Source organism: Zingiber officinale, chromosome 4A, assembly GCF_018446385.1.
Source record: "Zingiber officinale cultivar Zhangliang chromosome 4A, Zo_v1.1, whole genome shotgun sequence".
NCBI classification, from domain to species: Eukaryota; Viridiplantae; Streptophyta; class Magnoliopsida; order Zingiberales; family Zingiberaceae; genus Zingiber; species Zingiber officinale.
Window position 1 is genome coordinate 127,831,774 of NC_055992.1, and position 111,743 is coordinate 127,943,516.

A 111,743-nucleotide genomic window follows, 5' to 3' on the forward strand; every position below is an offset into this window, starting at 1 on the left:
GGAGACTCATCACCGGAGCTCGACGGTGCCGAGGAGCTGGATCTGATCGGGAGGTTCTATCCGGCGGATTTGGAGGACGATCGTCGAAGGCGCTGTGGCTAGGGCACGGTGAGGGACAGATCATGCATCGTCTCCCATCGGTAGACCATTCCTCTTCTCTCCTCACGCTGGACACAGTGTGATTACCCTTTTTGCTGGCCGGATTGGACCGAGCGGCATCACCTAGTAGTGATCTTGGAGGAAGGGCATCGCCGAATTGCGTCTCCTTCCACCATCGGCCACCGAAGCTTAGAGAGGTGCCCTAGTCCGGAATTGTGCCACTCGATCGTCTGCGAGGGTAAGCTAGACTCAACCGAAACCCATCTTGTCAATTTCCCTCTTGATTCATCATCGGATTCTTGTTGATTCACGGATCAATGCTCTGTTCTGGTTTAGGAAAGGAATTGGATCACGTTCTTGCTGTTCCCTTGATCAAATCTGATCCTCTTCTCTTTGTGGCTGATTTAGGTCACGGATTGGGTGACACCTCCTGGAGACAATCGGTTGAGGTAAGATTAGGGTGTTGTTTGATCTATGATTTCCATGGTGTAATCTACTATGTGCTATGTGATCTTCAATCTTAATCTGATCAATGAATTCTAGCTTAATTCATTGCTTCATCCGGTTTATTCCAGTGAGGACCTGTTCTGTGGATTGCTCTATGATCCAACAATATATTGTTTCAACAGCAACTCGATTAGAGCAGTGAGGTCCTGTTGTTGTGGTGTTGGGAAGGTGATCGTGAAGTGATTTTAGCAGCAACCTTGATCCAGCAAGCAATAGGGGCTGTGAATCAAGGTATGTGTAGAGATTTTTATACATGTTAATTGTAGATTTTGTGTTGGTTGGAATATTGTGATTAGATTTAATTGCTTAGAGTTAATCTAATGGAAGGAATAGGGTTAAGATAGTTAACCCTAGTCAACCGTTGGATTCCTAATCTAATAGGTGATTAAGGATTAGGTAACTAATCCTAATTAACCATTAGATTAATTAGGTAGATTGAGGTTGTGTTGTTTAGGATTTTACCCTAATTTAGTATTAGGGATTTTATTTAGCTATTCATTTGGATTTAGCTAAATAAAATATTTATATGTGTTTGACGCAGGACGCTGATTCGAGACGGGCGTCTCGACTTCAGATTTGGATTGTACCTTCTATTTGAGGCGGGTACCCTTTGACTCATCTCTTGATAGTGTCTTATGATATGTGCAGTTTATATATAGTTACTAGTGATAGATGGCAGATTTATTTCTTCCCTGGTCTTAGCTTAGTCGATACCTATCACATGCTTCTACTGTTAGATGCTTTACATTAGTCTGGTTTACTTTTATCTCTTGCCATGTGTATATGTGTTCGTGGTTATGGTTACTTATAGTGCTTATCTACCCATGATTAGATGCTGGAGATACTTGTTATATATTGTTGGATTCATGTTGTTTATATCTCTGTTATATATCTGCGTTTACCTTTTTGGCACCTACGCATATGGAGGAGGATACGTTCAGGTATGACATTCTATAGCCGCATGCACCATACCGCATGATTGCATGCTGGGCGATGGACGACTCCATTATTGTTGAGCTCGTCGGCAGGCTACATGAGGGCCTGCACACAACGTGTCTACTGCATGGGTAGTGGCACAGCACTCAGGGTGTGTATGGCAAGTTGCTCGGTGGTGCACCGCCGGGGTGCTCATGGGTAGCAGCGTGGTTGCAGGTAGGGATCCCTCCCCGTCATCGCGTACCGGGAGTTGAGAGCATTGCGCTCCCTCACTATGTTTGAGGTAGGAGGATAGGTGTACTCCGACAGCATCCCGTCCACTCGGTCACTCTTCAGGGGTAGTGACGGCAGAGTGCATGGTGTCACAGCCCTACCCACGCGGTCTCACCATTGTGTGTGAGATACTGACTGGCGTCAGGGGTGATCATGCCATATTGCATCATATGCACAGATTGCATTTATTGTGATTGTTGCATATTAGATGATGCACTTGGGTGACTACATATGATTGACATGCATACAGGATACATGCGTATTTGTTCTGACTATCTTTATCTGTGTATGTCCACAGTCATTCGCCCAAGCCTCGCAGGTGAGTACAGTTTATTTCAGTTATGCATTTCTTATTATTCTTGCTGTAAACTGTATTACATGCTTCTGGTTACTCATTACAGTTTATTCAGCTATGCATACCTGTTATATTGTTAGGAGACTGTACTGTAGGTCCTATGGTTTAGGAGACTGTACCTTAGGATATTACTGGTAGTTATATGTTGCTGTACATATCTATTGGATTACCTGCTGAGTTCTTTGAACTCACCCCGTTGTTACTATTTTTCAGGTTGAGGCCGTCAGGAGAGATTCCAGTCGCTAGCCCCTTTGTCGCGAGGATTTCTAGATATCATTTTCTGTATTCGCTGTTATACGTATACTTGTGATGTGGGTTTGCATTGTGGACTTTATATCGACCACTTGGGTTTACTACTTTTGGTTTTTCCGCTGCGGATATATTTTCATTACTTCGTGGATTTTGTTTTTCTTCGTTGTAGTGGAGTAGGATGTGTACGTATATCTTCGTTGGTTTCTATATCATCTTTTCTTTATATAACTGCATGGATTGTTCATATTATATCTGTGTAGAAATGTTGAATATAACTGCGTGAATTGTTTACTATTTGTGTGTATTGTTCCGGCTGAGTGTGGCCGAGGTATAGATATATGTATACTGAGATTCATATTGTCCGCCGTACAGGGGAGATGCTGTCGAAATTTCTTCGGACAGGGACTACCTGGGGCGTGACAATTTATTTGGTATCAGAGCAAGGTACACGATACTTGCTCTTCGTTTTGGATTTTTGAGGTTTATCTGATACCAATTTATTTGGTATCAGAGCAAAGTTTTGCGATACCTACTTGTCGGGTTTCGGATTTACGAGGCTTACTTTCGTGAGCATTTCTCGGTATTTTCGGATTTGTCCGGATTTTCGTCGATTTTCTCGTTTCAGAATTCCGAGGTATTTTGACGAGGTTCTATTTGGGGCTAAGCAGCGACAGGATATCTCCAGACGGCAAATAGGTAATTTAGGTAATTTTTCAGTTCTTATACCTGTAGTGATATCTGGGTAACATTTTCTTTACAGATATGCCACCTACACGTGTACCGGCACCGGGACGTGGGCGGCCACGTAAGAGGCCGTTAGATTCTCCTGAGACAGAGTCTTCAGAGAGGTCTGTTAAGGTTGAGTCTGTCCGTCAGGGGTAGACTCCTCAGGTCATTGTGGGTACGGGTGCTTATCAGACCCCGATAGCACCGACTTCCGAGGTACCTACCTCGACTGTACCACCAGTGGTACCACCGTCGACATATTCAGCACCTCCCCCAGCAGTAGTACCCGCAGTATACTCGGCAGCCCCTCTAGCCGCGCCTGCTACTACGTACTTGGCACCCCAGATACCTGCGCCGGTTACTACATACTCGGTACCTACACCAGCAGTACCGGTTACATCTTACCAGGTACCGCCCATCGTACCTCCAGTCGCCCCTACTTATGCCTACTCAGCATTTCCACCAGCAGTACCCACCCCAGTTTATACGGCGGCACCAGTGGTACCTCTTCCGGCCTATCCCTCAGTACCACCCATAGGATCAGCTCCAGTGGCTCTACTTAGTTCCGCAGCGATCCCTACTGGTATAGTTTCGGCACGAGCACGGATCTCAGCCTTAGCCGAGTCGATGAAGAGTCGATTCACATTATTCCGCGAGGAGACTGATCCGAGCATAGCTCAGTCCTAGATTGAGACTATGGAGCGGACATTCTTTTACATGACCTGCTCCGAGTGGGAGAAGGCCGAGCTAGCTGCTTACCACCTGCGAGATGGGGCAAAGATTTGGTAGGACACACAGCGCTCCATCATAGGCGATCAGCATATTACCTGGACGAGATTTAGGGAGGCATTCGAGAGTCAGTATTTTCCCCGAGCATATCAGATGACTCTTCGACAGGATTTTCTTAGTCTGCGGCAGAATAACCGCTCAGTGATGGGGTATAATGCTGAATTTAATCGGTTGGCCAGATTCTGTCCTGAGTTAGTTGCCGATGACAGATCTCGTATGCTTCAGTTTGTCCAGGGACTGGACGGGCATCTTCAGCTGAAGATTTCTGGCTTTAGTACTTCATCATACACCGAGACACTGGATAGAGCTCTCATGATTGAGTCTACTCATCGGAGAGTGAACACAGACAGGAAGAGGAAGCAGACTAATTGGACTTCCGGACAGAGCCAGCAGCCACAGACTACTGGACAGCAGCAGAGCAGTCGCACTCAGATGGGTCAGAGTACTTCTGGGTCATCTGGTCGACCCCGGAAGTCAGGACGATCTTCATCTGGGCGTTCCCGGTCTTCTAAGCAGAATCGGAAACAGTCCACCGGTGACACTACACCCGATGTGGATTCCGAGATCACATCACCTCTGCATGCACCCTGGGACAGTTAGTTTGCTATTATTGCAAACTGTCTGGGCACTTGAGCCAAGACTGTTCGCTGAAGGCTCAGCATGTAGCTTCCGGGATTTCTATTCCGGGAGGACAGTTGGGTCAGTCCGGGACTCAGCGAGGCGGGTCGAAAGCCCAATCTTCGCATCGTCAACAAAGGACAACCCCTCCTGCAGCAGCTGCATATGGCATGCACGGGCAGGAGCATTTCGATCTCCTTATGGAGAACCCCACGGTATTCCGCCTTAGTTTTCTCCTGTACTATTCGTCAAGAAGAAGGATGGTACTCTGAGGTTGTGCATCGATTATAGGCAACTGAATGCAGTGACTATCAGAAATAAGTACCCCTTGCCACGGATTGAGGATTTATTTGATCAGCTTAGAGATACATCAGTGTATTCTAAGATTGATCTGCGGTCTGGATATCATCAGCTGAGAGTTAGAGATTCTGATATTCAGAAGACAGCATTTCGCACCAGATACGGACATTACTAGTTTTTGGTAATGCCATTTGGGCTTACCAATGCTCCTGCAGTATTTATGGATCTGATGAACCGTATCTTTCTGGAGTACCTAGATCAGTTTGTTATTGTGTTTATCGATGACATATTGATATATTCACGTTCCGAGGAGGAACATGCGCAGCACCTTCGCATAGTCTTGGAGACTCTTCGACGACATCATCTGTATGCGAAGTTCAGCAAGTGTGCATTTTGGCTTCCCTCAGTTGGTTTTCTAGGACATGTGATTTCTAGCCGAGGTATTTCAGTAGATCCTCAGAAGATCGAGGCTATCACCAGTTGGGAGCAGCCGAAGTCAGTCCAGGAGATTCGTAGTTTCTTGGACTTGGCTGGATATTACCGACGATTCGTTGAGGGTTTCTCTAGCATTGCTATGCCTTTGACACGTCTGACCTGGAAAGGCGTGAAGTTCACGTGGTCAGAGGCTTGCGAGACCAGCTTCCAGGAGCTGAAGCGGAGATTAGTATCAGCACCAGTCTTGGTTTTACCTTCTGGTGATGACGGATTCGTACTTTATACAGACGCATCTCTTCAGGGCTTGGGCGCTGTATTGATGCAGCACGGTAGGGTAGTCTCTTATGCTTCTCGTCAGTTGAAGGAGCATGAGAAGAACTACCCAGTACATGATTTAGAGCTAGCCGCTATTGTCTTTGCTTTGAAGATTTGGCGACATCATCTTTATGGTATTACTTTTGAGATTCTTACTGATCATAAGAGTCTCAAATATATTTTCACACAGAAGGAACTCAATCTCCGACAGAGGAGATGGATGGAGTTCTTGAAGGATTATGATTGTACTATTAGCTACCATCCGGGTAAAGCTAATGTGGTTGCTGATGCACTTAGCAGGAAGTCCAGAGGGACTTTACCTTGTCACCGAGTTTTAGTCACGGACTTGATTCAGGGATTCTCTGAGTTAGGCCTTGAGGAGCAGGGACGGACAGAGCAGGGTATTCTGGTTACCATGGTTGCTCAGTCGTCGATCAGGATGAGGATTCGAGAGGCCCAGGCCGGAGATCAGCATTTACAGTTCATTAGCAGCCAGATAGCTTCCGGACAGCAGACCGAGTTTACACGAGATGACGAGAGTATTGTTTATTTCCGAGGCAGATTGTGTGTGCCTCAGTCTCACCCGGTCATAGAGGAGTTACTTCAGGAGGCTCATCGTTCTAGATTTGCTATCCACCCAGGTGGGACCCGTATGTATCGTGATTTGAGACGTTCCTATTGGTGGAACGGCATGAAGAAAGACATCGCAGATTTTGTAGCTAGATGTCTTGTCTGTCAGCAGGTGAAGGCTGAGCACCAGAGACCTGCTGGTTTACTTCAGAGGATCTCTATTCCAGAGTGGAAGTGAGAGCATATTACTATGGATTTTGTGGTAGGGCTGCCTAGGACTCGACGAGGCCATGATGCGATTTGGGTAATCGTTGACCGATTAACCAAATCCGCACATTTTATAGCGATCCGGAAGACTGATTCTCTGGATCGATTAGCCGAGTTATACTGTCGAGAGATTATCAGATTGCACGGAGTTCCGTTGAGTATTATATCATATAGAGACCCACGATTCACGTCCCGATTCTGGCAGAGTCTGCAGCAGGCCTTGGGCACACAGCTCCGTTTCAGTACGGCATTCCATCCGCAGACAGATGGACAGTCAGAGCGGACCATTCAGACTTTGGAGGACTTGCTGAGGTCTTGCGTTATGGATTTCGGAGGCAGTTGGGAGGACCACCTGCCATTAGTAGAGTTCGCCTACAACAACAGCTATCATTCGGCTATCCAGATGGCACCGTTTGAGGCGTTGTATGGTAGGCCTTATCGGACACCCACCCTCTGGGAAGAGGTTGGGGAGGCCCAGTTGATAGGACCTCAGAGAGCTCAGCAGGATGCAGAGTTAGTTCGTACTATCAGACGGAGGATGTCAAAGGCTCAGGACCGTCAGAAGAGTTATGCTGATCAGAGACGGAGACCCCTGGAGTTCTCCATTGGTGATCATGTATTTCTTAGAGTTTCACCCACGAAAGGGGTGAAGAGATTTGGTCTCCGAGGTAAGCTAGCTCCCCGATATATTGGGTCATTCCAGATCTTGGAGAGGATTGGAGCAGTAGCTTATCGTTTGGCGCTACCACCATCTCTAGCTGGCATTCACGATGTATTCCACGTATCTATGCTGAGGAGATACGTATCTGATCCGGCACATGTTCTGTCAGATGTATCTGTTCCTATTCAGCCTGATGTTACTTACGAGGAGGTTCCGGTGCGGATTCTGGACCATAGAGAGCGTCAGCTGCGGAATAAGACCGTCCGACTGGTTAAAGTCGGATGGCAGCATCATTCTGACGAGGAGGCTACATGGGAGCTCGAGGATACGATCCGAGCTCGATACCCTCATCTTTTTGCTTGAGGTATGTGGGTTAGAGTTCCTTTCAGCATTAATATTGCATGGTTATATTTCAGTGTTTGCTATTGGTTATAGCGAAATTTGGGGACCAAATTTTTATTAGTAGGGGAGGATGTGAGATCTCGGAAAATTTTAAATAAATAAGGTTATTTGGGAAATAGCCTTATAGAATTTTTTCGAGATTTTTAGAAATTTTCTGGAAATTTTTCGGAGCTCGTGCGGAGGGTTTTGAGGGGATCAACTTTGGGTTCGGATAAAACCTGTTTAGGATACCCGTTTAAGTGAGGAAATGTGTTAATATATAAATTCATTTCCTTTATTTCTTTTCTCCCCCAAACCCCATCGCCGATCCTTCTCTTTCCCCGATCTCCTCCCCTCTCTGCCCCGACGCGAGCCGACCTCCCCTCTTCTTCTCTGTTCCCTCTCTCGCGGATCACTCGACGCCAAGGCCGAAGGAGACTCATCACCGGAGCTCGACGGTGCCGAGGAGCTGGATCTGATCGGGGGGTTCTGTCCGGCGGATTTGGAGGCCGATCGTCGAAGGCGCTGTGGCTAGGGCACGGTGAGGGACAGATCATGCATCGTCTCCCATCGGTAGACCATTCCTCTTCTCTCCTCACGCTGGACACAGTGTGATTACCCTTTTTGCTGGCCGGATTGGACCGAGCGGCATCACCTAGTAGTGATCTTGGAGGCAGGGCATCGCCGGATTGCGTCTCCTTCCACCATCGGCCACCGAAGCTTAGAGAGGTGCCTTAGTCCGGAATTGTGCCACTCGATCGTCTGCGAGGGTAAGCTAGACTCAACCGAAACCCATCTTGTCAATTTCCCTCTTGATTCATCATCGGATTCTTGTTGATTCACGGATCAATGCTCTGTTCTGGTTTGGGAAAGGAATTGGATCACGTTCTTGCTGTTCCCTTGATCAAATCTGATCCTCTTCTCTTTGTGGCTGATTTAGGTCACGGATTGGGTGACACCTCCTGGAGACAATCGGTTGAGGTAAGATTAGGGTGTTGTTTGATCTATGATTTCCATGGTGTAATCTACTATGTGCTATGTGATCTTCAATCTTAATCTGATCAATGAATTCTAGCTTAATTCATTGCTTCATCCGGTTTATTCCAGTGAGGACCTGTTCTGTGGATTGCTCTATGATCCAACAATATATTGTTTCAACAGCAACTCGATTAGAGCAGTGAGGTCCTGTTGTTGTGGTGTTGGGAAGGTGATCGTGAAGTGATTTTAGCAGCAACCTTGATCCAGCAAGCAATAGGGGCTGTGAATTGAGGTATGTGTAGAGATTTGTATACATGTTAATTGTAGATTTTGTGTTGGTTGGAATATTGTGATTAGATTTAATTGCTTAGAGTTAATCTAATGGAAGGAATAGGGTTAAGATAGTTAACCCTAGTCAACCGTTGGATTCCTAATCTAATAGGTGATTAAGGATTAGGTAACTAATCCTAATTAACCATTAGATTAATTAGGTAGATTGAGGTTGTGTTGTTTAGGATTTTACCCTAATTTAGTATTAGGGATTTTATTTAGCTATTCATTTGGATTTAGCTAAATAAAATATTTATATGTGTTTGACGCAGGACGCTGATTCGAGACGGGCATCTCGACTTCAGATTTGGATTGTACCTTCTATTTGAGGCGGGTACCCTTTGACTCATCTCTTGATAGTGTCTTATGATATGTGCAGTTTATATATAGTTACTAGTGATAGATGGTAGATTTATTTCTTCCCTGGTCTTAGCTTAGTCGATACCTATCACATGCTTCTACTGTTAGATGCTTTACATTAGTCTGGTTTACTTTTATCTCTTGCCATGTGTATATGTGTTCGTGGTTATGGTTACTTATAGTGCTTATCTACCCATGATTAGATGCTGGAGATACTTGTTATATATTGTTGGATTCATGTTGTTTATATCTCTGTTATATATCTGCGTTTACCTTTTTGGCACCTACGCATATGGAGGAGGATACGTTCAGGTATGACATTCTATAGCCGCATGCACCATACCGCATGATTGCATGCTGGGCGATGGACGACTCCATTATTGTTGAGCTCGTCGGCAGGCTACATGAGGGCCTGCACACAACGTGTCTACTGCATGGGTAGTGGCACAGCACTCAGGGTGTGTATGGCTGGTTGCTCGGTGGTGCACCGCCGGGGTGCTCATGGGTAGCACGATACAGCGGGGTTGCAGCCAGGATCCCTCCCCATCATCGCGTACCGGGAGTTGAGAGCATTGCGCTCCCTCACTATGTTTGAGGTAGGAGGATAGGTGTACTCCGACAGCATTCCGTCCACTCGGTCACTCTTCAGGGGTAGTGACGGCAGAGTGCATGGTGTCACAGCCCTACCCACGCGGTCTCACAATTGTGTGTGAGATACTGATTGGCGTCAGGGGTGACCATGTCATATTGCATCATATGCACAGATTGCATTTATTATGATTGTTGCATATTAGATGATGCACTTGGGTGACTACATATGATTGACATGCATACAGGATACATGCGTATTTGTTCTGACTATCTTTATCTGTGTATGTCCACAATCATTCGCCCAAGCCTCGCAGGTGAGTACAGTTTATTTCAGTTATGCATTTCTTATTATTCTTGCTGTAAACTGTATTACATGCTTCTGGTTACTCATTACAGTTTATTCAGCTATGCATACCTGTTATATTGTTAGGAGACTGTATTGTAGGTCCTATGGTTTAGGAGACTGTACCTTAGGATATTACTGGTAGTTATATGTTGCTGTACATATCTATTGGATTACCTGCTGAGTTCTTTGAACTCACCCCGTTGTTACTATTTTTCAGGTTGAGGCCGTCAGGAGAGATTCCAATCGCTAGCCCCTTTGTCACGAGGATTTCTAGATATCGTTTTCTGTATTCGCTGTTATACGTATACTTGTGATGTGGGTTTGCATTGTGGACTTTATATCGACCACTTGGGTTTACTACTTTTGGTTTTTCCGCTGCGGATATATTTTCATTACTTCGTGGATTTTGTTTTTCTTCATTGTAGTGGAGTAGGATGTGTACGTATATCTTCGTTGGTTTCTATATCATCTTTTCTTTATATAACTGCGTGGATTGTTCATATTATATCTGTGTAGAAATGTTGAATATAACTGTGTGGATTGTTTACTATTTGTGTGTATTGTTCCGGCCGAGTGTGGCCGAGGTATAGATATATGTATACTGAGATTCATATTGTCCACTGTACAGGGGAGATGCTGCCGAAATTTCTTCGGACAGGGACTACCTGGGGCGTGACATGGGCTCTATTTTCGGAAGATATGTTGCCTGGTTGATCCTGCCAGTAGTCATATGCTTGTCTCAAAGATTAAGTCATGCATGTGTAAGTATGAATTGATTCAAATTGTGAAACTGTGAATGGCTCATTAAATCAGTTATAGTTTGTTTGATGGTATGCCCCTACTCGGATAACCGTAGTAATTCTAGAGCTAATACGTGCAACAAACCCCGACCTTTAGGAGGGATGCATTTATTAGATAAAAGGTTGATGCGGGCTTTGCCCGTTGTTCCGATGATTCATGGTAACTCAACGGATCGCACCGGCCCTCGTGCTGGCGATGCATCATTCAAATTTCTGCCCTATCAACTTTCGATGGTAGGATAGTTGCCTACCATGGTGGTGACGGGTAACGGAGAATTAGGATGTAGATCTCAGCGCGATCAACACATCCGCGCCTCTACCGTATCCACACGAACACGTTCTCCGTTCATCTCATGAACTCACGAAATGGAGAAAGAAACAACCAAAGATTGTGCTAGCAACCTCTTGTGGAAGTTTCGGCCAAGAGTGGAAGAAGGAAGAAGAGCAAAAACTAAGAAGATCACAATCACTCAAAAGGTCACTTCATCTATATAAGGTGACTTCACAAAAGGGTTACTTTACCAAATAGGTTGCTTTACCAAAAAGGTTACTTCACCTAAAGGTTACTTTTACAAAATGACATTTTGTACTCATCCAATGAATACAAAAACGTATTTGTCTCTTGATCTTCCTTTTTTATTAATGATGTATTAATCTCTATTAATATTTATTAATCTTAATGGGTTAGATTTAGTATATTGGATTAACCATTAAACCAATAAACCAATAAATCATTAACCCAATAAACCAATGAGTCTAACTCAATACTCAATGAGTCTAATCCGAATTCATTCGATTCTAACTCAATGTGTATATTCGGATTAAACTTAACTCTATAATTCATCTCTAAATCAACGTGTTCTTTGTGTGTGACCTAATAGGCTCTCGCAACGTTGGCAATACATCTAAAATCATTTTAGATACATAAGCAATGAGTGACATCTAGCAATGCATCATTGCTACCCAAGTGATGAGAATGTCGAGATCCGATCTAACCTTTCCGTGTCTATTATCTTGTATGGCTCAATCCTTCTTTCCTTAATATCTAGATTGATTAATGAAGCATATAACGTGTCATTCTCTTATCAATCTTTGTGTTTCTTGATCTCTAAGTAGACACACTCAATCAAATAAGCTCAATATCCCATATTGACTCATTTGAGCATGACCATGCATTCTTGTGTCCTACTAATCAAGGAGCCCACAAATATCACTTCCGTTATATAGAAGGGATAGATCTCATCTACATCACTCACATTCCTCCGCATAACTTATTATATACCAAGTGATCGACTTTATATTCTACCTTGTTACAAGTGACGTTTGCCGATACCAAAGTATACAACTCCTTATGTAAGAAACCGTAGTGAATTCAGTTCTAAGGACTATTTATACTAATAGTCACATGAGAATGTTTATAACACTCATATAACGATCCATGAAATATTCTCATGGTGGGTCATTTAGTATATATTCTCTAATATATACACATGTGTCAACCTGATATCTCATATCCATGACTTGTGAGATTAAGTCATCCATTGACCTACATATTATTCTCAACGCATTAATATTGTCCTTGCATATTAATGTTTGACTAGGAATAGTTAAAAGTAATGTTCTATGTATATGTATAATATCTCGCTATCAATTCAACCAATTGATATATATTGTAGAATATAATCTACTATCTAAAGATATTATTATATTTATTCATTCGACACTAAACTAAAATAAATATAATAACTAATTTTATTTTTTATTAATAATAAAATATAATACAAAATAAAGTTTTACAATCATCTTATAATTAATAAGAAGGTTAATATTAACAACCTCAACCTGTCATCTGATAGGTCACAAGGAGGCAACTTCGCTGGGAACGAAACATGTCTCACTGTTATCCAGAATCTGCATTTCAGAAGACCTGCTAGGCTGGTCAACTTATTTTAGAAATAACGATAAAGATGGATATACTGAAAAACATTAAACTATAACAAAAATCTTTCTGAACTAATTTTGTGTGAGAAGAAAACTAGGAGTTTCAAACTAGGTAGAAACAAGCGTCAATTTAGATGTGCCGATAATAAAATAAACCTGAGCTTGACAAGCATCATTGAATTGTCTAACGTATCTAAAATCTATAAAAAAATGTTAAATAAATAGCATGCAATTGTGATTTGGTGAATACTGGTTTGTCAATAATTACAAGTTAAAATGTTAGAGATGATCAGATGAACACGGACTATATTGTTGGAGTAAGTTATTTGCTTTATTTTTCTAAAAAAGAAATTTAATGGCTCATGTTAGTCTATTCTAATTCACAATCTACCTTAGATTAAATTAGATTAGAAATTTCCTAATCCGTCCCGCTCCGCCACATGGTAGTTCGTCACAAGTCAACCCATCTTCTCACGTTATAGATTGATCCGTCTGACAATTCTATAAAATAATATTAAAAAGGAGGTTACTCATGCTAGGCACAGATTTGCACACAATGCATTTCTTTTCCATGCATTTTTTTCTTCATATATTATTTTTCTTTTCCTTTTTTTTTTCGTCAGGACCTGACTTGAACAGCAAATGAATTTTGTCAAGATTCATCTAAGCCTCCATTTTAACTCTTTTCGATGTTCTCAATTTTCTTCAAGTTTTTGTGGTCGTCGAAGGCTTTTACCATGGCTTTTACCAGAGCACAGAGTTTTTACCATAGTTGACTTAAGGCATAAAGCTTATGCCTATGTCTAGAGTCCCTATTTTATTAGAGCTCCCAAAACACTAATATTTTTTACTAATTGTATATTAAAATTTTTCTTAATTATTTTTTAATTACATATTTTATTTTTTAAAAAAAATTAATAAACACTTCCTCATTCACACGGTTATTTTATTTTTTAAAAACCCAACCAACTATTACTTTTTTCATAGATTTCTAAAAAAAAAAAAAAATACATCTATCACCTCTCTTACAATCATCACTATAATCCTACTCTTTTTCTCTTTTGTCAGTGATCTACTCTTTTTCTCTTTTGTCAGTGATCTCCCTCTCTTCCTCTCCATTGCCAGTGATTTAATCTCTCCAAGGACGTCTTGCTTCTCCCTTGCATTTTCCTTCCACACTTTTTCTTTCTCTTCCTTTATAGAAATAGAAAGTAAGAATTACTCATCTATTACACAAAATAACACTCCTCTTCCTTGGTAACAATAGAAAGCAAGGGTCCCTCATCTATCGAACGCAAAATATCAATCATTCATTTTCTTTCTCGTTAAGGAAAATAAAAATCAAAACTAAATCAATTCTCATATTTCTCAAGATCACCTTCTCGATAATAAATTATAAGCTATTTGACTTATATTATTGTTTAATATTTGAGAATAATTTTTTTTTATTCGGATTATTTTTTTCTTTATTTTTATTGATGCTCATTTTAATTAGTTTAAATAAAAGTTAATATTTATTTATTATGTTATTATATTTATACAAACAATAATGTTAAATTTTAAAGGATGATCAAATTGAAATAAAATAATAAAATCTTATTTACATTTTTAAAAAATTAATAATTTTATTAATTAAAAAAAATATTATCAAAACTTGAATATAAAATTTTAATTAATATTTTGCATTTCAAAAGTTAGAAAATGTCAAAGTAAAAAATATATGCGGTAGACGATTCCAACTCACATTTCACATACCAAGTAAAAATTGAACCCACACTATTTGAGAGAAATGTGGAACTTCTTAGCACCACACCATGCCTGTGGATTGTCGGTGACTAATGGCACTGATAAATTCGTGTGGTTCTTGCCATCTGCAATGGCCACACAGAAGGTCGTCTCGATCTTCTCCTAAAGCATTTATTAATGGCGTATCTCAATTATGGAGATATCAAAGGTCAACTGGACTCTCTTGATCATGTTGCTATACTCTTTGCCTTCTTCTTCAGTCTCCTCTTAAACCTGCAAAGATCGCAATGAACGAACATCAGCATCAATTCCTCGAAACAAAAACAGAGACAGAGAGAACCACTCGACAGGAGAAAGCTTCGCAGGTGAGGAATCCATGTTGGGGAAGAGGATCACGTGCAGGAACACCGTCGAGACAGGCATTGCACACGTGACCTGCTTCTCCAACAAGGCTCTCCTCGCCTAATTATAACTTCTCAACCAGTTCCAGCTCCATCGCTGTGTGTTTGTGTATATATATACACACAGCCATAGCAGAAGTCGACAAGGGGAGAAGTAGAGTCTTGGAGAGGGTTTGGCCATTGGCATGCAACAAGTGCTGATGCGTAAGGAAGTGGGAGAATTGAATGAGGAGGGCCCTGAAATAATATGAAGACAGAACAGAGCAGAGCAGAGAATATAATTTAATTCTTCTCTTACATACCAATCTCGTTTGTCTTTCTTGCTGCACAAAAATACCTCTGAGACCATTGCGTCTGAACCAGCATCAATAATGATGCGTGAATTGAATGCAGGAGTTAACCACACACCAGTTACTTGTATACAAACAATTAGACTGGGATCGAGTTGAAGCTTCACAAGAAAGAAAGCATTAGACTTCAATTATGGGGTTTATGCGACAGGATGGCTACTTTAAATTTTCAGTGTTGGGGTTTTGAAGCCAACGCACGCAAGATGGTAGCTTCCAAGCTGCAAAGAGCAGAGGGTGGGGCATGAATGAAGACAAGGAAAAGTTGACAGAAATATTCCGTGTGGATTGTTCAAACCTAAAATGCATGGTCTAACAAATATGAAGTATGAGCTATCAAAAGTCTTTAACAATTGTACCAAGAAATTAATGTCTGATCGAGTTTTGCATCCACATCTAACTGTGCGTGGTTTGCTCACTGTTAAGAAATCAATGTAACAAGTCACTCATTGGGTTACTCAAGATGCTAGTCCCTTTGGTCAAGCTTGACCTTGGGCTAAAGTATGTCTGATATCAAGACGATTAATTTGTGTCAAAAAAGAAGTTGGATATGTCACATGAAAGGTGATATATATCTTGCAAGCTGAGGACCCAAACAGAAAAGAAACATCACATGAACAACAGAGTATACCATAGTTAATAGGGTTTTAACATTCATCCATAGAGCTAAGCATTCGAGATGCTGAAAACCCTGATATAAAGTGAAGGATGCAATCGACATTCCTGAAACCATATATTCATACAACCTCCAGAAGTGTTACACCAAAAATATCAAATATGCTTCATGTCGTGAGAGCTGAGGCCCCAAATAGCAAAGAAACATCCCCTGACTGAATCGAAATAGGGTTTTTATCATTCACCGATACACCCAAAGATGCTGAAGGCAAAGTGTATATATATATATAACTAGGATATATAAGGAAAGAATCAGAAGGTAGAGCAACAAAAGCTAGGGATGGCTGCTAAGTACCAGATTCTTCAAGGGTATGCTTTGTTGTATCCTGTGTAAGAATTGTCCTTCCTGTTGTTCCTGAAGGCACAGCATCCAATCGAGTACACGATGATGAGAAAGATCAGGAAAATGATATTAACTATAGCAACCTTCTTCCAATCATTCTTGATGTTTGCAAGGACTCCGGCTCTGCAAGATTGGCAGTCATAGCACAGGGCAGACTGGTCGTTACTCCACGTATTGCAGTCTTGAATATCACTTGAAGTGAAGCCGGCAGGTTTATTCCAGTATGTCTCATTCACGTATGTGAAGTTGCAATCTGTAGGAGGCTTGCAGCATCCAGACTGATGTAGGAGCGAAAACACAAGTAAATATGAATACAAGAATGAGACGGTGAAAGATTGGATAAAATGCAAGAACAAAAATGAATGGAACAAACCAGATACTAAGATATACACAAGCTTACTAAGTATCTATCAGCACGAGGAGTCACATTTCTGAAACAACCTTTCAAAAACATGCCAACAAACATTAGGAATCCTATTGGATGATAATCTAGTGGCTTTAGTCAACAATCAGGATTCTTATCAATGCTTTGATGACAAACAACGAGTACTACTATTTCAAGAAAAGCTGCTTATAGCAACTTTTAGTGGGAGGAAAACTAGCAAGTATCCTGGTATAATGTTGAAATTTACAGGATGGAAATGACAATCGACTACGAGAATGATCAAATGAAACATGTAAACTTTAAAGATCTGACACATGCAAGGAATGTTCAAAGGCAGATATAGAGGAGGGCAAGATTCTAAACATGGAAATGCTAATGAAGCATACATATCCAGGAATTATCGATAGCTGGATAATAGACTTGGTGCATTTGTTAGGTTACTTGGGAATCAAACACTGATTGTGAACTAGTTGAATTTTAAAATGACATGAATAAGTTTGATAAATAGAGGAATCAGTATACTTGAAATAATAAGACTACTGCATGAAGAGAACAATCGAAGCGAACTAATAACCACCTAGCAGCTAAACAAATTGAAATTCAGTTAGACAATGAATATATATGATAGTGTCTACATTCATCACAAAAAATAAAATAAAAAACTTCCAAATTTCTTTGAAGTTCAGACCATTTTGGAAAGAGGCAACAGTGAAGTCTGATTCCAAGCTACAATCTAAAAAAATCTCCATAGCTATGATTTTGATACTTTGCAATTTCAAGCGTAACAATATATTATGTTAGAATTTTTTGGGAAGTTTTCTAATAAAAATTTGATTAAAAACCAGACGACATTTAATAAAAAGAGGCAGCTACTCTCCAATGAACTGACAAAGCATATAAGAACACTAATTTCAATGAATAAGAAAACACGTCATATGACATAATATATAAGCTAGTTGCTGGTTCAAAAAATAAAAAAAAATCATGTTGCAGGTTCAAAAGATTTGTGTGCGTTGACCTAAATAATTTTCTAATAGGTGATACAAAGTAAAAGATGTAGCAAGGAAAATCATCAAAAAAGAAAAGGAGTTCAACCTTTACAAGAAAGAAGACTGAGTCTATTAAATTTAGTATTCGACTAATAAAATAAAGCGCCTGGTATTCAATATCAAACTTTCACACAACTACCGAAATTAAATAATCAGAGGACAATAAACAAGGCGTCCTGGAGATAAGAAAAAAGAGAATCCCGTAGAGTAAAGAAGGATCGCACAAATTGAGAAATACCATCCAATACAAAAGTAAAACAGAGAAAGGAAGATTCAACTTAATGTTCAGAAAATGATACACTGAAGATATAGCCTAACCAAATCCTGCAAGAATCCGTCTTTTCTATGATTGTTCGACTGCGGAGTGTGTTCCAGACCTCGATCATCATCAAATTCAAATATTTGTTTCCAAAGACAACAGAGAGACGTTATCTAGACAGCTAACGTAGAGGAACATTTCTATCCAGTCTGCTGAGATCAAACTTAATGTTCAGTAAAATTAAATCATTTGCTCAAATGGAACCTACAAAACCCATTATCCTTGAGATTTGAACCTAACCACGGGAATCAAGATTACTTTTTCGAAAAAAAACATAGCTTGCACTGAAACAAACAAGTAAAGATAAAAATATAAAGTAACGGACAAGCCTCAAAGAGGTTCATAGTAAAGGGACGACCAATGGAACCCTAGATCCAAAATAACTCGTTTTTCAAAGTCCATAGCAATCGGCTTCAAATAGGTATTTGAAACCCAACATTTCCGCATATAAGAAACAAAGAATCCCATGGCTAATCGAGGACTCGGTCGATGATAAAAAGAAGTCAATTTTCAGATTCAAGAGTATAGCAACATGAGAGCACCAACCTGGATAGGAGAGAGGTTATTATTCACGAACTGGTTGAACGACTCGTTCTTTTGAAGGCTTTGGCAGACATCACTATCCTGGATGCAACTCCTAATCCGCCGCCAGTTCTTGGAGTTCTCCATCCTCTTCTGCAGCCAGTTGGAGTAGTCACCAAGGCGGTACTCCTTGAACCCGCGTCCAGATACCGCATCCCCGGCGCCCTTATTGGTGACGACAAAGGCGAAGATGGTGAAGCAAAAAAGGAGGATGATGAGGATGAACATTACGAGGAGGTAGATCCAAAGGAGGCAGGAGTTGCGGCAGCAAGCGCCGACGATTCCTACGATGGACACGAGGAGTAGGAAGACGCCGATGGCGATGATGGGGCCCTGCAGGAACTTCTCGCAATCGGTGGAGGCGCGCCGCCCCAGCCAGATCCCTCCACTCAGGATGGGGATCGACAGCAACAAGGTGATGATGTTCAGGAACCCGATAAGGTTATTGCTGAAGCGAACCATCGTTCCCCTCTCTCAGTCTCTATCTACGGAAGCGAAGAAGGAAGAAGCAGAGGGGTTCTCTTGCCTCTTTGGCTATTGGCGGAGCGGTGAAGAGAGAGAGAGAGTATATATATAGAAAAAGTGCGGGCAGAAAGGTCTCTTTTTTACCCGTCATAAGGAGGGTTTTCCATTGGTTGTCGAGCGTGGGCCCCATAAGAGACCCATGCGGAGGGCTCTCTTTTCTTTGGTTATTGGCTGCGGGTCTCATAGAGAGCTTGGGGGGTTTGACTTGGCATTTGGACTCGTGCGTTTGATAATTTTGTAACTTACGGAGTGTTTGGGAGGAGGTGAGGTATGGAGAGGGTAATTTCGTTTGACAAAGAGTGAGTTAAACAGGTGGAGGATAGAAAGGGGTAAGCGTTAATTTCAGTGAGGGAAAAAGATAATTATCGAATTCCTTGTATCAAAGGGTAAATAAATAATAAAAATTATTTAAATTTCATCCCTATTTCGACGGGGTTGACGGTGGCCTTGGCCCTTGTCTTAAGTGGATGAAGGCACACAAGATGGTGCCGATGTAGACGGCGAGGACGGTGGAGCGAGGGAGACGATGCCGACTACAGTGGAGCAGGCAACACCGACAACTTGTGGAGAGGATGCACGAACCAACAGAGGTAGAGCAACGGCGGCGTTGAGTGTGCTAGTGAGGAAGAGAAGCTTTGTCGAAATGGATAGCACAGTAAATTTAAATTTTTAATAATTAAAGTCATTAAAACTATTCCTAATTTAAACAGATTTTTTAAAATCCCAATCAATTATCTTATTGAGAATAATTTTATAATTTTATATATTTACCTTGTTCCTTCCTTTCCTTTTCTCTCAAATAAGGTAGCATATATTACCTTAATAAATCTTTTTTCATTCTCAAACAAAATGAACCTAAATCCTTTACTTCCTCTCCTTCCTTTTCTATTAATGAACATTTTCTCATCCCACCTCAACAGAGATTAAGGGAGAGGGAGTGTTGATTACTTAATTACGAGTAAACATGATCCATCTTTAAACTATTTATTTTTATTGAAATTCAAACTCTAATTCTTTATCGCTATATTATATTTAATAAGACGTAGAGTGAAGAAAGAAGGAAAGAAATAATAATAATAATTAAATTTCTTTATCAATCACCGTCCCAAAGACAGCGATGCAAATGCAAATGCTGGTTAATTTAGAAAAAATCATTGGTTGAGTAAGCATAGCTTCAAGTGGAAATAACCCGAATCATAAGGAGATAGGGTAAGCGTTGACAATTTATGCATTGTCCGCATGTGATAATGATACGACCAAATCTAAGGCCCTCCGCTCTCTTAATTCAATTCGGGTGGCCTCCTGTAATATGAATGCTATCTTACGTAACCTAACACAATTAGGCATGAAACAAACTTTACAACGTCATACGGCAACCTGAATAATTTTTTTTTATTGTTTTGTGCTTTTTGCTTTATCATCTCTGAATGTAAAAGTCAAATGCCATGAGACAGTGACTTTGATCCATTCAAACACACATGATAGGAAGTCTTAGACAAAGGAGATAATAACTTGTTATTCTCCTGAGTGTCCTTTTCAGCTATAGGCTAATAATTAGGAGATTATGAAATTTCAAAAATTGCATCAGGAATTTAAAAGAATCCAAAGTTGTGTACAATTTTCTTTCTAAAGAATCTACCTTGCGTAATAGCAGCATCAAAAACAAATTCTAAGACATTATTACAACTTACAGGAGTGATTTCAGGTTTTGCAACAGAGAATTCATAGTTGTCCAGAAATACATAACCTTAATTTCAGGGATGAAGAAGTTCATCCAGTTGTAATGGATCAGTGATGCTGATACAAGATAAGGTCAAAAATAATTAAGATTTAGCAAAAAGGATAATGAAATTTTTCTAAATACAGAATAAAGAGCACAAAATTTTCAATGAGCTTTTGGAAGCCTTCTACCATGAGGGAGAATGAGAAGATCAAACCATGACAAGCTGGTGTTTCATTAGCTGAATTTTGTTCTCAACTAGAAATAGAAATGGAAATGGTTGAGTTCTAGCAAAGATAGTGGAAGCTAAAATAATGTATTGTCAATTGGCATCAAAATGAAAACTGATTTCACTTTTATTCCTAGCTTAGTAGCAGCTTTTCGAGCATTAATTGCTTAGAGAAAGATTAGCGGCTTGAGAGTTGATTGCCAATTTGTAAACAAGAGGCAGCAGAACCAAGTCGCTCACACACGAGATCCTGGCTTACTTTCCTCGTTTCCTTCTTGACACAATTTCTGATGCCCATGCTTTGCCTACATCGGTCTTGAATTTTCCTGCAAAGCTAATGGCATGTCGGCAATAAAGAAAAGCCACCAATAGTTAATGCTACGGGCGTCTCATTTTTGTAAAGTCATCTCAAGACTGTTTTTCTTCATACGTTTTAATTTATTTTCTGAAATTCATCAAAGCTTTTCTTCCATAAGCCAACATGCAATGAAGTAGGTCATAATCATAATCAAAGACTGTTATTTATGATAAGATTGAGGAATATCTACATGAGTGTCTTTTTTTTCTTTTACAAAACATGTATAGCTCGTACCTGCAGTAGACTCAAAAAATTCTTCCAGATCAATTCCTTGCTCTGTGAGAATTAATATCCAAGTATCAAGAAACTTAAATAGCAAAGTTTAAGGGACGTATTCATGTGATACAAAAGTATACTTCAATAAGCTATGTCACTAGAAGGAAAACATAACTTGCGGTATAAGCAAAACCTGAAGCAAGGGTAGCATAAGGTCCATGATACCAGTAAGCAAGCTATGTCCTTAAACAGTTAATGAATCATAAAAACTTATGCATACCTAAGGTTTGAAAGGAAATGGAAGATAACATACTATCCTGCGAACTCCAATAGATTTGAGAACCAACAATTCAAAATTTGTACTGCAAGAATATGTTGCCTGGTACAGTTAGCATCAATACTTTTTATATTTTTGTTTATCAAAGTCAGCCCATGCCAACAAAAGTGTAACTCTTCGTGTTCATAGATAAAACCAAAACCCGGAACCACTACCACCATGCTTTTATGATAGCAAAGTCCATTCTAAAATGATGATGCATAGAAAAATCTTACCATCTTCATACTCTAGAGCTTGGAGGATCATCTCGACCTGTAAAACAGTAAAAGTATCATCAAGTTCAAAAGCAGCTAACTGATAAACAACATATAATAAACTCATAACAAATTGGACCTAGGAAAAGGTTTTCAAAACTATTGTTGGTACAGTTAGCATCAATAGTCAAACTCAGGTTTTGATGTTCACCCCCCCCCCCCTTTTTCTCACGTGCCTATGATCCTACGCTATTGTTTTCACTATTTTCTCAGATAGGACCTCTCTCTCTCTCTCTCTCTCCCGCCATATATAACACAAGAACTAGAAAACTGAAAAAGGACAGTAACTTAAAATCTATAGATATTCCAGTCAAGGGAGGTGAATAAAAAATATCAAATAATAAATCTTTTTCCAAGACTCAACATCTAACTAAAATAATCTACCCAGAAGTTGTTATAATAGGATGCAAGAACATGTGATAATTGATCATCGAAGCACAAAAATTTCTTTTCCATCTAATTTGATTGTTCCTTCCCTTGTCATTTTCTAATTGTAGAAACTAGCAAATCACATTTTATCGATTAAATCTTAATTGTGTTTAACTCAAAACCTTTAGTTTTTGTCTCCTGGTACAGATTTCAAGAATCTAACTATATTTTCTTCAATTAGTATCATCTAAGGATACTTATCTAAAATATGACTAATAAATTCATTCAAGTTGTTTCACTGCTTGAAATAGGAGGCTATGAACATCAATCGGCTGCCTGCAAAGCCTGTGAAATGCAAATCCTCTATAAAATTACAAATAAAAAAGAACTAGATGATAATCTGGCAAGACTGCGTGCCAAAATATGTAACTTCAAAAAATACCAGAAAAGAAGGTAATCTGCATTATTATCCCTTCAAATGTAATCCAAATTAAAGTATAAAAACATGGGAATCAAGATTCTCACTTGCAAGTTACGAGGAATCCATTAGGAACATCTCATAATTAACACTTCATATTGGGCCAAAGTAATGTTGACACCAAAGTTGCATTGCCAAACTGATTTATTAGACAATTAATTTCTAGTTCAATTGTAAATCAGAAAAAGTAAAGCCCTTCAATGCCAATATTTAAAAGTAAAAGATAGATCTGGAGTTTGATATGGTTGATGTCATATTTGACCAAAAAAAGATAGATCTAGCCAGAATAATGAAAAATGCACAAGATGGGTATAACAGATTGAATATATGATATGCTTATCAGCATGATAACAGTCACCTGAAGATCATGTGATGCAAAAGTATCAAATATGATAAAAAAAAACAAGCAGCGTTGCTAGAAGCCTGGGCATAATGAATGTCAATATATGCTTAGCAAAAGATAGGAGGCGAACCAATAGTCGAGAAATGTCTACGGTCTCCAAATTAGAGTATAAGAGTTTACCTTGTCAAAGTCCTTGACTAACTTTGCTTCAGGTGAAGAGTTATCTTCATATTCCATCCACAATTCACCTATCTCTTTAGCTGCCAAAGTATCCATAGGAATGGAAAAACATAAGTACCCACACCAATCTTAGTGTTATACATGAGATTATTGCCCAATGAAAAATTCTTAGTAAGCTCAGAAAGGTCTCAGCTTCAACCAGCAATCTAGGAAATGGAAAGTTTGTGAAAGCTAACTTCACCTATTTTTTTACTGATGATAATTGGTGCAAAACTAGAACAGTGACTAGAAAGAACTCGCTAGAGTTTATGTTAAGCATCTGCCGGATAAAAAGGCATACCTCTAGACCCCCCACCAAGTACCTTGCACATATAGTCCAAGGCTTCACGTTCCCTTCGACTCTTTTCCAACTTTGGGACACCATCAGATGGAGTTATGTCACCAACAATGGCTAATGGAACAATTAATAAACACAAAACTTAAATAAGTAAAAAAAAAAATGGATATCAATATAGACTTATTTTAGGTCAAAAACAAAATATGGCAGATAAATAGTTATAATATCAAATTAAATTTGTTACTTTTTCCACTAAAAGTTAGTGAGGACAGAAGACAATATTATGTTCCTTTAATGCTTGATTATGTATCTCAGCTGTCAGAATCATGGAATAGAAGAGAAGAGTCTTTGTGATGAGGTTATCTGAACATATTTTCATTAAACAATAAGATAGTGGTGATGTAAAAAAAAGATACATGCAAACTGCCAGAGCTAAGAAAAAAAAAGTGACGATGAATCCATCACGTCAATCAAATCTGAACGAACTGGTGAAATGATGGGAAATGGGGGCCATGTCTGTCAAATTTTATCAGTCACATTGGCATAATGGTTGAAAGGACCAACATAAAAAGGACGGATTTTCCTTATGATCAAGATCAATCACCAACATACACAGCACTGATAGGTCTTCCTTTCCTCAGTCATACGTATAACTCACAGTGTAAGGATGAACATTGCTACCCTACTGAGTTACCAAGTAAGCAACTCGAAGCTGGATGGGTATTGCTCCACTATAGGTAAAGCTTTCAGTCATTTAATGGATGTCCTATTGGATTGCTACTCTATAGGTAGTCACTGGAGTCTTGAGCACAAGAGAAAGCTTTATGAAACTGATCCTATCAAGTTTTCTCAATAAAGAAAGAAGTCGTTAAAAATTACCACCTACACTGGCTTAGCCTGACATAAGAAGCATGATTCCTTAGTTACGTGTAGCAAAAAGGAATCCATAAGAAGAATGATTCCTTAGAGCATCTCCAACGGCAGCTTTTTACATGCTTCTTATTTTCTCTCGGCTGATGTGGCAAGAAAAAAATTAAGAGCTGGGTTCGACTCTAATCTCTTTCTTTCTTTTTTGAGGGGGCCACAAAATACCTTCCTTTACCATAAAACCGTTGGAGATGCCCTTAGTTATGTGTAGCCAAAAGAATCCATAAGATAGCAATTAGAAATAGCTTTAGCTTCCCATCGGTTCCTTTTGCGTGTCACATCAACTATAAAGAAGATACAGGACCCACAAACTACTTTTTACCAGCCCAACAATCTTTGTTTAGGATTTAATCTACTTATTCTTACATCAACTGCTTCAAGTGGCAAAATTGATTCGCTTGCTACAGCAACTGCTTCAAGTGGCAAAAGCCAACACTAGTGGCTGCTAGCCATTAATGCAGGTGGCCAAGACATGGGGGAAGGCATGTTCGGACGCGCCGAGTTTTGACCCCAATACCTCATGTGGCAACACCCCATGCCTCAACCGCTACACCGCCACGAGGGGGACTACATCAACTGCTTCAATGTGGCAAAAGGCGATTCACTTGCCCCCAACACCCCTATCAACCCATCCCTAGACCAACACGGAGGAGGTAAATCACGGGTGACTACTAGTCATTAGTACAATGGCGAAGGCATAGGGGAAAGCATGCACAGACAGGCCTAGTTCCAACCCATTGACTTAATATGGCAACACCCCATGTCTTAACCACTGCACTGCCCCACCCCAAGGGACTACATCTACCTATGTACATATCCATCTAATATAATTGGGACAAGTCTCATCAACTTAGAAAAAGAAGCTTCCCTGCAGGTTTCAACTGTGTTCTTGAACTTAACCCCCCATCCCAATCAACTCCACATTTTGGTCCGTTGGTCAAACCAGAAGTTTCTCAAGGAAGTTTTAGACCATGACATGAACTAAGTGAAGTTCACATAGATAACTGATTTTGAGCATGCATCCATGAAAATAAGATTTTGGAAAATATACAGTACTATTAAGTCGTCAAATTCCCAAAATCCATGAGAAATATGTAACCTTGTAGACACTGAACACATTATATCCTGGAATACAATGGTGTGCTGATCGTTGTCAATGTCAAATTGGGTTAAGAAAGATTGTGTTTGTTCTACTCTACACTTTCACTGTGAACTAAAAAGTTTGTATTTTTTTGGGTTTGTTTGAAAGTTGAAACTGAAAAAGTTTATGATCATGTTCTCAATACTAATATCCGTGGTAAATATGCAGAGTTTTTAAGTCTTTGGTGATAAATTTAACTATTAATCCATCAAAAAAAGGAACTAAAAAACAAATTAAATGAACACAAACTAAGTAATTAAGCAAACCAAAGGTGCCCATTCCCACCTTCAGCAATATCGTGCACAAGCGCCATTTTTACACACCTACCCAACACCAAGAACCAAGGAACTCTGTCAGAGAACCCAACACAAGGGCATTCCCCTAAGGCACGAGGATGAGAGAAACCCCAACCTGTCTCGATTGATTCCGGGAATATCCTCGAAAACGAGGGACATGATGCCCATCCTGTACATGTGGTCTGCCACAGACTCCGGCTTTCGGACACCACGCTGCACCCACCCAGTCCTCTCCGTTGTCTAAGGAGAACCAGAAAACCAAGAACCCGTAGCATTAGGCGGCGGATCCGCGCCGTGCTAGAGAAACCAAAAGAACCAAGAGAGAGAAATAACCTTGAGGCGGTGGCATAGGGAGAGGAAATCGATGGCGGAGGAAGCGGAGGAGGAGGGGGCGGAGGAGGGAGGGGGAGGGGCGGAGGGATCTGGCGGCGAGGCCATGCGGACCGTAAGATGGGAAATCCGACGGATGGGCGCGAGACGAGGTGAGAAAAGAAGCGGGAGGAGGGATTTGGGGTTGCAGATTGCGCCTCCTCGCCCACCCATGACTTTGAGCCGCTGCTTCTACTAGATAACGGCGCTAGCAAGGTGGAGAGTGGAGACGAGATGACTAAGTCAAATTGTAATATCGAAGCAGAAGTGTGGCCCGGACCTGGACCAAGCTAACTAGATGATATGGCTGGGCATAAAGATTGACTCATTGTTTCTTGGATCTAATATATTGGGTATGTGCGTAAGGTATGTTAAGTAGCAGGTAGATTTGTGATAGCACACGGGGGTTGTCCAAGCATGAGTTGAACGGGAGGTTTACTTGACAGTGATGATCATATGCGAAGGTTGAACGTGCGAAATCTGAGCATTTGGCCAAGCATGACTTGCAGAAAACGTGAGTCATGGCATACAGCAGGTGCATGTAATGCAGCATGAAGGATGATGCAACAAAGTGCTATTCAGCTCAAGCCCATGAAGCAAAACTATGGGTCAAGCACAAGGGTGCATGCTGGCCTTTGACATGGTGTCAAGGCAGCAAATGATATGGATGACAGTTTATGACATGTGGCATAATAGTTGAGGAAACTACCATGTAACTGCTTGTAACCGTCATACCAACTTCTGCCTATGAATTATTAATAGACATGGTTGGCAATGGCAAAGGAACATGAGGGAATGTATGAATAATCTGTCAAGATAATCCACTTGTAATCCTTTAGTATTAATACAAAAGGTTGGGAGTTTTTTCCTGTACATTGGCTTCTTCTTGCTGGTGCTTGTCTAGTGTCTTATCTTGTGCATTCTATAGCACTTCGATGGTGCAATTGTAGGTTGAATCAAGTGTGGTGTTTGGTCACTGCGCAAGAAATTTCTAAGGTAAAAATTACCCTATGACAACTGGTATCAGAGCGCAGAAACATGGTTGATGGCAATCACGAAATTAGAGAAACACTTTCTTCTCTGGAAGTCTTGCTTGGTGCGGTACCGGAATGAGAGGATGTTTATAATCTAATTGTAAAGATTCTCGACTTGGAGGTTAATCTGGAGCAGATCGAAGAATCTTTACTGGAGGAGATGGCACAATTACGGAAGAATAATGAGGATCTACGCTTTGAAGTTATTGTTCTGCGAAGAACAATGACTTCTAGTGTAGAAATAGGGCCTCATCGTCCGTTGGTAAGAGTTCCTGAACCAAAATCCTTTGGAGGTACACAGAGTGCCAAGGAACTAGAGAATTCCCTATGGGATATGGAGCAGTACTTTGTGGCTGTAAAAGTACTTGAAACCGAGAAAGTAACAATTGCAAGCACATACCTTGTTGGTGATGCAAAGCTCTGGTGACGAACCCGCATGGTGGATGATACAAATGCGGATCAACATAAAATTGATACGTGGGATTGGTTGAAGAAGGAGATGAAGGATCAATTCCTTCTAGGCAACACCTCATGGATTGCATGAGATGGCTTGAAACGTCTCAAACAGAGTGGTTCTGTGCGAGACTATGTCAAAGAATTTAGTTCTTTGATGCTAGATATTCAAAATATGTTCGAGGAGGATAACTTGTATAACTTCTTGTATGGTTTGCAGTCCTGGACATAGGTTGAACTTCGAAAGCAAAATGTGAAGGATTTGCCTAGTGCAATTGTTGTTGTCGATGCCTTGGTGGACCTTCGCATGAGTAAAGATAATTTGAACACTTCTTCATCTTCCAAGTCTAATTTTATCCACAAGGATAAGAAATGAGAATGGAAGAAAGACGACAAGAAGGACAAAAAGAAGGATCTGGGAAACAACCAAGGCAAAGAAAAGACAGAGCATTCGGCTACCCGAGGAAAGGATAATTTGGAGAATCAGGGTTGTTTCTTGTGAAACAACCCTCATTTTGCTAAAGATTGTCCAAAATGCGAGAAGTTAAATGTCCTCTTGGTGGGGGATAAAGGAGAAGATTATGAACAGAAAATTGTTACGCTTGTTAACCTTTTACAATTGCTTGACCTAATTATTGATTATGAGTTTATTGAATTACTAACCAATATGTCAGAAGACATGGTGCGAGTTCACTCTCAATTGTTATACATTTTTGTTGAAATGAATGGGACAAGTGTGAATGCTATGGTGGATACGGGGGCTACTCATACCTTTGTATCTGCCAAGATGGTGGAAGATTATGGGCTGTCAATAAGCAAATATCTAAGCTACATCAATGGGTGAATGTCAAGGGTCAAGGCGCAGTCAGTTGTAGGTATGACTACAATGCACCTTTAATTGTTGGATCTTGGGTTGGAAAGGCAAATATGATGGTGATTCCACTTGAGGATTTCCAAATAATCGTGGGTATTGATTTCTTGTGGAAGACAAAGACGGTGGTCATGCCTCATTTGGATGGAGTAATGGTAATGCAAGAGTCAAATTCGTGTTATGTTCCTACTGTGTATCCTTATGGTAAGGGCTAGAAAAAGGGGAAGACAAACATTATATCTGTAATGTCACTGAAGAAAGGCTTAAAGCGCGCGAGGCGAAACAACTTATTTGATTGTCTTAATCGACATCAAATCGAACAAGAATATTGAGTTGTCAGTTGGTGTCAAAGACATTCTGTCCAAATTTGAAGATGTGATACCCTTGGAGTTACCGAAACACTTGCCACTAAGGGTGTGTTTGGTTCAAGTTATCATATATAACCTTGGTTATGTGATTATCAAGTAATCACATAACCAAGGTTATATGGGGAATAAAATATAACCAAATATTATTTGGTTCAACCTAGTTAATGAACAAAAAAAATTATTTATTTGAAGGTTTTAATAAATAACCTAGTTTAATATTTTACTATATTACCCTTAGTTACAAAACTAACCATATATTATTATTATTATTATTTAAACTCTACGTTTTATTTATTTTTCACATTTTTCTTTATTTCATGTGTTTTTTTTTATTTCTTTCTATTTTTTTTATTTTTCCCATTTTTAATTTAAAATAAATATTTTTTTTTTTATTTTTTATGTTTTTTTTATTTTTTAAAATTTTTATGTTTTTTCTGTTTTATATTTTTTCCTATTTTTATATATATTTTTTTAATTTCTTATGTTTTTTAATTATTTTTTACGTTTTTTATTTTTTTAAGTTTTTCCTATTTTTATGTTCTTTTCCCAATTTTTTTATTATTTTTATGTTTTTTCTATTTTAAATTTTTTTAAATGTTTTTTTAAGTTTTTTATTTTTTATTTTTTATTTTTTAAATTTGTTTAATTTTTTTCTTTACATTTTTCTTTTTATCACATTTTTATCTTTTTTGAGAGTATTTTGGGTAAAAAAAATTGTGTTAACCCCAGAATCAAGAAAAACCTCAGTTTTCTGAGATTTTCCGATTCCAGGTTGCATGCCCCTTTTGCTGACGTGTCGAGCATGGAACATACTCGGAAATTATCGATTACATAAACCAAACAAGGTTTTTGTTGATAACCTTGGATGAATAACCAAGGTTATCAAGGATAACCCCGAACCAAACGCACACTAAGGAGAAATGTCGACCATAAAATCGAATTGATCTCTAGTGTTGTCCTTCCTGCAAGTTTGTCGTACCATATGTCTCATTTAGAACTTGTTGAATTGCGTAAACAATTGAATAAACTGTTGAAGGTAAGGTATATTCGACCATCTAAGCCTCCTTTTGGTGCACCAGTGCTGCTCCAAAAGAAAAAAAAATGATGGCTTGAGGATGTGCGTGGATTATAGGGCCTTGAACAAAGTAACGGTGAAGAACAAGTATCATGTTCTGTTGGTGTAAGATTTGCTGGATAGATTGAGTAAGACGTCATGGTTTTCAAAACTTGACTTACGATCAAGTTATTAGCAAATTTAGAATTGTAGAAGAAGATGAGGCCAAAACAACATGCATGACTCGTTATGACTCTTACGAGTTTTTGATCGCGCCCTTTGCCTTGACAAATGCCCCTGCTACCTTTTGCAACTTGATGAACAAGGTGTTGTATGACTCCCTTGACAACTTTATTGTAGTTTATTTGAATGATATTGTAATCTACAGCAAGTCATTGGAAGAGTACTTGGAGCACTTAAGGGATGATATTTGATCAGCTAAAGAAGCATTAACTCTTTGTAAAGAAAGAGAAGTGCGAGTTTGTTAACCAAGAAGTAATGTTCTTGGGACACATGGTCAGCAAGTGCCATGTTCAGATGGATTCAAAGAAGGTGCTCGCCATTGTTGAGTGGCAACTGATAGGACCTTTGCATACGGATAGAGGGGGGTGAATAGTCTTTCTTCAATTCGTTACCTACAATTTGTTAACGGAAGCACAAAAAGGAATGAAATTGAAAAACAATAAGAAAGTAAGGTTAACTCCTTAATTTACTTGGTCTCCACCTCCTTGAGGTGACTAATCCAAGGCACACACACTCAATAAAACTTCATTATGATATTCCCCTTTTCGATTCAAGAATAAAGGTGGAGAAATCTTTAACAAGATTATCTTTTCCACTCACAAGATTAAAGATGAGCTTAGGAGGAAGAGAATGAGAGTGTGAAGGCTTGGAGATCACTTGGAGAGCTTAACAGTATTTTGCATCAGTTGCATTTGTCTCTCCAAGCTTCTAACCTTATATACAGGTTGTTGAAAATCCCGATACCAGTCGACTGCTAAAACATGTAGTCGACTGGTAGCACGCATCGACTACTATTCCCGTTCAAATCTGCGGGGATTCTATACGTCATCATCCTAACAACATTATATCAATCAACTGCATGTTTTAGCAGTCGACTGATATCTACGAGCTAAGCGAAAAGAAACATTCTGTTCACTCCTAGTCGACTAGAGCAGTTGACTGTACCAATTGGCTGTCATAACTAGCAGTCGACTGGTGTCAATTTACGCATTCCCACTTATCCTCTCTGGAGTTGCCCTTGAAGTCATCCTCCTCAGCCTTGTCCCTCGGATGCACTCAAGCCTGCAGCTCTTCTTCGTGCGATCCTTCACTTTGTCTTGAGGTTCACTTCTCTTCACTCCGTTGCTCCTTGTCCGTGGTTCCTTGGATGCATCATCCTTCATCAATCTTCAAGGACCTGAGCCATAATATGAGACTTTCCAAGCTTGTGTAATTTATCAAGTCCTGCACAACTTAAGTACATATTAGAACCTATATAAAACCTAACTTAAACTCTTTGACACACACATCAAAAATAGTGATCGTTCAATTAATCATAGGTCGATTGTATCAACAATTTTCCCTTTTTTTATGTGTGACAATATGTTTAAGTTAGACATAAGAATAACTTTGAAAATTATAAACATGAAGCATAAATCATGAAGTATAAATCATGAAATCCAAACTCCCCCTTAACATATGCTCTATCACATAATTTTCAAAAACAACTTTCTAACTTAAACTTGTCTCATCCTCCCCCTTTGACAAACATCAAAAAGGATAGAGAAAGCAACAATCCCATCGTGCTCATTAATCCAAAAATACCAGCAAAGTGAAATCAGGCCCTAAAGACACAGGATACTCCCCAAATAATTAATCAGACAAACCTCGAACAGAATAGACATAAAACTAGGGAAACACATGCGCACATGAATATATACTAATAGTGAAACAGAAGCATATAAGAAATAGTACTAAAAGGCTTATAAATAAACATAACAGTCATGCATAGATAGATATGCAAAGTCCTCAAGAGACATAGTTAGAAGAAACAACAACATCAAAGGTGTTCGAGGTGATAGATAATAAACAAGTCAAAGCCAAAGATGCACCGGACACCAAGTAACAGAACATAGATATTACGCCGAAGCATCATCATGGGAAGGAGGAGAAGGAGGGCCCTGGTAGGCAAGATCCCAACGTCGCATCATGTCAAACATCTCTGTCTACTGCTAGCGGGAACTCCGAAACTCCTCACGAACAAACTCCTCCAAGTGAAAGACTCGCTCCCATAGGGACGTACGCTCCGCTCCTGAAACAGGGGCAGGGACCTCCTCTGCATTATCCTCTAAGTCGGAATCATCCTGGCCAGGTCAGCGGCGCCAAACCATAACACCCTCACGCTACTCAATCTGTGCTAATGAGATCTGTTGAGGCCCTAACTGATCAAAGTCCTTGGACAACTGATGCAATGACCCCCTAGTGACATCTATCCCTTTAGTGATGAAAAACGATGTCAAGACGTGACAGAATGACATGTATAACTTTTCTTGAACTGGTCTAGAAAAGTGAATGATGGACTCATAGACCTGAAGGGCGACATCAATATCAAGACACTGCTCCAAGCATACATCATGACTAAATGAGGAAGTCTAATCTTGGCTTGCCCTTTAGTTAATATGCGCAGGAGACAAGCAATGACAACCTTATAGAAAATGTAACTAGGGACTGACATACGTGTGACATCAAAAATGCATTTTAGGGAGCCCTGGGAGCATGAAAGTAATGCTGATGAATCATATCTATGGAGACATGGGAAAGTGACTCAGTGAGGGGATCATTAACCTGGGGAAAACACATGAATGTGCTAGCAGATCACCTACATCCTAAGAATGACCTCAATACATCAGGTGTGAACTCAATGGATATCCCGTCGACCGTAGTGATATATGCTTGACCACCGGTATGAGGCGGACTCAGATTATTATAGAATTCCTTACATAGATATAAATTAATCGTGGTCATACAATGGAATAACTAATCCAAACCATAATGCACACCTATCTCTACGATGTCAAGGGCAATTCTGGTAAAATATGAGCGATTGAGATACCGACAACTCATCATCTGAAAGATAGTATTCTCAAAACGGAGTCAGCTGGCCTCGGAGGGAAACCGATTTCCTGAAGGCGTGGGAGGGGACTGCTGAGAGATACCCTCATCAACTTGACGTTTTTGCCTAACTTTAAACCATGTAAGTGCAATACACAGTGGCCATTTTGAACCAAATAGGAAGGGAAACGAAACATAGACAATTTTAGACATGAATCAAACTAAAATTTGAAGAGTCAAGTTGAAAGAAAGCATTACCGACACTCCATGTGCCTCTGATTGATCGGTTGAAGATGGAACGACAGAATCCTCAACCCTAGACTCAGATTGGCCGCTTGACCTTGTTTCAAAGAGAAGATGTGGTTGCTAGAGAAGAGGAAATGTAGATCCAAGGGTTTATAAAGGTTTGGAGGGCAAGGAAGAGTCGGAGGAGGCAGGCGCGAGGAGTGACAGACGAAAAACTAGCGAACGACGGTGGAACCTAGGGTTTCTACCGCCGCCCGATCGGGCGCGCGTATATATAAAACCAAGGGTACCAGTCGACTAAACCCCCCAAAAAAAACATACAAAACCATTTTGTGTTGTGGGACAGTATTATCAGTCGACTGAGTAGTCGACTGTGCCAGTCGACTGCTGTCTGTATCAGTTGACTGGCACGCAGTGTACTAGAATTATTCCGGATCCAAGTTTCAGAAATGCGCCAATTAATCTCTAGACCTTCAAAAATATTGAATGTTTATGGAGAGGTTTGTTATGTCGATATCTGTTTGGGAAAATAAGTATAAAATTGAATTCAACTCAAATTTCAAGATAGATACCAACCTCATAACCATCAAGATTACAAAGATGCAACCTTGATCTAAAACACTAGTTTGGGTTTCTCCTTAATATATTTGACCTAGCCAAACCTGAATGTATTCCTAGTATTCATTTATATGATAATTTTGCATCTAGTTCATAGTTAGATACCTTTAGACCCATAATGCAAAATGCATGCAAGATTATATTATTTGAAATTTCCAATCATATTCTTGGAGCAATGAGCACATTGATTGTGCACAAGCTTTCCCAATGATTGGTCCAATGAAGGATTAATATCTATAGATGTCATTTTGGTTCGAAGTAATGCATCATAACTAATATGATGAACCAAATGCATCTTTCTAATATCTCACATGATGTCTAAGTATAAGCAAAGTATCCTAGATCCTTTGTGAGATACATTCAAATGTTAACTTATGGGATCATGAAAAGCTAAATCCACTATTCTACGAGGCACATACCGAGTTCTCTCCTAATGGAGGTAAACTCCGCTTCGGGTAAAGACTTGGTAAAAATATCGGCAAGATTAAATTTAGATTTAACGTAAATTAGTTCAATGTCTCCTCTTGCCACATGATCTCTAATGAAGTGATTTTTTACCTCAATGTGCTTTGTCCTAGAGTGATGCACCGAATTTTTGGTCAAATTGATGGTGTTCACATTATCACACAATACCTTGACCTTGGAACAGTGTAGCTCATAATCCTCTAAGATATGCATTATCCAAAGCAATTGAGTTACACAATCACCCATGGCCACGTACTCGGCTTCGGTAGTGGACAAGGCCACACAAGGTTATTTTTTACTACTCCAATTTACAAGAGAAGGTCCAAGAAATTTACATCCACCGCTAGTACTCTTTCTATCTAATTTGCAACCTGCATAATCGAAATCGATATATCCAATTAAGTCAAAATTTCGAGTCCTAGGATACCAAAGACCCGCATTAAGAGTGCTCTTGATGTATCTCAAGATTCTCTTTACCGCTATTAAGTGCGACTCTTTGACATATGATTGGTATCTTGCATACATTCCTACCGCAAATAATATGTCCGGTCTACTAACGGATAGGTATAGCAAACTGTCAATCATGCTCCTATATTGCTTTGGGTCTACTATGTTTTCTTCTTGATCACTATCTATCTTGGTATTAGTCCCCATAGGAGTAGATACTCCTTTAGTATTTTCCAACCCAAATTTTTTGATAAGTTCTTTAGCAAATTTTGTTTGGCAGACATGAGTTCCTCCACTAGTTTGTTTAACTTGTAATCTCAAAAAGAAACTCAATTCTCCAACTAGATTTATTTCAAAGTCACTTTCCATGTGTTTGATAAAGTCATGAAGAAGTTCATTATTTGTTGAGCCAAAAATGATATCATTAACATAGACTTGAGCAATAAAAATGTCTTCATCCTTAGACTTTAGAAATAATGTTGGGTCAATTGTTCCTCTTCTAAAACCCTTAGAGATTAAAAAAAATGAAAGTCTCTCATACCAAGTCGAGGGAGCTTGTTTTAACCCATATAATATTTTCTTAAGTTTATAAAAATGGTTCGGATAATCCATATTTTCAAATTCGAGTGGTTGTTCTACATAAACTTCTTCCTTAATAAACCCATTTAGGAAAGCCGATTTTACATCCATTTGATGAAGTTTAAAACTCATGTAAACGACATATCCTATTAAGATTCGGATGGACTCTAACCGAGCTACCGGAGCATAAGTTTCATCATAATCAAGTCCCTCTACTTGATTGAACCCCCTAACTACCAACCTAGCCTTATTTCTAGTGACTCTCCCTTGATCATCCAATTTGTTTCTAAAAATCTATTTTGTTGTAACAATTGTGTTGGATCATAGATTCGATAGAGGGGGGGGGGGGAATATCGATTAAAAAAATTCTCGAGTAAGCAGTGGAATAATAAATGCGAAAAAATGACACAAGTAGTTTTACTTGGTTCGGAGCCTGTGTCGACTCCTACTCCAAGGCCCGCATGTAAGGGTACTTTCGATGGATAATTCACTAACAATTCGAAATAATTGTTTACAACTTAAAGTACACGAAAGCTAATGAAAAAATAATACTGACAAGAAAAAGAAGAATGAAATGAGCAGAGCGTTGTCAGGCTGTCTTCGCAGCGTCGTAGGAGCACCAGAGAGCGAATCGTGAGTTGTTATTGGAGCTTCAGCCTTTACCCTCCTTATATAGGAGGTTCGGGGCGCCTGGAACCTCCAGAGTGCCCTGAATATGATGTAGCGGAGCCAACCAGGGCGCTCCACGTGACGAGATGACGTTGCGGATAAAAGTTCACCTCCGGGTGCCCGGATCCCTCCCGGGCGCCTGGACTCTGGTTTTCCAACAACTTCCTTCTTGCAAGAAAACGTTGGTTCGGAGGCAAACATATGATATATATATCTTGCAAAACAAGGTGTTAGTACAGTTTAAAGTTAATAATTAGAGTATTAGCTAGATTCCGTCTCCTCAAGACCGGAATCTAGTCACGATCTCGACTTAGAGATCCGAAATGGGTCTAAGTCGGATCAGCGCCTAATGTTCCCTTCTAGGGAACGCGTCCTCACAGTCACTCTCCTCCAGTGACTTACCTTCACTTACCTGCCAAATGTCCGGTCAGCCCTTCGACCCATCCGGGCTTCGTGCCAGCTATCCGGTCAATCCGTCGACCTAGCTGGACTTCGTGCCAAACGTCCGGTCAGCCCGTCGACCCGTTTGGACTTCATGTCAGACATCAGGTCAACCCGTCGACCCGTCTGCGTTTCTCCTGCACACTCGGTTAGAGTGTTAGATAACAACAAAACTAACTTAACCTATTTTGTCATTCATCAAAATTTGAGTTAGACCGTTAGTGCTAACCGCACCAATAAATTGTACTATCCTTAGGTCTTGAAACTAACTCTCATACGTCACTTCTTTCAAATTGGTTCAACTCTTCTTGCATTACTAGAATCCAATCCGTATCAAATAAGGCTTCATCAATTGTTTTTTGTTCAAGTTGCGATATTAGAGCAATGTGACTAGTATGATCTCTAAAGTAGGATCTAGTTCTTACCCCTTGTACAACATCTCCAACTACTTGATCAATAGGATGATCTTGATGATGCCTTAAGGTCCTAGGAATTATGGGATTATCACCTTCATGATATTCATTTGTGTCATTGCTTCTTTCATCATCCGAACTCCTTTTTCCTCCCCCTTGATCAATGCCTCCTAAATGTAAATCTTGTATTTCTTGAGTAATATTTTGATTTTGTTCAATTATATCCTTATCAATGGATGATTTCTTAGGATAAGTGTTAGTAGACTCATCAAATTTAACATTGGATGATTCCTCAATCGTTTGAGTTTTTTTGTTATAAACTCTATATCCTCTACTAGTAGATGAGTATCCAACTAGGATTCCCTCATCTGACTTGACCTCAAACTTTCCTAAGTCATTTTTTGTATTAAGAATATAGACCTTACACCCAAATACTTTGAAATAGTGAATTGATGGAATTGTTCCATTCCATAGTTCAAAGGGTATTTTTCCTAGAAAATTGTGAATCAAGACACAATTTTGGATATAACATGCGGTATTAACCGCTTCGGCCCACAAGTAGCTAGGTAAGGAATATGCATTGAGCATGGTCCTAGTCGCCACTTGTAAGGCCCTATTTTTCCTCTCCACTACACCATTTTGTTGAGGTGTTCTTGGACAAGAAAATTCATGCGTATAGCCATTTTCTAAACAAAACTTAAAAAAGTTCAAATTTTCAAACTCTCCACCATGATCACTTCGAATTCTATCAAATTTTAGGTTTTTTTTTTCATTTTCTACCCTTTTGGTAAATCCTATGATTATTTCTAAAGTTCTTCCCTTATGTTTCAAGAAATAAACCCAAGTATATCTAGAGTAATCATCAATTATTACCAAACAATATTTGTTATTTATCAAGGAAGGTGTTCTATGACAATCAAAAAGATCCAAGTGTAATAGTTCTAATGGTAATGACGTACTAGTTAAAGTTTTACCTTTATGTGATGGTCTTGATTGCTTACCCTCTTGGCATGCATCACACAATTTGTTCTAGATGTACTTGATTTTTGGTAGTCCCTTCACTAGCTCCATCTTGACTACTTTGGTTATGTTCCTCATATTGATATGTCCAAGTCTTCTATGTCATAGTCATCCTTCCTCTTCTTTTGATATCAAACACTTAATAGAGGGATTAGAACATATGAAAGATCAACATAATATAGATTTGTTTTTCTATATCCTCTTAACACAACATTTTCAAGACTCTTGTGCTTGACTAAGCATTTTTCGGGATGAAACTCTACATTGTATCCGACATCATATAATTGACTAACACTAAACAAATTAAATTTCATATTTTTAACCAATAGGATTTTATGAATGGTAATTGTAGATGATACCTCAATTGTACCTTTGCCTATAATCTTGAGCTTTCCACTATTCCCAAATGATACCGTTCCCTTCTTTATATAATTTATTGTGGAGAACTTGCTCACATCACCGGTTATATGCCTTGAGCAACCGCTATCCACAATCCACATACTTGCATCCTTCTTCTCTTCTACCTAAGCAACATAAAACACACAACTCTTTGATACCCATGCACTTGATTCGGAAATGTCATTCAAATATTTCTTAGGCACCCAAGCTTGTTTTACCTTTCCTTTAGAGTTTTTCTTAATTTTGTTTCTAAGTGCATCATTTCTAGTACCATTGATTAGAGACATGTATGCAACTTTCTTTTCTTTAGATCTATATCATATTCCGATTTTGTTGTAAACGGCTCTTTGGTCTCTAATGATCATATCTAAATATTTGGATCCATTTGTGAACTTCTCTAGACATGTTCTTAGCTCAATCACACCATTCTTCAATTTTTCATTTTCTTCCTTGAGCATACTTGACTCGCTAAATGAACATGCATCATTTCTAATAGACTTAAACTTTCCCTTCAAGGTCTTCACCTTAGATTGTGATTTAACAAATACATTTTTGAGATGAGCAATAGTTTTATAAAGAAAGTCTACTTTGGAAAATTCTTTTTCCTCATCATCACTTGATTCTTCTTCATTTGATGAATCCTCCTCACTTGACACTTCCTCTTGACTTGATTCTTCTTTGTCATCTTCAAATGTCATAAATGTCATATGTCGAGTAACATGGCATAACTCATCTTTATCCGATGAGTCAATGTTTGGTGTATCCCATGTAGCTTGGGCCACCATGACTTCCTTCTTCTTTTTCTCCTTCTTCTTCTCCTTTTCTTCTTTCTTCTTTAATTCTAGGCAATTTAGCTTGATGTATCCTTTCTTGTTACATCCATAATAAGTGACATTAGTGTTAAAACTTTGACTACTTTTACCTTTAGAGGGTTGAAACATTTTCTTCACATCATTTCTTGTGAATTTCCTTGATCTTCCCATCATCTTCTTGACATAATGAGTCACTTCACTTGCCGACATTTCATCATCACTATACGATGATTCTTGCTCGGATTCGGATGATGAGGATTCCACCTTTCTCTTGTGAAACCACATTAGCTTGTTCATGAAGTTCAAATTCGTAAAATAATTCATCAAGCTTGACTAAAGAAAGATCTCTAGAAACCTTATACGTATCAACCATTGATGCCCATAAGGTGGTTCTAGGAAAAGATTGAAGAACATACCTTACTAGGTCCCGATTGTCAATTTTCTCACCTATTACATGAAGCTCATTTACTATCTCTTTGAATCTACCATGCATTTGACTCACGGTCTCATTGGTCTTCATAGTGAAAGTTTGAAGTTGCCCTAACAAGAGATCTCTCTTGGCCTTCCTTGATCCGCTTGATCCTTCATTTAACTCAATGAGTTTTTCCCAAAGCTCTTTGGCGGAATTTAATGGTCCTACTTTGCTTAGTTGCTCCTTTGAGAGTCCACATTGTAGGATTGTTATGGCCTTTGCATTTACTTGAGCCTTCTTTGTCATCTCTTTTGTCCAATCCTTGGTTGGAAGAGGTGCTCCTGATCCATCTTTTGACTTCTCAAATCTATCTACAACACTAAACTAATTTTCAATATCAATTATTAAATAACACTTCATCCTACCTTTCCAATATGTGAAGTCGTTGCCATCAAAGAAGGGTGATCTAGCGGTGCTATATCCCTCTTGAAAAGCCATCTTGATGCTTCGATTGACGGTGAGTTCTTCCGATGTAAACCTGACTCTGATACTAATTGATAGAACCTTTGCGTGCGGCTAGAGGGGGGGTGAATAGGCTTTCTTCAATTTGTTACCTACAATTTGTTAGCGGAAGTACAAAAAGGAATGAAATTGAAAAATAATAAGAAAGTAAGGCTAACTCCTTCATTTACTTGGTCTCCACCTCCTTGAGGTGACTAATCCAAGGCATACACACACCCAATCAAACTTCACTATGATCTTCTCCTTTTCGATTCAAGAATGAAGGTGGAGAAATCTTTAACAAGATTATCTCTTCCACTCACAAGATTAAAGATGAGCTTAGGAGGAAGAGAATGAGAGTGTGAAGGCTTGGAGATCACTTGGAGAGCTTAACAGTATTTTGCATCAGTTGCATTTGTCTCTCTAAGCTTCTAACCTTATATATAGGTTGCTGAAAATCCCGATACCAGTCGACTGGTAGCACGCAACGACTACTATTCCCATTCAAATCTGTGGGGATTCTGTGCATCATCATCCTAACGGCATTATATCAGTCAACTGCATGTTTCAGCAGTTGACTGGTATCTATGAGCTAAGCGAAAAGAAACATTCTGTTCACTCCTAGTCGACTAGAGCAGTCGACTGTACCAGTTGACTGTCATAACAGCAGTCGATTGGTGTCAATTTACACATTCCCACTCATCCTCTCCGGAGTTGCCCTTGAAGCCATCCTCCTCAGCCTTTGTCCCTCAGATGCACTCGAGTCTGCAACTCTTCTTCATGCCATCCTTCACGTTGCCTTGAGGTTCACTTCTCTTCACTCCGTTGCTCCTTGTCCATGGTTCCTTGGATGCATAATCCTTCACCAATCTTCAAGGACCTGAGTCATATGATGAGACTTTCCAAGCTTATGTAATTTACCAAGTCCTGCACAACTTAGGTACATATTAGAACCAATATAAAACCCAACTTAAACTATTTGACACGCACATCAAAAATAGTGATCGCCCAATTAATCCTAAGCCGATTGTATCAACAACAACCTCCTTCAATCGTTCCGGAACTACGATTATTTTTGGGCGTGGCAAACTACTATTATAAATTCATTGTTAGATATTCAAAAAAGGCTATCCCATTGACAAACGTATTGAAGTATAATATGTGGTGGGAATAGTCAGATGCATGTAAGAAAGCATTCGAAAAATTGAAGATGACAATAGCATTCGAAAAATTGATGATGACAATGGCATCTGAACCAGTGTTACGCTTACCGGACTTCGAGTTGCCTTTTGAAGTACATACTGATGCTTCTGATAAATCTATTAGCGGCGTGTTGGTACAAGAAGGTCATCCCGTTGCCTTTGAAAGTGGAAAACTCAATGTGGTTGGATAAAAATACTATACTTATGAGAAGGAAATGGTTACAGTTGTTCATTGCCTACAGGTTTGGCAGGTATACTTGTTGGGAACAAGATTTCTTGTGAGAACTGATAATGTTGCTAACACTTTCTTTGCAACTTAAAAGAAATTGTCCCCTAGCAGGTTCGTTGGCAAGAATTTTTGACTAAGTATGATTTTTCTTGGGAGCATAACTTGGAAGACATAATTAAGTAGTAGATGCATTGAATCAGAAGGAAATTTTTGCCAAAATTTTTCCACTTTCTATTCTATCTCAAGAGTAGAATCAGATATGTTAGACAGAATCAAGGTTGTTGCTACAAGTGACACAACTTATGGAAAATTGGTGCAACAAGTAAGAGATGGGGGCATATAGTGGTACTGGATTGAGGACGATCTCCTAATTTACAAGGGAGAGAGAATCTTCATACTTGCAGTGGGTGGTTTGCGGAGAGAGGTGTTGAAGGAAACTCATGACCCACAATGGGCTGGACATCCGGGTGTTGAGCGGATGCTTGCTCTTTTAGCCTATTTTTACATTTGGTCGAAGATGAAAAACGATGTGGAAGCTTACGTCAAAACTTGTCTTGTGTGCCAACAAGACAAGGCAGAGAGAAAGAAGGAAGCGGGACTACTTCAACCGTTGCCTATTCCAGAGAAACCTTGGGTTTTAGTTTCTATAGACTTCATAAATGGCTTCCTAGAGGTATGACAAGTCTTTCATCATGGTGGTGGTAGACATATTTTTAAAATATGTAGTATTGATTGCGGCATCTTCGGCTTGCCCCTCGGATGTTGCTGTGGAGTTATTCTATCATCATGTGGTAAAATTCTTCGGTTTGCCTAATGACATTTTGAGTACAAGGACACTCAGTTACGAGGAGATTCTGGACATCCTTGTTCAACATGATGGGGACTGATCTTAAATTCTCTACTGCAAATCATCCGTAAATCGATAGACAGACCGAAAGGATCTACCATATACTCAAAGAAAACTTGCAGCATTATGTTACAACAAGTCAAAAGAATTGGTTGGGGTTTGCACAATTCTGCTACAATTTGGATAAGACCTCAGCCACAGAAAGGAGTCCTTTGAAATAGTGTTGGGTGAGCAGCCAACAACTCCTGCGGAGATAACCAAGCAAAAGTCTGTAGGAAAATGCCCTGCAGCCTATAGATATACAAGGGAAAAGCAGGAATTGCTCAAGGAAGTCCAAAATAGCCTAAGGAAAGTTGATAGAAGAATAAAAAAGTATGTCGATAAGAAGTGAAGACCTTTAGAATTCTCTATTAGGAATGAAGTATTATTGAAACTCACCCCTCAAATCTGGAAGAGAATTAGCAGCAAGAATGCTCATCGAGGGCTAATTGTCAAGTATGATGGATCTTTTGAAATTGTAAAGAAAGTTGGGAATGTGGCTTACAGGTTAAACTTACATAAAAGGCTAAAAGTACATTTTACATTTCATGTAAATTGTTTGAAGAAGTTTCGTACAGATGAAATGAATCCATCAAGAAGCAATGCCAAGAGAGCTGCATCGGTTGTAAGGAAGCAATTTAGTGATGATGTTGAGGAAATCTTGAACCATAAAACATTCGGAATGAGCAAGAAGAATAGAAGGATAGAATTCTTAGTTCTTTGGGAAGAAAGACCCAAATCAGAGACTAGATGGGAAAGCGATGTTACCTTTTGGCAATTCAAGAAGCAAATTCAGGCATACTTATAGAAGCATTCAACGAGGGTGTCGAGTTTTTCTGGTGGGGGTGGTTTGTTAGCCCTTAACTCGATGGCATGGCTGGGCGCAAGGATTGACTCATTGCTCCTTGGATCCAGCATATTGGGCATGTGCGCAAGGCATGCCAAGCAGTGAGTGGATTTGTGGCAGCGCGCGGGGGCTGTCCAAACACAAGTTGAACGGGAGGTTGACTTGATAGTGGCGATCAGATGCAAAGGTTGGACGCGCGGAATCTGAGCATTTGGCCAATTATGGCTTGCAAAAAACGTGAGCCATGACATGCAGCGGGTGCATGCAATGCAACATGAAGGATGATGCAACAAAGTGGCTATTCGACTCAAGTCCATGAAACAGAACCATGTGCCAAGAACAAGGGTGCATGCTGGCCTTTGACATGGGGCTAAGGCAGCAAATGGTGTGGATGATAGTTTGGGACATGTGACATGATATTTGAGGAAACTATCATGCAACCGTTTGTAACCGTCATGCCAACTTCTGCCTATGAATTATAAATAGGCATGGTTGGGCAATGACAAAGAAACATGAGGGAATGTATGAACAATCTGTCAAGAGAGTCCACTTGTAATCCTTCAGTGGTGACAAAAGGCGAATGCACTCGCCTCCAATGCCCCCCCAACTCGTCCCAGGGCTAACACGGAGGAGGTAAATCACGGGTGACTACTAGCCTTTGGAATATAAACTAGCACATAAGGGAGACATTTACCTCGGCTTTGTCGAGATTCGAACCTAAGATCTCATGGTGACAATACCTCATGCGCTAGCCACTAAACCCATCTAATGAGACATTGTAATTCTTTAGTATTAATACAAAAGGTGGAGAGGTTTTTCCTGTACGTTGACTTATTTATGCTGATGCTTATCTAGTGTCTTGTCTTGTGCATTCTAGAGCACTTCGGTGGTGCAATTGTGGACTAAATCAAGTGTAGTGTTTGGTCACCGCGTAGAAAATTTATAAGATAAAAATTACCCTTATCACATTAAGTGCCAAACTGATCTATCTACTACTGAGAAGAAAAAAATTGACATGACACTTATTGGATCAGTGTATAAATTTGTCCTTATATATATATATATATATATATATATATATATATATATTAGTAAGTTTGTTATTATTAATTTATTTATTTAAATGCTGTTTTCTTTATTATAAGTGTTTTTATAAATTGATAAAATATTTATTGATACACCTAGTTTGTAAATGTTATTTATGAACATTATTAATAAATAATTTTAAATTTTTATATAAATATTAACAAACTATATATATATATCTAATTTATATTTAATCTAATGAATTATTATAATTTATTATTTGATTGAAATTATCTTCCTTGAATGGACATAAATAAATTCTTGATAACTTGAAACATCAAAATTGCTTATGATTGTTTCATTCGTTTAGCTTAAGATTTTGTGAAATATCGGGAGTGCCTATTTTATTGGAGGAGAAGACCATGCAAATAATCGATTAAACTGATATCTTAAATTTAAAATTTAAAATCAAATATCGATATGTTTTTTTAATTTTCGAATTAACCATCTAACCGAATTTTTTATTTTAATTGGTTTAATCAATTAATTCGTGTAATCAAATCTTTTGTTCAACCTATCCAAAAACTCTTCCGGTTCGACCATACCAATCGTGTGAATTACGCCGTCACGTCTCGCGACGTTACAGCTTACAGCACAAAGTAACGGGAACCGACATGAATTTATACCCGATTCCTTACCCGCGCATTACGCGATCCTCGGAAACGTTACCCTCCTCTGATTGTCCGATGCAGTGGGCCAATGAAACAACGACCCTTTGTTCCGTCATGCATATTACCTTAAAGCAATATAAAAAGGGGTTAAAAGGCCTGCGCGTTCTGTACCTTTCTCGATCTCAATTTGTTTCCAGTTAGGGTTCCCTCTCTTTCTCTCGTCTGCTCGCGGCGAGGAAGCGATATGGTCGCTATGAAGCTGACGGTGAAGACGCTCAAGGGCACCCACTTCGAAATCCGGGTCCAGCCCAGTGATTCGGTAGAATCTCTTTTATGTCTTGTTGGCTCCTCGGGCATTGCCCAGTCCCTGATCCTTTCCTTCGAACCGGTCTAGGTTTTGATCCTCTTTTGTTCTGTCGAATACCTGATGTATTTCCTCTTTTTTTTTTTTCCCGAGGGTTTACTCTCCCGGTGGTTTTTGCTGAGATTTACTTTCCACAAACTACGAATTCATTGTTTTGCTGAGTTTGTACTGTGAATGGATTTACCTATCTAGTAATCCAGTTAAAAAAATCTGACCGTGTTCTGTAATTTCCCCTTTTTGTTGATCTTTGTAATCTGATGTTTTGGGGGGGAATAGCACGCTTGCATCGAGTGTTAGACAGAACTAGTTTTTTACTCCATAATTGCACCTGTTTCACAAATTGCATTTTTTTTTACCTCAAATAGAAGCAATGGACAAATTAAATCTCAGTTAAAACAAATATAAAGAATTGTTATTATGTCTTCGTGCTCCATTTTTATACGTGTAGGAGCTGATAATTATCAGAAGCTTCCATAAGTACGTCTGTAAAAAAAGTTATTGGCTGCTCACTTCTTACTAGAGGAAACATGTGCAATTTTTTTCTTTGAGTGTTGTATCAAAACTGGAATCTTGGTTAATTTTGGTTAATGTTCTATTACTTTAGACTTTATTGACTTATCATTTGGGCATTTTGTTGGCTGTAGATTGGGCGATTTGTTTTTCAGCAGTGTTTGTTATATAGTTGTAACTAGATAGTACATCTTCTTTCAATCCCACAGATTATGGCTGTGAAGAAAAACATTGAGCAAGTACAAGGGAAAGACAATTATCCATGGGGGCAGCAGTTACTGATTCACAATGGAAAAGTATTGAAAGATGAAACCACACTGGAAGAGAACAAAGTTAGCGAAAATGGTTTTCTCGTTGTCATGCTTAGTAAGGTACTTTTCAGCATAAATTTTGAATCTACTGTTTTACAAATGAAATGCTTGCATATTTATATTAGTATTATAACTATATGTCGAATTTAGATTATCATCATCAAATTGTGCAAGTCCCAATTACTTGGGATTGAGTAAAATGAATGTTATCCCTCCATCAAATCCATGCAAGACTATGTCACTAATGATACAAGAATGATCCAACTTTGTCCAACATCTCAAGTATGAGTTGTTGGTTGGCAGAAAACTGAAAATAAGGTTGACAATTACAAAGGTCTTGCTGAAAAGTCAATCAAGTGAGATTATGAAGAAAATTGGTGATTTTTTTTTTCAAGATTGGAAAGCTGATGCTGTTTTAGATCAACAAGGAGGAAAAGAACCTTTGTCAGAGATGACATGAGACTCCACTTGTAGTTTGTTACTGTGCTGGAGCTACTGAACTATTTTCTGGTGCTGCTGGAGTGCTTGAGATGGAGGGAACAAAGAGACAGGAGATCTGGCTGGGGGAGGAGTGACGTGGAGGAAGAAGTTTCAGTTTTTGGAGAAGACAGTGTGTCTTTGGGAGAAGATGGAGGCAACTAAGAAGGTTCCTTCGTGTCTCATGAGGAGTATATTAATAACCAATATACTGCAACTGCACTTTATTTAGTTTAATGTAATAAGTTATTTAATGGGGAACTTTGATTCTGTTACAAATTCAATAATCAATAGCAAGAATAATTTAGTATTTAGTAGTACTAATAACTGATAAGGTGAGAGAGCAGGCCCAATAAAATTTTACTGGTGTAATTCATTATTGTTATCAGCTATAAAAGGTGATTACACATATTTCCTGTTAACTGAAAAAAAAGGGCAGCCTGGTGCACGAAGTTCCCGTTATGCGGGGTCCTGGGGAAGAATCCATCGTGCGCAACCTTACTCTACTTTTTGCAAGAGGTTGTTTCCAGGATTCGAACCCGTGACCTTTTGGTCACAAAGCAACAACTTTACCGTCGCGCCAAGGCTCCCTTTCATATTTCCTGTTAACTAACAAGTAATAATTGTTACTATTGACCAATACTATTATAAATACAAATTGTGCATAATAAGGCTCGTGGTTGCTCGCATTAATAATGCTTCATCACTTAGAAAATGCAATAATCTTAGTCTACAGTTTTACATCTTACATGTTCTTTCACTTTTCTGCTTATTACATACCACTTTCAAATTAGCTGCTGACAGCTTTTTTGCAGTTTGTGAGCATTGCACATCTTGTGGGGAACAAACACCCACAAGTGCTGTTCTTGCTGAGAATGCACTTGCTGCAAGTCCATTTTGAGTTTTTGAAGATTGAGACTTGTTTGGATAGGTGTACCAGTGTGTTGATGTATCTAATTGGAAAAAAGTGAACATGGATGTCTTCTTATCACTTTATAATTTGATACTTTTGAGGGATATTCTCTCTACCTTTACAGTCTGCAGTTTTTTTCCCCTTTTTTTGAACATCTGGTCTTATGGTTAACTAAACATAATCTTTCATCGTCACTGAATGACCCAGATTTAGTATTGCCTTATTTTCCTTTATTTGTGATTGTCTTTTTATTTCAACCCCTACAATTGTCATAACTTTATTTCGTATCACTGTAAATAATGCAATCGTTACTTCAAACATTTCAGAGTAAAGCTGCAGGCACAAGTGGAGCTTCATCTGGTCAGGTACTTGTTACATTACCTGTCTTTGTCAAAAGAGTTTGCAAATCACCGTTGTTAAACCTAATGCCTGTGTCCATAGCCTTCAGCTACTTCTGTAGTTCAGCCTTCTCCTAAGGAGGCTCAACCACAAATTTCATCACAAATTCCACCACAAGCTCCCCAGCAAACACCGCAACAAGCTCTGTGAGTGTTTATGTAATTCTTTTCTTCCTCCATGCAATGCATATGATAACTGCCACATTTTTTTCATTATACTTGATCCACACTTTTCTGACCTTTTTACATTTTTTATTCAGTGTCTCAGAGAATTCATCAACTGGATCTGCTCAATCTCAACGACCTAATGCAGAGTAAGCCCTTTTTTTTTTAATTATTTCTTCTTTATTCTATGAGTGTTGGTAGCTTATGTCCATTATAATGATTATGTGTTCAGTAATCGTATAAGTTAATTGCCAATTGGCAACAATTGCCAACAAAACATGTATATGCTATACCGCCAACCTATTAGTTAATCAAAATGATTCTGTGTATAGTAATCCTATCACTTAATCAAAATAGAAACACAGGCATAATTGGAAACGATACACACATGTGAATCTATATGATAAATATATCAAGATAACAAGCATTTAATGCCTCATTACTATATATGCTGTGCCTCCAACCTTACAAAAAGGTGAATGCCTTAGCACTTGTAATTTCACTCAGTTTAGGCTATTGAAAGCGTTTAACACACCTCTTAATCACATTGCCCTTCATTAAAATTAGATTATTGTCATTTGGGCAATTCTCACCTTTCAATTTAAAATAGCAACTGAAATATGACATGTAATATTTTTAAGACAAGGTTTTGTCAGCTCGAATGCCATTATTTTATGTGTAAATATCATCATAACTTCTCGCAATTGAAAACTTTCGTGAGAGATTTTGGGTGTGTCTATCAAGTTGATAGCCACTTTCAAAATGAATTTTCAAATTCAGATTGGAATCAATTAGCTGACCCCACCTAGTGGGATAAGGCTTGATTGTTATTGTAGATTGGAATCAATTGATATTTATTTATTTATTTTTCTTTGTGAATTCGTTGTTGAGCCAATGATGTTATTTCCAGCTTAATAACTAATGCTTGAGAAGGATGCTTCCTTTCTGGTATATTTTCATATTAGAAACTGGATGTGGATGTTGCTTATATGCAGATTTTGGACTGTCCTAGTTACCTAATTGTGATAATATTTTATTTGACATTTCCAGTATATTTATCTTTTGTCTGTTCAGGTGGAACTTTGTGTACTTCTAGATTATATGCCATGTTTGAGTGCATTATGCTTCATCTGAACTTGTGCCCTATGCCCCCATGACATTCTAGGATGCCTCCTTTTGCAGAATTGCTAGTGGAAGTATCCTATGTGAAAAACAAGGCAGTCTTAACAATTTATTTGCAGGTTATCTGATGCCTATGGTCAAGCTGCATCAAATTTAGTTGAAGGGAGCAATAATGAGCAGTTGATTAGTCAATTGATGGAAATGGGTGGTGGCAACTGGGACAGGGAGACAATTCTGCGTGCACTTCGTGCTGCATACAATAATCCTGAACGCGCCGTGGAATACCTATATTCTGTATGTAATATTCTGAGAGTAAAATTGACAATACCGATTAAAACACTTGCGGTTCACAGTTTTCCATTTCACAATAGGGCATTCCATCAACAGCAGAAATTGCAATTTCTGGTGATTCTTTCCCTTCATCTGAGGTATCGGCTCAAGGGGTCAACGCAACCAATTTAGCTGCTATAGGGCCTTTATTTGGAGTAACAAATTCTGCTCCAAATTCGTCTCCTTTGAACATGTTCCCACAGGTTCAATGCTCTGCCTCTTTACTTCTGTACTATATTTACTTTAGCAGACATGATAAATAAATCATGATCCAATTATGTCCACCAGGCAAATGCGAATTCTGGAGGGGGTACTGCAGGTGGATCTCTCGACTTCCTCAGAAATAACCAACAAGTATGTTTACTTCACTTGCACACTAACTCTTGTTTATGTGACTAAGCCTTCTTGACAGATGGACATGATTGACTAACTTTTATGTCTGGAGAGACTTCTAATTGATTGTTTGAGAAGAATACAAATTTGGGTGGAAGATAATGCTAATTTATTGAACATGTTTGAATACACTCGGTTGCTAGGTGATGTTTGGTAATTTGGTTTACAACCTCAGGATAGGGATTTATCTGCATGATCAATTTTGTTGGCAAGCCCTCTTATCGGAACTGTCAGCATTATTAATGATTTACTTGTTATTGTTTCATCTTGGACATGGAGAATACAATCATTTTGTTTTAAGATTACTGCTTTGCAGAATGAGAGAAGACTTATCTGTCACACAGTTTGACTTAATACCTTTTTTAGGTACTGAGGCTATATCCAGAGCTTATCTTAAACAGATAGTAGACACTATTAATTGACTGGAGGCTCTTTGCCACTATTATTTTTGTCACTGTTATTTGAATTTGGTGTGTATTTATATTCGTGAGAATTACAATACTATTTATCTCAGAAATTTGTACTATTATTTTTGTAGTTTTTAGCTTTGCGAGCAATGGTTCAAGCGAATCCACAAATATTGCAGGTTAGTACTTCCATTTGAGTTGTATATTTTTGCACATATAAATTTGTTTATAAGTACCTCTCTGTTTGCAGCCAATGCTCCAGGAATTAAGCAAACAAAACCCCCAATTGTTGCGATTAATACAGGATCATCACGCAGAGTTTCTTCACTTAATAAATGAACCTATTGAAGATCTTGAAGAGTTAGTCACACTTGTTACTCAATGTAGTCTACTTGCTGTTGATTTTCTAGCTAAAGTTTGATTTCTAACTCTTGAATATCCTACTAAGATGGCATGTATGATGCTTTTGAAGTATCTAGTGCGGTTTGGAATGCAGCTAAATTATAGGTTCTTGGAAAAGAAATATGAACCATTATTTATCTAATTTGCTATTGTCCTTTGTTCTGTGTTTGACTTATCATAGGAGAATAACTTTGTCCATGCACCTCAAGTTTCGATAGTGATGGTTCTAGTTTTCTTTCCTGTTGCTTGAAACTTCAAAATAAGTTGCTAGCTATCTCCTTTCCTTTGTTTCATGTAATCCTTCCTCTCATCCTTGTTTCATGGATACTTCTTGAAGAAGCATCTCCTGTTTTTCATTTTCATGCCATCAATAAGAATATCATTTCATATTTCAATCAAGCACAAGATAAATTGAATTGAGTTTAGATCACCAACACCAATAAACTCAAATGAATGAGGTTTTAAAAAAGAGTGAATTTAGAGATTTATCTTCCAGAAGAGATTATTGCAAACTTTAAACAGAATATATCATCTATATCATTGGTTTCTAAATCTTTCCATTGACTATAATTTTTTTTTCTGGAATAGTTTGTATAACAAAGAAGTCAGGCAAATAGTTTGGAAACTACTACTGATAGAAAAGACAAAATTTTCTTTGTTAGATAAATTTTTTATATATGATCTGAAATCTTGCCCAAAGCGCGTAATCTTTTGCTTAAATTTTACATAGGATTTGTTATGTCTACAGGCAATAAATATACAAGTTGTCATATATTTACTACAATAATCAAATATAAGTTTTAACTTTCTCATTGTGTTTCTGACTTTCTGCATTTGTAAAATTTGTGTGTCCATAGCTAAAATAATAACTATTCTACTTGTAAATATTTTTCTTTTTTAAGGTTTGCAAGTGTCTGCTAAAATGGTAATTATTCTACTTAATATACATAAGTATAATTTGTCTTTTCAGCTTCTTGGGAGGTATGGATTGCTTTGATAAGGATTGCCTCTAGGAACTAGGTTACTAATCTTGCTTGCAAATGCATTTGTAGCATTGTTAATATCACGTTACTCAAAGTGCATAATGACATTTACGAATTGTTTTTTTTTGCCCCCGGGGTAAGGTTGAGTTGGCTAGTGCGGAACAGAGTTGCTACCATAAGGCAAAGGTTCGAATCTCTGCAAAGTCGAGGAAAAAAACCCTCCTTCTCATTGGCCAACTATAGCTTCCTTATTTATCTCACAGATGGTCGTGGGGCCGATCTTGTGGGGCCGCTGGGGTAGCGGATTCCACCTTTTGCTACCATAATGACATTTACGAACTCAATTTCTAGTCTCGCATGCATATGCACAATATGTATCTTTATTGAGATCATCTTATACTTGGAAATGCATAATTGAACTCATATTCGTTCATTTTAATTCTCAAATTAATCCTACTATATCAACGCTTTGAAGTTTTTTCATATAAACTATTTTCAGGGATCTGTTTGATCAACCTGATCAAGATGAGATGCCACATACGATTAGTGTAACACCTGAAGAGCAGGAAGCAATTGGACGGGTATGTTTTTTTTTTTCCCTTTTGCAATTTGATCTGAATGCCATCTCATTCTTTTGTGCATACAAAAGCTATGATTCCAAACTCGTTGGGTTTCCGATGCATTCATTCTTTTGTACATAGAATGACTCGTTTCAAATACAATAACTATACTAAGTCTGTTGTCTGATGCACTTCACATCATTCAGCTTGAAGCATTGGGTTTTGACCGGGCACGAGTAATTGAAGCATACCTAGCCTGTGACAGGAACGAGCAACTGGCAGCAAACTATTTACTGGAACATGCTGGAGATGAAGATTGAAGGTAACAATTACGAGAGCTCATCAACTGGGAAGATTGAAACACTTTCTTCAGTTTCTATTGGCACCTTTTGTTTGCACACTAAGCTCAGTTACTTGGAATTTTAACATGATCTATAAATTATGAGGCTAGTATCTTCGACTACGTCATGTCCAAGCCATGTCTCCTTCATTATCATTGTTTCTCCAAGCGATTTTGGAATGATGTCGTCTTTTTTACCAGGTAACCATTATATGTGAATGCCATTAAGATGGGTTGGATATTTTTTTCTGCCAGAAGACTCTTGGCAACTTGGAAAGACCTTCATGTATATTGCAATGAGTTTGTCAAGCTAAATACTGCGAGGCTCAGTGACTAGATTACTTGTTGGTGAAAACATTGTAGTTTGAACGGTGAGAGAAAATTGTATTAAGTAGGTAACTTATTCATAATATTCTTTCTAAATTTAATCACTAGTGATAAAATATACTCTCATGGGAGCTCAACTTTTCCTTAGTTATAAGCTTATTTATCATGATATTTTTGGCTGGACTTGTAGTTTCTACGTGGAATGGTTATTACAAATTGTGATTTTGGTTAATCGGCATACTTTATATTTGATTTAAGCACTTAGCAAGTGCTAACCGAAACTGAAATGGATGTTCAACTCGAAGTTAATCTTAATTTTTCAAAAACAAATTGCATTTGCTGTTGTAGTATGATGTTGGCATTGATAGATAGCATGGTAGCTGAGGATTAGGGTTTGAATATAGATAAGATGAATATTTCACAACTTTTAATTTGTCATTTTTTTAATAAAATATAATAAGGATAACAATATCGTCCACAAGCTCCGGCTTCGTCTCTTTCCACTTCCCTCTAGGGTTGGAAAAATTCCCGAAAATTCTGACCCTTCCCGAATCCCATCCCATTTTCGACCTGAAAATATCCCGACCCGACATTTTCCCGACCCGAAGGTTCAAGATTTTTTCCGTCCCGATCACTATCGGGAAAGGGATCGGGAATTATTTTTCTCCCGACGGAAATCCCGTCCCGACCCGATTATATTATAATATTATTTTTTATATTAAAAATATTATTTTTTTATATTATAAGCATCTAACTATTATGTTTATTTTTTTTCTCTTCATTTTTCTCATATTTCATCATAATTTTATTTCTAAATAATTTATTGACAATATGTGAAGAAGATACTCAATTAGTTTATTTTAGCATATAAAAACTGATAAAATGATATAAAGAATAATTTTTATGATTTTTTTTCTGTAAGTTGAATCCAAGCATTTCTAAGACTAAGATCATCATATCATCAATTCATTATTGATACAATGGTTGACATAACAATTTTTATTTTTGGATTTTCTTGTATTAGGTATAAAGTATAAACTAAATAGTAGTTTTAGTTTTTTTTTATTAGTTTTAATATATTTATGATGTCCTAGGAAGATATTTTAGCTTTTAATGGTTAAGTACCACGAAATCGTTTTAATTTATTTGTATTGTAATAAAAAATTGTTTGAGTCTCTATAGATTTTTTTTTTAAAAAATATTTTTCGGTATATTCTTACGGGTCCCTACCCGATCCCGAATATTCGGGATCCCGAACATTCAGGTCCCGACACTTTTTGGGTACGAGATCGGGAGAAAAAAAAAATTCCCAATTCTTATCGGGACGGGTATTGGGTAAGGGAGTTACGGGACGGGTTCCGACCCTATCCCACCCCTACTTCCCTCAATCCTGGAACCCTTTCACCGTTGAGAAAGGGCGAAAGTCACAGATAACCACAATCCATGGCCGCATCATCTTCCTTCTGCTTCCTGAGGCTGTCTCCTTTCTCTCCGCTTCCATTCCGCTTCGCCAATGGCTTCCGCCTCTCACAGTCTACTCCCGCCATCTCCCTTCAGCGCAGGCTCAGCTCCTTCGCCGCCGTTTCCGGTTCCCCTCTTCTACTCCAAGCAGGGCCCTTTCCGGCGACTTACGCTTCCTCATCCGGTAGGCCTGAAGCCTTCGCCGTCTTCGCCGCCAAGGGCTATAAGATGAAGACCCACAAGGTATCGCCCTTTCTGTATATTCTCGCCCTCTTTCGTCAATTCTGACGCGGAAAGTTTGCTCCTTTGTGGATTCGAAGGCTTCGGCGAAGAGATTTCGGGTGACTGGAAGAGGGAAGATTGTGAGGAGAGGGGCCGGGAAGCAGCACTTGCTGCGGAAGAAGAACACCAAGAGGAAGCTTCGACTTTCCAAAATGGTAAATTGATTTCTCGAATAACTCATCTGCATTTGCTTCTCGTATCCATGATTTCTAGTTGTATTTCGTTGAGGCTTCAGGAATCGTGCTATTGCCAACTTGTTGCCATCTATCATTGAAGATAACATCACCTATCACAGTTTATGAACAGTCGATATATTACATGCGGATAAAAAACATATTGTAGAGATTATGTTTTGCTGTGCGTTTGTGGAGGTTGATGAATTTGATTTTATGTCAAAGCAGCAAATTTTCAATAAAGTCGCATTCACTCTTCCTATTTTGTTAGTGAATAGGAATTTAGGAAGTTTTATGTCAGTACTAAGAACCAATAAAGTCGCATTCACTCTTCCTAGTTTGTTAGTGAATAGGAATTTAGGAAGTTTTATGTCAGTACTAAGAACCTCTAGCTCCAAGATTTATAAATACATAGTTTCAGATTTTGGACATTGGTTAGATGAAAAGGTTGTGATTTTGTGATATTAACCATCGAAAAAATTCTGAATTTGGGACATGGGACTGGCTTCTGGCACCACCTATAAGCAGGTCTAAGATGTTGAAACAATGAAGTGATGAGTCAAAACAACGAAAAAGAAAAACTGTGTATTCGAGAATTTTGTAATGTTATAGAATAAAAAGTGGTCCTTTTTGTTCTTAAAAAAAAAAGAGTGTTGATATCTTCTACTCAAGTTAAACTAATCAATTACACCAAGTACCTAGTGATCAATATAATCTTAAGTAAGCCAATCATTTGCATTTATTTACACTTTATTTGGCTTCAAAATATTGACATTCGGTATTGTCAACTCACTCAAGGTCTTATCCTAAGTGTTCTTTATCAAAGTAAACCACCCCGGCAGTAACCTTGAAATATAGGAACAGCCTTAAGCTAAATTTTGAAAGTTGTTTTATGTAAATTAACTTAATTTTCTTGTGTACTCAGGGTTATTCTCATTCTGTCAATTTCATTTCTCCCTAAATCTCTCTGAGACTGTAAATTGCTTTCTTTTCCATAAGTGCATTGCAGTGCCACTCCATGTCAGTTTTCCATGTTTGATGGGCTTAGTTGCAAGTCGTAGGCATCTGCACCTTGTAGTTTGGTTGTTTTGCCTCATATGTGTGCTCCCAATTGTCGATCTCTTTTCCATCCTCAAATGCTTAACCACCGATATTCCCTTTGTTACTTCAATCTGTTTCTGAAACATGTCCAATCGCAGCATCCAGTTAACAGAAGCGACTACGACAATGTGATCGGTGCGCTGCCATACCTCAAAGTGAACCGAAAGGCAACTTGAGTTTGTTCCTTTCCTGTACCTTTTGCTCTATTTTGTCGATCATCCATGCTTTATGCTCATGCACAATTGAACTTGAGCTGCTCATTGATCATTTCAAAAGTTTAATCATGTTAAAACTGTATTGTAGAGTAATTTATAATCAATCTCATGCAATTTCTCATGTTATCAAATGAATGGTGTTTAGACTGAAACATCTAATACAATTAACTAAGAGATCATGATCAGAATGATCAAATAATGCGAGATCTGTTATATCATTTTTGTTCAAATATATCAATTAAAATATGATGCGAGAGGTGCTCTAGAATACTTCCACATGCTTCTCCCAATAAATGGCCACAAAATTCTATTTGTTTATTAGAATATCCATTAGTCGAAATTATTAATTGTGGACATAGCTACAAAATAAAGTTAAAATATGACTCATTAGTCATTATTAATTACTGATTGTTTTTAGTCAATGACCATAATACGTAGGCTTAAGGTAGAACATTCAATGTCCACCAATAGTCAAAGATGGATAAGCATATACATTTAGTTGGTATTAGAGTGGAGAACTCATAAAGATTACCTCTTTGATTACATTACAAATATTTTATATACATATAAAAATGTATTGATGTCATTTTCAGTGATTTTATAAGTTCAAAAATCTCTTTTAATAAAGTGAGAGTTGCGTGTGGAAGAACAAGTTTCGTCCAACTCTATAAACATATAATTAAACATTAACAGCGTTCGTGGAAACATGTGATATTTGTGCTGTCCATGAAGTGGTTAGAACACCAATTCAATTTGTTCACATTGATGTCTTCCAAAGATTGTGGCAAATTAATTATTGTAGTTGTTCGAAGTTTGAAATGTTCTATCTCGATTTTAATAAAATCATTTTTATGTGAATTAATTGCTATAAATAATGAAACATGTTTTCGAAGGGCAAATTTGTATAATATGAACGAGTTTGGCTGGACAAATTTTCACATTGTCATTAAAAATATATAAAAAATTTACTTTTAACTGACATCTCAGCTTTTTTATTTCAAAAAAAAGTTAATTTTTTTAAGAGACATATTTGTTTTTATTTTAATTGTGTTTAATTCAAAATCACTACTGGGGCCCAACGCCCTCCCAGTCCCTGGCGCGGTATGCGGGCTCCACTTGGCTTTTTTTTGGTTTAGGCCTTTTTTTTTGGTTTTTTCTTATTATTGAGGAATAATTAGCTATCTCTAACGGAGGCCGATTCTGATTTGCCCCATATCTCTAACCAACCAGTCGGGGGTGATAAGGCGCGCGCCTCACTATTTAGCCTGCGTGTTGTCAGGTAATTTATTCGGGTGTGAGTGTGAATGGTAGAAAATTAATATGCGTTTCGTATGTCCCGCGAGATTGCTTAGATTAACGTGATCCGAAAATGGTAGCGTCTGTGTCCCCACACTTGCTTCAACGAAAGCCTTCTGTCTCTCCTTGGGTTCGTATATAAATAAGGCAAACCCCGGTATTCTTGGAGTCGTCCGGGAAGTGGGAACTCCGAATCCCTCGAAGCCATTGCCTTCGCCAGCATATTGCGTTGACGACGGATCCGGGGATGGGGGCGGCGATTCTTTCCGATCTCACCACCGAGGCTCTGATCCCGGCGACCGCCGTCGTCGGGATCGCTTTCGCACTGGTCCAGTGGGTCCTTGTGTCGAGGGTGAGCCTCTCTCCGGAGAAGGAGGCCAACGGGGCGGGAAACGATAAGAACGGCGACTCCGGCTACTTGATCGACGAGGAGGAAGGGCTTAACGATCACAATGTCGTCGTCAAGTGCGCTGAGATCCAGCGCGCCATTTCAGAAGGTAAGTGACGTGATTAGATCTGGTTATTTTGTTTTTTTTTTTCAGTCAGATCTGCGGTGTTCAGTGTTTGAAATTTGAATTCGCTGAGTTTGCGTGTAGCTTGTTCTGCAGAAGAAACTTCGTTTCAGATCAGTGGATCCGCCTTTTACTCTCTAGATTTTCTGTTATTTTGAAGCTAATAATTCTATGCGCAGGAGGTCCTTTCAGCTTTCTTTGTCAATCTATTTCAAATTTGTCTTGGTATACTTCTTCATATGCTGGTTCTTGTGGATTTTGCCTTTGTATCCTCGATTAAAATTGATGGCTTTGTTTTAGAACTGCGCTATCTTTTTTTCTCGTTAGTTTTTTTTCGAATTTGCGCTGGCACTTTTTTTTATTGCAGCAAAGGTTTTAACCTCGTAGTATCATTTTATTCAGAAATTATGGATTTTTTCCCTTTCGAATTTTCTTATTATTTTTATTATATACGTCGCTCTTGTGTCCTATTATCCTCTCAGATCAAGCCTGATTTACAGTGATCAGTAGCATGGCTAACTACCGGTGTAAATTAGAGGGATAACCCAGGTCTCCAGTTCAATTAGAGGATCTTCCTTGTCCTGTGAGCAAGTGGATGGAATAGTGCACCATCATCATCTTCCAGTACTGCTTGTTCTAATTATTTGAGATCGGCTATGTGAAAACCGTCAACAACAACGACAGTCCTGGTCTGGAGGGAAAATAAATATTGGTGGTTGCATTTTGCGTAGGGTGACGGCATTAAAGTTGTCTAGACCTGCAAATGTGAATTAATTTCTACTTTTCAAAAGTAGTATATATGGTTTAGAATTTTGTATTCTAGTTGCCTCAGATCTATCTTGCTTGACATAGGCCAAGAACCTCAGCATTAATTGACTTAAAGCCAACTATTTTGCCCCGGTTTTAGTTGTGTGTTTAAATTCCACCAAATTGCTAGCGTTTTATTTATTTTGACAGTAAAAATATCAGATTTGATGTTCCAGCCAAATCAATCTATAACTTAAGTTTTAGACTTGCAGTGTAGTTTGACCAATTAAAATTTTATGAGTGGGAATTCCTTATGTCCTAACCGAGTATTTAGCATTCACTAGAGAGCTGCTTTTTGCTTTCCATCTAGTCTGAAGTATCTTTTAGCACATGATCCATTTCCTTTGTTTTTTTCCTTTCATGGATTGATGAGCCTTTTATATCTCTCATTTTTAGTACTATTCAAACTTTATATGGCATAATATTAAATTTAACGACTTCATTGCTAAATTTATAATTTTTGGACAATCAATTTGTGAATAAGGAGACAGGAGCTCATGTAAATTAGGTGCCAAAGATTCTGGATCCAGTACTTATTTAACTTTGATCCTATACACATTTCTAAACAAGACTATTACTAAACTTTAAGTTTTTTATTCTGGCAATCTTATTGGCATAAATAAGTTTATGACATCTGACAATGAACTTTCTTCCTTTTAACAGGAGCTACTTCTTTCCTTTTTACTGAATATCAGTATGTTGGAATCTTCATGGCTATTTTTGCAATACTAATCTTCCTCTTCCTTGGCTCTGTTGAGGGCTTTAGCACAAAGAGCCAACCGTGCACTTACAGCAAGGACAAGACTTGCAAGCCTGCCCTTGCCAATGCCATCTTTAGCACCTTGGCTTTCTTGCTTGGAGGTATCACCTCTGTGGTATCTGGATTCCTTGGTATGAAAATTGCTACGTATGCCAATGCCAGGACAACTCTAGAAGCTAGAAAGGGTGTAGGAAAGGCTTTCATCACTGCATTCCGGTCAGGCGCTGTGATGGGCTTTTTGCTCGCAGCTAATGGGCTTCTGGTGCTCTTTATTTCCATCAACTTATTCAAATTGTATTATGGTGATGACTGGGAAGGACTTTTTGAAGCTATTACTGGTTATGGCCTTGGTGGGTCTTCCATGGCTCTCTTTGGCAGGGTTGGTGGTGGTATCTATACCAAGGCTGCTGATGTTGGGGCTGATCTGGTTGGAAAGGTTGAAAGGAACATTCCTGAGGATGACCCAAGGAACCCTGCTGTAAGAATCTCTCATTCAACATGTATCTTCCTTTTTGACCTTAGATATCTTGATGTTTCTTTTAAAATAATCAAGAGTTCACTCATGTCCTTATTCAGGCAAGTATCAGATTTAGTTCTCGTCAGAACGACCAAACTTATTTGAATTTTTATAATGTTCTAGCAAATGCTTCATTCTTGTTTGCAGGTTATTGCTGACAATGTTGGTGATAATGTCGGGGATATTGCTGGAATGGGATCAGATCTCTTTGGCTCTTATGCCGAGTCCTCATGTGCTGCTCTTGTTGTTGCTTCAATATCTTCCTTTGGAATTAATCATGATTTGACAGCAATGTTATACCCCTTACTGATTAGTTCCATGGGCATCATTGTTTGTCTGATTACCACACTCTTTGCTACTGACTTCTTCGAGATTAAAGCAGTGAATGAGATTGAACCTTCATTAAAGAGACAGCTTATCATCTCCACTATTCTCATGACTGGAGGAATTGCAATTGTCACTTGGGTAGCACTCCCATCTACTTTTACAATCTTCAATTTTGGTGTCCAGAAGACTGTCAAAAACTGGTAACTTATTCCACTTTACCTTTGCTCTTTTCGATAAAATTGTGAAGTTAGCTTATTGTCTGAGATGCACTGGTAGGGAGCTCTTCTTCTGCGTAGCAATTGGCTTATGGGCTGGTCTCGTGATAGGGTTTGTCACCGAGTACTACACAAGCAATGCTTACAGGTATCGATTGAATCAAGCTTTAATTTGTCACCTGCTCTCAGTTGGTTGGCTTTCAGCATCTCTCTACTTCATTTTCATTGACCCCTTCTTTCAGCCCTGTGCAAGATGTTGCCGATTCCTGTAGAACTGGAGCTGCTACAAATGTTATCTTCGGTCTTGCTTTGGGATACAAATCCGTCATCATTCCAATATTTGCTATAGCTGCCAGCATTTTTGTTAGTTTCAGTTTTGCTGCAATGTATGGTATTGCAGTCGCTGCTCTTGGAATGCTTAGCACCATTGCAACTGGTCTTGCCATTGATGCCTATGGGCCTATCAGTGACAATGCTGGAGGAATTGCAGAGATGGCAGGGATGAGCCACAGGATCCGCGAGAGAACAGATGCTCTTGATGCTGCAGGCAACACAACTGCTGCTATCGGAAAGGTAACACAACAATGCTCTTGATGCTCTTTATTGAAAGTTGTGCATTCATTCTCTTCCTAATCCTTTTATTTTTTTTGTTGTAGTATGTTTGATTCACGTTTAGAGCTATACTGTCTCAACTTTATCAATCTATTTGTTGTGTGCTTTCTTCTAGGGTTTTGCCATAGGTTCAGCTGCCTTGGTGTCCCTTGCACTTTTTGGAGCCTTCGTGAGCCGTGCAGCAATCTCGACTGTGGATGTCCTGACACCCAAAGTTTTCATTGGGCTTCTTGTTGGCGCTATGCTCCCCTACTGGTTCTCAGCCATGACCATGAAGAGTGTTGGCAGTGCAGCTCTCAAAATGGTCGAAGAAGTTCGACGTCAGTTCAACACCATCCCTGGACTCATGGAGGGAACTGCTAAACCAGACTATACAAACTGTGTCAAGATATCAACAGACGCCTCCATCAAGGAAATGATCCCTCCTGGTGCTCTGGTCATGCTGACTCCTCTAGTCGTCGGGACTCTTTTCGGAGTCGAAACACTTTCTGGAGTTCTTGCAGGCTCACTTGTTTCCGGTGTCCAGGTTCATAGATCTCTCTCCGTCTCAGACACATCATTTCCATCCAATTTGATCGTTGCATTGAATCTGAATTCATAACAAACCTTGCACAGATTGCTATCTCAGCATCAAACACTGGCGGTGCATGGGACAATGCAAAGAAGTACATTGAGGTAAAAAACACTCCCTCATGCTTATCATTGCTTGAAAACTATTCAACCGGTAATTCTTGCTTCATGAACTGATCAGGCCGGAACTTCAGCGCATGCCCGGTCCCTCGGCCCAAAGGGATCCGACCCCCACAAGGCGGCAGTGATCGGCGACACCATCGGTGATCCGCTCAAGGACACATCTGGTCCTTCCCTCAACATCCTCATCAAACTCATGGCAGTGGAATCACTCGTGTTTGCTCCATTCTTTGCCACCCATGGTGGCATCCTCTTCAAGTTGTTTTAGGATGTTTTTTTTTCCCTTAGCAATGTTGTACGGTACCAATCTTCTATTCTTTACTACCCATTCTCACTACTTTACTACTTTATTTGTATCAGAGCCATCAGATTTTTACTTAGCTAAAGTTATGTTAAGATAATTGAATATTTTTCATTGTTCAGATATGTGAGATTGACATAAAATTCATGGATTATTTCTCATAATCGTACGAATTGCAACGCAATTAGTGCTTTATAAAAACTATTTTCAAGTCTAAAACTCCGAGATAAATTTCAATGTCATGCTGATGTGGACTGTGCAAAACTTCGCTTGTTCATCAACTATCTTTTAATTATCGTTAAATATATTATTTATGTTATTTTCCGTCAATTTTATTATTTTTTCCCAAATACGTATCAATATATATATATATATATATATATATATATATATCCCTACTTTCGGCTTCGTCCACTTCCTTGATCTCGTCGGCTTTCTCCTCGATCCCTCCTCAAAACCCTAGCTTTGGATTATCCGTTGTATGGCTTGCGATCGGAGGGATCCCTACCCTTCGGGCCCCTCTGACGCCGACCACCCCTCCACCTCCGGCGATCGCAGGGTCAAGCTCCGCTATAGCTATGGCGGCACGATTCTGCCTCGCCTCAGCGACGGCGCCCTCCGCTACGTCGGCGGGGAGACCCGCATCCTAACCGTCAACCGCGAAGCTTCGCTGCCAGAGATCCTACGCAAGATGACCGAGGCCTACGGAGGGCCGGTCGTGCTCCGGTACCAGCTCCCCGACGAGGATCTTGACGCTCTCATCTCCGTGTCCACCTCGGAGGACCTGGAGAACATGATGGAGGAGTACGATAAGCTCGCAGCGGAGAATCCCAACGCCAAGCTACGAGTCTTCCTCTTCTCGCCATCTGATGTGTCCGGCAGTGGTTCCGATCCACTTGCCCCGTATCATGATTTGCAGGACACTGGCGCGAGGTATCTCGAAGCTGTCAATGGATTGGATTTGAGCATCAGGAGAAGGGATAGCGTGGCAAGTTTCCCGTCCACCCAGAATTCCGATGTATTGACGGCCGTCGAGGCACTTGTCAATGAAGGTATATCGCCTGTTCATTCTCCTACAGGTACATCTGCTCGATATGCATCAAAACCAAATTTTGCAGGGCAAGACGTTCCAGATCTGATACTGACTACAAATTACAATGATCAAATCCAAATTTTGAGTTCAACTCAGTCTGAATTGCCTCCTTCAGTGCCAAATCAACACAAATTCTTGAATCCAGTACAGGTTGAATTTCCTTCAGCCACACCAATTGTTCCCCAGCCCTACATAGATCAACAACATGATCACCTCCAACCTTTTGTAGGAGTGGAATCTCCTTCTCAAATCAATGTTGCGGTGGCTCCAAATGCTTATATCCTACCTAATAGCACAACTGCTCAGGTTGGCAATGGGATGACAAGAGTGGATTTCCAGACAGACCTTAATGCTGGAAAGATTATGAGGATTCCTGGTGATGCAAAGCTGCAGCCTTTATCAAAGCTACCTCCACTGCCTCCTCCTCACTTTTTCGCACCAAATGTGGAACGGCGCCCAGTGCCAGCATTATCTCCTGTGCTGACTGCTAAATTTGAGGACTGCAGTTTATGTCAGAAGGCCTTGCCCCATGCCCATTCAGATACCCTGATAAATGATCAAGGTAACAGCCACAAACATGCCATTTCTGAAGCAAATACGTTATTACAGAGTCTCAGCGCTGAAGATTTAACCAAACGAGTACCACTTCAAACAGCAGACAGTGGTGTGGATATCCAAGCTAAGAATTTGTCGAATTTGTCTACTGCAGCTCCTTGGAACCGTGAGTTGTCTGAGACAGCTCCTGCTACTTCCCAAATTATTGTGAAGTCACCTGTAAATTCAACCTATCTGGACCATGCTAAGACTCCTCTACCACCCGTTTTTGTGGGGCTACCTGATGCTTCACAACTATCATCCGGGACTGAAAGCAATCCTGAAAAATCCCACAAAGAAGACTTGGTGCAAAAGCAGCAACAATTGCCTGTAAATTGTGACCATTCTAATATTGTACCAATAACAGCTTCATTAGCCACACCACACAACCCTCTTGGAGCATTCCTCATTCCTCAATCTCATGAAGAAGATTCCTCACAACAACAGATGCCATTGTTACAAAATATTGGATTCCATAATTATCCGTTTAATCAAGGTTTTATCCATAAATCTTTTGTTGCGAATGCTAATTTACCCAGACATCTGGATGTCCGGGCATTGTATAGCCATGGTTGGCCTATGGATGGAATGATGCAACCTCTTAGCATGAATCCTCCTGGGGCTCCAGGCTTCAGTGGTTACCCAAGGCCAGCAGCTGTCTTGTCTGATGTTGGCATCTCCAAGGATTTAAACTCTGGACAGACACCATTGTTTATGATGAATAGTCATAATGCCGGGCTTCTGGATATAGGGAGTGAATTATCTATTAGTAATCCCCTAATTGCATCTGGAATTGTTCCAGAAGGAAATTCTAGTTTGCTATCTAGTCAGTTGCCAGCTATGTCGAGGGATGTTTCTTATCGTCAGAGTGTTCAGCTTTCCGACAGCATTCAGACTCCACACATCATAGGGAACCATGAGCTATACTCATATCATCATGAAACAGGAGCCGGACCTAGAGGGATGTTCAATTATGCAGATCCTGTCCATGACAATGATACGAGCAATAAAAATCTTAATGACAAAAAAGATGATATTCCCAGTGTCAGTCCAGCAGAAGTATTAACAAATAGCAATGGGTCTATTCCTCAAAATGGCAATGCTTTGCTTCACCACAATACAGACCAAATACAGCAAGTTGTTTCCCCAGACCAACTTGTGAGCGACATGGATCCTCAGAAACTATTGGAGAGTAAAATCCTCCCTTCAAGACCAAGCAATGCTTCTACAGCCACACAAGAGTTGTCCAACAGGAATTATCCTGTAAATAGCATAAGGTCTGAGCTAAGTACTCCTGTAGCTGTTTCTGTTCAGATGCCAAGTTCTTTAAATATGGATGCATCTACAGAGCCACATCCATTAAAAGGTTTTGTGCCTTCTGCTTTATGAATATTTATTGGTGCTTTAAGTTAACTACATCCATAATCTGTTTTGTTAAATATTTAGGAGATGCCCATAGTAAAGAAGATATCCCGAATACTGAAGGGAGAACATCAGCGTCAGCACTTACACTACAATCATCTGAACTTCCAGTTCCAATTTTTGATTCTCATGAAACAAAAGATACAACTCATAGTTCTTTCAGAGAAAGTGCAATTATCGAGGACAAAATAGCAACAGATGAAAAGAAAGAGGTGATAACCATATCCTTTTTCATTTTTTTATGTGTGTATTTGTGCTGTTACCATGTGCTTAAAATCATTGTGATGCAGACTAAGACAAAACAATTAGAGAAAGCGAAGAATGTTTTTCCTAATATAGATGAGATTGGAAACCTCCAGGTTAGAAGATAGAGTTAGATATTATTCACTACTTAATCTTATGTTCATTGTACAATATGGAAATAACAGACTGACATCTGCTGTCACTCAAAGGTAATAAAAAATAGTGATTTGGAGGAGTTGCAAGAACTTGGGTCTGGGTCTTTTGGGACTGTATATCATGGCAAGTGGAGAGGCACAGATGTGGCAATCAAGAGAATCAATGACAGGGTTTTTTCTGGGAATTCATCAGAGCAGGATCGTGCAGTATGTTTCCAATTAGTAAATTGCTTCATATGCTTCTTTTCATGTAGAATTCGTGCTTACATGCGTTTATGAATAAACTCAGAGGGCTGATTTTTTAAATGAGGCCTGTAAGCTTGGCAGCTTGCACCATCCGAATGTTGTGGCATTTTATGGCATTGTTCTTGATGGCCCAGGGGGATCTATTGCAACAGTAACAGAGTTTATGGTTAATGGTTCACTTCGGCGTGCTTTGCAGAAGAATGAGAAGTAATCTCCTATCTTTTTATTCTATTATGTTACGCATCAATAAATTTATGTATGGTTCACAATCTGATCTTGTCAGCTGGTTGAATCTAGAATTCCTAGTTGAAACATCAGTCGACCCATTTTAAATTAAGCTGCATCTTTTCATTTACTGCATCAAAGGAACTCAAACCAGCTAATTTTCTGTGAATTGGAAGATCCAACTGGTTCAAACTAGAGCAGATTGGTTCAAAATGCACAAGCATCTAGGGGCTCCTATTCATCTCTATTTCTGTTAGTTATACTAACTGTTCTATTTTCTTTAGTATTTTAAAGACCATGGGAAATAAAGTAAACCTAAGAGAAGCCAGGATTAAGGATCTTTTACTCCATCAAAGACACAAATCTTGCATATTTCTATTTCCTTTATTTGGTACCAGTGATTTTAGTTTCTGTTGTTGTTTTCTATAGATGAAGTATAGTTTGTTGACCCTACCAGTCTTGTAAGTGCTATAACATAACTTATATTGGTGACGGTATTTGGCTGGTTGTTTTATCTTTGATCTTATTCATGTTAATCATTGCCTTTGAACAGGATGCTTGATAGGCGTCGACGACTTCTTATCGCAATGGATGTGGCATTTGGCATGGAATACTTGCATAGTAAAAATATTATACACTTTGATTTGAAAAGTGATAACTTGCTTGTCAACTTGAGGGATCCTCAGCGTCCAATATGCAAGGTAAAAGTTGTATTTAGTTTTCAAAATATTATTTGAGACTATTTTGAAATGCTAAAGTGGAACTTCAAGTTTTCTGAGTAATCTCGTTTGACTGAACTAAATTTGCATCTTAAAAATTATCAACTTGGGAAATCATATAGTTCCTCAAATGTGAACTGATTGTAAGTTTGTAACAGAGTATGGTTGTGGATTTAGTTTGTGGCCTTTGGTTTATCTTTTGACCAAGGATTTAAAATTTGAATTGTTAAGCTCATTGGCCATATGCAATATCTTCTCTCCAGAACAAAAAAAGAAAAATCCCAAGTGAAAAAAAAGAGGCAGCCCGGTGCATGGAGCTCTCTCCATGCGGGGTCCCGGAGAAGGATTCATTGTACGCAGCTTTATCTTGCTTTTTGTAAGAAATTGTTTTTAGGATTCGAACCCATGACCTTTTGGTCATAAAGTAACAACTTTACCTTTGGCCCCCTATGGGCCAAGGCTCCCCTTTCCAAAAAAAATCCCAAGAGAAGTATTAGGAAATAGGAAAAGGCAAGAAAAGAAAAATACAAATTCACCCTCTACTCTTCTCTTATGGTTGTTTGGTGATGCACTATACAGTTTGATGTCTTGATGTGATACACCATGCTTATCTTTGATAAAGGGAACCAAAACTCAGGTTAAAGTGAACTATTTGTTGAGGCAGCTTAAATTAGAAGTCTTTCCTGCAACTATTGTTTGACTTAAACTGCTTTTGAGGCGTATAGAAGGTCTCTTGAGGAGTTTTTACAATCTGTCCTCATTATTCTATATTCTTTTTTCTTGTACTTGTTGGGTATTAGTAAGTTTTGTTTCTTTAGTGAAAGAACCAACAGTAACTTTATTTAATGTGTTAAGGTTTGCTTATAAAAATTGACTGGAAAATGTACTTTGGTGTTTGGTGCTACACTACACGGACAAAGCATGGCCCAACAAGTGAATGTGTGCTAACGTTGTGTCCATTCAGTTTCTAAATTTTTTAATAACATCGTGCCCAACATATGAAGTGAACTTATAGATGATATTGGCAAAGATAAATAAAGGAAACATGTTTCATTAAAACAATAAAAAATGGCCTGTGATTTTACATGGTTGATCTTGTGAAATTTTTTTGGAATATATATATTTCTGTTACATAGTAATTGGGTTAGCTCGAAGAATCAATAGTGGATAAAGCTTTAACCACTGTACAAATTATATTGTGATATGTGGGGCAAAGAACAAGAAAAGTAAAGGAAAAAAATATCACAAAGTGTTTTTTCGGAACTTTGTGCTAGAGCATTGCCTTAACTGCTTGTGTCGTACTGTTTATTGTTTCCTTTTTTAGCATGGCAGCATGTTACTGAAACACACTGTGCAGGTGGCTGATCTTGGTCTTTCAAAATTGAAATACGAGACACTGATGTCTGGTGGCATGCGAGGCACTCTACCTTGGATGGCACCTGAACTTCTTGGCGGCAAAGATATCAAGTATAGTGAAAAGGTGATGATGAGTTGTATCATTCATAATGTCAAAGCCAATCCATTTCAATTTTCTATCCATATTATCTTTAACTGTGCAAGTCTATCATCCATCAAATTCAATCGTTGTGCCATAGGTTGATGTATTCTCCTTTGGCATAGTGATGTGGGAGCTCATCACTGGAGATGAACCATATCGGGATATGCATTATGGACTTATTATAGGTGATTTTTGCATACTGTCAAATTTCTCTTGGATGCTGGCTTACACGTCTGTGTTAGTGGAGCCAAAGTTGTATGGCCTTTTTATTCATATTTTGTATTATTTTTCTATTATTGACACTGTCATGACAACTGCATCACTAGAATATTCATATCTTGGTGTATATCTCCTCTCAGTTCTTTGCTCTCAACAGGAGGGATTCTGAACGATACACTACGACCTCCCGTGCCTGAATCTTGTGATCCCGAATGGAAATCTCTAATGGAGCAATGCTGGGGCACGGAACCTTCACAGCGCCCCAGCTTCACCGACATCGCAAACAGGTTGAGGGCGTTGGCAGCTTCTCTTCCTCAAAAAGGATAGGTCATGGGAAGCTATCCTAACACACTATCAAACTCTCGCCGGCCAGTACCATTACCTGACGTATTTATCATCTTCATGAGTGTGCCGAGCTCAGTTTGAGATTTTTTTTTTTCTTTGTAATGAAGAGGTTCGTGTTCGTCACGGGTGTGTGCAGCTCCGCTTAAGATTTTTTGTTTGTAATGAAGAGATTGGTGTCCATAAAATTCCTGTATAGAGTTTTGCATGTTATTGCACTACCGCCTGTCCAGTTTGTTAATTCTTTGAATTAGCCAAGTAGTAAAGGGCCAAACAGCTATACGCTGCCATATTAAAGAAAAGAACATGCAGCTGTGGATTCATTCGTTCTTGAACTCTTAATGGAATGCTATTTTGTCAATTTTCATACATTGTCTAGTTTGAGATGTTGCTGATTGTTTCGTTCTGGCTATCTTGCATTATCTATATTGTCATTAAATCCAAACTACGTGATGCCTATGTGGATAGTGAATAAGTATTTTTTTTTATATATATCTCAGGTATTTAAATTTTACGACTCAAATAATAGATGGTGTGTCTTATGGAAATTGAATTGCTTGATAAATGCATTTTATTTTTTACCACCCCATCAAGTGGCAGAAAGGTGAATACGTTTGTCCTCAGCGTTCTTGTCAATCCATCTTAGGATTAATACAGAGGAGGTAAATCATGGACGGCTACTAATTTTTATAATAGTGATTAGCACATAAGGGAAGTATTTACCTCGGTTTTATCGAGATTCGAACCTCAGATTTCATGATGACAACATCTCATACGCTAGTCACTAGACCCATCCGAGGATATTTTTTTCACCCCATCAAGCCATGCGGTCAGATAAATACGTTTTTTTTAATAAAAAAATAATTAACCAGATGAAATAATATTGAACCTGGGAGTTAATAATACGGTGGCATCCAAATAAATAATATATATATATATATATAATTTTTTTTATTTATTTTCCCTTCCAAAATCTACTATATACGTTTCATTTTTCTTAGATACGTTCATGCATAACAATAATAATAATAATAATATTATTATTATTAAACCATTCAAGCTAAGCAATTTCCTATAGTAATAGTAATATAAATTATGAATGCATATATGTTGATAGTTTCTTATTTATATTCCTTTCCAAATTCTACAACATATGCTTGATTTTATTTGATAATCTGTTTACAAAATTAATAAAAATAAATAAATAATAAATTATAGAAATAGCTATTGGTTATGAATATATGTCGGTAATTTCTTGTTTATTTTTCTTCCCAAAACATTCTTTCTGATTATTAATTTTTGATATAGTGATAATTTCTTGCCTCTTCTAAATGTTCAAAGCACCAACCAAACTGTTTATTCCAGAAAAAAAAAATCTTAAGATTGATTGCTTTGGCCTATGTTAAAACTAATCAATTTTATAATTGCGAAAGATTTTTAAAAAGAATTTACAAAATCAAATGTACATCCCCTTTCATATATATTTCTTTATCCTCTGCGAGCACTTCGTTCATTCTGTTCCTTCAGAGATTTCTTGTATGTTTCCATGGCGACCGCCAATGAGTTCCCCATAAGCATTCGAGTTCTCGCCATCGACAACGATCCCATCTGCCTCAAGTTGCTAGAAAACCTCCTAATCCGATGCCAATACCAAGTCGTGGCGACTACTCAGGCGAGCAGCGGCCTGAGGATGTTGAGGGAGAACACGCACGAGTTTGATCTGGACATCACCGACATCCACATGGCGGACATGGACGGTTTCATGCTCCTCCAGATCATAACTCGAGAATTTGGCATTCCAGTCATCAGTAATTAAAAATTTTTGTTTTATCCTGATCTTTCTGATCTTCCAGTTTACATTCCTTGGCCGGCGATTGCAGTATCGTCGGTAGATGGAGCGAGGCAGACGGTGGCGAAGGCGGTGGTTCACGGAGCTTGCCAGTACTTGCTGAAGCCTGTGCGGATGCAAGAACTGAGGAACGTATGGCAACACGTGCTCAGGAAGAAGCTCGTCGGCGGGAAACCGAACGCGCTTGCGGATTCTGAAGGCAGCTACTCGAGCGATTTCAACGCGAGCGACGACGAAAACGCCGTCGGAGGAAATTTTCCTCCGGAATCCGGCGATTCGCGCGGCGGCAAGAGGCCCAGAATCAGTTGGACTCTGGAACTTCACCAGAAATTTCTCGCCGCCATCAACGAACTCGGCATCGACAGTAGGTTCACTCCCTCCCCTGTTTCATTTCTTTCCTCGGACGAAATTCACGATTTCTTGCGGGCGGTTTGCAGAGGCTGTGCCGAAGAAGATACTCGATCTTATGAACGTCGAGAACCTGACGAGGGAGAAAGTCGCCAGCCATTTACAGGCACGCTAGCTAGCTCTCGATCGATCTTTGCACTTTTCTTTTCGCAGCGTGTTATGATCTTCGATCTTTGCTTGCAGAAGTACCGGCAGTACGTGAGGAGACTCAAGGAGCTGACGGACCGTAATTCTAGCGCGAATCCCGGCGGCTTGTCGTTCAGGAATCTATCGCGGATGAAGAGCGACTCGCTGGATGTTTTCAGGCGCTACCATGCAGTGGGGCGGATGCGGATACTCCCGCCGCTCGCTTCTTTCCCGACCTATCCGGTCGCCGGAGTTGATATGCTTTCCGGTGCAGCCGCGCTCGGCCACAGCCCGGGCCATTTGGGGAGCTACCAGAGCTTCGGATTCGCAGGGAATAATTGCTTCCGGCCAAATTCGCTCGGCGGATCAGCGCCGACGCCTCTCGATCAGCTGGGGGAGATACAGCAGCAAGCGAGCGGGTTGCTCGGTGGCAGCGGCTCTGTTCCTGACGGCCTCGGTTGGCTGCTGCAGGGGAATAAGCCACAAATGGCGGACGGAGAAGAAGACTCGTTCGACTTTGAAATCGATTTCCCTGAGCTCGATCGTTGCTTGCCTGAGCAAGCGTGGAGAAATATTAATGGCGACCCAGCGAGCGAGCGTCTGGCCGGCGCGCTGCCTGGATGCCAATCGGCTGTGAACATGGATGAAACCGCTCAGAGTTGTGAAATTAATGGAGACGGTGAGGAGGGTTCTTCCACCAAAGGTCTTGTGTGATCCCTTGGATTGGATGGTTCTTTTCTTTTGCTGATTTGTTTTGGGCATGAACTGTACTGGATTCCTTCAATTTCTCATGAGAATTGACATGGATAGTCTTGTTCTGGCAAAAATACCATGGATGTTATTCTTCGGAGATTGTGGGAAAAGATGAAGAAAGAACCTCTATCGGCGGAGCCATCAGTGAAGTGTTATTGATGTTGATAAAATCGCCATGACCGAGATGGGGCCAAACTGTGTTCGGTGTTAGATGGAATCATTATGAGCTAGAGGGAGGTGGGGCCATCAGAGCTACTTATTGTGGTAAAAAAAGTGAAACGTTCGCCCCTAACAATTCCGTCGTACCCGACCCAAGACCATCACAAGAGAAGTAAATCACAGCATCCGAGCGAGCATGTGGCGGACAGGGTGTAATACGGGAATAGAGAATTTATTCTCCAGCTGCCCCGAGGATCGACCCTGCGACCTCATTGTGGCAACACCCGCTATATACCAACTCGGATGACCCGCGGGATCCCATCAGAGCTACTTGTGAATATGTAGAAGAGCGTCACTGTATATTGTAGGAAGAATTGAATCGTCTCGAGAACCTATGGGGAGAGAAGATCAGAAGAGAGGAGGGTTAGAATAGAGTTTGGGGTGTCCTGACTTGTCAATTTCAGCGCTCAAATTAGTCTTCGATAGGGGAGATGAAGAATATGAATAGTAATAAATGTGTGTGTAGAGTCATACGTAAAAATATACATATACCTTGGTCTGCATGAGCGAGACTTTTTATAGTACTGATCCTGCTCCAAGATCCTTGAGATTGACTCGTTGGTGTGTTAGTCCAACAAACAAAAAAAAAAAAAAAAAATTTACCACTGTTGAAAAGATGACGGCATGAGATAAGTGGAATGCTAAATGTTGATTTAGAAAAGAGTAAGTCCCCCCCTATTTTCATCCGGCACTATCCTTTTATACTTCCCCTCCGGACTTTCTCCTTCCTCTATTTAATGGCATTGCATTAATTAGAGAAGATCTTTATTTTTCCTTCTTCCATGTATTCAATGAAGTTATAATATCAACATAATTAATGAAACCGCATCAAATGAAAGAAACTATGGTTTTAGTCCTTTCTGTTCCTATTTTTCATGCACTAGGAGACTAATAATAGACATTTAATGGAGGCGACATTAATTCACTGAAACATAAATAGTGTCAGAACAATATTTTTCCAAGTCAAAAGAGGGTATAGGTTTTCCGATTGGTGACTCTACTATAAGAGATGTTGAAACAGGATAGTAGATTGATCATACCAACAACCCAAGGACGTAGAAAACTAGATTTTTGAGACACAATAAAATATGTCTTAAATTATAAATTTAATGTCTCAAAATGTTTTTGAGACGGTGATGAGACGGTAATGTAGTAGTCCCTAATACAGGCGTCTCAAAAAAATATTGAGACAATTGTACTGTCTCAAATGCTATTTAAGACGGTGATGAGACAGTTGTTCAATTGTCTCAAAAGCATTTAAGACAATTATTATTTTGTCTCAAATGTTATGTCTTATCCTGTGAAAAAACTAAAGATACTAAATTGAGATGGTAATGTGTTGTCTCAAATAAAAGTGAAAACAGTAAATTACTATCGCTAATGTTTTAACTTGTTAGATGCAACAATTATGACAAAAATTAATAATCTTAAAAGAACATTTATTATACAAATTAATCTAGATCAAATTTATTGAATTGTCATTTCAAAATAAAAGGAAAAACTCTCTTTTTATAAATTAAAAATGATATACACAATATAAAATTCTACAATCATTAATTGAAGTGCATCCAACATTCATCCAACATTCATCCAATAACAGAAATATCTACATATCTATCATTAATTTGATAATAAAAAAATAACTATTCCCATGAAAGTTACACATAAGAAAGTCTAAAGAATAACTCCTCATGATCTAGAGATAACTTTTATAATCCTTCTTCATCAGGATCCTGAACATAAAAAAAAACTCTTATTAGAGGTAAAGATGATTATAATATATATTGTTAAAAAAAATCAATAAATAGAACTTTTCAATAAGAAATCTCATCATCTAACACATAATCCTCTTTCTTGCAACTATATATATACAACATAAACAACCCCAAGTTAAACATACCTCTTCATCTCATAATAAGAAATGATTGTTTATGTATGTCAATATCTTTGTGCCTTTCAAGTTGTTACACCGGTAAAATAAATTTATCTACAGTTTAAAAATATGTACACTACTACATCACTAAAATTGTTAATAAAACTAAAAAAAAATCTTATGAAAATAACTACCAATGTACATGTTGGTTATCCAATCCTTGTTCATATGAAATAATATTATCTGTAACCTAAATAAAAAATAATGTACGTATCACAAAACTATTAAAATTCATTATAAAAGTCAGTTATCTAAATAAAGTAAAGGTACCTTTTGATTACTAAATTCACTGGATTCCATACTAAGATGAGTCAATGGGGATTTATGATTCTCTAACTTTGATTGAAGTGCATCTATTTGAGATTTCATTTGATTTAGAATAGGAGTGACCACTTTCATACACTATGCTACAACTTTCTCCGTAGCCATTTTTATTAACTCATTTGAATGTTCATTGGATAACAAGGGGTAATAAAGCTCTAACATAATATGACCTTTTGCTACAGCTTTATGAAGTTTGTCAGATTTATACATTTATGCCAATTGAATCATTATATGACCAAATAAAAGTTACTTCGTAGATCACAACTAAATATTTACTACACAAATAACACTTACAAGTACAATTAAATTTTAACTAATGAAAAAATAGTACCTTTTCTAGAAGTTCTCTCCAATGTGATAAAGCTCTAACTTCAGAACTGTCAGTATTCGATGCCTACAAATGAAATTGTAAAAAATTAAAAGTGCATCATGACTGTTGGGAGATTGTTGGTGCAATATTCTCCAGGTCAAGTTTGACCTAGTTTGACTGAGCTTGAATTGGGTCAAGCTCAAGTCTTAATGTTTATGTTTTGATGGTTTGACAATACATGTAGACAACACATGAAGATTGCAGGTACAATTGCTCATGTGTGGAGATTGTGATGGAGAGTCAAGTAGGTCAAGATTGACCGAATACTTGACTGGAAAGTCCTAGTGAGTGAAGCTAGGAAGAAGGAAAGTCTTAGTGAGTGAAGCTAGGCAGAAGGAAAATCCTGGTGAGTGAAGCTAAGTGAAAGTCCTAGTGAGTGAAGCTAGGTAGAAAAAAAATCCTGGTGAGTGAAGCCAGGTGAAAGTCCTAGTGAGTGAAGCTAGGCAGAAGGAAAATCCTGGTGAGTGAAGCCAGGTGAAAGTCCTAGTGAGTGAAGCTAGGCAGAAGAGAAATCCTAGTGAGTGAAGCTAGGTGAAAGACCTGGTGAGTGAAGCCAGGCAGAAGAGAAGTCCTAGTGAGTGAAGCTAGGAAGAAGGGAAGTCCTGGTGAGTGAAGCCAGGCACAGGGAAATCCAGATGGGTCAAGGTTGACCAGACATCTGGTGAAAGTCCAAGTAGGTTAAAGGAATTGACCGGATACTTAGCAAGAGGAGAAAAGTCCAAGTGGGTCAAAGGGATTGACCAGACACTTGGTGAGAGAGTCCTAGCTGGTCAAGGGTGACCGGATGCTAGGTTTTATGTACCAACAGGTCATGGATTGACCGGATGTTGGTTTGGGGGCTTGGGACTTGGTTTTGGGCAAAAACCAATGTCTGGATCGATCAACCGATCGATTAGCTGATGCCCAATCGATCGGCCGATCGATTGGGAAGGTGCCCGCGACAAGCCTCGAGTGGGCAAGTCGCAGAGCACACAGAACGTCTCTGGATCGATCGGTCGATCGATCCAGAGACCTCAATCAATCAGTGGATCGATTGGGGTGGTGCGTTCTTACGCGATAAAGGCTGGATCGATCAGCCGATCGATCCAGGCATTTCTCGCAGAGCACAGAGGCGCTCTGGATTGATCAGCCGATCGATCCAAAGCCTCCCCGATCGATTGGGAGCAATCCAATCGATCGGGATCCAACCGTTGGCGTCGATAAAAGTCACAGGCGTTCAATTCCTTCGGTAGTGCTTCACCGATTTATCTCAGATCCTCGACAGCAACTCCACATCTCTCTCTAAGCTCTAGATCGCCAATTCTTGAAGGTTCTTGGAGGTTTTTCCAAGTCAAGAGGTGGATCAAAAGCAAGAAGAAGAAAACTAGGGTTAGGGTTTCTTGTATTCATTATAAGCTTTGCTTATACTTTTGTTCCCTTTCCTTTCTTTCTGTATTGAGAGTCTTGTAGGGCTTCTCCGCATTTGGTAGTTACCGAAAGGAGTGTTTATTAGTGGAGGTGTGTGTGTGTGCATGGATCCTTGGACTAGTCACCTTTTGTGAGGTGGATACCAAGTAAAATCCATTTGTTAGCGTTGTATGCATTTGTTTCTTGTATTTCTGCTGCACATCTTCGAAGAAACAAACAACGAAGCACACGAGGAACGCGCCAAGCTATTCACCCCCCCTCTAGCTACATTTCGGTCCCAACAAGTGGTATCAGAGCGAGGTCGCTCTTCACCGGAATCATCACCGGAAGGGGCAAACATAACAAGAAGAGCTAGAGGGTGAAGAAGTTGGAGCAAATTTATCAAAGTCAAAGAATTCACGAAGCTCAACTTCAAAATGTAATTCCAAGATGGACTTGGATTTGACACGAGGGTAGCTCCACCATATGCTTCAACAAGCTTCGATCTTTGGAAATCAAGGATCGAGAATTTCTTGATGGTGGAGATAGAGCAATGGTTTGCTCTCATGGAAGGTTTCGAGGCTCCAACAAATTCCAAAGGCAAAGTCCTCAAGAAAAGCAAATGGAGCCAAGAACAAATCCAAAGATGTGAGGTCAATGATAAAGTGACCAAGCTTTTGGTCAATCTATTGCCTAGCCACATTCTTGGAAAAATTGGAGAGTTCAAGGATGCCAAGGAGCTTTGGAGCAAATTGGTATCAATTCATGAGATCCCCTCCACTGCACCAATCCAAGAAGAATCCAAAGAGGGTGACTCATTGGAGCAAAATCAAAAGGAAGAGGAAGAGGACTCCAAAGTTGAGAGATGCTCAACTTCCGAAGAAGAAGTCCAAGAAGAAGCTTCATCTTTGAGGGAATACAATGAAGGGAGCAAGGAGGGAGCATACTCCTTGTTCCATGTACAAGATGATGAAGTCTCCACCTCTAGGATTGAGGGGGAGCAATTTTTGGTGACACCAAATCAAGAAGAAGGAGAAGTCTCCACATCCGGATCAAGAAGAGAAGAGGATGAAGAAGCTTCCATATCCACAAGTCAAGACAAATCTATTGGAGGAGTATCAAGTTCGGATCAAGATGAAGCTTCTACCTCCGGATCAAAAGGAGAAGATGTCATCCCTACACATGAAGGTATAAACATTTCAATTAAAAATAAAAATCACATTATATGTTTTGAGTGTAGGGAGAATGGGCACTACAAGAGCAAGTGCCCCAACTTAGCCAAGAAGAAGGGCCAAGTGGCACCCAAGGGCAAGGAGAAGCCCAAGGGGACCATCCCCACAACGAAGAAGAGTAAGGGGCACATTGTGTGCTTCTTGTGCCAACATAGAGGGCATTATCGAAGTTAATGCCCTAAGGGGAAGAAGGTGGTCAAGGCTCAAGGAGGAAGCTCAATTCAAGGGGGAGCCTCCAAGGTAAAAAGAAAGGTAACTTTTATTGAGCCTACCCCTTTAAATTATGGTAAAAAGCATGATAGTTCTAATTTATCACTTCAATGCTATTTACCATGAAAATATGAGGCATGATAAAGTTAAGGAAAATCATGTAGCTTTTCATGCTAAATCCTCTCAACCTAGGTTTAGAAAGGTAGATAGGAATTTAGGCAAGAACCCTAAGGATTCTAGGTGTTTGCCTACGAAAAAGAAAAATCATGATTTTAGTGAAAAATCTATGGTTGAGGGATTATGGAAGGAAAATCAAGTCTTGAGGTCAAGACTTGATAAATTAGAAAAGACCCTTAGAAAAATTAAAAATGAAACACAAGGGTCTAAGGGTAAAAATCTAGGTCTAGGAGTATCAAAGCCATCCAATGGCCATAGAGGTTTGGGATACAAATCAAAGGCCAAGAAGGATGCAGTTTCTTACCATAGGGTTCCATATAGCTATGGAACCAAGTCTAGGTCTAACGGTCGAGTCGAGGATACAAGGGAAGTTATCCCTAGGAGTATCTTTGCAATAACAAATGTGACTAAGACTTCCAAGAAATCAAAGAAAGTCACAAACAAGGACACAAGGGAAGTAATCGCTAGAGTTGACCTAGAAAATGTGACCAAGGCTTCTAAGAAGCCAAACAAGGTCACTAGGAAGGTATCTAGGGAAGTTATCCCTAGTGAATACCTAGAGCATCCAAGGAGCACCAATAGGTTTTGGGTTCCTAGGAGCATTTCTCTACCCCATAGATGGGTTAGAGAGTGTCAAATCTAAGAAGAAGGGTAGTTAACCCAACTTTGAAGAAATTGACACTCAAGGAGCATTTTCAAGATTATTATTAACATTTGAAAATGAAATAGATTTATGATTTACTCTTTGAAAGAGTAAAATGTGCCAAATTTGAGAAGTATTGATTTTATTTTAAAATGACACATATTGGGAAAACATAAGGAAATACCAAGTTGAGATTTTGATATTTTCTTAGTGCTAATCTTGATGGAAGAACGAAATATGCCAACATTTGAGGAATAAATTTAATTGTAATTGGCATAAGTTAATCAAGAGAACTAGAAATGCAAATTTAGGTTTTGACATTTTCTTGGAGTGTTTAGAGGGCAATGTAGGTTTAATTTTTAACTTAGCTAAGGTTTAAGGATACTTAGATAGGTAATCTAGGTATTTTATTTATGCTAAACCTTGACATGATTGTTTGCCCATTATATGCCATGACATCATGATTATTCTTGCATTCATACCTTATGATGAAAAATACAAAAATACTATGTCATGACATACATACATCATGTAGTTATAGGAAATTTTCTTTTGAAAATGATTTCTTTTTGATGTATGCCATAACATTATCATGCATTATGTTTATTTTCTTAAAATTAAGGACAAATGACATTTATCAACAAGCATTAACAAGAGACATCCTAGGTGGATGTTCAATATCCACAAAATGCCTAGATAGATATGCATGATCCCTAGACTAGGGAAAAACCAAAATTTTACATCTCACAAAAACCTATAAGATGACTTGTATGTGTTTTGTGCACAATAGATACAAGTGAGATGTTAGGATGATGAACAAAACTCAAGATGTTGATTTAGTGCATTCTTTTGAGTTTTAAGTTCATCAAAACACATAGTTATGTATTTTCCCATCATTGGGAAAGCTAATGTACAAGTCATGTGCATTAAGCCCAAGGAACATGGTGGGAGATTGGTTTTGAAAATCATTTTAAAATACTTTTGGAAAACCTTGGTGAAGGCTATCTTTTGATAGTAATTACCATTGAATAGTTAGACACAAACTTGAAGAAAACACTAAAGTTTTTACAAGTTTTCAAGTTTATGTCAATCTTTGAAAATATGATGTATTTTCATAGGAAACTATTTTTCAATGATAAAGTATACCCTAAATAATGTCTACACAAATTTTCATGATTTTTGAAATTTTGTAGAATTTTCTAGGGGTTTCTGAAATTGGCTGAAATTGAATTTCAGCAATTTCAGATCTCCAATCGATCAACCAATCGATTGAAGTGCCTCAATCGATCAGCCGATCGATTGAGAAGGCAATTCTCGCGAGCAGAAGCTCGCTGGATCGATCGGTCGATCGATCCAGACTGACTGAATCGATTAGTGGATCGATTCAAGCAGGTTCAATCGATTGGAACCCAACTCCAATTGATCGAAGATGCTGATTTTGGCTTGGAAAATTTATTTTCAGCATTTTGAACCTATTTTAGTCTAGGTAACCATTCCTAACCCCTCAAAATATATTTATATATATAAAAAAGGTGTTTTCATGTTGAAAACAAGGATGGATTGGTTGAAGAAGACTAAATTGAAGTTTAGGTTGAGGTTTGGTTTCATTATTGAATTTATGGACCTCAAACTTTTAAATTTGGGTTTCCTAAAGGTTTAGAGATTCCAAGTCATTGTTGGTGCAATGATAGAAGTTCACGACCATGTCTTTAGGGGGAGTTACTCTTTAAGGACATGAAAACTATTTTTCATGAACCTTGGAAGGTGGTTAACCTTCTTTTAAGAACATGCTCAAGGTTGAGCGTTTGAACTTTAATGAGGAGTGGATATCCTCATTGTTCAAGTGGTTCAAGTTGGTATATGCTCATGGATGAGCATTCGATACAAATGAAGGGTATGAGACATTCATTTGGGTTATTGGACCTTGTTAATGCTCAAGGACGAGCATTATTGATAATGAAGGGTATGAGACCTTCATTATTGTGTTGTGAACAACGAGTGAAGTTGTGAACAACGTAGGGTAACTCTCAGGGAGAGAGTTTGTTTTGTTACATGCCCAAAGATGAGGCATGTAGGGATTTGATGTGTGCCAATAGGGGGAGAATGAAAGGGTTTAAGTTAGGCCTTCATTATCTAAGAGGGAGCTTGCCCTCTTAGGGGGAGAATGTAGAGTTTAACTTACGTCTTCATTACCTAGTGGCATGAAGGGAGTTGAGGGTATGAGATTAGCCTAACTTAAATGTGGTATTGTCAAACATCAAAAAGGGGGAGATTGTTGGGAGATTGTTGGTGCAATATTCCCCAGGTCAAGTTTGACCTAGTTTGACTGAGCTTGAATTGGGTCAAGCTCGAGTCTTAATGTTTATGTTTTGATGGTTTGACAATACATGTTGACAATACATGTTTGACAATACATGTAGACAACACATGAAGATTGCAGATGCAATTGTTCATGTGTGGAGATTGTGATGGAGAGTCAAGTAGGTCAAGGTTGACCGGATACTTGACTGGAAAGTCCTAGTGAGTGAAGCTAGGCAAAAGGAAAGTCCTAGTGAGTGAAGCTAGGCAGAAGGAAAATCCTGGTGAGTGAAGACAGGTGAAAGTCCTAGTGAGTGAAGCTAGGCAGAAGGAAAATCCTGGTGAGTGAAGCTAGGTGAAAGTCCTAGTGAGTGAAGCTAGGCAGAAGAGAAATCCTAGTGAGTGAAGCTAGGTGAAAGACCTGGTGAGTGAAGCCAGGCAGAAGAAAAGTCCTAGTGAATGAAGCTAGGCAGAAGGAAAGTCCTGGTGAGTGAAGCCAGGCACAGGAAAATCCAGATGGGTCAAGGTTGACCAGACATCTGGTGAAAGTCCAAGTAGGTCAAAGGGATTGACCGGATACTTGGCAAGAGGAGAAAATTCTAAGTGGATCAAAGGGATTGACCAGACACTTGGTGAGAGAGTCCTAGCTGGTCAAGAGTGACCGGATGCTAGGTTTTATGTACCAACAGGTCATGGATTGATCGGATGTTGGTTTGGGGGCTTGAGACTTGGTTTTGGGCAAAAACCAATGTTTGGATCGATCAGCCGATCGATTGGCTCTCGAGTGGGCAAGTCGCAGAGCGCACAGAACGTCTCTAGATCGATTGGTCGATCGATCCAGAGACCTCAATCGATCAGTGGATCGATTGGGGTGGCGCGTTCTTACGCGATAAAGGCTGGATCAATCAGCCGATCGATCCAGGCATTTCCCGCAGAGCACAGAGGTGCTCTGGATTGATCAGCCGATCGATCCAAAGCCTCCCCGATCGATTGGGAGCAATCCAATCGATCGGGATCCGACCGTTGGCGTCGATAAAAGCCATAGGCGTTCGATTCCTTCGGTAGTGCTTCACCGATTCATCTCAGATCCTCGATAGCAACTCCACAGCTCTCTCTAAGCTCCAGATCGCCAGTTCTTGAAGGTTCTTTGAGGTTCTTACAAGTCAAGAGGCGGATCAAAAGCAAGAAGAAGAAAACTAGGGTTAGGGTTTCTTGTATTCATTGTAAGCTTTGCTTATACTTTTGTTCCCTTTCCTTTCTTTCTGTATTGAGAGTCTTGTATGGCTTATCCGCCTTTGGTAGTTACCGAAAAGGAGTGTTTATTAGTGGAGGTGTGTGGATCCTTGGACTAGTCACCTCTTGTGAGGTGGATACCAAGTAAAATTCATTTGTTAGCGTTGTATGCATTTGTTTCTTGTATTTCCGCTGCACATCTTCGAAGAAACAAACAATGAAGCACACGAGGAACGCACCGAGTTATTCACCCCCCTCCCCCTCTAGCTACATTTCGGTCCCAACAATGGCATCAAAGGATTAACCATCCATCTTTAATTGCAATGCAAAAATCATCACTAGATCTATTCCTTTTCCAACTTCTTGTGTCTGTGAAGTTTTTCCTATAATAAAACAACACAAGCTTTCCATTCCTAAGAGAAATACTAAAACTACTATTTACTTTCAACCATTGCATGCTAACATTTGGGGGTCGTATAAGGTAGATTCACTTAATGGTTCTTATTATCTCTTAAAAGTATGCTTGCTTTGTTTGGTATATAGTTAGTAGTAATCTTAAAATTATTGAGTTCTCAAAATTAATCATATTGACCTTTTATCGAATATCTTAATTGTAATAGGATGGGCAACTAAATTTTTTATCTCTCCCTCACATCCAGTTAAACTACTAAAATCAAATCAAAAGCAATAAGAGATATACCATGTAAATTGATTTACTCAGGGACATATCCAGGAATCAGAGTTAGGAGAGACTTGACATGTGTTCACAATTTTAACTCTAGAGCGCAAGAGACAAAAATGAGTGCAACAAACAAAAATTCAAGTGAATAATAAGACATAATAATAATTTCAATTTAACTTTTATTTTTCTTTCAGTGGCATGTCCATTTTTCGTCGAGTACAATTAAAAAATTGATAGCATCTGCTATTTGTTTGATAGATTACCAAACAAACCACTCTATTTCACATATTGATAAATGGGAAAAAAATAAAGAAATACTTTTAAGCTAGCTATAAATTATCCACACAGACGCTAAGATCTGACTGTGGCAGTTCTACCACTTTGGTGAGATGAAATGCACATCCAATTGAAGTCATATCTTGATATTCCTAACCCATCTAATTGAAGCCTTATCTATATATTCCTAAGTTAAATTAGATTTAGGGTATTTTTTCTGTGGTTACCAAAATTAAATCAAAAAGATTAATGAAATCAAAATTTGAGAACAACAAAATATGAAGAAAATGAAAATGCAAATTTTGAGAACAGAAAAATCAAAGGAAATTGATAGAAATGACATCAATGTGTTTTAAAAATCAAACATAAGAAAATTATTCAAGCTACTAGAAGCAGAAGTAGAATATGAGTCACTACCGCCAAATCCTGTCGTGCGATGCTTTGGTCGCGATAGTGATTGCGTTGTGATCTTAGAAAAGCAGGAGTCTCCCATGGCCATGTGAGCAGCAGGAGCCGCGACCAAAGCATCGCGCAACACAGTGGCAGGGCAGGAGCAGACAGCAGGAGCAGGGAGTATGAGTTGGTCGCGCGAGCGGCAGCAACCGAGCGACGCCGGCGGATGCGGTAATAGAGGCAATCTCAATAGGTTGGACGGAGAGAAGAGAAGAACTAATGAAGTACCTGAGATTCACCATGGAGATCATCATTGCCTCAGTCGGCCCTGTTGGGGTTGCAAGGTTACAAACATAATCCCATATTGAAAACATATGTGAAAGATCATGGGTTTATAAGAGAAAAGATATCTCCATTGGCATGAGGCCTTTTGGGGAGAGCCCAAGAGCAAAGCCATAAAGGTCTAGGCCCAAAGTGGACAATATCATGCTATTGTGGAGATATCTAAATTCTTTTCGATCCTACAATTGGTATCAGAGACCGGACTGCCAGAAGGTTTAACCACCGACTGTGCACAAGAGCTATGGTCTGATTGAGTCATGTGGGTACAATATTGACCTCGAACAAAGAAAGTGAGGGCTCCTATGTTCGGATCAAGAGGACCAGACACCAGGCAGGAAGTCCTAGCTGCGACTAGGCAATGAAGTCCTAGTAGGTCGGGTGGACCGAGGGGCAGGAAGACCTGGTGGGTTGAGGATCGGACGTGGGAGGCCTATGGTCCTTTGTTTGAGGGGGATTGTTGGGGTTGCAAGGTTGCAAACATAGTCCCATATTGAAAACACATAAGAAAGATATCTCCAATTGGCATGAGGCCTTTTAGGGAGAGCCCAAGAGCAAAGCCATAAGGGTCTAGGTCCAAAGTGGACAATATCATGCTATTGTGGAGATATCTAAATTCTTTTCGATCCTACAATCGGTATCAGAGCCCCCCAATTGATATCTAAATTCTCGGAATGCCCTCCAATTGTTGGTGCAATATTCCCTAGGTCAAGGTTGACCTATTTGACTGGGATTGAAGTGAGTCAAGCTCGAGTCTTGGTGATTTGGTTTCGATGTTTGACAATACTTGTAGACAAGACATGAACATTGCAGGTGCAATTGTTTATGTGGGGAGATTGTGAAGGAGAGTCAAGTAGGTTAAGGTTGACTGGATACTTGACTGAAAATCCTAGTGAGTGAAGCTAGGTAAAAGTCCTGGTGAGTGAAGCCAGGCAGAATGAAATCCTAGTGAGTGAAGCTAGGTGAAAGTCCTGGTGAGTGAAGCCAGGTAGAAGAGAAATCCTAGTGAGTGAAGCTAGGTAGAAGGGAAGTCCTGGTGAGTGAAGCCAGGCACGGGGAAATCCAGATGGGTCAAGGTTGACCAGACATCTGGTGAAAGTCCAAGTAGGTCAAAGGGATTGACCGGATACTTGGCAAAAGGAGAAAAGTCCAAGTGGGTCAAAGGGATTGACCAGACACTTGGTGAGAGAGTCCTAGCTGGTCAAGGGTGATCAGATGCTAGGTTTTATGTACCAACAAGTCATGGTTGACTGGATGTTGGTTTAGGGGGGTTTGGACTTGCTTTTGGACAAAAACCAAGATCTGGATTGATCAGCCGATTGATCCAGCAGATCTGGATCGATCAGCCGATCGATCCAGCAGATCTGGATCGATCAGCTGATCGATCGGGTGAGTCCCCACGAACAGAACCCCTTTGGATCGATCCAGAGGTCCCAATCGATCAGTGGATCAATTGGGAGCTGCTGCTCATGCGCGATAAGCCCTGGATCGATCAGCCGATCGACCCAGGATATTCCAGAGAGCACAGAGGCATTCTGGATCGATCAGTTGATCGATCCAAAGCTTCCCCGATCGATTGGGAGCAATCCAATCGATCGGGATCCGACCGTTGGCGTCGTATTTAGCTGCGGGCGAGCGTTTCCTTCAGCAGAGCTTACACGATTCATCTCCGATCTTCACCAGCGACTCCATAGCTCTCTCTCAAGTTCAAATCGCCAGTTCTTGAAGATTCTTGGAGGCTCCTCCAAGTCAAGAGGCGGATCAAAAGCAAGAAGAGAAGTTAGGGTTAGGGTTTATTGTAAGCTTTTGCTTGTATTTCATATCCTTTCCTTTCTTCTTGTATTGAGAGTTTGTAAAGGCTTCTCCGCCTTCGGTAGTTACCGTAGAGTGTGTTTCATAGTGGAGGGTGCGTGAGTGTGTGGATCCTTGGATTAGTCACCTCTTGTGAGGTGGATACCAAGTAAAATCTATTTGTTAGCGTTGTATTTTGTTTCTTGTACATTTCCGCTGCACATCTTTGAAGAAACAAGCAACGCCAACCACAAAGCACGCGACGAGCTATTCATCCCCCCTCTAGCTACTTTTCGGTCCCAACAGGCCCATCACCCTCTTCGCTGTGTTCTCTTTTGTTGCACAAAAGAAACAAATAGAAACCTAACCCCTTTAAAAATAATAACAAATGTAAATAATTTAATGTTAAAATAAAAAACGTAAAACCTTTAAATATACTAATATCATCCATGTATGTAGATATATAATAAACTTATTATTTATTTCAGTATCCTAGGCCTTTCAAAAGATTAGTATATCATTAAATATTTAATATATTTTTTTCATAATTTTTAAATTATAAATTTAAAAAATTTATTAAGTTAAATTTGTAGATGTATTTTTCCATGTTATTATATATATATATATATTCGATTCATGTCGTAATCGTTCCCTGAAAAGATATTGGAACTGGAACGGCAGAGTCCGTAACGATTACGGTGACCATTCCGATGAACCATATTCAAGATAATTTGAGAGAAATATTTTTGTTTATTGTCTTATTTAAATGTCTTATATAATTATATTTTTAATCGTCTTTATTAAGTGTCTTATTTAGTTGAATTTCAGATAAAATCTTAAATACTGTCTTAAATTTAATGTCTCCATATAAAATTTTGAGACATCTATTATTACTGTCTTAATTACTTAGTATTTGAGACAAATTTTATCATTGCCTTAAAATTTTTGTCTCAAAAGCCTAGTTTTCTAGTAGTGGACACATGTAAGCGTCATGTATATGCCCGATCGGGGAGGGCCTATAGTTGAGCGGTTAGAGATGGGTTATTTCTACTATGCACTCGATTGAGAGTCACTATATATAGTCGCTCAGCTAGAACATGGTTATATTGATCGTGACTCTGACTGTCACATCATCCCTTATATTTGTAGGTCCTATGCGATAGGCAAGAGGGGGTGAATTGTCCTGTAAAAAAAAAGTCACACCTTTATCAAACTATTGGGCTTAAACAATTACACACTTAACAAAATGATAATAGAAATAATAGAGTACGAGACAAATAAATTTACTTAGTTAGCAATCACAAGATTGCTACTCCAAGGAAAGTAGACTCATTATGAAGATCTCTTTCTCGAATAAAACATTAGAGGTGGAGAAGCCTCATACATGAAAATAAAGCTCGAAAATGAAAAGCAAAATGAAAATCGTAGCACAGAAGTGTGTTGTTTCAAACTACTGAGACCAGGATTCTATTTATAGCTTTTTGGTCGAATTTGATCGTTTACTGACATGACACGATCCAGGCGATCGAATCCTATCCAGGCACCCCCAGCATGGCAAAGTCTATCTTCACGAAACGACTTTGCAATGGTGCGAAGATAACTTTTTATCCACTCTCGGACACCCGAACCCGCTCTAGGTGCTCGGGCAGTTGTTGACGTGGACCCAATGATGATCCACTCGACGAGGCTCCTTGGTCGACACCAAAGTGGTCCGAGCATCCAGACCATCTTGGTCGGGCACCCGGATTGGTCAGCCATGTGCTGACCATCTGGTGCCTTCTCCGGTCGCTTGGCTGATCCTCCAACCTTCCAAAATTGAGCTCACCCGAATTCAACTCCGACCTTTTCTCCTCAAGCAGTCTTCCGTTCTAGCTTCTCATCCTTCAGAAACGTAGCACGCTTCCTTCTTGTCCGCCAACATACTCTTCCGTAGCACCTCGTTTCTCAGACGCACCGAGCACATCAACTCTCTCTTGTGTTATCCTTCTCACTAGCTGTATCTTTGCTCGACTTTTTGTGCTCCTAAGTTCCTACACACTTAGACACAAGGATTAAATACACATGACCTTATTAGTGCAGGGAGCACTAGACGATCGAACCTGAATTTTGATAATGACAAAGGGGTTCAAAGTTAAGCTGTCTCGTTGTCTAACAAGTTGAACTAAGTGTGCAGGAAAGTCCTAAGTGATCTTAGGCAAAGGAAAGTTCTAGCTATGGTTAGGCAACGAAGTCCTGGTCCAAGGGACTAGCCGAAGTCATGGAGGGTCGAGAACTTTAAGCAAAATTCTAGAGTCGAGGACTCTAGGTGAAAATCCTAGGGGTCACGAACACCAGGTGAAAGACTAGACGAGTCGTGGATCGAACGTTCAGCATAAAAATATAAAGTCTTGGACGCTGAGCAAAAGTCCAGACGGTTTGGAGAACCAGTCTAGTAAAAGGTAAATTCTCCTGAGAGTAGTAAGTGAGGACGCGTTTCCCGCAGAGGGAATAGTAGGCGTCAATCCAACCTAGAGTTTCAACAAAACTCAAAGTTAGAACCGGACAGTCCGAAAGCTGTCAAATCTTATCATTTGTTACATATTATTTATCTGGACTAATCTTGTTTTGCAAGAAAAGAAGTTAGCAAAAAAAGATGATCCAGGAGCCCAGAGCTGCTCTGAGCGCTCAAGAAGCCTTCCCCCGAGTGAGGCGCCTGAGTTGTCCGGGCGCCTGGAGTTGCTCCAGGCATCCGGACGGCCGATAGTCTATCTTCACATCGAGCTGAAACAAGATGATTGGCATACCTACATCACGGTCGGGGTGTGCGGGGGTGGTTGGGGTGCCCGGGGGTGGTGCGGACGCCCAGAATGGGTTATAAAAGGAGACTTCAACCAATGGCTGAAAAACATCATTCCAAACAACTTTCACTTCTTTGTGCTGCTGTGAAAATGCCTCCTCAATGCTCAAAAGATGCCCTAACGACAACTGCGCCAAAGATTTAATTCTCCGAGTTATTGGTATTGTTTACTTTTCATATTGCATGTACATAAGTTAAAATTGTACTTGTAATCTTCTGTTTGATTAATGATTGCCCATCGAAAGCACTCTCACATGCAGGCCTTGGAGTAGGAGTCGTCACATACTCCGAACTAAGTAAATCTTGGCATTTTTTGGTTACTTGTGTTTTTACCTTTCGTTTATCTTTATTTCTGCTGTGTTTTACTCTGATTGTTTTTAAACGAACGTGAAAGCCACGAGCACTATTCAACCTCCTCTAGCGCGCATTGATTCTATAATTGGTGTAATTATAGCCCTGATCGGGGCACCTGAAAGGGTTCAAGACCCCTGAACTTTGATAAAATTTTATCCACGTAGCAATGGATCGTGTCGTAACAGATTTAGATAAAATCTTTGGTTTGGGCGCTTGGAAGGTTTTCGAGCGCCCAGACCGCTTTCGCATAGGGGCGCGCCGCCAAGGTGCCCCGGCTGGACCAAGCTGTTCTGGGCACTTGGCCTGGAGTAGCTTCGGGGCTCGACCCGGAGTAGCTCCAGGAGCCTGGACTCCAGTCAACTTGAAGTTGACTTTTTGTCCAGGATCTTTCGCTTCGGCTCTTCTCGTTTGGGTGATTTCGGCTATCTGGAATAGGGCTCACCCAAACCCATTTTCCGATCTTCTCGAGCAACCTTCTGCTCCTGCTTCTCGTCCCTCAGAAACGTTGCACGCCTCCTTCTTGTCTGTCAGAGTAATCTTCCGTAGTGCCTCGTCCCTCGAATGCACCGAGCCCGTCGACTCTCTCTCTTGTCATTCTTCTTACTAGCTGCGTCTTTCGCTCGACCTCCTGTGCTCCTAAGTTCCTGCACACTCAGACACAAGGCATCAAAACATAACAAGACCTAACTTGACTTGGTTGATCACATCAAAACTACCACGGGGTACAGACAAATCTAGCAATGTCGTTCTGAATTGGTGAAACCACCAATCGAGCAGGGGGTTTATTTTTTAAAAAGAAAATTGTATATTATTTTTGTTTAAAAAATGCCTTTCATATTTTTTCCTCTAATTTTTTTGAAAAAAATCACTTTCATTCACCAGTAGTCAGAGTTGGTGAAATATCACATTTGTCAAAATTTATCATAATATTTTTTATTATTTTTTAATTATTTTATTACTTTTTCTCGAAATTGATGTAAACACCACTTGAGCCAATTTTTCGCCTTATTCTCCTACCACACTATTAATCCAAGACTAAGTCTTGGAACAATTGTTTCATTTTTCGTTGTGCGAGATTCTTTATCAATAGTCCACCAAGAAGGCTACAACACTGCTCGCCCACCTCTTTTCTCCGGTGAAGACTTTGGGTACTGGAAAAGCCGGATGGAGTATCATCTCAAGACGCAAGTGGAAATATGGATCATAATCCAAATCAGATTCATATTTCCCACCGAAGATGGAGTACTCCTCCCCTACGACAAATGGGGCATACAAATAAAGAGGAAGATCGAGGTGGATGCAAAAGCGACATGTACCCTCCAATGCGGCCTAACTAAAGAAGAGTTGAATCGGGCCGACCTCTTCAACAGTGCCAAGGAGTTATGGGAGAAATTAATCGAGCTACACGAGGGCACCTCTGACACTAAGGTAAGCAAACATGATTTAATTCTTAATAAATTGTATAACATTAAAATACAAGAAGGTGAGATGGCGAGACAGTTACATGCTCGCATCCAAGATCTTCTGAATGACCTCCACGTGATTGGATAAAAGTAGAGAATTACGACATCATCATGTACGCGCTAAATGCTTTTCCAATGAATACATTGTGAGCATCAATGGTAGATGACTACAAGGTATCTAAGGATCTTTCTTTAATTAGACTAGATGAGTTATTTTTTGAATTCAAACTTCATGAACAAACTGTTGGATCAAGACGCACGTGAGGGGGGGGGGGGAGGTGAATCACATGGTTTTTGAAAACTTGTTTTTACTTTTTAAAACTAAAGGTGAAGTACGCAGCGGAAAAAGAATTTAAAAAGTGAAGGAGAAAAGTAGGCAAGAAAGTACACGTTCGATTTTACTTGGTTCAGAGTCTTTGGTGACCCCTACTCCAAGACCCAGGAGTACGTAGAATGATTGTCGGACACAGCAGCTTCGTAGCATAGCAGGAGGACATAGTAGCAGCACTTGGAAGCCCAAATGATTGCGTGGAAGCTTGTATATCAGTTTTGTTGAAAGCTTTGGGCAGGTACTTCTTTTATAAGCTGTGGAAGACGCCTTCTATAGGGCTGAAGGTGCCTCCAACATGTAAAATTTGATCCCGAGAATTGCTGGCACTTATCACCGAAGAGGTCAACTTTTATCTCGTTGAACAATGTCAATGCGCCTTCAGTGCTTGAAGGCACCTCATGTACTATTCACCCGAGGCATTTTGTACTCTTCTTGCCCTGCAAAGTGTGTTAGCTCAATAAACCAAACAATAACTTGCAAGACAAGTGTTAGCACAATAATATGAGTAGTAATTAGACCTTGTCTCCCCTGAGACCAAGATCTAGTCTAGGCCCTAGTTTAAGGATTCGAAATGAACTTAAATTGGATCGACACCTACTGTCCCTCAACTGGGGCGCGTTCTCACCGAGTCACTCTCCTACAGTGATTTACCTTACCAACTTGTAGTCAGTTGACTAGCCTCTTGACCCACCAGGTCTTCATGCCAACTGTCCGGTCCGCAGACCTAACTAGACTTCTGCCAGCTGTCAGGTCCTTTAGACCATCCATTCCTGCACACTTGGTAAAGTAATCAAATCACAAACATACCTAACTTAACTCACTTGTCATTCATCAAAACCTGAGTTAGACCATTAGTATAAACTGCACCAACATAAACTAATACTACTCGGGTCGAAAAAGGTATTGCGCTGCTTACAAGGAAACTCGTAAACAAGAAATCAAAGCTTAAGTACCCAATCGAACCCAAATCCGAAAATGAATTAGATTATGAAGACGAAGACAAAATCACCAATGAACTAGTCAAATTAGCTCGGAAAGTACTTAAGAAGAAGAAGGCGGCTCAATCAAACATGAAGGTCAAGTCTGAAGTTAACTGCTATGGTTGGAACCAGAAGGGACACTACAAGCCAGAATGTCTAAACCAAAAGCGAGGAAGAAGGAAGGTGTTGAAGGCAATGTGGTCCGAGTCATCAGAAGAATCGGACAAAGAAGAATAAACTCAAGCAAACTTCCTTGCTCTACCTATATAAGTCCATGTTGCCAAGACTGAATCCGAGTCCGAGACAAAATCAGAAATTGAGTCTGAGCGAAGCCACGGATCTGTGTCCGGTTCAGAACGTTCTAAATCCACTGTAAGTATTTCCTTAATTGGATCTCATAATTTAATTTCTTACTTTATCAAGAAAAATTAGCTAAGTCCAATATCCAGGTCAAGACGACTTCCTAAAGGAGATTGAATCCCTTAAGAGGGAGACTAACCCAAGTCCCTTGACTGAGCCAATTCAAAGTGAAAATTCAACCCAAGTTCAACAACTTGAGGAAGAAAATTTCAATCTGAAAACTCAAGCCAAGGACTTAAGGACATGTTGGAACGGTTCACCTTGGGTTTCAATAACCTTGATCTGATTCTTGAAAAATAAAGGGTTGTATACAACTGAACCGGACTTGGGTACAAGGCTAGAAATTGATTCAAATCTTACTTGTCTTTAGTGAATTGATCAACTAAGATCCTATTCCAAGCATGGGTCCCTAAGTCTAACCTGACTAATCAAGTTTGACTTGATCAATATTGGATCCCCAAAGATAAAATCTATTACCTTGATAGACCTTATCAAGGATATGATCCAGAAGGAGTTAATAGAAAAATCATCTTTATAAATAAACCTGATTGATATTTGATTTACTGCTTTTTCCTTATACATGCTTAGATTAGAATAGATAGGGACTTATGCTTGATCGACACTTGTTTAATTAGACCAAGGATTTTTAGAAAGAAAAATAAACATTTAATTTCTTTAAAACGCTTTACCTAGAAGTGGTTGTTGTTCCAATATTCAAGAAGACTTAGTACCTCGCCACAGTGTGGAAGTCAATTATTAAAATGAATGTTTAATTGACTAACTGCTAAACCTTAGTCTAACTCATTTGTAAATCAATCATTAAATTTGAATTTAAAATGAAGATAAAATTAACCATCTCACAAACCAGATAAGATTCCCTTATTGACAATCTAGAAGAGGTGTGAGATAGATTCAAGTTTAAAATTAGTTAATTAAAACTTTAACCTCACCTAATCAACGAAAATATAATTCAAATTAAACTAAACTTAATAAAACTTAACCAAACATAAATCGAATCTTAATCAATTTTAAAATTTTAATTTTAAAATCTTAAATATTTTAGAAAGTTAAATAATTTTCAAATCATAATTAATTTTTAAATTTTAATATAAATATTTTTAAATATTAATTTCAAAATCTTAAATATTTTCAAAAGTTAATTAATTTTCAAATTTTAATCTTAAATATTTTCATATGATAATTTTGAAATTATAATTAATTTTAAAATTTTAATCTTAAATATTTTCAAATGTTAATTTTTAAATCATAATTATTTTTAAAATTTTAATTTCAAAATCTTAAATATTTTCAAAAGTTAATTAATTTTCAAGTCATAATTAATTTTTAAATTTAATCTTAAGTATTTTAAAATGTTAATTTTTAAATCATAATTAATTTTTAATTTTTTAATTTTAATATTAAATGTTTTAAAATTCAAACTTAAATATTTTTGAAATTCAAATATAATTGTTTTTAAAATTCAAACTTAAATATTTTATTCAAACTTAAATATTTTTAAAATTCAAACTTAAATATTTTATTCAAATTAAAATATTTTTGAAATTTAAATATAAATATTTTAAAATACAAACTTATATATTTTTGAAACTCAAACTTATATATTTTTGAAATTCAAACTTAAACATTTTTGAGATTCAAACTTAATTATTTTTGGAATTCAAACTTAAATATTTTAAAATTCAAACTTAAATATTTTATTCCAATTTAAATATTTTTAAATTTAAATTTAAATATTTTATTCAAATTTAAATATTTTTGGAATGCAAACTTAAATATTTTAAAATTTAAACTTCTATATTTTTGAAATTAAAGCTTAGATATTTTAAAATTCAAATTTAAATATTTTTAAAATTTTAAACCTAAATATTTTTAAAATTCAAACTTAAATATTTTAAAATTCAAACTTATATATTTTAAAATTCAAATTTATATATTTTTGAAATTTAAATTTAGATATTTTAAAATCGAACTTAAATATTTTTAAAATTCAAACTTAAATATTTTTCAAATTTCAAACTTTTTAAAATATAATTCGTACTAGGGCGAGAGTCTGGGACGACCGACCTGGAAAGGTCGTTGGGCGGTAGAGCCTTGCTCACTTATAACTCGCACTGGGGCGAGAGTCTGGGACCCGACCTAGAAAGGTTGTTGGGCGTGAGAGCCTTGCTCACTTATAACTTGCACTGGGCGAGAGTATGGGACGACCGACCTGGAAAGGTCGTTGGGCGTGAGAGCCTTGCTCACTTATAACTCGCACTGGGGCGAGAGTCTGGGACAACCGACTGGGAAGGTCGTTGGGCGTGAGAGTCTTGCTCACTTATAACTCGCACTGGGGCGAGAGTCTGGGACCCGACCTGGAAGGTCGTTGGGCGTGAGAGTCGTGCTCACTTATAACTCGCACTGGGACGAGAGTCTGGAGACGTGAGAGCAGAGCTCACTTATAACTCGCACTAAGGTGAAAGTCTGGGATAGCCGACCGGGAAGGTCGTTGGGGGGTTGAGAGTGAGAGCAGTGCTCACTTATAACTTGTATTGAGGCGAGAGTCTGGAACAGCCGACCTGGAAGGTCATTGGGTGTGAGAGTCATGCTCACTTATAACTCGCACTGAGGTGAGAGTATGGAATCCCGACCGAGAGGTGATCTGGAGGCCTGACCAGTACTTGATCTGGAGACCTGGCCAAGAATTGATCTGAAGGTCTGACCAGGACCTGACCTAGAGACTTGACCGGGAAACATTCTGAATGCCTGACAAAGAAGCAATCTGGAGGCCTGACCCGGAATTGATCTAGAGATCTGATCAGGACTTGATCTAGAGACCTGATCAGGAAACAGTCTTAAGGCCTGACAAAAAAGCAATCTGAAGGCTTGACTCGGAATTGATCTGGAGACCTGATTGGGACTTGATATGGAGACCTGATCGGGAAACAGTCTTAAGGCCTGACAAAAAAGCAATCTGAAGGCCCAACCCGAAATTGATCTAGAGATCTGACCGAGAATTGGTCTGGAAGCCCGACTGGGAATTGGTCTGAAAGACCGACCGGGAATTGGTCTAGAAGACCGACTGGGAATTGGTCTGGAAGACCGACTGAGAATTGGTCTGGAGGACCGACCGGGAATTGGTCTGAAAGACCGACCGGGAATTGGTCTGGAGGACCGACCGGGAATTGGTCTGGAGGACCGACCGGGAATTGGTTTGGAGGCCTGACCGAGAGATCGTTAGCGATACTCCGATCCGAGACCGGTGGTGATACTATGGTCCGAGACCAATGGTGATATCTCGACCCCGAATGGGGGAGGATAAGCCTTGAAGCCCCTAGAAGCGAAGCCTGTAGCAACATGAGGGAATAAAGCCTTTGTCATACCTGATCGCGTATCATACCTGATCGCGGAGTGGTGTCAGCTGACTGAGGATCTATCTTGATCCCTCAACTCCCGAATACCCGTGAAGAGAGGGGGGAGGATAAAAAGCATGAAGCTGATATAAGGGAACAGAGTCCATAACCATAGAAGGAAGCAGAGCACTGTGGATGTAGGTAGCAGCACCTGTAGATGTAAGAGATTACAAAACAGGTGAAGGATGCAGAGCATATAATAATAATAGAGTGAAGCGCCTATAGTAGTAAGAGGATGCAGAGCCTCCTGGCGAAGGGTGCAGAGCTTGTAGCAGTAAGAGGATGCAGAGCCTCATGGTAAAGGGTGCAGAGCCTGTAGCAGTAAGAGGATGCAAAGCCTCATGGCGAAGGGTGCAGAGCCTATAGTGCAGAGCCGGTAGTAGTAAGAGAATGCAGAGTCTCATGGCCAAGGGTGCAGAGCCTATAATACACCTGATCGGGGAGCTGGACCCCTGGTCCTTGATTAGAGAGTAAGGCCTCTAGCCTGTAATTAAAGAGCGAGGCCCTTAGATCCTGATCGGAAAGTCGTACTGCGAGTCAATGATTAGGGAGCTGTGTCCCTAGTGCGGGAGTGGGGAGCTGTGTCCCAAGTGTATGAGCGGGGAGTTGTGTCCCAAGTGTATGTGCGGGGAGCTGGGCCCCTAGTGTCTGATCAAAAATCGAAGGACCTAGTCTTTGACCAAGGAACTAGGATTTTACTCTCTTATCAGGGAGCTATATCAGTTCCTATAATCGTAAAAAGGGAGCAGAGCTTGTAGTGTACCTGATCGAGAAGCCGTGTCAACCGGCTAAGGGTTTGTCTCGGTCCCTTAACTCCCGAATACCCGTGGAGTCAGGGGAAAAACATAATGGAAAAAACTAACCTGTCAGTCAGCTGAAGCTCCACTCGATCCCTCAACTCCTGAATACCGGTAGAGTGAGGATAGAAAATAATATGTGCATCGAGATCCTCCAAGATTGTGATAATAGCAGAGAACCTCCCGACGTCGTCCATCTTCACGTTCCAGAACAGGTGAAGGATGTTCCCACAGATGGCGCCAAATTTGATCACGTCCAGAAGCTGAGTCGGACGGACCGTCGGGTGAGGTGGATGAGATGTTGACTGAGTCACTACATCCCGGAGGGGGGTGTGCTGAGATGGCTTATGTGTTGACCAAGTCTTCAGAAGTCCTCTGGTCAACGCTACCTGTAACCAGCGACCGGGTTGACCCGGCCCCCGGTACCCCGATACTCGAGGTAGATCCAACGAATATATGAGTACAAGACTAAGCCATAAAATAATAAAATATACATAGAATATGAATGGAGAACGTACCCTAGCCCAGGGGGCGCCCTTGGATGGGACGCTGTTCGAGTTGTCGCGACCCAGAAGAATAGATGACTCTGATCAGGCTGGATCTGACGGTGAGGAGTCGAACGCAGCATGACATTGGAAGATGAGTTGTAGGTCGGGATATAATACTGGCATGCAGACCGGGATAAAGCACCGGCACGCAGACCAGGATACGATACTGGCACGCAGGCCGGGCCCCGAGATTGACATACAGGCCGGGAAACGAGATCGGCACGCAGGCCGGGCAATAAGATCGACACGCAGGCCGGGAAATAATGTCGGCACGCAGACCGGGACATGAAATTAACATACAGATCGAGATACGAAATTAGCACAAGGCAAGATATGACACACAACCAGACCGAAATTTAGCAAAACACACGAATTGGGGTAGAATAACTACGTGAAGGCCGAAACACACTAAACCACCGGGAGACGAACAAAGTAGGCTCCACTAGCTCGTGGAGTTAGCCGGTATATGGCTGCGACAGATGGTGGAACTGATCCTGTAAGGTGCAGGGGCAGCTCGGTAGGTTGTGGCCCAAGGACAGCGGTGGAGAGGAAGGAGCTTGCAAGGGCATCACGCGAAGGGGGTTGTGCGTGTTGCGTGGGTGGTCCGACGAGCGACAAAGGCGGTTTGATGAGCGGCGAGGGCGGCGGATCAAAGAGGAGGAGAGGTGGCGGCCGGAGGCAGCTCTGGCGAGCAAAGAGGATCGATGGCTGGTATGTCCGCCGAGCCGGCGGCAGCGTCGCAGAGAGGGCAGAGGACCGGCAGAGGTGATGGCCGTGGGAAGAGAGGAGGAGGAGGAGGGGAGAGGCGGTCGTCGCCGGTATCGCGATGAGGAGAGGGAGAGTGCGGTGCTGTGGCCGGCGTCGCGAGGAAGAAGAAGGAGAGTGTGGTGTTGTGGCCGGTGTCGCGAGGAGGAAGAAGGAGAGAGCGACGACGAATCTGTCCGGTGGCGGCGTCGCGCAAAGGAGAGGGAGAAGTGATGACCGAAGGCGAAGGAGAGTAGAGGAGAAGAAGAGGGGAATGGCCAGCAACTGTCGTCGGGGGGCGTGAGAGGAAGAAGATGGTCCTGTTGGGGGCGGCGAAGCAAAGCCACGAAGAGGGAATGGAACGCTCCCTGCTACAATGCCTCATTTCTCCCCTTAAAGCCCTAACCCACCAAAGGACCAAAATGCCCTTTTTTCTTCACTTAATCACACCTCTGCTCTATATCCATATCAGGAGGCTTTGTTTCTTAGCATCCCTTGGAGCTTGGTTGATGACCGAAAGTTCTTCATCTCTTGAAGATTGTTGGTGGGTGAAACTTGCTTGGAGAAGAAGGAAGCTTGAGTGGATTCTCGTCTCGGTAGATCGTCGCCCACATAATGTCCGAGATAAGAAGAGGAATACGACAGAAGATCGTGAGGTTTATTAGCTACAAAGAAAGGTATAATTAGTTGTCTTGTTTCGCGTCATACTAGTTTTCTTTGTACGGATTTTAAAATACTAAACACAAGAGGCTAACGATTCTAGGTTTCGAATTTATGATTCGAGTTTGTGTTTCTTTTATTTTTTCGATCTTGTGATTCAATCGTTTTAATGGTTAAACCTAGGGTTACTATAAGGAGATTAAATATTGAATTTCATTGAAAGACTTTGTCTAGGAAGTGGTAGATGATCTCATACCCAAGAAGGCCTAGTGCCTCGCCATGTTTAACCCGGAAGCCGATCTCTGAAATAAATATTTAATCGAATTTGTAATATAGGTGGATTTGGATCAATAATGTTAAGTATCGTTTGCGATCCAAGTCTAAACCTCTAAGAACAGATAAGTTGAATTTGGAATCAATAATGTTAAGTTCTGTTTACGATTCCAAATTTAATTTCTAAAGAACATAATAGGTTGTTAGAAAATGTTCAGGACTTGTATAAAATTTTTGTACAGGGGAACCAGTATGATATTCCGAGTAGCAACCAACAAGAAATATATTAAAAAGTAAGTAATAAAGCTTTCTTTTGAGAAACATATCTTTATGAGTAGAAAAAGTATTGGGGGAGTGAGTAATATTTTATTTTTGCCTTGAAAAATGCTCCTTGAAAAATGTTACTTTAAAATTTTACTTGTTCTTCATGCCTTACTTTTTCAATGTGGGACTTTGTTTAGAACTTTGCAACCCAACAATCCCCCTTAAATGAAGGACCACAAGCTTCCCACATCTAATCATCGACCCACCAGGTCTTCTTGCCCCTCGGTCCACCAGACCTACTAGGACTTCCTTGCCTAGTCATAGTTAGGACTTCTTATCTAGTATCTAACCCTCTTGATTCAGACATAAGAGCCCCCACCTCCTTTATTCAAGGTCAATATTTTACTTACATGACTTAATTAGACCATAACTCTTGTGCACAGTCAGTGGTTAGACCTTCTGGTAATCTGGACTCTGATACCAATTGTTAGGACCAAAAGGGATTTAGATATCTCTATAATGGCATGATATTATCGACTTTAGGTCTAAGCCTTTATGGTTTACTGTTGGGCTCTACCCAAAAGGTCTTATACCAATGAAGATATATTTCCCTTATAAATATATGATCTTTCCCATGTATTTTTTAATGTGGGACTTTGTTTGTAACTTTGCAACCCAACAGACCTAACTTAACTTTGTTGATCACACCAAAACTACCATAGGATACTTACAATATTAACTTTTGGATGCCACATGGCACCCTCTTTGAACCGCCACATCAAGCACGAAGGAGCCGGCAAAGGGATGCGCAGTGGCATGCGTTCATCCAGTAGATTGTGTGAAAAGGGCTATCCCATCAAGAGGCTTCTTGCGGTGCATGAGAGATCCTCCCTCTCTTTTCCCTATCGTTCAAAGGAACCATACGGGGGGATTCCCCCTTTTTCACGTGACTTCATCTATTCTCATATCACAAGCCTCACCCTTAAGTATAATCGAAAGAAGTATGAGTCTGACTGATTGAATTGTTATGTTGTAGTGGGATGGATGAAAAATTTACCGAGCATATCATAAGACAAATCACTAGCGCAAGTTTGACCGATTGGATTGTTCATCCCCTTTTCCTTGCCTGAAGCTTCTCTCCTTTATGTGATTTATCTTGGGATCCTCGTCTTTCTCATAATCGGTTAGGTTTCTTTGTTACTTCATTGATTTGATTGCTAGAATTTGTGTTTCACTCATTTATACTTGAAAAAAAACATGTTACTTTTTGAAGTTTAAGATTGCCCTAATGCTAGATCTGTCTTTTTTTTTTAACTGTGTATACAATGTACATCTTCCTGATACCTAACGTACTAAATTGCTCAAATGCTTAACACTTACTGGTGCAGTGAAATCTAAGAAACAAAAAAGGAGAAAAGTTTATGTTTCTTGAGGGCAGAATATCTACATTATAATTTCATAACATGTTATTTGCTAAATCCTAAGAAATTTGGTTAACTTTTTTGCAAAAATGTTTCTTGATATCCCTATCATATTAATCCGTACAATTTCCCAAAATTTAGCAATTGAACAGTAGCTACAATTACGATATAATTGTAAGCATTGGCAATTCACCTCTTTGAATTGTTGAAAATAAGGAATAATATGATGACGTTCATTTTTATTTTTCACTCTCTATGTTTAACAACTTTTTTCTTGTAAATTTATCAAATGAATTTACTATGAAATCATTCTCACGGTAACCCAAATTCGAATGCATTTATTTTGCAAATGTTGCTTACAGTACTTATATTGTCTAGAAGCTACAGGGGAGGTGAAGTGGACCAATCCGACAAAACCGAGGACACATAGTTCTTCCCAAATTGCACATGACGACGAAAGCCCTCAAATAAAATTCCTTCATTTTCTATCTTGAATGTGTTTTTTTCTTTCTTGTCTTTCTTTAGCTCTCTTTTCTTTTACTTTTTATCCTTTAGACTTTTTCTCTTTTCCATTATTTATTAATTTCTTAGTTCTTACACATTATTTTTTAAATATTTTTTAGGTGTAATATATAATCATGTCTCTAAAATATTTATCTGGATCTCAAAAAAGAAAAAAGAAACAAAGAGAAAAGATACTTATTTGGAGATATCTCAAGGAAATACTCAAGGATAGACACATAAATTCATACCCCACCATTTCACTTTTTGTAGGTCTCATCATTTTATTTGTCTATCTTTACAGTTTGGATCCTCTGTCCCGAAGGTGCCTCTGTCCCGATCTCCCATTCAGAAAACGACAAAAAAACGTGTCAAACACGTGCTGCGCTCCTTCTCTCTCTGTCCCGTGTAAACACTCGCCGAAGCTCTCAGAAACGAACGCAACTCCAAAGTTGTGCCCTAACCCAAACTCCAGCCAACCCCGCTACTTCCGCCGGCGCCGTCAGACTCGACGACAACCATCTCCGTCCCCTCTCCAACTCCGACAGCCCGCGAGCCCTAAAACCTTTCCTCCCCAGCAACTCCAACCCCTTTCTTTTACTGTGCTTTGCCCTAAAACCTTTCCTCCCCAAATCTTCGGCGACTCCAGCAGCCCGCGACGCCCCTTACATCTCCGCCATCTCGGCGACTCCAACAGCCATCTCGGCGACTCCAGCAGCCCCCGACGCCCCTTACATCTGCGCCATCTCGGCGACTCCAGCAGCCATCTCGGCGACTCCAGTAGCTCCGGCTTCCCCTCCATTCATCGACTCCAGCAGGTTTGTATCTCCCTTCGTTGACAATTTTTAACTTTTTACAACCTTTTATTAGCTATCTCTACCTCTTCACAGAGCATAATTCTACATGATTCAAATCCAATAATAGTTAGTCTAATCAAATCCTTGCCTTTTGTTAATTTCTTTAGCATCAAAATGATCATGGCTCTTGCACGAGTTAATCCGAGCAAAACATTTTCTTATGCTTCTGCAACAATATTAATCTAGTAGAAGATACCGCCTAAAAGACTTAATGGAAATCCATGGAAATCCCTGGTGGCACTTAATGGTGATTATATTTATACATTATGACAACCAATTTTCTACCTACATTATCCACAATCCTACTTTACATAAGCAGCATAATATAGAAGTTGATTGTCATTCCATTTCAGATGCTAACACATCCTACAAGATCAGCACCTAGCAAATCTCCAAGGTGTTGATTGACACATTCATAGGTGAATCGCAATAAGGACTAAAATCACATAGGCTACCTTGACAAAATTCTCTATATACTCTTGTAATGTATGGTTGGTATAAATAGATCTTATTGTAATCACAAGAAATCTTGCAGTAACATGTTTGATAACGAAACATTAAAAAAAAATTACCATAATAGTTTTTCCCTCTTTACCAAAAATTTACCTTGACAAAATCACATGTTGGGAGACAGTTTGGTGTCAATTATCATTCTGTTCGCTTTACTAAAAATGTATGATTGTTGCTACTTTCAGTGAAGTTTATCAAATTTTTCATAAAAATATGTGTGATTTTTTATTACTTATCTAAATTGTTATTGTTTAATTTAATTTTATCGAATCTAACTTTTTTGAGTATTAGGTTGCTATTGAATGACATCATCAAGTAACAGCAGCATCAACCATACCAAATTTGAAAATGTACGATGCAGGGACTGTGGACTAAATGCATTAGTGCTAGTCTCTAGATCAATCAAGAACCCAGGAAGATTATATTATGAATGTAAGCAACATGGATGGTTAAAGTGGATGAGATCTGATACTGGACTAAATGAAGACATCAGTGATATACATTTTAGGATGTTGTCAAGAGTGGAGTCAAGGATAGGAAGGGAACACAATACTTATCTTGGACATAATATGGGAATTGGAATGTACCGCATATGGTCTGGATATCAGTAATAGTAAACTTAATTCTTTTGGCTGTATACTTGTTTTGTTTATTAGTTGGTCTTATTAAGTAGTGCTAGTGATGTAATGTATAATTATGAATGATGTTGACATTTTGATTTTTTTTGTTTATGAATGGATATTAATTATGTATCATTACTTCAGTTAGTTTTGTATATCAGCAAATGATGTCAACATTTGTAAGTGATTAGATTTGTTTCGTATATGCATTTGTAACAATCTTGAGATTTGTTTCTTTAATATTCAAGAATGAACTGAAAATATTGTTGTTTTTTTTGCCCATCTACTTTTCTGCGTTGTTACAATTAAATCTCTCATCTCTGCTGAGATGATGTAAGTGCCAATATTTATATGCAACAATTGTGTGTTGTTACAAATTTCTTCTCATTTAATTTCTACCTAAATTTCTTCATGTCCTTATTTACTTAAAATACTTGCCATGGAGATTGTACTCATGATAGGAAAACAACTTGCAACTCTGTAGTCCTTCCATTTGATGTTATATTTTGTGCAATTCTCAGTTTGTCTACATTTTGTTTGCTCGCTTTCCTCTTTGGAAGTTGTATTTATCTCTTCAACTTTAAACCATGAAATTTGCAGGTTTAAAATTTATGTCTTCATATGAGTAAAATTTGCAGGCTTTATCATATTGAAATCAACTTCACCGATTTAAGCCATTGATTTATCGATAAACTAGCCCGCAACATCCGGATCTCATTAATTGAGAAATTTTCCAACAATATTATTCATGAAAAAATGATTGAGTTTATGAAATTCTAGTACAAGTATGATAAAAGGCATTAATGTTTTAGTATTGCATGGAGAGCCTCTACTCTTTTAGCTCAGGGTGATACAAGTATGATACAGGTATTGCATGAAATTCTAGTACAAGTATGATACTTTGTTCTTTGAGATGCACTAGTTTAACACCTTAGTTCACAACAATAGAGAGCCTCTACTCTTTTAGCTCAGGGTCAAAATTTCCGAGATCCATAAAAACAAAGCAATATATCACATGCCCAATCTTGTATAGCAACACAACTATATATATCACCACAAACCATAACAATGCAAATTGGGTTCATAACATTTCCAAGCTCTAACGAAGCATAATGGCGTCGCAAGCAAAGTTGTTAAAAGTATAAACCAAGTACTACCATGGGGACACAAGATAATCAAGAGAGGACCATTCTGGATTACACCAGTCTACTTATTGTCACACAATATGTTTACTATAGTTACAAAAATTGACAGAGAAAGATGTCATTAAAATATACATGATAATCAAGTAATATCAGTGAGAGATCAAAATTACATGATCAAAATATACATGACCACATAAGCTATTTGTTCACAATTCGATTGATTACCATTACATGATCAGAATACAACACAGAAGCTATTTGTTCACAAAAATATGGTAACCACAAAAGTTCCACAAAATATGCAGCACAAAATATTTATTTGCATTCCATTGTAACTTGATGCCGACGATGCTTATATTGACATCAATCACTCTTTGTGGTGTTCTTTAGTTGATGTGCATTCCATTGTAGCAACGTTCACACCATTGAAGCACCTGGAGAGAAAAAAAAACAAGGAAAGCCATGTAAGTCTACTAAAAATGGCAGATGCTACTAAAAATCTTATCAAATAACATATATATAATAAGAAAATATCAAATATCAAATATCATATATCAAATTTGGTATGGTCTCTTATAACTGTAACATTTCTTGAGTAATTTTGGTGATGTTTAACTGGATGGATTGTCATAAATTGGTTCCCACATACTGGTCACTAAGGATCAAATTGTGCAATGTTCTTGACTATTCAAGACCAATATTCCAAGGTTCGGGGCAGAGAATTTCGAAAAGAACAGAACTTTGTATGATCGAGTAGAGAATCTAACCAAAAGACATCAATGTTCCACTGCTCAACTAGCTCTAGCTTGGGTTCTGCATCAAGGAGATGATGTGGTTCCTATCCCAGGTACACAATTGTTCGGAAAATCATGATACATTCATATTATTATCAGTACAATGAAAACAAAAGTTATCTGAAGTTTATATCATATAATGAGATGAAGATCAATTATTAGTAAAACACAAGCTTAATAAAACCAAGTGTCACGGTTAATTCATGTTGATCCACATTAGTAGATCATAAGTTCCTGGACAGTTTCTGAAGTTTATATTCACGGAATAAGATGTAGATCGATTGTTAGTAAACACGTTTAGTAATCAAATATCACTGTTAATTCATGTCAAGACACATTATGTTACACACAATCATTATGCTTTCCTACTTATTCACCTCCATGCTTGTATCAACCTTGAAAGCCTTGGTGACTGTACAGAATCTCAGTTTGAACATACATTTAGCATACTGATACAACAAATTTAATGTTATGAAAAATGGTTAAAAAAAAACAACAAAGGTGTAAACATGGTTAATTTCTTACCATCCTTCCCGATTACTTGTCTGAAAATAATCATTATCAGAGTGAACCTGAGACAGTTGTGTTGACAAAAGTGGTGGAAATTGAGTTTCGGTCATACTCAAACCTTCAACACAGCTATAATTTGTAGGCTAAAACAATAAAATATAGTTTTAGAAAGTGATAACATAATTATTTTAGTTAACATACTAAAGTAATCCTTAACTTGATTGATCATCCGTTGACATTCTACACTTGGCATGCTCGATATACTTTCATAATGCTCTTCTACATCCTGTTATACAAAAAAAAAAAAAGAATGATTTCATTCTATATACTTTCTCAAATGTAACGACAAAAAATAAACAACACTTTAGTAAGAATGAGGATGAAACCTTAACAACTGTTGAAGTTTGGTTCGTTCTTCTTGCTGCTTTCCTTTTCTTTGAAATCTTATCTAAGCCACCTTTCAACCTCTTACCTGAAACTGTTTTCTTCTTTGTTTTAATTCCTTTGACTCCAAGAGCATTTCCTTCACCAATTTCGATCTCTTTTTCAATTGAGTCTTGGGTAGTTGGTTTATTAACTTGTAACCTCTCATCCACCATCTTAAACATACTCAACAAACCATCTTTAACAACCTTGTAAGTGTCTTCCCTCTCCGCTGCCTTGGTTACCAATTGAACATACAACCCACTTAATTCTTTATATCGCAAATTGGTGCAAGCTTTTGGATCCAAACTACTTTTGTTTGCAATTAAATCAATAACTCCAATGTATCCATCTTTTGCTTTTCTGTCCACCTTTTCAATATATACTCACTTGGGATCTTCATAATATTTTTCATTATAAATATTTTCAAAATATGAGAACAAAAAATTCCAGCAAAATCATATTTTCTACAGCTACACTCAATTTTTTGACCCGATGAGTCAAGTGTAACTATATGATGGTAACTCTTTTTGTAAGAAGTAACTTTATATTTTGTATGTGATCCAACATCTTTACAAATTTTCACACTAGAATCATGAGATTTGTACCACTCTTGTTCAAAAAACTTGTATACCTCAGGAGTATAAATACAACTTGCATGCTTTAAAATTTGAATTGGAAACAATAAACATGGAACACTTGTATTTGATTTAAAATCAACTTTTAACTCCTCATATCGATGATCATCAAGCAGTCTTTGGAAGTGATTGAAAAAGTCTAAAAACTTGTGTTGATAAGTGACATATCTTTTCACAATACTATTCATGCTCTCACTTCTTTGGGTTGTAGTCATATCCGCACAAAACATTTGTCGCCCATAAACTAAAGCCCATTTTTCCTTTATGCGAAATAGACATCTCAACCAATCATTGTCTTCAAGTGCATACTTGGTCAACATTATGTTCCAAGCTGTAATAAAATCTTCCTCTTCATCAAAATCATAAATACATGAGGCAAAATCTTTAGTAAACTCTTTGAACTGAGAAAAAACTCTACTCAAATGTATTGCGACATTTTGATAAATGTGCCAAATACACAAACGATGATGTGTTTTAGGCCATCTGGAAGCTAAAGCCTTTGCCATTGCTGCATCTTGATCTGTAAGAATAGTTATTGGTTTTTTCTCATACATAGCCTTGGTAAATGTATCAAACAACCATTCAAATATCAAAGATGTTTCATCATATAATAAAGCTGCACCAAAAATTATGGATTGCTTATGATGATTAACACCTACGAACAATGCAATTGGGCGACCTTCATTATTCTTCCTGTAGGTTGTGTCAAAGCAAACAACATCTCCAAAATTTCCATAATCAGCTCTCATCTTAGCATCACACCAAAAAATGTTAGTTATCAAATCATCTTCATCAACTTGAATAGCATAAAAAAAATTGGGATCATCGAACTGCATTTTCTGCAAAAACTCCAATACACCTCCTGTATCACCAACTCTCATATTTCTTGTTCTTTTGGATCGCAAGTAGTTTTTGTAATCTTCAGGAATAAAACCTAAATTCTCTCTCCCACCTACTTGTTTCACCATAAGATCATGAGATGCTTTTGGGGGGATTCCCACATCACTTGTCATCTCAATCTGTATCGCCACAGAAGAAGATATATTCCTATGACATTTGTAGAGATGAGTTTTGTTTGGACTTGAAAGATAATGATTATGCTCTTTAATAAATTGCTCCACAGTCAAGTTGCCATTATTTCGACAACTAATCTTCATTTTAGCCTCACAACCAAATCTTATTTCAGGACGACTTGATTTCACATAAACATCTTGTTTGTCTTTTCCCCTTTTACCTTGTACACTACAACAAAAAATTCTGTCAACTAATTTACCCGATTTATCATTGTGGCTTTTGCTCCTTCTTACGCCAAATCCAACTTGTTTAGCATATTTCAAATAAAATTCATAAGCTTCCTCTTCTGTCTTAAATTCCATACCTATTTTTGGTATCAATTCTTCTGTGATAGATTGGTCAGAACTCATCAATAACATGGTAGAGTCCATATCCTCATTAATAACATCAAACTCATCATCCTTACAGTCTTTGTTTACATCAAAACTCAACCTACGATAACTTGTAGATTCAACCAATGACAAGTCCATGATAATTACAAATAGGTCTGAAAAAAACAACCAAGAAATGTATATTCATAATATTAGGTACAAAAAGAACTAATATAGTACCATATTTAATCAATTTAACGATCTCTAAACCTCTAAAGCGCTTAGGTAGCATTTAAAGATAAAGGAATACAGTAGCAACACAAGAGCAGCATATTAAAATTTCCCACAAATATATAGATCAAAATGGAATGCACAAGTATGATAAACCATACCACAAATATATAGATCAAAATTTGACTGCAGGTTCCAATTTCTTATGTTTTATTTTCACCCAAATCAAACTACAGAAACATAGATATTTGCTAGAGAAGGGGAGGAAGAATGGTAAAGGGGAGGAAGAAAAGTATACCAAGCTGGATGAAGATGAAGCTGCCGGCGACCGTCAAGTTCAGGAGGAGAAGCTGGATGAAGCTGTCGGCGACCGTCAAGTATACCAAGGTGGATGAAGATGAAGCTGTTGGCGACCGTCAAGTATACCAAGCTGGATGAAGATGAAGCTGCCGTCGAGGTCGAGAGATCAAGCTGGAGTTGCTGGACCCTCAAAGGGAGGGGAAGCCGGAGCTGCTGGAGTGGCCGAGATGGCTGCTGGAGTCGACAACATCACTGCTGGAGTCGACGGCGCAAAAGGTTTGGGGAGGAAATATTTTAGGGCAAAGCACAGTAATCTTATGGGGCGTCGCGGGTTTTGGGAGAGCAAAGCACAGAGAAGGTGTCAATGGCGCCGGCGGAAGCAGCGGGGTTAGCTGGAGTTTGGGTTAGGGCACAACTTTGGAGTTGCGTTCGTTTCTGAGAGCTTCGGCGAGTGTTTACACGGGACAGAGAGAGAAGGAGCGCAGCACGTGTTTGGCACGTTTTTTTGTCGTTTTCTGAATGGGACACCGGGACAGAGGCACCTTCGGGACAGAGGATCCGAACTCCTATCTTTGAGTATTTCCTTAAGATTCTTTCCTTGAGCATATCATTTTTCTTAATAAATACTTTAATATCAATAACAAAATGGTTATGGAAAAGAAGATTAAAAATATGATGGAAGTTGAACCAGAAACTGTTAATGACTTGGATGAAGAAGATAATGATAATATTTTTGATGTTCAGCCTGAAACTAGGTGTAATATATAATCATGTCTCTAAAATATTTATCTGGATCTCAAAAAAGAAAAAGGAAACAAAGAGAAGAGCCACTTATTTGGAGATATTAATAAATGAGAACTAATATGCACAAGGAAAAATTTTCAAGGAAATGCTCAAGGATAGACACATAAATTCATACTCCACCATTTCACTTTTTGTGGGTCCCATCATTTTATGTGTCTATCATTGAGTATTTTCTTGAGATTTTTTCCTTGAACATATCATTTTTCTTAATAAAGACATTAATATCAATAACAAAATGGTTATGGAAAAGAAGATTAAAAATACGATGGAAGTTGAACAAGAAATTGTGAATGACTTGGATGAAGAAGATAATGATAATATTTTTGATGTTTAGCCCGAAACTACATACCAAGAGATTCCTTCACATTTGAATATTGATGATTCTGGAAAATGGAAAAAAAATGAACAAAATTTAAGAGATTTTTTTAGTAGAAAAGGGTCCAACTAAAATTGATGGCATCTTGTTTCCTAAAGATAAAGTTGGTAGACATTTTGATATATTGCATTATGAACGGATACTGCAAAATGGAGAGAAAACTACAATGTTTAGGCATATACAATGTTTAGTTGGACCAATAATGCAAGTGCACATACAATGTTTTTAAGCACATGAGACACATTATACATATCTTGATCCAAAAATTCAAAATAAATTGATTCAGATATTGGAAAATGAAATAAAAACTACAATTCTTAGAAAAAAAACAAAGAAGCAAAATATTATTCAGTTATACTAGATTACACTCTAAACATAAGGCATGAGGAACAAATGTTTCTTATACTACGTTCTGTGGATAATTCAACAAACTTTGTTATAGTTAAAGAATACCGGGTAGTTTTTTTAAAAGTGGATGCCACTTTTAGATTTGGACTGCTTACTGAACTAAAAAATGTGTTGAATGGTCTCGAGCTAAATATTGATGATATAAGAGGACAGGGGTATTAGAATGGATCCAATATGAAGGAAAGTATAATGGGGTGCAAAAAAATTACTTGAAATAAATCATAGAGCCTTTTATGCACCTTGTGAGTGTCATAGTCTGAATTTGGCATTATATGATATGGCTAATTGTTGTTCTAAAGTTATGTCTACGTTTGGAGTGATACAACGTATTTATACATTGTTTTTCTCTGCTACCAAGCATTGGAAAGTTTTTAAAGATCATGTAGAAGGCCTGACAGTTAACCCATTATCACAAACTCATTGGGAAATTCATGTTGAAAGCGCGAGAGTTATAAAAGAACAAACATCAAAACTTAGAGATGCTTTATTTGATTTAGTACAAACGAGTAAAGATCCAAAATAAAAAATGAAGATGAATCATTGACAACATATGAACTTGAAAATTTTGAATTCTTGCTTGACATGGTAATTTGGCACAAGTTGTTAGTTTAGATTTGATAAGGTCATGCTAGAAGCAAAGCAAATGGAAGAAGAAATGGAGATTAAAGCTACGTTTAAAGAAAAATACATTAACCGAAAAAAGAAATAATTTGATTAAAGCAATAGTGAAGATGTGATGCAATAGTTGAATTATCTTTTAGACTTAATTATTTAATCTTCTTAATGGATCAAGCTATTTTTCACTTAAAAATTCGATTTGAACAATTTCATAAGCATGAAGAAATATTTAGATTTTTGTTCAATCTAGACAGAGAAAAGTTTGCTAATGATGATAGCCTAATGAAATCTTGTAAAAATCTTGAAGAAATATTGAGATATAATGGCAAGTCAGATGTTGATGGAGATGATCTATATATGGAGTTATCAATCTTGAAACAGTCTTTACCGGTGTGGAAATAAAAATAGCAATAGATGTTTTGAATTATTTGAAAAATATGGATGATTGTTATCCAAAATACTCATGTTGCATATAGAATTTTATTGACCATACCAGTTACAGTGACATTTGTAGAAAGAAGTTTTTCCAAGTTGAAGTTGATTAAAACATATCTTCAATCAACCAGATTAAATGGATTAGTGATGTTGTCTATTGAAAAGAAAATAGTTGAACATCTTGGTTGTACAAACTTAATTGATATTTTTTGCAGTTAAAACAACAAAACGTGTTGTATTTAAAATGATTATTGGTAATATTTATCTTTTTATTTAATTATATTTTGCAATATTAAGTATTATTTAACTTCATATTTAACTTTACATGTTGTAGCCTTACTAAAACATGACAGCAATATATATATTGTACTTTTATAGCTAAAACAGGAGCAAGACATATATATATTGTACTTTTATAGCTAAAACAGAAGCCAGACATATTGTATTAAATGATTATCAATAATATTTATTTTTTATTATTATTTCAAATATTCATGCTATTCAACTCTTTATTTTATTGTACATCTTATAGTCTCATTAAA

General features: G+C 38.9%; 8 protein-coding genes and 2 long non-coding RNA genes across 19 annotated transcripts; 7 read left to right on the forward strand and 3 right to left on the reverse strand.

Moving 5' to 3' along the window:
• Positions 1 to 109: 109 nt before the first annotated feature.
• Positions 110 to 832, forward strand: LOC121971102. Its single transcript, XR_006109068.1, has 3 exons — positions 110 to 337; positions 508 to 548; positions 675 to 832. It is a non-coding gene; the product is annotated as an uncharacterized LOC121971102 (long non-coding RNA).
• Positions 833 to 7,805: 6,973 nt separating this feature from the next.
• LOC121971103 lies at positions 7,806 to 9,092 on the forward strand. The gene is made up of 4 exons (XR_006109069.1): positions 7,806 to 8,254; positions 8,425 to 8,465; positions 8,592 to 8,754; positions 9,065 to 9,092. It is a non-coding gene; the product is annotated as an uncharacterized LOC121971103 (long non-coding RNA).
• A 5,466-nt stretch (positions 9,093 to 14,558) lies between these two features.
• On the reverse strand, positions 14,559 to 19,220 carry LOC121971104 (tetraspanin-7-like). Of its 7 annotated transcripts, none has more exons than XM_042522222.1 (4): positions 18,642 to 19,220; positions 16,426 to 16,620; positions 16,295 to 16,354; positions 14,559 to 14,849 (listed from the first exon to the last, which is right to left on the reverse strand). In XM_042522222.1, the coding sequence occupies exons 1-4, from the start codon at positions 19,137 to 19,139 to the stop codon at positions 14,844 to 14,846; spliced, it is 759 nt and encodes a 252-aa protein (XP_042378156.1). In that variant the 5' UTR covers positions 19,140 to 19,220; the 3' UTR covers positions 14,559 to 14,843. The 7 variants fall into 7 exon arrangements, with proteins under 7 accessions (XP_042378156.1, XP_042378153.1, XP_042378154.1 ...); XM_042522220.1 differs by lacking the exon at positions 14,559 to 14,849 and adding an exon at positions 16,022 to 16,154; XM_042522221.1 differs by lacking the exon at positions 14,559 to 14,849 and adding an exon at positions 16,022 to 16,201.
• Positions 19,221 to 21,125: 1,905 nt separating this feature from the next.
• Positions 21,126 to 26,973, reverse strand: LOC121971105 (5'-deoxynucleotidase HDDC2-like). 2 transcript variants are annotated; one of them, XM_042522224.1, is made up of 8 exons: positions 26,721 to 26,973; positions 26,503 to 26,627; positions 26,377 to 26,414; positions 24,027 to 24,137; positions 23,687 to 23,766; positions 22,278 to 22,314; positions 21,744 to 21,785; positions 21,126 to 21,485 (listed from the first exon to the last, which is right to left on the reverse strand). In XM_042522224.1, the coding sequence occupies exons 1-8, from the start codon at positions 26,928 to 26,930 to the stop codon at positions 21,457 to 21,459; spliced, it is 672 nt and encodes a 223-aa protein (XP_042378158.1). In that variant the 5' UTR covers positions 26,931 to 26,973; the 3' UTR covers positions 21,126 to 21,456. The 2 variants fall into 2 exon arrangements, with proteins under 2 accessions (XP_042378158.1, XP_042378157.1); XM_042522223.1 differs by having other exon boundaries at positions 21,126 to 21,477; positions 26,721 to 26,971.
• Positions 26,974 to 45,682: 18,709 nt separating this feature from the next.
• On the forward strand, positions 45,683 to 53,682 carry LOC121971106 (ubiquitin receptor RAD23b-like). Its single transcript, XM_042522225.1, has 13 exons — positions 45,683 to 45,852; positions 46,617 to 46,778; positions 48,435 to 48,473; positions 48,550 to 48,653; positions 48,767 to 48,820; positions 49,913 to 50,087; positions 50,165 to 50,326; positions 50,412 to 50,477; positions 51,055 to 51,102; positions 51,174 to 51,283; positions 52,808 to 52,889; positions 53,075 to 53,190; positions 53,410 to 53,682. Exons 1-12 carry the CDS (start codon positions 45,778 to 45,780, stop codon positions 53,186 to 53,188), a joined length of 1,191 nt encoding a protein of 396 aa, XP_042378159.1. The 5' UTR covers positions 45,683 to 45,777; the 3' UTR covers positions 53,189 to 53,190; positions 53,410 to 53,682.
• A 1,213-nt stretch (positions 53,683 to 54,895) lies between these two features.
• LOC121973656 (50S ribosomal protein L35, chloroplastic-like) lies at positions 54,896 to 56,898 on the forward strand. Its single transcript, XM_042525046.1, has 3 exons — positions 54,896 to 55,239; positions 55,317 to 55,433; positions 56,651 to 56,898. Exons 1-3 carry the CDS (start codon positions 54,979 to 54,981, stop codon positions 56,726 to 56,728), a joined length of 456 nt encoding a protein of 151 aa, XP_042380980.1. The 5' UTR covers positions 54,896 to 54,978; the 3' UTR covers positions 56,729 to 56,898.
• A 1,302-nt stretch (positions 56,899 to 58,200) lies between these two features.
• Positions 58,201 to 62,925, forward strand: LOC121971107 (pyrophosphate-energized vacuolar membrane proton pump-like). The gene is made up of 8 exons (XM_042522226.1): positions 58,201 to 58,560; positions 60,046 to 60,620; positions 60,807 to 61,186; positions 61,263 to 61,349; positions 61,444 to 61,774; positions 61,929 to 62,339; positions 62,429 to 62,488; positions 62,565 to 62,925. The coding sequence occupies exons 1-8, from the start codon at positions 58,311 to 58,313 to the stop codon at positions 62,769 to 62,771; spliced, it is 2,301 nt and encodes a 766-aa protein (XP_042378160.1). The 5' UTR covers positions 58,201 to 58,310; the 3' UTR covers positions 62,772 to 62,925.
• A 288-nt stretch (positions 62,926 to 63,213) lies between these two features.
• LOC121971108 lies at positions 63,214 to 69,927 on the forward strand. Of its 3 annotated transcripts, none has more exons than XM_042522228.1 (10): positions 63,214 to 63,856; positions 63,923 to 65,857; positions 65,938 to 66,125; positions 66,204 to 66,272; positions 66,366 to 66,518; positions 66,601 to 66,764; positions 67,336 to 67,483; positions 68,859 to 68,981; positions 69,097 to 69,184; positions 69,376 to 69,927. In XM_042522228.1, exons 1-10 carry the CDS (start codon positions 63,286 to 63,288, stop codon positions 69,543 to 69,545), a joined length of 3,609 nt encoding a protein of 1,202 aa, XP_042378162.1. In that variant the 5' UTR covers positions 63,214 to 63,285; the 3' UTR covers positions 69,546 to 69,927. The 3 variants fall into 3 exon arrangements, with proteins under 3 accessions (XP_042378162.1, XP_042378163.1, XP_042378161.1); XM_042522229.1 differs by having other exon boundaries at positions 63,938 to 65,857; XM_042522227.1 differs by having other exon boundaries at positions 63,214 to 65,857.
• A 1,179-nt stretch (positions 69,928 to 71,106) lies between these two features.
• On the forward strand, positions 71,107 to 72,657 carry LOC121972773 (two-component response regulator ORR24-like). Its single transcript, XM_042524409.1, has 2 exons — positions 71,107 to 71,368; positions 71,414 to 72,657. The coding sequence occupies exons 1-2, from the start codon at positions 71,107 to 71,109 to the stop codon at positions 72,655 to 72,657; spliced, it is 1,506 nt and encodes a 501-aa protein (XP_042380343.1).
• Positions 72,658 to 104,646: 31,989 nt separating this feature from the next.
• LOC121972774 (protein FAR1-RELATED SEQUENCE 5-like) lies at positions 104,647 to 107,801 on the reverse strand. Its single transcript, XM_042524411.1, has 5 exons — positions 106,954 to 107,801; positions 105,970 to 106,315; positions 105,828 to 105,869; positions 105,599 to 105,726; positions 104,647 to 104,713 (listed from the first exon to the last, which is right to left on the reverse strand). The coding sequence occupies exons 1-5, from the start codon at positions 107,799 to 107,801 to the stop codon at positions 104,647 to 104,649; spliced, it is 1,431 nt and encodes a 476-aa protein (XP_042380345.1).
• Positions 107,802 to 111,743: the final 3,942 nt, after the last annotated feature.

What these genes read in the sequence shown, in the direction of transcription:
- LOC121971104 (XM_042522219.1), bottom strand. Translation starts at nt 19,139, where the DNA reads ATGGTTCGCTTCAGCAATAACCTTATCGGGTTCCTGAACATCATCACC. An exon ending in ATAACCTCTCTCCTATCCAG is followed by an intron (nt 16,621 to 18,641) that starts GTTGGTGCTCTC and finishes CTCCTACATCAG; the next exon opens with TCTGGATGCTGCAAGCCTCC.
- LOC121971107 (XM_042522226.1), top strand. Translation starts at nt 58,311, where the DNA reads ATGGGGGCGGCGATTCTTTCCGATCTCACCACCGAGGCTCTGATCCCG. An exon ending in TACACAAGCAATGCTTACAG is followed by an intron (nt 61,350 to 61,443) that starts GTATCGATTGAA and finishes CCCTTCTTTCAG; the next exon opens with CCCTGTGCAAGATGTTGCCG. An exon ending in ATGCAAAGAAGTACATTGAG is followed by an intron (nt 62,489 to 62,564) that starts GTAAAAAACACT and finishes TGAACTGATCAG; the next exon opens with GCCGGAACTTCAGCGCATGC.
- LOC121973656 (XM_042525046.1), top strand. Translation starts at nt 54,979, where the DNA reads ATGGCCGCATCATCTTCCTTCTGCTTCCTGAGGCTGTCTCCTTTCTCT. An exon ending in ATAAGATGAAGACCCACAAG is followed by an intron (nt 55,240 to 55,316) that starts GTATCGCCCTTT and finishes GTGGATTCGAAG; the next exon opens with GCTTCGGCGAAGAGATTTCG. An exon ending in AGCTTCGACTTTCCAAAATG is followed by an intron (nt 55,434 to 56,650) that starts GTAAATTGATTT and finishes GTCCAATCGCAG; the next exon opens with CATCCAGTTAACAGAAGCGA.
- LOC121972773 (XM_042524409.1), top strand. Translation starts at nt 71,107, where the DNA reads ATGGCGACCGCCAATGAGTTCCCCATAAGCATTCGAGTTCTCGCCATC. An exon ending in ATTTGGCATTCCAGTCATCA is followed by an intron (nt 71,369 to 71,413) that starts GTAATTAAAAAT and finishes CTGATCTTCCAG; the next exon opens with TTTACATTCCTTGGCCGGCG.
- LOC121971106 (XM_042522225.1), top strand. Translation starts at nt 45,778, where the DNA reads ATGGTCGCTATGAAGCTGACGGTGAAGACGCTCAAGGGCACCCACTTC. An exon ending in CTTTGAACATGTTCCCACAG is followed by an intron (nt 50,327 to 50,411) that starts GTTCAATGCTCT and finishes TATGTCCACCAG; the next exon opens with GCAAATGCGAATTCTGGAGG. An exon ending in CCTATTGAAGATCTTGAAGA is followed by an intron (nt 51,284 to 52,807) that starts GTTAGTCACACT and finishes AACTATTTTCAG; the next exon opens with GGATCTGTTTGATCAACCTG.
- LOC121971108 (XM_042522227.1), top strand. Translation starts at nt 63,286, where the DNA reads ATGGCTTGCGATCGGAGGGATCCCTACCCTTCGGGCCCCTCTGACGCC. An exon ending in AGAGCCACATCCATTAAAAG is followed by an intron (nt 65,858 to 65,937) that starts GTTTTGTGCCTT and finishes TTAAATATTTAG; the next exon opens with GAGATGCCCATAGTAAAGAA. An exon ending in CTCAGCGTCCAATATGCAAG is followed by an intron (nt 67,484 to 68,858) that starts GTAAAAGTTGTA and finishes CACACTGTGCAG; the next exon opens with GTGGCTGATCTTGGTCTTTC.
- LOC121972774 (XM_042524411.1), bottom strand. Translation starts at nt 107,801, where the DNA reads ATGAAGATTAGTTGTCGAAATAATGGCAACTTGACTGTGGAGCAATTT. An exon ending in TGGAACATAATGTTGACCAA is followed by an intron (nt 106,316 to 106,953) that starts GTATGCACTTGA and finishes AAACAAAAGTAG; the next exon opens with TTTGGATCCAAAAGCTTGCA. An exon ending in GTATATCGAGCATGCCAAGT is followed by an intron (nt 105,727 to 105,827) that starts GTAGAATGTCAA and finishes TTATTGTTTTAG; the next exon opens with CCTACAAATTATAGCTGTGT.
- LOC121971105 (XM_042522223.1), bottom strand. Translation starts at nt 26,930, where the DNA reads ATGGGTGGGCGAGGAGGCGCAATCTGCAACCCCAAATCCCTCCTCCCG. An exon ending in CCCGGAATCAATCGAGACAG is followed by an intron (nt 26,415 to 26,502) that starts GTTGGGGTTTCT and finishes GGTGTTGGGTAG; the next exon opens with GTGTGTAAAAATGGCGCTTG. An exon ending in AGCTCTAGAGTATGAAGATG is followed by an intron (nt 21,786 to 22,277) that starts GTAAGATTTTTC and finishes TAATTCTCACAG; the next exon opens with AGCAAGGAATTGATCTGGAA.